Below are 119,788 nucleotides of genomic sequence, written 5' to 3'. Positions count from 1 at the left end.
TCCACACCCTCCTCTTCCAGTTTTCTTTGAACAAGTGCCACCAGTCCATTTTTCCTCCCCGTCATTGATGGCGCTCCATCGGTTGTTATTCAGACAAACCTCGTCCGCGGCAAACCGGCATTCACAATGGCATCACGCAGCTGGCGAAATATCTCCTGAGCGGTGGTCTGGCCATGCATCTCCATCACATCAAAATTGCCATCAACACCACGGACATGTATTGCGAGCTGGGCAGTATCAGTCATGTCTGTGCTCTCATCAAGAGCGACTGAGTATGCACTGAAACATTTTGCTTTCTCACGCAGTTGATCACAAATGTTACTTGACAGGTCAGGAATGCGCTCTGCCACGGTGTTGGCAGAAAGGCTGACGTTGCTAAGCTGGCCTTTCTTTTTCCGGACAGACTATACTCGCAAGCCTCTAAGATGCACTTTTTGATCAACTCGCCTTCTGCGAATGGCTTTCCCGCCTTAGCAATCATCTCACTAACCACGTAGCTAGCTTCGGCTGCTGCATTATTCTCTTTGCTTGCTTTCTTGAAGACATTTTGTTGCCTCAGTAGACATGTTTTAAGATTGGCAACCTGGTTGGCTCTCTCATCTCCCTGGTATTTTGCGCACTCCTCGGCGTGTCTAGTTGAATAATGACGTTTGAGCACCGCAACTTTTTCTGCGCAAATAAGACACGTCAGGGTGCTCCTGCGCTCGACAAAGAAACACTGCATCTCCCACTTTACCTGAAATTGTCTGTGCTCGTCACCGACCTTTCTCTTCGCTGCAGGCTTTGAAAAAGACACGATTGGGGCTATGTGACAAGATATACATTCATTCCATTTGGTGTCGCTCTCGCAAAAAAGTTTCAGTCATGTTTTTAAATAACCAGCGTCACATGGAGAACGTCATTCCCCCTTCTTCCGGCAACAACAGCACGGCGGATAATGAACAGCCCGGTAGCAGTCGCCTTTCTTTTTGCGCTCGATATTCATGTCTTTCATGATGATATGAACATCATGACATATGGTAGAAAGTACCGGGTTAGTGAGCGCAAAAAAAGGCGAATTCTACCGGGCTGTTCATTATCCGCCGTGCTGTTGTTGTTGTAAACGTCGTCATAGAAACAAGTGAAAGCATGAAGCCGGGACAGTGGGACACCATTACGCACACTCTGCTGTGGATATTTGGGGCGACTTTACCCAAAATTCATCACGTGTTTCTGCAAACCGTCACCACTGTAAAGCGTCAGTCATCATTATTAAAACATCAGAAGAACGATAAATGATGTATTGACAGAGCTCGCGTTGAAACGGACTTTACAAAGTGCTTCGCAATAATTAAACTAAGTGATCATTAACGGGGAGATGATGCTCAAATTAAAAGAATGATGCTTTATTAAGGTTTAATAATGCATCTTTCAATTTGACAGAAAGCTGTGTAGCAAAAATGCTGAAAACCGTGAGGCGCGCACATTCTCAGCGCACGTTGGACGAACAAAAATCGCGGGCCGCACTAACATTAAATTTTTATATCAAGGTGGGGGCCACAAAATATTGGCCCGCGGGCCGCGAGATTGAGACCCATGGTTTAAAGAGTCTGCTGGCTGCCGCTGGCAAAGTTGTTACCCAACTCCTCTGCCGTTAGTCTTCCTTCTGGCGCCCACGCACCTGCAGGAAAGACGCATTTGACGATTTTCACAGAAATCTCATCAGTAGTTGTCGAGACATTTCACCAAAAATCGCCCGGCATTTATTAAAAAGCTCCACTTTCAGACAACGAATACAGCAGCAGGTCATGTCCCTGCACTTCAAATATGATGCAGCAGCAATTTTACCACTTGTAACTTGTTGTAATTATATTATATTATATTTCATTCCATCAAGGAATATATATAGCACCGGGCTGGTGGCTGAAACTCCCACAAAAAGGTAGAGGCATCTTATGAGCTTTCCGTCAGAGTCGCACTGTGAGTCCATTATGTGTGCCTGTCCACAGTTCCCTTCAAGCTGCTGAAGTCTGCTCCCTCTTGGTCATTCCTGTGCTGCTCGTGCTCTCGCTGGAGTCTCCGCAGTCACCGATGGAGGGAAACCCCACCCTCTGCTCCATCCATTGGGCGACACGGAGCAGCTTCTCGTCTTGGAGGGCGGGGCCGATCAGCTGCAAACCAATGGGAAGGCCCCTTCTCGATAAAGCTGTTGGCACAGAAACAGCGGGGAGACCTGTGGTGGAGGAAAGACAGCGATTAGGCTCTCAAGGTTAGTTACAAGATAAAGGATGGGAGAACGTTTAACAGTATGTAAACACACTCCTTTACGGCCTCAGGGTAAACTTTAAACAGGTTTTACGACGTGTTGACCAGAGATCAACAAAGTAAAAAAGAGAAGAACTGCCTTTGCTCATAAATACTAATTTCCCCTTTTAAATTTCACATTTATAATCCAAAGACCCTTTGTCATAGGTTGGAAAATAAGAAGCAGTTTTTAGTCATGGGTGTGTGGGTGTGCATAGTATGTGTGTGTGTATCCATGCACGCAGAATATACTGTACAAGTTCCTGAATCCTCCCACACTACCTAAAGCCCTCTGTTTCTCTCTCTCTCTCTCTCTCTCTCTCTGTACCTGCCATGTTGACGGGCTGGGTGAAAATGTCTTCCTGTGCGCTGCGCGTCTGGTTGTCTTCCTGTGTGAAGTCGGAGTAACGGGCCGCGTCGTTCAGAGTGGTGGGCGTCAGCAGCACATCCACGCCGGAGCCAAACACGCGCTTGAAGTCGTCTGCGATCAGCCGGCGGACCTTCTGAGCCTTTACAAAGTAGTGCTGGTAGTTCCTTCACAAAAAAAAAAAAATAAATAAATAAAAAGAGGGCGAGGACAGTTTAATTCTCTCTTGGTCAAAGCTATAAAGTGACACACTGTCCGCCTACACACGGGTTTGAAATGAGTGAATTGAATCAGAAGGTTCAATCTGTTGTCTTACTGTTTGAGCAGGAAGTAGTTCCCCGACAGTATCCTCCCCCTCACTACGTCGTTGAAGCCCTCATGTCGGGTCGAGGCGTACATGGCCTCTGTCGAGCTGTCCACCTCGCTACGAAGGCCTGACAGAAGAGAGACAGAAATCTTCTCTGATTTTGCACTGTTAAATAATCCAACTCCCCGTGTAATCTTATGCGTGAAGTGGCACCTAGTGTAAAACGCTCCACACCCTGCACCCTTGATACGTTGCGTTCTGGTTCATACCGTATTCCAGGCCGTCAAAGCGGGCCATGTTAGACGCCACCTCCGCGTGGCACAGGACGTGGTAGCACACAATGGAGTACTTGGTGTGGGGAAGGGATACTCGCTCCACCCGCGCCCCCGCCCTCTCAAACATGTCGGCGACGCGACTCCACTGCGCTAGAGTCTCCTCGGACAGCCCCGGGGCGTGGTACTCCTGACACACACCAAGAGACACTTGTGTTCAGGGGGGATATTTTGACATTTTGTGATCCGAACCATCTTTATGTGCGTATAACTCACCCTACAAGGATTATTTATGATACTGCTGCTAAGACACACACTTCAAAGTACAGGATGTGAACCCGTGGTTTCCATTCACAACATGTAATGTAGACATCATAATATCAACAGTTCCAGTCAAATGAATGTTGCTGCTGTTTTGTACAGCTGAAACAACGGTTTGTTCCTCCATGTTTTTCACTTCCTCAAATGACAAGCGTCAACTGGCAGCTACACGTGAAATGCTTAGGTCTTTAACTAGTCCAGTTCATTTTTAAAAGGTCTTAATTTATGGCGTCGGTGATGCAGAGGTGATACAGAGGAGGAGGTTGTGATTTTAATACAGAGCTGAACTCACCCTCGGGATGCCCACACAGATGTTCTTGACATCCAAGTCTTCAGGTAGCTCGGCCAGCGATGATGGGGGCGCAGGAATGGTTGTTGAGTCCCTAATATCAAGGCCTTGGAGGATACCTGAGTGCCAAACAATCAAAAAAACTTGTTATTTGAGGACAGTGTGACAAAGGCGCAACAATGCGGAACTGCAATATGGATCCATTTACAGTTTCACATTGCCATCACGGGGATCGATTTAAAAAGGTTCCCTGCAGAGTTTTCTTGGAAACAAACAGAAGTTATGTCGACTTTCAGTGTTTACAGTGTTTAAATGGAAAGTTGAAAGAGACGGGGAACATAGCAACAACTCTCCAGTACCAGATTAGAGCAAAAGAGTTTTTATGTATGACGTTTTGACTATGAACTATGAATGTAGTAGTTTCCTACCTAAGACGATGGCTGCATCGCTGACACTGCGGGTCATAATGCCGGGGACGTCCATGGAGTTGACCAGGGGGATGAGACCGTGTCTGGACAGCAAACCGTAAGTGGGCTTCAGGGCCACAACACCGCAAAGTGCACCGGGGTTACGAGTAGAGCCGCCTGTGTCCGAACCCAAAGCCCTGCCAAGTAATTACCGAAACAGCACATTTTGATTTGTAAACACCGTTTTGAATCAGATGGTTCTTTCTGAAATGTCTCTGTGTCCCCCTCACAGGTAGCCGGTGAGCGAGGCCACGGCTGCAGCACTTCCTCCTGAGCTTCCTCCCGTGACGACCCAGTCAGAGTCTGGCGCTGCCCCCGTCCGCTCTCTGTAGGGAGCAGCATAGCTCCAGGGGTTTCTCACTGGGCCAAAAGCCCCGTCAGTGCTGCCTGCACTGCGAGACGAACAAACGAATAAGACAATGACTACTAGTAATCTAAAAAAATGGACTCTGAGTCTGCCGTACACTGGGGTTTGTGAGAGCTGGTCTAACATCAATAATAACGGCCTTACCCCATAGCAAACTCATCCATGTTGGTCTTCCCCACCAGAACAGCCCCTTGGTCAAAGAGCTTCTGGACCACTGTAGCATTGTAGGGTGGAGTGTAGTCTGCAGCAAAAGTGATGGTAGTTCATCATTACTGGACTGACACAGAGGGGTTAAAATATAAGACACAGAGACTCTCACTGAGGGTCAACACAGACCTTTGAGCATCCTGGACGCACATGTGGTCTTGACCTTTTCTGTGCAGAAGTTGTCCTTGACGGCAAAGGGGATTCCATCCAGTGGACCTTTGGGGGCACCTGAAGGGACAACAAGATCCAACAGTGACACCTGTGACTCCACACAGAACACATGGAAAACACACACACACGCACACACACTCACGTGTCCACACCTCGAAGGAGTCTGGTTTCCGCTTCTTGGGCCTGCGCCAGTGCCAGCTCCTCCGTCACGGTGATGTAGGCATTGAGATGTCGCGTTTTCTTGACGCGGCTCAAACACTTCCTGCAGAGCTCTGTTGGGGAGATCCTCCCCTCTCTGAGCGCCAGAGACACCTGGAGAACAATGGCGGAATGCAAGCACACGCTTTCACTTGTCATAGTGAGAAAAGCAAAGGTGCTACTAGTGACAGCAACGATGGCTACATTCCATTCCAAGTGTCCCTGTACGCCATGACAGTATGACAGCATGCAGGGCACCAGGACCATGAAACTGAAGCAGCTAAATGGAATTCAGCTCATTAACTACACTTGTGCTTTTCTTACTTTTTTATCTTCCGTGAATAAACTACCTTTCACTTAGTTAAAACATCTCTGGCTTATACTTCTTCCACAGCTGTGAAACGCATTTACACTGCGTCACTGTTCTGTTTCTGGGACAGACGGGACTTGCTAGCTAACTGCCCACCAACATCTCGTTTGCAGCTATATAAAGCAAGCTAGTGAAGCCCTCTTCGTTACATATATCTTCTATGAAATGCAATTATCAGCTAATACAATTTCTCCCCCTACGCAGAAAGCAGAACAACCAGAGAGAACATTTAGACTGACCCTATGTTTTAGCTATTGCCAGTTAGGGAGCAAAAGTATCAGATGTCCGGTGTTATTTCTTAAAGTGACGTTAGTTATGAATTGACAGCACAAAACGTCCATTGTGCCGCTGAACGCACCAGACAACACACGGGGAACGGTCGCACTAACCTCCCTTATTGTCAGGCCGAGCATGTTGACAGTGTTCCCCGTGACAACCTTTTCAAATTCACGGCAACCTTCGCGCAGGGTGTGTGCGGCACTAGAGGGCTGCCATGTTTGTTTGGACGGCCACCGTCTAACAGCGCGTTCTGCGATTGGGCAGCCGCTGAGAAAGCCGCGCTCTGATTGGCGGAGAGGCTGGGGCGCCGTCAAAGACGCCGGTGGAGGAAGTGGCATGTCACTGCGAGAGAGGACGCTGATTTGAAGTGGCCATAAACTTTGGAATTATTGCATTTATCGAAGTGACTAGCCAGGGCTGTTTGTATGAGAAGAAAATGTAGTAGTCGTTGCTGACAAAGAACAGTAATAAGTGATTTACTCTTAATTCAGCACACTGGCTGTGCAGTTTGGATCACTCCTGTCTGCAACAGGGATTTACAGCCCTGAAGCTTTCTCGCGGTGAAAGATGAGTTGTGTCCGACACTTGGTGCACAGTAGGTGGTTGTCTCACCTGAGTAAATCACCCAGCGTGAGCACACCGGTCAGCCAGACAAGACTGTTCAGCACTACCAGAGTCTGCACGACCGTCATGCCCGCCTGGGTTATTGATAAATACGGAAGCAACGACGTGTTGCGGTTCACTAAGAACGCCGGTTTCCCCGTCATCAACTACCCCAATGAGGTTGTTGTCAAAGTGTTCGCAGCAGGACTGAACCCACTTGACGTCAGCATGAGAGGTGAGTGACGTCAGATTGTTTTGACCAACAGGCTGGAGATGCAGGTGGTGGTGGTGGTGGTGGTGGTGGGGGGGGGGGGGGGGGGGGGTTCACCAAGTACATCCACACCTGACTCAGTGACTGCACATCCAGGCCTGGAAGTGAGACATACTTTGATTGGAGGTGTTTTTTTTTAAAAATGTATTTTCCATATGAGCCAAATTCATCAAACAGTGAGGATGCTGAGCAGTCTGAGACGGTTATGCAGATGTTTCCTGTGGTTGAATGTTTCTTTAAAATGAATCACGCTGCCCACCGTCCTTCCCCCGCACACCAAGCGCTCAGTGGAAATTTAAGTTTCACCAGCTGGATGATCCAACGTGATAAAGTCACATCGCGGACGGTGTTATTTCGGACGACCGACATGAAGCTCATCCTATCCCCTCCGGGCGCGCTTCATGGTTTTACAAAACACTTCAACTGCCTTGTTAAAAACCAAAAAAAAACCCCAAAAAATCCTTAAAATTACACATGCTCCTTCTCTCACATTGAAAACACAAGATGTCTCCTACTTCACTGAAAAGTCGTGCACGTTGGACAGCGATTGGCTTCCGAAGTTGTGATGTCACAAAACCCTGCTCGTACGCACGCATGTGAGGCTGAGATTTAAGGCGGGCGCACAGAACCCCCCCCCACTTCAGCGGATGAATGTGAAAACTGTGCACATACATGATTCTGCACAGTGAAGCTCAAACATCAGAGGGAAGTAACAATAAGCAAAGTGCGTTTTTGAGTGGAGGGGGACTTTAAGAACCTCACTAGTGCCCTGAAAAACACCTTTGACACCTCCTTGATTCAGTAGCACCTCTTATCATGTGATTAATCCAAATAAGGCGCCCTAAACAAGCACCTTATTTTCATTCATCAAATTACCCTAAAAACAATTCACTGAATAAAGAGGCCGAGCTTCCCTGCTACGGCTCCGTTGGTTGACACCACATCTGTGTCGCTTTTGCTTGATCTTCATGTAGATTCTGACGCCAGTGACCACTGTAAACCAGCTGGAGAGCCACTTCTCCTGTCAACTCTTTACTATTATACAAGTTCGGCTGTAACCAGAGAGTCTCTCCCTGTCAGGTGGCTATGGCGCCGCAACGCTGTCTGCGAAGAGAGACCCTCTGAATATCAACCAGGCAGGCAGCGAGTTCCCTCTCATCCTGGGACGGGATGTGTCCGGGGTCATCATGGAGTGCGGCCTGGATGTGAAGTACTTCAGAGAGAGGGATGAGGTAAACGAGTGCGGTAACCACATCATTATACATACAGGTAGCCACCACTACCACTACCCCACCCCACCCCACCCCCTGTTTCTAGAAACAACTTGCCCCTGCACACACAGTGAGTCACGTATGAATAAAGTATGAGTGCAAAGTGTGTGGTCAGGGTGCTGTAAACAAAAACACCCAGCTGCTGTAACAGTGCATGAAAACACCCTGATGAAAGACAGTGAAGACACACAACCTGTGAGCTGATGTCAAATGCCCAAATCCAAGTTTCCAATGAAACGAAATGAATTTGAATTCAATTCTTGGTAATTAATTATTATTATTATTGGTGAAGCAATAAATAACATCCGTACAATGAGACAAGCGTGACGTTAAACAGAGGATGGGGCATAAGTGCATGACGGGGGGTTGATATAGTGCAGACATTTGGATGTCATACGTGTGTGTGCGTGTGTGTGTGTGTGTGAATTGGGCTGAAGGACAGCATATGTATGTGCAGTAGGAATAACTGCTGGTGCACTGTTGCCCGGACGACAGAACAACATCTGGAAACATCAGCTTGTGCAGTGGAAATTGTGATTGCGACTCACTTATACTGAAACTCACCGGGAGACTCACCTCTGAACCTATGTACTTTCTCACACCTCCTTTTTTTTTCTTTAATGAGTTTCACTTCTTGTTAGCTCTCGTTTTCAGTTCACCCTCAACTCCCCCCCCCCCCCCCCCCCTCACTTCACTGTTACTTTCTAATTATTGCGGGGCTTTGAATAGGCCCGTCTTCAGCACTTCATGAGGTCATGTTCTGCTCTTTCCTCACCACACATTTGTTGAGTACATCAGGCAGCTGGAAATAGAGAGGGACTCGTGTGTGTGTGTGTGTGTGTGTGTGTGTGTGTGTGTGTGTGTGTGTGTGTGTGTGTGTGTGTGTGTGTGTGTGTGTGTGTGTGTGTGTGTGTGTGTGTGTGTGTGTGTGTGTGTGTGTTTTTGAGATATGGATTTGATACATTCCCCCATCACACTCAGCCATTGTCAACTCACTGCGCAGAAACGCAGACTCACAGTTGTTTGTGTCTGTGGTTAAGGAGTGCCGTGTTGCTGTGCCTCTCTCCCCCAGGTGTGGGCCGCCGTCCCACCATGGAAGCAGGGCAGCCTGGCTGAGTTTGTGGTGCTGAGCGCCAATGAGGTATTGTTCATGTTGTCAGTTGCTTTGAGCCAGTGTTTTCAGTTCTGCAGCACAAATTCTCGATTTAGTGTTGAGGTTTGGCTCTATCTCCGTTTCATCTGCATCAGTTACTTTTTTGTTGATTGTGGTTTGTTGCAACATCAGCATTTGAATTTATTTATTTATTTATTTATTTTAATTCATTTCCTTCTGACGGCCTCTTGCTGCTTATAGCTGAATCATGCACCGTGAGAAGTGAGAGTAGCCGCGGCCATTCTGAACGCGTTGTTGTTGTTGTTGTTGTTGTTGTGTTCAGGTGTCCCACAAGCCGAAGTCACTGAGCCACGTGGAGGCCGCAGCCATCCCCTATGTGGCCACCACTGCCTGGTCGGCACTGGTCAACACCGGTGGGCTCAGCAAGGACAACTGTGCCAAGAAGCGGTGAGGGAACGTGGACAAACACTTGCCACACAGCTACACACACACACACACACACACACACACACACACAAAACTTCCACTTGTTGTTGATCCCTGTCCGCCCCAAAGAAGCTCCCCGCCTTTGATCTGGCCAATTATTCCGCTCTGTGCTCGCTCTGAGCTTAGCCCCCGTTAGATCCCGCTCCCTAATGAGCCTCTGGGTGATGTGCTCCGGTCCTCCGGTTCTCTGGCAGCGGCTCTCAGATGCGGCTCCCTCGCGCTGCGGTGAACCCGACACGCCGAAGCCCAGAATCCTAATGAGGGCTGGAGTCTGTGCAACAGCAGTGTGGAAGACATTACTGACACATCCGTTGTACCGGTCTGCTTCTCCTCTTCCCCACACAGGGTCTTGGTCCTCGGAGGATCCGGGGGAGTGGGGACGTTTGCGATACAGGTACGGATGATGAGGAGGAGGAGGAGGAGGATGATAGCCGAGCTGCATATTGTACACACCATGTCATTATGGAACCTTTTTGAAGCTCGCCCATCCTCTATGACAGCGGCGTGTCATGAAGTGATCCTGAAATAATAAACAGAGGAGTTATAAAAAGTCTGTTTGGCCCGTCAGGTGTCGGGCGCACCTTGCTCGGTGACCTGAATACTGTAGCTCACATTACACAGACCCCACGCTCGATCTCATTAATCATACACACACACACACACACACACGATTGTAACTGACGCCGCCGTTTTGTGTCCAGATGCTGAAGGCTTGGGGAGCCCATGTGACTGTTACCTGCTCCCAGAATGCCGAGCGGTTAGTGAGGGGCCTGGGGGCAGACCACGTGGTGGACTACACTGCCGGACCTGTTGAGGAGCCCCTCGGTGCGCTGGAGAAGTGAGAGAATCCCACGCACACACGTTCCATTCGTGTTGGTGTTTAATTGCAGTTGCTGTGCGTGCATGTGTCAGGGACTTGCCCTTGTTGCCATGACAACGCAGCCCTTCTAGCTGCAGTCCCCTCGTTAGTGTGGGAGAACTGAGCCCTCTCATTTCCTCCAAGATTCGACCTGATCCTCGATAATGTTGGGGGGGACACGGAGCGCTGGGCGCTGGAGCTGCTCAAGCCTTGGAGCGGTGCCAAATATGTCACCCTCGTGACACCGTTCCTCCAGAACACCGACATGCTGGGCATCGCCGACGGCATGATGCAGACTGCTGCCACGATGGCCACCAAGACCCTCAAGGTAATCATGGCAGTGTGATTCATTACATATTTATGGAAGAATGGATCTGAATGGATCACATCGCGCAGTACACTGGTTGCTGCGAGTAGGTGTAGTGAGGAATGGGAGTATTATCAAAAAATCCGACAGAGATTCATTGGTTTCAACCTATGATTGCTCCTTATTCAACCATGCCAGGAATCAAATAGTTGGTTAAACTTACAAACCTGGGAGTTCGGGTAAACATTTTGAGGCTTTGCAGTCTTTGTTTTCAAGAAGAAACATCACGGCGTCATCAGACGATTCAGTTCTAAAAGACAACTTCCTCATGAACAGGACCACCGCACAGGCAAACCCCCCCCCCCCCAAAAAAAACCTTTAACCTGACTCAACTTTCGCCACAACACAGCGCAATGTCAATATACGTGCGAGCGCGCCTTCCTGCTAGATTGCTCTGTGATATAAACGCTGTATTTCCACCGTTGCTGGTGTGATTGCTGCCATGGTAACTTTCCAGTGTTCTTTTATGAACACCAAGTATGTGGACATCCAAAGTATGTGGACACAGATTACACCCATGTGCGATTGCTTAAAAACCGTCAAAATTACCCCGCTGCAATAACAGCCTCCATTCTTCTTGGGAGGCTCTCCGCAAGATTTCGAAACCTTGGCCCCATGGATCTGCTCCCAGGTCGAGCACCACCGACGTCGGGGCGGATGGGCTCTGTTCAGGCCAGTCCAGTTGGGAAGCTGTTCCTCGGCGGACTTTGTTTGTTGATGGCGTAATTGTTGTGTGCGAAACAGGCAAAAAGGGTCTCCTCCAAACACAAAGTTGGAAGCGCGCTATTTCCTAAAATATCTTGCTGCAGCATTAAGGTTACCCCTCACTGGCAAGGGGCCCGGACCAAACCATTAAAAAAGCCAAACGCACGCTAAGAAACAGTACATGGTCAGTGGCGTGTCCATAATGCCTTTGGGCCCTTTGACATATTTATTTTGTAACATTAACAGAAAAGGAAGCAGCGTCCGCCACTTCGCTTGCAAAGTGCCTCCAAATGTGATAGTAAAGGCCGCTTGTGTGAAGTCAGCTCTCGCACACGTCCTCCAGGGTCCGTGCGTGGAGCCATCGGATCAGTGAAGTGTGTTAATGAACAAGCAGGTGGACAAACGTCCAACACAAGCCGAGACGCGGCCGGAGAACTCGCGATCATGATCAGATAGTCACAGACACCCGTTTATTTCCTAATACTTGCTTTTCAGTTCAGAGAGGAAACTGCTCGTTGCCAATACCACATCTCACCGTCATCTCTCCAGTTACTATGGCGACAGTGTTTCGTTCAGTCTCAGTCACCAGTGTAATCTTGTTCATTTTGGCGTTATAGTCGGGGCAAATTTAGAATATAACCCCCCCACCCCCCACAACACACGCACGCACGCACGCACGCACACACCACACACACACACACACACACCACACACACACTCCTGGAGCTAAGAACATTCGGTGTAAGTGGCATCCTGTCTGTGTGCCGACTGTGGTAAACATTGTGCAGAGCAAAGCTTGCATGCAGTGCATTTGTGGTGTGTGTGTGTGTGTGTGTGTGTCACATCTGTGCATTACTGTCACCACCTCTTTCCACTGAAGTCCTAACCACACAATCCACAGTATGAACTGACTCGAGCTTGCGTCGCTGCTTTGTTTGGCAGTGGTGAGTGTTTTTGCGAGTACAAATGTCTCAATGCAGGTGTGGCAACAAGCACGCCAACACCTCCACTTCCTTCTTGGTTCAAATATCGGTTACTATCTAAAGCCAAATTTGAGTCCCTTTTTCTTATGTGTTGGGGTCATTTAGGATGATGTGTTGCAGGGATTACCCGGAGAAGAAGTATAGGTATCATAGGTGTGTAATATCCTCAAGTTCTAAAGGAAGGTTCTGTCTAGTTCTGCGGATGGAGCACATATATTGGTGATTAAAGCATAGTGCAAATGATTTCCATTACGTGACATTAGGGAGGACAAGGAAACTGTGTTCCTATGAGTTAGAAAGAAAATATGTCAGTGTTGTGTTTTCAGGACTGTTTTTTTTTAATGAAGTAGGTGCACATTGTTGTGTGTAAAATTTGCTAGCAAGGTGAAAGACTATTTGTTTTGTTGCATTATAACTTGAAAGCATAAGGCTGATATTATTCTGTATTTTTGCTTTCTGCCTTCCCTTGCCAGTCCGTGGCACCCGGCCCCTCAAGCCCGTTCGCTGCGGCTGAAGATGTAAATCTTTCAAAATGGGTCACAAATATATATTTCCAAACAGCCGGGCACTTTAGTATTCCACAACAGGAGTAAATGGTGCATTTGTTGGGGACTATTTTCAGCTGTGGATGAATGCAAATTTGAAGCATTTGTCTATGTACGACCTCACAGAGCTGCTAGCATGGCTGTAGCCTCGTAGCCTCGTTGATGGTTTTTGGTCAGCCACTGGCTATGGCACAGATGAACCTATCAGGGCTCGGCTACACCGACAGTACTTGTTAGCAGGATCAGTCAGTTTTTGGTTTTGTACTTTTCGTGGGATTTGTTGACAGTAAGAAGACTCTTGTTAGAATGGAGTCTTGTTTCTGACTTCCTCTAACTTCCCCGTCCTGTGTGCTCATATTCGCTTGAACTTGCTCAATAGAATTGTTTTTTTGTTTGTCATGGTCACACCTTGTGCTTCAGACAAAATAACAGAAGTAAGACTAGGAGAGGTGTGCCCCCAAGGGGGGGATCTAATTTACAACAGCATTGTCTGTCATTAGCACCCACACTATCCCTCCGATCAAATCTGAGACAGATTGTTGGGACGGACGCAACAGAGGTGTCTTTTTCCAGTTGCTGATGCGTTGTTTCAGCGGTGATTACTGGAATGGTGTTGGTGCTGGGGGGGCTGATGCGGAAAGACACGTTTACAGCAGAATGATGTCACCTCTAAGAATCCAAGGATGTGCCTTGTGGGTTTATAGACAGGAAGCAAAAAAAAAAAACACTGTCTACCTCCGGGTCTCACGCCTCCTGGTTCACTCTCAGAGAGTGCGAGTGTGCTTTGTGTACTTTGTTAGGAAAAGGAAAACTAGAGCGCCGACAGCTGGCTTAGTTGTCACACTGTCCTCATTTCTAAATAGGCCTGAAGGAAACATGTTAAGTAACTCCTTTTTATATTGAAAATCCCTACAACACACACACACACACACACACACACAGGGTCAAACATAACAAAAGACTGAGTCAAGTAATTTCTCCTTTTGTCATGAGTTGCAGGGAATCCTTCCCTGGCTTTTAAAGGCTTAATGGAAAATGGGCTGCATCTCCACCCAGTCTCCTGACACACATGAGACTATAATATATAAGATAACATACAACCCCGGCCCCCCATTACCGACATGAAAAAGATACAGACAGATATGTGTGAACAGATATGTAGGTGCTCCTCTGACACTAGTCTTCTGAAAGTTTGAAAGCCTAAAACACATCTGAGAAACCCGTAACCATGGGGGAATTTCAAAGTTTGGCTTTTGAAGCCATGCAACTTGCAACAGCTATGGGATGATGCTAAATGCTTAACACTTAGTGCAACAGCAGCGCGAGCAGAAAAGAGTCCTGAGGTCGGGGAAACTCACTCAATAATGTCAGTTACGCAGCGGTTAGCAGTGACGCAGCCCCTGATTGTACTGAATTAAGCGAAGGTGCGTTTAATTTCTGATGAACTCAACTTTTTGATTTGCAACAGGAACAATGTGCAATTTTGTCTTCTCTCTTTAAAGTAAGATTAATTCACATTCATGAAGACAAATCATTCTCCCACACACACTGGAAAGTACACTAGCTGTGGCTACAGGGGCCTATAGTCGCTACTATTAATGTATCTTTTGTGATGAGAGACCCATAAAGTCAGGTGGAATGCTGTGAAGTAGGAAGCCAGTAAAGTACGTGGTGAGAAGAGGAAGTTATAATGATAAGAACAGGGACACACGTCAGCACGTGTTGATGGTGTGGTGATCACAAAGACAACCCCCGACCATAAACCCAGGATGAATGTTTCCTCTATGCACACAGTTACACAGGTTAGGATTATTGTCTCATCTTGGTGCCTTTTTCTCTCATTCTGTCTTCCTGCAGCACCTAGTCAAAGGAGTTCACTACCGCTGGGGATTCTTTGCACCTAGTGGTCCCGCATTGGATGAAATAAGGGAAATGGTGGATGCAGGACAGGTACGGCGCCAGATTCATTCTCTCAGACTTCTGTTTCCTGCAGTTTTTTTTTTTTTTTTATCATAGTGTGTATGTATGTATATATGTGTGTATACATGTATGTATATATGTATGTGTGTATATATGTATATGTGTGTATATATGTATGTATGTACATATGTATGTATATATGTGTACATATGTATATATACTGTATGTATATATGTATGTGTATATATGTATATATATTTATGTATGTATGTATGTATATGTACATATGTATATATACGTATGTATGTATATATGGATATATGTATGTGTATATACATGTGTATGTATGTATGTGTATGTATATATGTATACATACTGTATATATGTGTATATATGTATATATGTATGTGTATATACATGTGTATGTATGTATATATGTGTATATATGTATGTGTGTATATATGTGTATGTATATGTACATACATATATGTATGTGTATATGTGTGTATGTATATATGTATGTATATACGTATATATGAACGTATGTATGTGTACATATACAGTATGTATGTATATATGTATACATATATGTATGTATATATGTATGTGTATATACATGTGTATGTATGTATATATATGTATGTGTATATGTGTATGTATATATGTATACATACAGTATATATGTATATACATATATGTATGTATATATGTATGTGTATATACATGTGTATGTATGTGTATATATGTATATGTACGTATGTATATATGTATGTGTGTATATATGTATATGTGTGTATATATGTATGTATGTACATATGTATGTATATATGTGTACATATGTATATATACTGTATGTATATATGTATGTGTATATATGTATATATATTTATGTATGTATGTATATGTACATATGTGTGTATATATGTATATACATACACACATGTATATACACTTTTTATATAGTACATATAAAAAATATATGTTAAAAATGTTTGGCAATGGCATAAGATTACTGGATGTTAATGACTTTGAGAAATGCATTGGTCACAACAGGCCTGAAATAAAAGCTGGCAGGATGAAGCTACATTTGATCCAACTCTTGGCTTACTACTACTAGATTTTGGCGCGATGGAAACTTTCCACTAAGAGAAACAACCTCTGCCCCCATCTGCTCTCCATCAGATCCGGGCCGTGGTGGAGGAGACCTTCAGCTTTTCCCAGGTTCCCCGTGCCCTCGAGAAGGTGGAGAAGGGCCACGCTCGAGGAAAGACTGTGGTCCAGATCAGCAAAGGGGGAGACGACTTGTAGCGCTTCACTCTGGGAGATTTATGTGCATTTATTTTCTGCACGGTCACGAAACGGAATGGAAATCATTTGAATGCAAGGTCTTTGGCTCATTGTATCCACAGAAGAACAGTGTTTTTTTTTGTTGTAACTTTACTGTGTGTGTGGTGTCTGGAATGTGTATATAAGCATTACAGCTGCTACATTTTTATATTGGCTCAAATAAAGAAATGAATAAGCTGATTCAAGTACAGGGGTCATTTAAGCTCTGCCAATTTATTTAGCAGTTAGTGATTTTAGTATTTACACATGCACATGACAGTATGATTTATGAGATCATATGAGTACAGAATAGCCCATTTCAGAATAATACATATGTTACATATCATGTATGTACATTACATTACGTAGTATCTCAAAACTAGAATGAAGTACTGAGTAACAGTTACTTAAAACAACTGGAATGCAGCCATGGTAGCTCTGGCTGAATTTACTTTTAATGTGATGCACGCACACGCACGCACACACACACACACACACACACACAGCTGATGCTAGTTTAGATGTAGCGCTCGTGGTAGAAACACGGCTTGTGTATTTTGGTTTTTACACATTTTTACTTCACTTTACAATATGGTAGGCAGTTATTTTGTCCCAAAAATCTAAATTTGACTCTTTCTACGCACCAGGGGATCATTTGTGCCACAAGCAGCTTGCTTTGGTGAAATCAATTCCACCCCAAATCCATGGATGATTAAACTAAAGATTAAATTAAACTCACTAAACTAAATGCAGTGTTTTATTCCCCCCCCCCCCCCCCCCCCCCAAAAAAAAGACGCAAGAAAGACAACCACATTCTTATTTTCATGTGTAACAGTTTTCTCTTGTACATTCACATATTTACAATCGGGCAGAATCGTCATCGCAGACCCGCTTTGAACTCAACTCTATACACTCGACGCGTATGTACAACCTAATGCGGTCAAACACAGTTTGCGTCAAAATGCAAAACCTACAAAAATCCTAAAAAGATATCAAAACTTTACAATAGATCATTTGCGATCTACGGTAATTACAAAAAGGGAAACACCTTAATCTACGTCGACCTTTGGAGTGCAGACACGTCGGACCTTGTATTGCAGCCGGCGTACGTTCAGGTTTGCCGGCGAAATGATCAGAAAGCAGACGCTGGAACGATGCAGCGGAAAGGTACCGTGGTAAAGAGAGGTGCGCAGCATTGAAACAGGGCTGACTTCTCACTGCGTGCAGCGAGTCTTCAGAATCAATCGTTTTTACAATACTCATTTCATCTAACGAGATGTGAGTGCATGTTCTTCAAGGTTTGGTCAGCCGTTATAATGCTGATCCAGTCAATGCTTACCCTCCTCAACAAGAGTAAGCAAGAGTCAGAACACTATAAAAGAGTGCAAGTCCCCTACTGGGCCCCCGTCTCTGTTGTGTGGGTTCCACGGCCGTCACATGGGGCGGGGGGGGCTCAGGGCCCCCGGCAGAGCTGCAGCGGAGCTTCTCTGGAGAGTCGAGGCTCATCCGATCACAGGATCTCCAGGTTCCACCTTTGGTCCAATTTTCTCTCATCAAATGTGTTGAGGACGACCTGGTTCTTGTCATAATGATGACCACCTAAAGATAATAAAGTACAAAAGGCGACAGCGTGAGTGCAGCTGTGCACCCGGACAGATCTTTCCAATCATTGCAGCTCCTCAACACGCCAGGAGATGGAGCTGTCGGATTAGGACTGAATCTCACGTCACACACTGGAGCCGAACCCTGTTTCTTTTATCCCAGAAAAGGTGAAATCAAGAGAGAGGTGTCTGACCTTTGACCTCCAGGACCAGGTCGGGTTTGAGGTGGCAGTGCACCAGGCCATCGGGGGTGATGCTCCACAGCTGGTTGCCTTTGCCGCGCTCCGGGGAAACACAGAGCCTGCTGCCCGCCATCACCACGCTGCCTGTGGTCTCCAGGCAACTGTCCTCCACCAGCTGGAGACGGTGAGGACGCGGTGCACGAGGACGAAGATGCAGATTAACCAGTCAATGCATTTTCATTTTGTCATCACTTTCTGCCACAATCCCATAAATGTGTTATTTCACAATGGAAAATATTATAATAAGCGTGATAGACAGATAGTGCTGTGGGATGACCGTGCATGACTTTATATTTCAAATAAGTAGCAGTAGCAAAACTCTGGCGGAGGTAACCAGCGGGATGAATACAGCCTGTTGGGAATACATGTTTTTTTTCCTGCTTTGCATGTTGTCCTTATCACACCCTTGTTTTTTCCAGGTACACAGTTAAGCACAACAACAGTGCTGCAGGAACTGTTTCAGCAGTTTGAAAGACGGCGGTAGTGAACTAATACCCAGGGCATAAAAATAAGGTGAATATTAGACTTTTAGAGTATTGGTAAATGACACACTTCTGATTCTGCTGCATTTTTTTGAGCCATAAAAAGATGGCCTTGTTCACGTAAATGATTTTGAGGTAAACGTGGCTCTGTCCCTGTGAGCTGCAGCAGAGACAGTGTAGATGAGAGTCGATGATTTGGCTTCGGCAGTTTTGTGCGCCGTCTGCACGGTGTCGTCGTACCTTGCAGGTGAGCTGCCCGTCCCGATAGAGCCAGATCTGCTCCAGCCCTCCCGTCTCCTCCACAGCCTGAACCCTCATCAGCTTGATGTCATCCAGAGTTCCCGTCAGGGACATCAGGCATCCTGTCTGCCGGTTCCGCAGACGGAAGTACGTCTGCTTCTGGCGGAGGGAAACATGCAGAGAGAGCCACAGGGTTAGGCTTGTTTTATTAACGTGGCGGTATTTTATTTGGAATTTCATCTATCATATAGTCCTCAAATTGAACAAAACAGAAACTTGACAACACTAACTCGACAGTCCTACGACATCACTCCTTCCGTACCTGGAGTACTGGACGCAGGGATCCTATCCGCTGCCAGCCACTGAGCTCGCAGAAATCGGCCACCGCGCTCGGCTGGAGGAGCAGCTGTCGACCGCAGTAGTTTCTGCCTTCATACAACACCCACCTGGGGAGAAGGCGGGCGGCCGCGTGCGTTAGTTCCGCTTCGCACATTCGCATACAGAAACGTGGGATAATGCGGGAAAAACAGTCTTCAAGCTGAGCGCCACGATTTCCAGTTGTGACGCACCGAATCGTCTGCCTCACGTCTTTGACACGCTTGCTGCTCTTAATGAGAACGTGTCCAGCTCTAACAGCTCAGCTGACACCATTTAAGGGAATTTCACGTGCCCCCGTCAAGCCTTTGCTGTTTTTCCCCCCACTAACCTTCACTCAACTCCTAGCTGCGGACGCGTTGAGGGTTCAAAGTGCTTTAAAGTGCGTATTTGAATCTCCATCCATAACATTTAAGGTCTACTCTGAGATGAAGTTATGGAAAAATCTACATTTTGTGTGTTGCTCAGTTAACATTCAGAATGCTAGAATGTATACAGACACTCGTGTTTTAAACAACTTTAACATATCTATAAAACATTAACAACTTCAACTGTGTTGTGTTGGTGTGTGTATTTCATGACCTGTCAATCAAGTTGACAATGATGTGGCTACTATTAGAAGACACCAAAACGACACTCATGGACATTTTAAAGTACGTACATTCCTCCCTCCACCACCAGGGAGCATATGCGTGCGTCCAGGCCGGCCTGCGGCAGGTTCACCGCGCCGCTTCTCAGCACCACCCGGCGACCTCTGCAGCCCACCTTGCTGAACAAGACGATGGAGGGCAGAGAAAACTCCTGAACAAGAGGGCCAGAGAGCGGAGGCCATTGTTAGTGTGACGCAAAAAATGTAGCTTTACACACACACACACACACACACACACACACACACACACACGCAGACAACACTCACATGTCCAGCGGTATGTATGGAGCGGATGGTGGAGTCTGATGACAGGAAGCCCATAGTCTCTACGTTGGGGTATTCCCCCTCCTCCAGCACGTACATGTTCTCTGTGAACTGGGCTCCTTCGAACGCCACCCAGCTGACACAGAAACCCACATTGGTGTTGTCAGTAACTCTCATCAAAAGGCCGTATTAGCACCAAAGGCTAGCATGTGAAGTCAAAACACGTAAATCAACTTAAAAGAAGACGTTTTCATCTGGTGCAGAATAAACACAGGATTCCCTTTTCAGCCATGTCTAACCTCTTATGCCCAGAATGTCACTGCTGCAGGCGGCGTTTGGTGTGCCTACCTGCCAGCCAGCACCTTACAGGACCTGGGTGTGAAGTCCTCGTCCAGAGCTGCTGCGCTGTCCTCCAGAGCCACCAGCCTTCCCCGGAAGTCCGGCTCGGAATACAGCTGCACCTAGAACACGCGTACAAACCGAACTTAGTGACCCAGCTGGAGCAGACCGCCAGGACGGTAGAGGAAATGTGGGTTAATCCATTTCACACGAGGCCTTGAATGGAGGGGTGATACCTTGAATTTTGGTGTTCCCATCAGTGTGTCCTATAGAAGAGACAGGGGGGGAGGTATTAACATAAGATTTATTTGAAAGGCTTTGGCAGTGGCAGTTTTTAACTGATCCTACGAATCACTTCTTACATGGAAGACCGGCTGTAAGGACGAGATCTTGAAGTTCTGGGCGCCCCAGTCCTCTGGGCTTGCATACAGGCCTTTCTCCAGGACGTAGACCTCTCCGCTGAATCCAGGCTCCTCGAACGCCACCCACCTGCCGGGGGACACAGAGGCAACACAGAGGGAGGCGAAGCTCTGGTTAAATCACTGCGCTGACCTGCACGCAGTCATAAAGCGATAAGTCCGCGCTTCTGAGAGCTCGTAAAGCGGCTCAGCGGGCGAAGCAGATGTAAAGCAAACAGCAGAACGTTGCGTAACGGTGTTGACAAAAGGTTCACTCAGCCAAATGTGCAGTTGGCTGATTGACAAAAATCTGTTCACTAAACAATGTACGCCATGTTTCAGAAGGTGTCATTTAAGACTTAAAAATGTATTTGACCCCTAGTTTCACTGTACTTGGATCAAGGCTTCCTTTTCTTTGCTATGTGATGATATGTATATCTTCAACAGTAACCAGAGACTCCTCTCATTCATATCGTCAGCGTAAATCCTAACCCTCAAGTGATGGAAGCTTTTGTCAAACCTGAGCCATTAATTACCCAAATCGATCAGCCAAACGAGATTATTCATACTGTAATTGTATCCTCTAGGCTGTATGTATGCACGTGTGTGTGTGTGTGTGTGTGTGTGTACAGTGACAGAACACTTTGTCATGTCTGGAAGGTGACGGGCACACGCCCAAACACTGTATGGGCGTGGAGTCAAAATGTTTCCCTCCTTCCTCATGAGTTCCGCAAGCCATGGCTTGTTTTTTGCTTGCAAACCGGAACAGTTTGGACTTACACTCCACCCATGACGTTGACGGACTGAGTTTTGACGCCGTAGCCGACGTCCTCCATGTTGGGGACGGGAACCATCAGGTCCACGTTGAGCCCCAGCTCGTCGAAGTGCTGCTCGCTGAACAGTTTGACGTGGGGGGACAGGAAATCCTGGGGGAAGATAATAGCACAGTTGATGGAAATCCTGCATATCAGCGGTTAATAATATTCAATACTACTCTGGGTGACACTTACTGTGCATACAGGCCGCAGTGACAGGAACCCGTCCTCAGATCCTCCCCAGTCGCTGCAGTGAGGATACTCCCCCTCCTCCAGGAGGTACTGCTGGCCTTCGAAGTCCGCCTCTTGATAGCCCACCCAGCTACAAGGACAAAACAGAGAAATATCACAATACATAGTGTTTTTTTTTTTTTACTTTGACTTTAATCTTATTTTGATTTTGAGAAGACAAAATATCCTAATGGTTGGCTGCCTGCCAAACACATACTTACAGACCACCAAGTATCTTTATAGACCCCACTGTGGACAATGTCTTCTTGTTCCCACCCGGTTTGCCTGTTTGTTCCTCTTCCGGTTCTCCCTGCAAGTTGTACACATCACCGTCGACCTCTATGCACTCTCCGTCGAAGCTGGGCTTCTCAAACACCACGGCCTGGATGAGGGGGGGAGAGGAAGGAGTTAAACACACCTTTGACGTGTGCCTCTGAGGGTGCCATCACATCTCGACTGCTGTGACACCTGAGATCTTTACAAAATAGTTTCTCATGTCTAATATTTGTTCAGAGTTTCTCTGAATCTATAAATGATCTTAGAGGTACCTCATGGCACCCGCTTACTTTCTCAACCATCCTTTGCCCTTAAAACCAGATCCTCTCAGGGCTAGTGAACAAATGTAACACATGAGACTTTGTGTTGACACTTGTGTGTGGTTTCAACAAATGTAATGTAATGCGGAACGCACCTTTAACTCATTAGGATGATCCACCCTTATTGCTCCCTGTAATGAAGAGACATTTGTCAGACCAAGACAATTGACAACATGACAGTATGGCGCAAACATTTGCCCATATTTCATGTACTGTACCATTCGGAGGGGTCTGAGAGACCCGATGAAGGGCTCAGGGAAGCCCCAGGACTCTGGGCAGGGATACTCCCCCACCTCCAGCACTCCTACAAATCCTCCAAACCCTGGATCAGTGTACACCAGCCAGCTAAAGACAACAGAGACGGGGAGAGGGAGTGAGAAAAAGGAGGGGAGGAAGGGCAGGTGAGGTAAAACTACACATCACGGTTATGACTCATGACATGAGTAATGACCAATTAGAAGAGGCGAAGCTGCATTATCCTATTACATAATGAGGGGACTAAATACTGTGCTTTCACTCTCTCCACCATGGGCCAGTTGAAAAATGTAAGTGCTAACCATCAATAATCAGCGGCAGTTAAAACTATGACAACCACAAGCACTAGCCTGCAGCACGCATTCCTGCTCAGACGGAAAACAGATGCTGCACGCAGACTCTGTGAGCTTTGAAAGTACTAGTTAGTAGCACGGCTACTTCACCAGCGATGAAACTGAAAGCTGTTTCCACAATGCAATATCCCCATTTACATGCATCCCACAAAAGGGACTTTTGGCGGAAGCCTCAGCCGAACTCACACTCCAGAATGGACCTTAATGGAGCCAGTGGTCTGTGGGATCCCATAGGAGCCGGTCTCTACAGTGTCGTCACAGTAAGACGACGTCCTCCCCAGCCCATTCACCTCTGCAAACAGGTCAATTCGGGGCACGCTATAGTCCTGTAAAACACAAAATACGAATGAAAATTGGGTGAGAATTCTCCATTTCATTTAACGAAAGAAACAAACGTATCGAAGGCAAAATTCTTTCGACGCAGTGAAGTATAGTAGGAAAACAAAATTACACGACATATAATAATAATAATAACAACATCATAATAATAATAACATCAAGTAACCTACCCTAACTGCCAATCGGATAGAACCTATGACCACAGGTGCCGTTGGTACGGGCTGACCCATCTGGTCCAGCGTCGTTGGAGTTCCCTCTTCTGCCCACATATTCACCATGTGCTCTGTGGGACCTTCCTCAAGGGCGATGATGCGACCCTGGAAGCCAGGTTTTTCATAGAGGAGCCAGCTGCAAAAAAAAAAAGAAAGAAAGAAAGAAAATTACATCATCATAAATCTGAACCTTTTCTCATTGTTGTTAGTGTATGGATAGCACAGGGAGATCATTAAACAGCCCCACGGAAAACAAGCCCATGATGATAAAGAGATACATAGAAGTGAAATTACACTTGTGATCATCAGCATTCACATTAAACCTGCAGGGACTCAGGACTAGCACAAAGACCCTCACCATCCTCGGATGACTCGGACTGAGATGACAGGGGACAGCTTCATAGCGGTGGCGTCCTCTACATCAGAGTAGATCTCAAGCGCTTCCCCTCCGAACTGAGCGTGTTCATGCACGACGATCTGGATGAGGAAACAGACATTTCATTCAAATGTGTCGCGGCAAACAGTGTATTACTGACACAAAGCATTATGCAAGGAAGTAACATTTAATCATACCTTTCCAGGCCTTTTGTGGAACCCTCTCACTGTGGGTATCTGAGAGGAAATGTAACAGTTTGATTATGAACTTGAACCTGTGCTTTTAAAGACTTCCGTCCTCCAAACAGCCGAGCTAACCTATTTGTTAGCCTCTTCAGAGTGAAATGACCTCTAGAAATGAGGAAACATTCCTTGTCACCACCTATGTGGTCATTTGAATTGATTTTCCAACTAGCACCTATACTGGCATCTGCTATCTATTTGAACCATTTATCCATTACTTTGTTATTTCACTATTTATCCTTTACTTACATTACATTATCCAACTCCAGAAGTGCTCCCTGGGGTACAAGTACCCCTGTTTGGGGATCACTGATTAGAATATACATTTTGGTAGGAAGAAACCAAAATGATTGTCTTGTAATGCCAAGGGTCTAAAGGGAGAGAAATGAACACATGCTGTGCAGCAGGTATGATATGCACCTTGTGTTCACCTAAACACAAACATGTTTTTTTTGCATAGTTCTGCTTTATTTGCATGGCGATGCAAATGTCTTATTGTGACGTGACAGTGGAGCTTTAGCTGAAAATTCCAGACTGAGGACACGCTGCTTGGTCCTGTCCTCACTTGCAAATGATTCATGGCTTTGTTGCAACAGCACCACAAGACAAAAGAGCAGGATATCAAACTGAGGCACATCACCATGGAAATAAACTAGGAAATATCAATGTTTCCTTAGCGGGTCAAAACTCATTCAGGCTGTGGGCTGTTCATTCTCTAGATTGGTAGCAATGACTGGTAAAAAAAAAACTGAAACCACAATTATTGAAGCGCTTCATTTAAAATATTGAAATTCCTACCTTAGTCTTAGACGTGGAAAGTCCATTTCGAGAAGTCTGCTGGCTGTAGTTGCCGGTTGGAGGCAGTCCTGCAGGTTGCTTGAGGTCCACATCCACATTAGGTACTCCTGCTATCGAGGCCTGGTCCATCACAGTACTCCCCTCGGGATTTAGTTTAGTTTTAGTCTTAGTTTTAGTCGTCTGTGTAGAGCCCTGGGAAGCCTCAGATTCTCTTTGGTTCTTCTTGAGGTATTTCTCTAAATGATCAGGCAGCTTTATCTCCGTGAACAAGGGCAGAGGAGGAAGAGAGGAGGGGCCGAGTGCTGACTCACTAACTGTACCTATACCACCACCCACACCTTGATCTACACCTTTCACACCCTCCTTATCTGCTTCAATGCCAGGCAGAGGTGAATCAACGACTCCCTGCTTTCCAAGCGAGGGCAGGTCCTGTTGCTGGTTAGATGACAGTGTGCTATTTGAGGCGAAGGTGGCTTCCTCTTTGGTCTTCCTGGAGGACCGAGGGGAACTCAGTAAGCTGGAGAGGATGGACATCCTTTCAAGTCGTGATGTCAGCTTCCCAGGCTCTTCTCCATTGTTTTGTCCCTCTACTTTTCCTGCTTCGATATTTGTCCCCTCTTTGACTCCATCTTTTCCTTCCACCTCATCAAGGGATTTCATTTCGTCTCTAGATGTGTGCATGGCATTATCGTGTGCACGTTTTTTCCGTCCCTCCCTATTAGCTGCTTTTTGTTTAATCACCATAGCTGGGGATGGATCCCTAAAACTTCTGCCATTTTTTCTTAAGCCGAACTGGAATTCCTCTGGATCAAACGTTCTCTCAAAATGGTCCTCCTTGATGGCCGGCATGGCAAAAGGTGGAGATGGGGACTTTTTACGAATATGCCTCTTCGGAGGTAGTGAGAAAGGAATGCTGCCCTCCTTAATGCTCCTGATAAAATCATCAAAGTCATCAGGCTCAAGAGATTCATCCTCACTGGCTGAGGAATCTAGTCTTCTTTTATGTTCTTTCTTCAGTTTTTTATGATGTTCCACATCTAACCAGCTAGATGGAGATTCCGTCTTTGGCTCAATACTTTGAGATGGAGTGGATGCTTTCGCTGTAGAAGAGAGAGACGAACTGCTATTGAGTGCTGGCTTTGCAGGCTTTTGTGGATCACTGAGGTTTAGGGTTTTCTCTTGTCTTAAAGTCTGCAGCTCCTGTTTCAAACCACTATCTCTTTTTGTTTTTTCTTTGGTGTCTTGATCATTCTTCTGAGCATCAGTACTTTTAAGTACTTTATCTGGAACAACAGTGGGCTTGTCTTTTTGTTCCCCACCACCTTTTTTGCTAGATGCCTCTTTTACAAAAATGGCTTCTGACTCCTGCTTGGTTTTTGATGCTTTCATCTGCTGATCCTCGTGCTTTGTCACTTTATTTTCAACTTCAGCACCCTCTTTAATGAGTTTTTTCGGTTCCTGTTTCTTATCAGTCTTACTAACTGCTTTTGCTTTTGGGTTGTCATTTGGGGATTTGAAATCTGTGGACTGATCAGTGTTTCTGATCTCTGGTTTCTTAATCTCCACAAGTTCATCTTTGACAACTGAGGGCTTTTGGTCCCTTTGGGTGCTAACTTCAGAACTAGCATTCTCAATTACAATCTCATTCAACAAACTCTTTCTTGTTGAATCCTTTGTTTCAGTCTTCTCTTGACCTCCCTCGCCACTCTGAGTTTTGGTGCTCACAACATTTGGTTTTTGAATTTGGCTTTCTGATATCTTCCCTGGAGCTTGTGTCCTTACCGTTTCTGGTTCCTGTTTTAGGTCCGTATTTGGACGTTTAGATTCCGTTGACTTGCTTTTGTCTGGTTTTGTTATGTCCTCATGTTGATCTCTAACAATTGTGGACTTCTGGTCCTTTTGGGTGCTAACTTCAGAGTTAGCATTCTCAATTACAATCTCATTCAACAAACTCTTTCTTGTTGAATCCTCTGTTTCAGTCTTCTCTTGACCACCCTCTGCAATCTGAGTATTGGTGCTCACAACATTTGGTTTTTGAATTTGGCTTTCTGATATCTTCCCTGGAGCTTGTGTCCTCACCGTTTCTGGTTCCTGTTTTAGGTCCGTATTTGGACGTTTAGATTCCGTTGACTTGCTTTTGTCTGGTTTTGTTATGTCCTCATGTTGATCTCCAACAATTGTGGACTTCTGGTCCCTTTGGGTGCTAACTCCAGAGTTAGCATTCTCAATTACAATCTCCTTCAACAAACTCTTTCTTGTTGAATCCTTTGTTTCAGTCTTCTCTTGACCTCCCTCGCCACTCTGAGTTTTGGTGCTCACAACATTTGGTTTTTGAATTTGGCTTTCTGATATCTTCCCTGGAGCTTGTGTCCTCACTGTTTCTGGTTCCTGTTTTAGGTCCGTATTTGGACGTTTAGATTCCGTTGACTTGCTTTTGTCTGGTTTTGTTATGTCCTCATGTTGATCTCTAACAATTGTGGACTTCTGGTCCTGTTGGTTGAGAGTTGAGAGTTGAGAGTTAGCAGTCGCAACTCCAATCTCATTTGGTAAACTCTTCATCGATAAATCCTTTGTTTCACTCTCTTCTTTAATACATCCAGCACTCTGAGTTTTGGTGCTTACAGATTTTAGTTCTGGAGTTTGATTCTTCTTTACAACGTGTTTGTCTTCATGATTTGCTTCGTTATCTCCGACTTTCTCATCTTTGGTTAGAAGTACTTTGGGTTCCTGTTCATCTTTCACTGTTGATACCTTCATCTGCTGATCCGTTTCCTTATTGCCACCCTCTGCATTTTCTTTTAAGAGGATCCCACATTCCTGCTTTGTATCGACCACGCTGGCTGTATTTTCATGGACTGCACTTCTTGCTCGCTCTGTCTTCTCTTCCAGGGCATCTGTAACTTCCGTCTGTGGTTCCTCCTTTGAGTCAGGCTGTGATGATGAATGTGTTGGTTTCTCTGGTTTTGTAATGTCTTTCTCTGCTTCGTCCTCGATAGTTATGCCCTTGAGCTTCTTTTTGCAACTGTTCTGTGAGTCAGTGCCTTCCACCACTGCGTCATTCAGCTTTTCATTTGGTTTTGAGTTTTTCTCCTGTCTTTCAATTTCTCCTGCCAGTAAAAGAGGCTCTTTGTCCAGCTGATTTTCAACATTCTTGGGCGATTCACAAACAGCCACTCTTTGAATGTCCAAAGCCTCTGTTGGTTTTCTGCCAACCTCCTCTTTACTTTTCTCCTCTAACTCAAAATCTTTTACTGAATCTCTGCTTAATGTAGGCAATCTATCATTTTCAAGAATTATATTCGTGGTTTGATCCTTCAATAACTCCTTTTGTTGCCCTGTACTAGCCAGGTTAGAAGGAACAGAAACAGCAATGGAAGTGGCTGAAAGTACATCTTTTGAGGCCAATTCGGCAGGAAGACTATTTCTGGCATTATATTTGTTAGAAATTACTGTATCATTTTTTTTAAGGGAAACACTATCAGGCATAACACCTTCCTGATCAGAATGGGTCATTATGTCACCCACAACAGGTTTGGCTGACATATCAGTTACATCCTCATGAGCTGGTATTGTGTCCTGAGTCAAAACAGCTGAATTTGTCTCTGAAAGGCCTTTCTCATGGATTAAATCTGGCTTTACGTCACTTATTAGCTGGGTTGTCTCTAAAATGTCTGTCTTTTCTACTTCTTCTGGACAAATCTTTGGTGAAAACACTGTTGCCTGTTCCTGTGTGGTGTTGGTGTCACTTTGAATGTGAGATACACTTTCAGGTGGAGACTCGACTTTTGTTTGTTGTTTGGTCTCACACTGTCCTCCCTGGCTATCAGTTTCTGCATTATTTATACCAGTAACTGGCAACTGAGATGGACTTGCATTGACAACCACACTGCTAGGCAATACCTCAGCTCTTGGGTCTGTCACTGAGGTAACAGTGTTTTCTGTAATAATTGCATCATTGTTTTGTATTGGCTGGATCTTTGAAGTCTCTTCATTTGTAGGACTGGTTATGCTAACCTCTAATTGCTTTGTCTCTTTTCCTTTCAGTTTGATTTCACTGGTACTGGACTGATTGTTTGTGAGTTTTATCATCTGCTCTTCTTCCTCTGTGGACAGAGACTTGAATTTAAATCTGTCACCACTGGTATTGTCCTTTACTTGATCCGTTATGACACTCTTTGATGCTTTGACAGCTGTCTCTGTGTTAGTGTTTGATTCATTCTGTTCAGATGTACACGAGCTTGCAGAATTCTGAGTAGGTGAGTGTTTTCTGGATTGTTCTTTGTTGGAGCTTCTCTGACCTCTAGGAAGCTTGCTTACAGAAGATGAGGGATCCACTGTATCCTTTACTGGACCTTTGTTGTGTTTGATGTTGTCACTCTGTTTGGAGAGCCTCGCTGAGACGGTTTTCTCTTGCTTGGTGGGAGGTGGAGAGACACACAAAGTGGGTGTATCACTCTCTTCATGGCTAATGCTTCCTTTAGAGAGGTGTTTGGATGGTCTTGTTGACAGCATGCTTCCTGTTGGAAACACAAACACACACACAGTTTTAATACAACAACAAAAAAATCTTGAACGACAAAAAATGACCTTACCTTAAAAGGAATAGTTTGACATATTAGGAAATAGACCCAAAAGGTGCTTAGCATAAAGACTGAAAAACGGGGGGGGGGGGCCCAGCTCTGTCCAAATGTAACAAAATCTGCCTACCAGCATCTCTAAAACTCACTGATTAACACTATATATAAATATATATTGTATATCTCGTTCTTTTAATCCGTACGCAAACCAAAGTGTAAAAACAACATGTTGTGGCTATTATGTGTATGGATTAAACAAACAAAAGGTATAAAGTGTTGATTAGTGAGCTTACGAACTGCTGGTAGGTTTTGTTATGTTTGGACAAAGCCAGGCTAGCTGTGCTAGTCTTTGTGCTAAGCTAAGCTAACCACCTGCTGGCAGTAGCTACATATTTACTGCACAGATATGAGAGTGACATCAATCTTCTCATATAACTCTCAGCAAGACAGCAAAAAAGCAAATTCCCAAAATTCCCTGAACACAAGAACAATTTTTAAACCTCAAAGTGAACCGTGTCTACTTTCAGTCACTGTCAACAGAGAGGCCCAGGGATTTTTGTTATAATGACAGTGAAAACAGTACTGGAAGTGCCTGATTTCCTGTCCAGCATACAAACTATTGTGATCGTACTGTCTTACCTTTCTTGGGACTTTCAGAGAGCGGGGGCGGTGTCTCACTACCAGCTCTCTCGCCAGGAGTGACTTCTTGCTGCTCTCGACTCTGCTTCTGGGCTGTATTGGGTCTGTTGGTGCCACTTGTTTGAGTTATCTCGTCCTTCCTCTTTCTTGTCGGAGATGAAACGGGCAGCCTGCTCTTTGGTGCCGGGGAGGCAGTATTCTCCGGATGGCTTTGCCCTTGTTTTTTGACATCCAGGCTCTCCCTGTCAGTTGGGTGTCCTGTTCTAACACTGCTCTCCTCGTGGTCTCTCTCCACGCCATTCACCAGGTTTAAAGAGTCATTGTCCACACCTGACCTTTCTTTTATAGCCTTTGTTCCTGTCTTGTGTGTTGTTTTTGTGGGAGAAACGTCTCCTGATAGAGCTCTCCCTCCCTTGGCTTCTTCCAAACTTGGAGTCCTGCCAGCTGTGGTTGTAGCGACTGGAGATTTCAAAGCTTCTTTGGTTTTGGGTTGTTTCGGCAGTTTCGAAGTGACCACTAACCCAGAGGATGCTTTATCTGGAGTCACTGGTGATTTCACATCAGCATCCGATGTTGACCTTTTGGGGATTTTAGACTTTGAACCTGTTGCACTTGAGGGGCCGCTGGTGCTTTGGTCTTTTAATGTCGGTAACACAGAAACTGTTTTATCATTGCCATGCTCCCTCTGTGGTGGCATATCACTGGAAGTTCCCGCTTTTGTGCTCTCTGTGGAGCCCTTAGCCTTTGTTGTCACATTTTTGGCCTTGCTGCCGGCTGCTGAGGATGGAGTCTTTGCTCCACTTGCTGTGGTATGCCTACTTTCTGCTGCTGCTTTAACCCCTCGTTGAGGGGGTGTAGCCTGGTTAGTCCCTTGGCCTCTCACCCCAGACCCCATCGCTTGTGACTTTGCTCTGTACATGTCTGAGGTTGCGGAGATATCATCAAAGTCAGAGGCCTCAGAGTCTGTTCTTTCTCGAACTAGGGGCTCAGGACTTTTTGTGTCAGAGTGTGTTGTTGGAAATGGCTCGAGACTGGCTTCCTTGAGTTCCACATTGTTGTTGATTTGGAGGCTTAGAAGTCTGAAGGGAGAGAGAGAGAGACAGAGAGAGAGAGAGTAAACTTAATAACCACATACTAAATGAGTCTTTAAATAAGGAACAATGAATAGCACATTTCATTTTATTCTCCTGTTGGAATGATAAAGTATCTACTTGCGAGTAAAATAACTTAAAGGAATAGTTAGACATTTTGGGAAATGCGCTTATTTGCTTTCTAAACCTAAGTTAGATGAATAGACTGATAGCACTCTCACATCGGTATGCTAAATATGTAGCTGGAGCGCGCAGCTGGTTAGCTTAGCATGGCATAAAGACTGGAAACAGGGGGAAACAGCTCACACGGGTATGTCCAAAGTTAACAAAACATACACAGACGAGAGAGCGGTCTCAATCTTCTCATCTTATCATAAACGTATTCCCCAAGATGTCAAACTATCAATTTCTTCTTCCTTGTTTTATTTTTGGTGTCTTAAAAGAGTTTAAACCTGAAACTTAGCATTCCATTTCAAATCCGAGGGCGAATGAGAAACTACTGTCAAAACCCAGAGCTATGTGAAAAGAATTCCCCTGCAGTAGAAACTATAAATCAAGCCAAGCGCTCATGACCATGACCCCCCCCTCCCATAGCCTGGAGTGCACCGTAACTCAAAAGTTCACGAGATAGTAGTCATTCTTTCTCATTTCTTCTATAGGCATGTAACCATGTCACCCTAAAGTCAAACAGAAGTGTGCAGGCAGTAGTCGCCAGCTGCCCGTCGAGTTTTGTAATGACTAACTTACTCAGGTAGTGAATATACACCATAGGTAAACACAGCAAGGTGACCTTCATTTCAATTGAAACTTGACCAAAAGAAAAATAATCCCGGCTTCATTATTACTACATTCATTGTTTAGTAAGCAACAAACACTTAGGACTCTCTTTACTTACTCAGGGCTTTAGGAATTTAGGAAGCGTACAGTACGACACTACAGTACTTAATAGAGAAATGTCACTGTTTTTGTATGATTAGATGTACTGTATATGAATATTTCAGTGCCTCGGTGCAGGTTTAGCCCTTATTGTTCTCCTCTGGCACAATGGAGCATGGGAACTCAGAGCTCAGGTTGCATGCGAGCGTGGCTCTCTTTAGCACCCCCCCCCCCCCCCCCCCGCTTTCTTCCGTCTCTCCCGGGATCAAAGGGACCATTAAACAGTAACCACAGAAAATGAAAATAGACAGATAACTCACGGTTTCACTGCCGTTGGGTCTGAAGTCTTTGAACTGGAATCCCTGCTGCGCTCCTCTCCCGTCGGTTCGTTCCCGTCCAAGCTTGGCTCCGGGCTAACGTCCACCTTGTGGGCAAAAGCCTTGTGTTTTGAAGGCAGATTCACGGTCTTGCGCGTCACGCGGCTTTCTCTCGACCTGCGTTTCTCCTGAAGTGAACTTTGCTTTGAGTGTGTGCCAGCGCCAGCCTCCTCTGGCTGCGGTAAGGTTGTTTGGAACTCCCCTGCAGTCGGTGCCAAGGAGATGGCTGACTCTGGCAAGCTGCCACTGGACGGCAAAGTCTCTGATGGGGTAGAGGGGCCGTCTGCAGCGTCCTGAGTGGCCGAGTCGTCCTCAGGAATTACTGTGACAGGTATAGCTAGCACGGGAGGCGAGTCTGCTCTGAAGCCCTCCTCCCCTCCTTTCATTACATCCCTCTCTTTCTTCCCCTCCCTCTCCCCTTCCCCCTCCTCCTCCTCTCCCAGGTGTGTTTCCACCCATATGGCTTTGTGGAGCTGGACAGGAGAATCGCCTCTGGGTCCTTGCTCTTTCTCAGGCGAAGGGCCCCATGCCGTGGCTACAGTTTCACAAGAGAATATCCGAGCCCTCCTCTTGGCCGCTGAGTTTTCCCTCGCTATGTCTGGAGAGTCTTCACCTTCCCGTGGGGTCGTGATGAGGTGTGAGGTGGATGACTGAGAGCCTAAAGTTATTCCTCTTAGGGCTGTGCTGTGCCCCTTCTCTCCAACTTTCACTGATGTTGTCTTTGTTCCTAAGCTTATAGAGGTTAAGTTAGGTGACTTTGGGGCCTCAGCGGCCTTGGAGAGGGGGACTTTCAGTGTGGACAGTGTGGTCTGGTTAACTGCATTATCCTTCAGGGTACTTTCTTCCAAACTGACCCGCAGCCTCTTGCTTACTTCCTCCACCACCGACTCTGCAAAGCCTAGTTCGGAGTTTGAATCGGCACCTGGATGAGCAAGGTCCGGGGAGGTGGGAGTCACACTCCCAGAATTCCTTTCGCCGCTGGCCGTGCTGACCCTGCACACGTGCACCTCCCTCACGCTGCTCTGGCCGCTGCTGTTGCTGTCCGCGAACGGCAGCTCTGCGTCATCGGTCGGCAGAGAAGCCGCGCTCAAGGCGCTGCGGCTGGAGCTTTGGCTGGAGGCGTCGCCGCGCTCTGCCCCCGTCGTCTCGCCGTCTTTTTGAGAGGGCGTCGGCGTCTTCAGCTCGTCCTCCTGCTGAGACTGGGGCGAACGTGGAGACAGGGGGGATGTTGGGTAACTTGCATCAGCAGACGAGTCGGAGTGCTTCCTGCTGCTGCTCTTCTTTCTCCTGGAGTTGAAGAAATTGCTGAGGCGATCGAACACTCCCCTCTTCTCCTCCGAATTCTGAAAGAAGACAGACAGATTCATATTGAATGAATGGCTCTGGCTTTGCTAAAAAAAAAAAACAGAAAATGAAAACTAAAAAGTGAGAAAAGTTTACCATGAATTTCTGTCGAGGAACTGCAATTAAAAATACCATGCTCACTTTGTTTTTTTGTTTTTTTTAAAGATATCTCCAGGTTAGAGGCTAATTACACAATCTTGCATTTAGTGGGAAGTCAATACATGACCTGCACCTACTTATTCAATATCTTAAATTAAAAGCATATATAACATTTTAGGACAGGGACAAGATGACGATGTACAAGTTAGGAAAATATCGTATGAAGATCTGAGAATACACTGAATCAGCAATGGAAAATACATACAATACAATACAATACAACTACTGGAAAATGCTAGAAACTGAATTTATTCATAAAAATGCTCGAACCCTCGTTTAGTCGTATTTGTTTGGTTTTGCTCAATGTGAAAGACATTCTGGGGAAAAATAATTACAGCATTGGAAATATTTATTGGAAAGCATCTTATTTTGGACGTAGAATTTGCGTGACTTGATAGAATACCAACAGAGGTGCTGTGTAAGAATGACGAAAAGCATAAATCAGGCGCCATCGTTGACGCATTTTAAGTAAAAGCGAACTTTATTGATTTTCTGAGCTTGTGTTTAAATGCTTAAAGGGACTTGCTCCTCAGCCTCTCGGTGACTACATACAGATAGCAGAGCTGCGGCAGATCCACCAGAGCAGCTTCCAGTGGCAATTGCAAAGTTCCATTTGGTAAAACATCTTTTGCTCAGACAGCTTTCTCTGTGAAGTCCTGGAACTCAAAATCTGCTGCAAACGTCACTACTTTTAAGCGACGGAATCCTGGTTAATTCAGCGACAAACCTGTACCCATGCCTAGTTTTTAAATGTGTGATTTACTGTATCCTGCTGTGCCCAGTGTACTTTCTGTTTATCTCACTGTTTTAATCTCTTATTGTCATAAAAGCACCTCTGGGGATGGGTGCTGCAAACTAGCAGCTGCTATAAAACACTATGATAGCTGTTTTCAGTTGGTCTACGTGTACCGCATCTGTCCCGATCATACACATAAATAAACAACAAATTTATAAATATATGCAGTATTTACTTCAAAATGTAAGCATTTCTGCTTTGAAACGTGGAACTTAATTGTGGCAGCAGAAACCACGTTAACCAAGTTAAGAGGGAATTCATGGTAGTACATGGAGGAAGATGGAAGAAGCATGAACAAAACACCATGAATAATCTTTAAGTTGTTCATTTAACGCCTATTCAAATCTGTGCAACAGCTCAAAACTAAACCAAGCTGAAGAGGTTAAACCAAGACACGCTGGTGCAAAATAACACCACACTGGTGAAACATCAGGCCGGAGCGGGATGACTGATGACTAACTAGACACACATAAAAACGTTGTCTTTGATGCTCAGCTCAAGGGTGACTAATGTTATCACCGCTACAAGCTGTACACAAGCAGTAAAGCAATAAACACAGCAATCAAACAGAGATAGGCTCGGGTCCAAAAGGAGCCTAAAAATCGTTTTAGCAGGATTTATATCCGAGCCCAGCAGACCCAACACAAAGGAGAAAACACCATGCCGATGGAAAAACACACCTTGAGAAACCTGGCTAGCTCTCGCCACAGTATAAAGAGCACATGTTAGGACAAGAAGCATGAGACAGTTAGAGACCACAGTGTTAAAAGCAACAGTTACATACCATTTTGACTGTGAATTCCTTTTGGAGTTCTGTGTCTAATTAAACCTCAGATTGCCAAAAGAGCACATGAAAGAAGTTCATCTTCATGTCTGTTAGAAGGCATAATGATCCTTAAACCAGGCCGTCACAAAAAAGAGCTCATAAAGTTGAATAGAAAAGCCAGTGTCCGAGTTCTTTAGCGGTCAGTCCTCTCCTATGAGCGGACAAGCTGTGCTGGCTGCGATGACTTGTGTGTCTACAGTCAAGTGTCCCAGCAAAGTGTCTGACTCGAGGGCATGGCCATTTGCATCACAGCTACAATGGTGGTTCACAGGACAAACAAGCAAAAAAAAAAAAAAAAAAAAAGAAATTCACAATCCAGTGAAACTGAAAGGGTGTGGACAGACCTGCTGGAGAAAACCCCACCCTTCCCCTTTCTAAAGCCGGGCGAATCAATAGGACGTCTGTTATCTACTGCGCCTTTATTTAAGAAGAATTCAGCGTGTATCAGTTAAGACTCATTAAACCAGTCATTTAGATACAGTGAAGTGGGCCAAAGGTGCCCCCAAGCCCAGTGCTGCATGAGAGGGTTAGGGTTGGCTCCCCCAGATAAAAACAGTGCTGTCAAACGTTCACATCATTTCACTGAGCAAACAGCAGGTGGGGACAGCCTGTGGGTTTTCCAGTTCATGTCTAAATAGAACGAAAGACAGAAACCTGAGCGAGGCCGAGCGCCGCTTTGGCTTCGACATGTAGTCGAAGCGGTGAAGCCGTACCTCCGGGTTGTTTCCACTCATTCACAAATCCACCGTGCTGAAGCGGAGTCAATAAGGAAAAAGGAGCGTGAGTGAAGTATGGAGGTTATAGTGCCATATCTGTGTCCATTCTGGCCCACTTCCTTATCTGTCAGCCACAGCTCTGCTTCATTCTCTGACCTCAGCGGCAGGTAATAATAATAAAAGGCACACACAGGAACAGTGATGTTAAAGTTCAATACTGCGCGGCGCTGGATCTTTCAGACTGCACGCCAAAGTCTATTTAAAAATTAAAAATCTTCCTTATTGTTATACACTCTTACACATACATACATACATACATGCTTGAATTCCCGAAATCGTTGAATAAACATGGGAGCACACTGGAGCATCACTTCCTAACCACTCCCACCGACACAAATATCACTGAGAGCAGGTTTGACAGGTTTCAGTCTGTGGAAAACAGCCCAGGGACAATCATCTCCCATAGGATCGTGTGCATCTTTTCTTAAAGGGGGAAGCACACTTTTACAGCCCCTGGAATCTGTTATTCCAGTCACCTGTGACGGGCTACTCCGTCACTGAGCATTTGCCGCGGTCCCCTACAGGCAGAAATGAGAGAAAACAACCTGAAACGGGTGATGTCATGGAGCCGTGCAGCTGTTTGGAGAATAAACTGGAAAGGAGAGCTGAGCACGGCCGTGCCCTCGAGCTAGCCCCGATGATAAACGTGGGACCCGCACGAGATAGTGATTGCAAAAGTCAAAAATCAGCCACAAGAAAGTACTTAAGATTACCACAGCCTATTCTCACTTGAGCTATGTGCAATTTACTGCATGTTGCCACGCCTTCTCCCCATTGTGACTTAATGACTCTTCTGTAAATATTAACTGTAATGAAGGTATAATCCAGTGTTTTTGCTCTCCTGCTAGTCTTGGTAAAAGTAGCAATATAAAAATACCCCTTAACAAGTGGAAGTCCTGCATTGAAAATTTAAATAAAGAAAAAGTACTTAACATAAGTATTATTGGCAAAATGTACTTAAAGTATCAAATGTAGAAAAAAAGCAAGACATAATAAATAAAAAACAATTTATAATTTACACATTTAAATCTTGTCAGTGAGCAGAACCCAAGCCTGTTGAACGATTGTAGCAGAACGAAAAGCACAATATTTCCCTCTGACATGTAGTGGAGTAGAAGCATAATGTAGCACGAAATGGTACTACTATTTCAGTAAAGTGCAAGTACTGCAAAACGGCACTGAATAAGTCCTTGAGTAAATACTTAGTCTCATTCCACAGCCATGCAACAGTAAGTCAGATATACTCCGTATGTACCGACAATACTCACTTCATTTCTTTTCTTACTATTTCAAATGTAGGTCGCATTTTATATTCTTTATTTCTTTTCTTTACAAAAGTGTGATGGTGGCCATGGACCTCATTAAGGGCTGTCAGTATGAACTCAATACAACAAAAACAATGTTACCACTGAGGCTAACAATCAAAACAGAATTACTGAAACATGAAGGTAATTGTCCCTAAAGCCAAAGCTTTCTTTACACTACTGCAGAAACTTTACATGTTTTGAAAAGTGCACACACGCACGCACACACACACACACACACACACACACTTATCTGTGTTTTTTTTAGTCCCAACGTGTCGATAAAACCAACCTTGAAGAACTTGGAGGGTGAAGTGGGGCTGTGCGGCTGAGTCATGTCAAAGCTGATCATGGAGGTGGACTCGGAGCGGGGGTCCCAGTCCGACTCAGTCCGGAAACTGCACTCTGTGGAGACGCTCATCTGGTCAAAACTCCTGGTGGAGAGAGGCAGGAAATGGAGGGGGGGGGGGGGGGAGTGGAGGATGTTATGTCATCGGCCTTTGTTTCTCCTCTCAATGTACAATGTTATGTTTTAACAGCATTATGGATTCATCAAACTCCCCGTCATGAAACTTAACTACAATTCATTTTGAAAGATATCTCTTTTCAATGTGAACTCATTTTTCAATAAATTCAGAATGAATGAATGCACTTTTGTAATTGATATGCACACGAGTGCATGAGCACGCTACTTTCAACATACGTTCGAAAAGTTACATGAGGGATCAGGGGCCGTCCCCAGTCAGTGTACACATGGTGTTGTCATGAGCAATATCCAAACTAGGGGCCATCTTGAGATGGGATCCAACCAGCCGCGACGCCCGTCAACATGTTGACGTTCTGACCCGTCAGTACCCGGCAGTCACTATTGCGATTCTTTTGACAGATATCGCGATAAGAGTCCCGATTTGAGTGATAACGGTAATGTCTGCATCTCATGTTCACTGAAAAGAATATAAAAAGGATGATGGGATGTTTTGCTGCATCTCTGTAGCACCGCGATGCTTCCTTCATAAATGGCATTTGGATGTTGCACTTGGTCATTTCGCGACCTTCGTTCTCGGCCTTCACTTTGAACTACACACCTGTAAGGTTGGTGTAGTGGTAGTCCCCGCCACAGTGGGTGTCTCCAGGACCACACTTTGCCGTGATGACACATACACACACAGACAGACTACGCAAAAGATAATGAATGTCTGGCGTGGGACATGTTAGTGTCCTCAGGTGTACTGGCACCTGTAATTGTTCTCAGCTGCAGTGACGTTTTCCGCTCTGCCTTTGCGGTGAGTTAGAAAAACACACGATGTGACACCTGACGGACGACATTCACTCCCCAGTGGCAAACCGCACTCGCCGAGCAATTAGAGAGCCACTGAGGATTCTAGAAGAGGCGTGAGGCATGAGGAGGTGCGCCTATTTCAAGAGGAGTGGCTTTCCTGCAGCTGACGGACGAATCACGCCCAGCCCGGGACACAAGAGTCCCCTGACCGACAGACAGCATTCCACCTCGTTTAAAACAACAACATGCGCTACAGTGGCTGCACTGCGTCTACAAGACAGCGCTGTCATATGGCACGATCGCGGGTTCAGCCTCCGGGTGCGCTGTCAGTCATTCAACAACATGTCCAAATGTCAGCATTCACTTGAGAACATCAATCCAGGACTTCAACAGACATAAAAGTAATGTGACAGCACATTGTTTACAGTAGTTCCCCTCAGCAGCACATGAGTCTTTGCAATGTAGAGTTTCCCCACAAGGGGGCAGAGCTAGATTGGTTTTTCCAGGGGAACATTTCAGCTGACATGAATTACTGTTTTGTAGCATTTGTCCGTGTTAAAAGGTGCCAAAACTCTGAAGTCAAGCTGTGCAGTTAATGAAAATACTCTGACTCTGGACGTGCAGATGCAGAACTTTCTGCAGCAGTTGGTGTTTGTGGAGTCATCATAAATAGTATGTGGACATTGGAGTATTCTATGCTTCCAAACTGACTGAGTTAGAGTAGATCCAGAGAGCTTGTGCGCAGATATTCTACCATGTTTACATTCTTTGTGCAGGCTGAGCTGTGGGACGAATCGACCACGCCTCACCTGTCATGATCCCGAGCAGTTTTAAAGTTTCCGCTGGATAACACCGGCTGATCACCCGATGAAATGAACCTCAACATCCCTCCGAGGGACACGCACAAACTTGTTTCCAGAATCGAATGTGGTCATACGGGGATTCAAATGACACCAGAGCGCGATCATGCCGATACATGTAGGTGCAGCGAGGAGCCGCATCCTGCTGGTCTGCTGCTGTGTTACAGCCCCCGCCGTAGGCGCCTCCAGCATGCGAACTGATTTATGGTCCGGCGTGGGATTTCGCACGTTGAACTGTCGTCAAGTATTCACTTCTTTTTTTGCCGGATCACAGATGTGCTTAGTGTTACTGAGAAGTGGGACGATCACTGAGCGTTTCTTCTTCACGATCAATGATCTCAAGCGGAAAAAGGAAACGCAAGCAGCCCTGGCTGAACTATCACAGCACTTGCGTGTCAGTTCCGGCTATGCAATAACCCCTTAACAACTATAAATCCAGCTTAAACACATGACAATACATCTTGTGTTTGCACTGCAGTGAATAGTGATACTGTTGAAGCAATGAAACAATGGTATTTGTAATTTGAAGTATAGTGTAGCATGAAATGGAAATACTCCAGTAAAGTAAAAGTATCTCAGAATTGTGCTTGAAAAAAAGAAAAGTAGTAGTACAAAAGTAACAAATAATCGGCCAATGGCAGACTTATCTCAACAATTTGAAACAGAATTATTGAAACACGAAGGTAACTGTCCCTGAAATCAATGATTTTTTATCAAGAAATGAGTGAGGGGGGAAAGAGTCACTCTTTACAGTTGCTATAAAAACTATAATTATACTGCAGATAGTGCACATGCATGAAAGAACTGCTGTCAACTTTGGTTTCACGTCCTCTCACGTAGGTTCAGCCGGCTCTTGGTGCAATATGAAAGACAAGCCGCCGGTGCTTTGTTTTGCCCACGATGCAGCTGCACTGTCAACACAGGGCTGGGGGTTTGAGAGCTGGGCAGGATGGAGGCCAGTGACCAGTAAAAGCTTACCTTGAAGGGAGAAAGTGGCCGATGCACTCTGTAACCTTTGACCCTAACACAACCTTCAGGCCAGGTGTCCTCTTCACAACACTCGCTGGCTGCGGAAAAGAGCTTTTGAGAATAACCCCTGACCTTGTCGAAGAAAAGCTCCAGAATCCGTTGGGGGAAAATCTGTCTCCCCACCGCCTTGTCAACGCGCAGGCACATGCCAGCTCCAACTTGTCCGACCCTCCTCTTTTTTTGCGCCACAGACAATAGCTCTACTGTTGTAAGTGCACAATTTATGAGATTTTACTGAGGAATGTTTGCTGATACGTCTTTGACACACCATGGCAACTGATGCCACTTCTGGGGTTAAAAGGTTATCTTTGAAGGTTTGATCCAATATTGGGTGTGCAGACGGAAAAGTAGGAGGCGTGACCAAAAACAACTACCTTGACAGCTAGTTTCAACATGGGAGGCCAGATAAGCTAACGGACTAACCTTGTAAATAGACAGTAAACAAGAGTGGGAACACCCTTTGCCTTTTTCATTGGGCTTCAGTCTTACAATATTTAGCCTTGTTCCTTGATGCTGTCTCAGTAAAAGCTAAAATCCCAGTCTATGTGGTACACACTGTACGGAGTCATGGTCATTTATTTATCATTTTACAACACAGGGCTGCACAATGAAATGTAATGTCAATTGCCGTTTTTTGGGGCCTGGAAAAATTGAACATGTCGCCCAACCCTAGTGCATAACTAACCATTGCTTCCTACAAGCCAGGAGCGACGCAAGGCAGGGGTGGGCCACTCGCTAACTGTAACCTGAGCTACGCCGCGTGGATCTGGTGTTGGTTGCTTCGTATCATTAGCTGGTGTAGCGATTTGCAAACGGTAAGCTAGCCAATTTACCAGCCAGGTAAGCTCTGGGAGTCTGGGTTAATTAGCTGACGTTATCCACTCAAGACTGCATTTTGCTACCAATCCATCCGTGTTAGCGAACAAGCCACGCGCACTTTGTGTTGGGCTCTGTGTTTTGATGGGTGACTCCATCTCTAAGCTAACGTTAGCTAGTGTTTGCACACTGTTTGCGCTGTAGGGGAGCTGAACATGGAGCTGAACAGAGGCTAAGCACTCGGAAGCACGCACGACGTCACATCCTTTGGATTTTCCTGGGAAATTCGATCCACAGCCTTTACATAGAAATCAGTCCACAGGCTGTCATAGTCGGGGAGGGTCCCATTTTTTTAAGTGACATTACAATCTGCTACACATTGGCAATAAAAAGCGATTAATATGTAAATTGTCACATATAAAACCTTGAACTAATAGGACATTACCTAGGTTAATGCATGCAAAACCTTCCATCAAACCTCCATGAAGCTAATCCACTGACGGTTCTCTGCCAGCCCAGAGATGAACACCACACTGATACAACATGCTGAGGCCAAGAACAGGTTATCAACACAAACTCATCTTTCATTGCTCAGGAACAAACAGGCACATAAAACAAACACTGAGATTGGCAAAGCTGCAGACCCGTGCAAAGCTACTGAATGAGCTCAAACAAGAGATGGAAAGGATTCAACTGCTGACTCACCCTCTGTCGGGCATACGAGGGGGATAATGAGTCACTAGCGGCTGTGGATGGAAGATGTCTTGTTCTAAAATGAGAAAACAAAAAACCCGGACCACACTGAAGAAGGGCACTGGACGTGACTGCTGTGCCAAAAGGAACAGACTGCGACACACAGTTTGGGCATGGCTGGACTGCTGCCTGATGTTAAGGCTTGTTCCACGGTCCAGTTGCCCAATAGGAAACTTGGAGATGCCCACTAAGCAAAAAGTAGAGGCTCACGCTCTGCAATGGGTCTAATTTTCTCTGTTTCATTTAGGGCTGGGAAAAAAAAGCTCTAAATGTTATGCCGAGCAACGAATGATACATCTATAAAGCAAATCAATACAACAGCCTGAAGCGCTACCGACATGAGATACGCATACAAGGTATAAATAGGCTACAACATGGCTTCACACTGTGAATCGAAAACAGCCATTGTTGTTTGTAAGAGCGACTGTGGATTTGGGAGTGCCTGGAACAACTGCTGCAGAGCCGAGTGTTTGCCAGATGCTGGGCGGGTCTGCAGCAACCAGTAGGCTGCAGCCACCACACGTCCACTTGGGCCAGCAACCGATGTGATGGCGTGCAGTGGAAACTGAGCCAGCAAGTTCGTAAAATACTTCCAAGCATTTTCCTCAACTGCGTCTCTTGAAAAGCTGCATGCAAGCTGTATTGCATTTGCAGTATAGAGCCAACCGCATGTGCGCTCCATCCTGCAGAGAGCACAGTGGAAGTAATACAATGCATACTGTATGTAAGTGCTACAACAGAGAGACAGTTGGGCACGACAAGCGGATGACAATGTTACAATGGCAGCTCATAATTCTGACATGTTGACTTTGGAAGGGGAGGCTGAAACCCCCCCTAGGCATCTTCCATTTTCTCTCACTCTCTTTTCCCCGTGTTCTATGTCATTCTTATTGGTATGGAAGCCAATATCTGTTGCATACTATATTTTACACTTTTGACTTATTCATTTGAATCATTTTGACTTTTTTGGATTTTAAATGCTTTTGCATGTTCTCTATATGTTCAGACTGCATACGTTGTTTCTACAGAGTGTGCGACGATACTTTCTCGCAAATGAACAAAAGTGCCAGATTTATTCTTTTTCCGATTCATGCAAGGGTAAAAATGAAAAGTGACGAGAGGTGCAGAACTCTGTTCCAAACAGTGGGGCAGATAAGACCGCATGTCTTCCCAAAGCTGCCTCCTGTGCTGCAGTGTGTGTTGCAATAATTATGAACTCCAGTATTCTTTAACAATAAGAACTTTTTTTTTTTTTTTTTTACCATGGAAAAACTTACTAAAAACCACTCCTTTTACAGTCCCGGAGGAGTGTTTGTGTGAGAAGTGTGTGACTCTGCATGAAAGTGTGTAAAGTCTGTTGTACGTTAGCACCGGTGTTTAAAACCCACCAATGGATCAATGCAAACAGGTTCAATAGCAAGTTTCAGGACCAAACCAGGTCATGTTTACTTGTTACATGTCATGCCTGCCTGTCTGCTGCTCCCTCACCTTGATTTGAATGGCTGTGTTTGAGGGCCTGCTGCAGCACAAAAGGGGGGCAACAATGAGGTGTTGACGCTGGAGTTCACACCCAGCCATCCCGACTGTCATTCAGTGTGCAGCGCATGGCCATCGCATGTCAAAATGTATTCAGCGCGCAAATACTGACTGACTGAAGTGAACCTAAACATCTATGCAATACACAAATATGCATACGTGCGTACGAGATAACATTATTCAACTTCTGCATTCAGCCTTCCTTATGACTGCAGTTATAATGAAAGTTTCTAATGGAAATACTCCCTTCTACAGAATAATGGCAAGCTATTCATAACACGATGACTTAGTCAAATAGTGAATTAAACAAACTTAGGGGTTTGCATAGCCAACAGAGTGTATGCAAGGCAAGGCCTTATTTATGTAGCACATCTCAAAGTGCTTTACATAGGCAAACGAAGAAAAGCATTAGAGTACATACAAAACAATAAGCAATAATAAAATCCACTAAGATAGAATAAAATGAAATGAAATACAGTTACAGTGCAGTAAAAGTTGTAGAGTTGCCCCAGGCGCAACAAAGGAACTAAGTGCAGTGGAGACACCAATCAATCAAAGGCACAGGAGAACAACAGAGCTTCTCTTAATCTTGTCTGGTCATGAGACCTCCAATTCTTGCTATTTGTTTGAGTTGATAAAATGTTGATTTAATCATCGCCTTGATGTGGCTGCTGAAGCTCAGATGTCTCGGAGTCTCCATTTCTAACTTGGGTTTTTGTCTTTGTAGCTCAATCAAGTTGAGCAATAACTTTAATTCGTTCCTCTTTGTTGCCAAATACAACAATTTCTGTCTCGTCTTTATTCAGTTAAAGGAAATGTAATGGACTCCAGCCATGTATTTGCTCTAAGCATCGATAGAGTGAGTCTAAGGGACCATAGTCACTTGGTGACAGAGCTAAGTAGATCTGAGTGTCGTCTGCGTAGCTGTGATAAGCAACGTTAATGACGTGTATGATTTGCCCTATTTATTCAACACCTTTATCAGAGCGGTCTCAGTGCTGTGATGTGGTATGAAGACAGGAATCTGTCCAAAAGGCTGTCAACGTTTACTGAGTTGAATCAGCCACTTTCTCAATAACGTTCCCAATAAATGGAGGATTAGAGATGGGTCTGTAATTCTTCAGAATCAGAATCAGAATCAGAAATACTTTATTGATCCCCGGGGGGAAATATTGAAGGATCCAGGTTGCCTTTCTTTAGAAGGGGCTTAACAACTGCAGTTTTCAGTGATTTTGGAGAAATGCATGATTTTAGTATCGATAGCGTTGAATGTTGACAATCTGGCCAAATTGTTCCTGTGCGGTTGCAGCAGCGGTCTGCTTCCATTGCTTGTCATGGAGAATGTATGGCCACTCTGATACTTTCACACAAAAAAAAAAAAAGATGCAAACTCATTCCAGTTACTGTATGTAGGTAATGTATTTAAACTACGAATCAACTTCTCCAGATAACACAACACGCAGGTACTAACCGTCACCCCTGAGGATGAGCCAACATTCACTTGGCTTTTGTTGAAAATGAAATTGAGCATAATTACCACTGCATCCCCAATTACAAACATTATCCAGTCACTTTTACATTTTAGACTGTAAATCACTTCATCCAGTCGGTATAACACTATCCGCCCACATGCTACATCTCAAAGCAAGATACATAGCTGGAAAAATAGCTCTACTTTGTCCACTCAGTAGTAACACATATCTAATAAGCTTGTGCTAATCTGAGAAGTGCTGTTAGCTGTTGCTGCTGGAGATGTATTTCTGGTTGTACAAGTAGCAAAAGAATTACGCATTATTATGTAAATCAAGCTTTGTCATTGGTTTTAAATGAAGACTGACCCAACTTGTCAGGTGACATTAATTTGTTCCACCTGGACATGGTTTATCAGCAGGATGTACATAATTGCATTCAAAGTGCATGTACAAGGAGAGCAGGGTTCAGGTAGGCAATCAGATGCTTGATTTGCATGCGTGTAATTATTTCCAAACCCCAGCTAAATCTAGCCCCGCATAGCCAGTACAGCTTGCCTGAACAGTTTTTGCCATGACGTTGATAAGTGGCCTAAAGTACAAAAACGTCAACGACTTCCTGTTGTTTTTAGAACACCGGCATGGCACCTGTCCCTTTCACCCCACCTGATGGTGGCGCTAGATAAAAAAAAAAAAAGTCAGGGGATCAACAAAGTCATTAATGTTCATAATATCTGTATCACACTTTTATATCAATCCATCCAACACTTCGCTGCAAACCACAAATGTCAAGCTCACGTGGCGCCAGAAGTAGATATTTCACTCTGAACCAAAATGGTCGACTGGTCGACCGACTAATATTGTCATCCCTAGACCCTGGCGTGGCTAAAAACTACTTTAGGCCAGGCTTAAAGAGACAGTATGAACCCCCGGTCTTGCTACGCTTGCAATTTAGTCAACAGGTGTTGTTTAAAAGCCTTCAAGTCTTCTTCTCGTTTAGCTGTAGGCAGATCTGTCAACTTGGTAGAAGGAAGAAGACATATAAGGGCAGAGGACTTTGCTTAACAATCGCTACAGAGGGTGGCACAAGGACAAGAGACATTCCTCAGAAGCATTTTCTTTATTAAGCCAGAACAAAGGTTACAACCTCTGCAAATCGGGCTAGTCCACAAGTGGTTGTGCAAGTGCTTACATATCACAACAGATCCACCAATAAGGCTGAAGAGCAAAACATGGACACAGATGCAGATGCGTGACACACACACGAGACAAAGAAAACCCCAGAAAAAGGGTTTGCTTCTTATTAACAGTTTATGCAAAGAGAACTACTTTCCAACCTACAAACCTGTTTCAAACTTAACAGGAAAAAAAAAAAAAAAACCCTCTCAACAGTAAAAACATTAAACACCACATTTCACAACCCTCTCCCCTGGAGCAACATCCTTCACATGAGTGGATTCATTTGTTTTCTCTCCCAACCCTCCCTACAGCGCATGCCTTCTTTACCCCGCCTGCACGCCCTCCTTCGCACAGTCATTCTGCAAAATCTGTCCAGGTCAGAACTTATCTCGGCGGCGCAGAACTGGGAAATATTCAGCACTAGATAACCCTGACAAATGTCTGTAACTGTGGCTGGTTGGTTGAACATGTGGCAGAAATTCCCCAGGTTGAAAATCCACGTGTCCTTTTTTTAAAAAAAAAAAAAAAAAAAAAAAGGAAGGCAATACCTGTTTAAGACCCCTAAAGGTTTGGCGGTGTTGTTCAAGTATTGGCAGTGAATCATTCCTTATCATCTGAAGTGCTCCAAAGTGCCACCAGTCAAAGGCTTTGCTGGCTATGTGTATTCCTGCAGAGAGAAGCCCTTGACAAAAAAATGAATGAACTGGATCACAACCAAAGGAAAGGTAAGAGCTGTTGAGACGCGAGGAACGGCAAATGATGAAACACACTCTATTTGTGTGAGATCCAGTGTGTGTCTGCACTGGCTTTGTCTACCGCACTAATGTAACGCCTCGCCAACGTCTCACAGAAAACTAGAAGAGCCCTGCTCATCCTCTCTTTCCCATTCTTTGTGTCACACACACACACACACACACCATGATTCTCACTGATATGCAAAGACAGATACTCCTGCACAGTGCATTAGCAACTCCCTTGATGTGCTGCTATCTGTTATCACCCCGCAGCTGCTCGTGAAAGATGTGTTGCTAGCGTGATGCTTGTTTGGTCAACACGCAACAGACCTGCCGGTGGAAAAAGCATTAAGATTGTTCAGTTCAACCGTTTTTTTTTTTTGTTATTGTTGTTGCAGCAACTACGGAGCGAATGCTTCCTTTCAAACTCATTTGCTTTAATTCCATTTTAGAGATTGAGGTCCGGATTGTTGGCTGCTGACGTGTTTGTGGATGTATATAATCAAATAATAATGTATAATGATCCAAATCATTTTCAATACGACACAATAAAATGTGGCCACATCAGACCGAACCATTAAAACATCAAACCACGTCATCAGTAACTCATTTTGTTACTTTTTAAATTGCAATTTGATTTGAGTCATTCATTTGGACAATGGAATTTTTCGTAAAACAATACAATCACATTGTCATGATACTGTAGTAAATGGGAGATAATATTGTGGGCCATGCTCTCGGCGACAGCGACCTAGGACGCTTGCCGTAGCTCAGAAAGTGAAGACAGGAGGTTAAAAGAGTAGAAGAAGAAGTCTTTAGTGTTGCTGCTGCTGGGCAGACACATTGTGTCCGAGTTGAGTGAACCAATGAACATTGTTTTTTATTACCTGAAGTAGTACCGCAAACTAGTTTGCTGTTACAATACGATACCACTGAAAGTATATACAACAATATACAACAAGGTATCATTCCTGCCCTGCCGAAGCACGTTTTCACTACTTTTAACGGAAATAAATATGCGGCAAAATCCACTAATTTGCCTATAACCTTGTGTACGCAACAGTGCGACATTCATTTTCAAGACTGGGTTTGGTTTTTTTCCCAGCTTGCTGGTACGGTAAACACATCTCTCCATGAATTCATCAGCCAAGATAAAATGAATTCCAAAGAATTTCCATGAAATTAAGGGTATGAGGATACGGATACCAGTATGTAATCATACCTCACAGGAAGTAAGTCACAAACTTCTGGAGTACAGGCAGAAATGACAGTGTATTTGTGGTTGATGTGCAGCTTTGTTTCATGAATAACAGTGTTAAGATAACTTTTCCTGGATACTTATATGTCAGGGCCTTCAGAAAGCACAATATGTACCAGAGGAAAACTCTCTCAAAACAGACGTGAAATTAAGCTCGGGCCGAAGAAGAAATAACAAGATAATCTCCAAGCAAGCGTAGCCATCTTTGTAGAACTGGCCGATCAAAAAGCGAGGTATGAGTGATTGCATTGCGGCTGATTAACTTGTTTACTCCTGCGCTGCTATGGCTGTTGCTCACAAAAAATGTTGACTTGTTCATTTCGGCTTTCGAAATCCACACCCTCACCTAAGGGATCGTCTCGAAAATTGCGAGGGCAGGAATCCACAGCCTCCGCTGAAGGGTGTGACAGGTCTATGTAGTCTGACAGATTAGATTATTTTGGAACACCGCATGAGCTTTCACCCACTGTAGCTTCGAATGCTCTGGTTAAACCTTTATAGCGTGTATCCTCACACCTTAGCACTCAAACAAGGTGTCCACAAACAGAAACTCTGGGCTTCTTCTTATCCCTCAGTATTGTCGGTGAGTTTGAACAGGCTGTACTTTCCCTGTGTCCTCAGTACGCAAACGTTTTCAAGTGCTGTGCCGGTCAGATTCCAGCAAGTCACAGGCCTGTAAAATTCTCAAGTGCTGCGACATAGTTCACTTTGTCAAGACAGAACAAACATGCCTCTAACTAGTTCCTGATAAGATATACAGCGTTGTATCTGTATGTGTACCATACAGAATACAGGGCCTATACAGGCCCGAAGGGTCCAGGTGTGCAGGTTTGCTCAATCCTGCACAAGCTGACTCAGCAGGCCATGCAGACCAGATACAGGGGCTTGCTGTCTTGGAAGACCTCCAAGATGAAGATGTGGAAAGAAGGTTTAGTTTCTTGAGGTGCAGGTTTTTGAGTTGTTCCAGAACAAACTACATTGTTCATCGCAGTATCCGTTTTATGTGTTTTGAATACTTCTTGGCTGGTAAAGGAGTTGCATGGCACACTGTGGATGGTATAAATAAATACATTTTATACTGTGATATTGATATGTATCTGGGAACATTTTGACATCAAGACGTTGTCAGGGTCAGAGACGCCACGGTGAGGCAATGTGTTGTTTCTCCTGCCACTCGCCGCCGCAGCCCCCAGAGCAAACGGTCAGACAATGGAAATGAGCTTGCCTGCACGTGTTCGAAAAAGCAAAGGCAGGTTGGAAACGAATGCCCGTGACTGATGAGACCATTCATTTTCGATGCGGCGAGGCTCTCGCAATGCAAAGCGACAGGCAGAGAGGGGAGGCCGCAGCGCCATCCGTCTCTCTCACCTGTGCGAGCAGCGTCACACGTGTGCACGCCTCGTGCACGCCTCGTGCGCCGCTCTCTCTTCTTGATCGGCCCTGTTTACTCGGATGCAGAGACACAACATCAACTTGACTGAGCCGCATATAATTGGGACTGAACGGGAAAATGTGTCATACCTGCATCTCAGGTTTTTCCCTCCAGCATTAAATGTTAGGCAATGCTCGCCTTCCTCATATCACGACAGCATCCGCCAATGTACGTTAGTGTGACAACAATAATAACACCTGAGTCATGGGTGCGGGTGTCAACACCTCGGGAGCATGGCTGCAACAATGAGCTGGTCTGGACGCAGAGCAACGCGGAGCTGAATCCATATCTGATGAAAAAGAAGAAGAGAGCTGGAAATATCTGGGGCAAACAAAGTACTGGGAGTTTCTCTGTCGTTACTGTGACCACTTGAGGTTAACCAGTTTCTTTCTGAATCTTTAATTCGTCCAGGGAAGAGTGACTCAGCATGGATATTTACTGCCTCGCAGTCACACGCTTCCCCACGTTCCCATCAAAGAGCTGCCACGGTCTTGCCATGTTGGACAATGTGAGCAGGGCTTGAAGGGGGGGGCAGGTGCCTTGCCCTATGGGCACCTTAACCGAACAGAGTCAGCCCCTTCATATTCACTTTCCACAGAGTTAAGACCTGGACAACAGCACCCCCCCCCCCCCCCCCTCACTGTTTACCTCTCGCTGCAATTTCTTTTTCCCCCCAAACTTGACAACAGCAAAAGCGATGCATGACTGAACTAGCTAGATGCCACAGTGGTTCGTTTTCAAAAAGTGCCAGGGGGGGCAAACGGTCGCTCTCCTGAGATGTTTCTACTCACACACTACACTTCTTCCCTCGGTTCTGTCAGCTGGGGAAATACGGTGCACCGCTTTCCAGAGTGGGGTCTCCAAGGAGCGCCAGGGGGGCCCCTGAGGGGTCCCATTAGCTTCACTATTAACTCACTTACATTTACAAATAAGAAAATGTATGATGGGGTTTTGATTTGCTGTTTTGCACTGGTGTCACTCTGCCACCAGAGTCAACAGTGATTTCATACAATTATATAGACAATATCAAACAACAAAGATATTTTCTGATAGGGGCACTTAAAACCACTATTAGCACTACATGGGGGGTTGTGGCCTGTATCTGTGGAGGTTAGTTTATTTAAAACTATGACATTGTTGGCAAAGTACATGAGGGTTATACGGCCTAGCCTAAGTTTGAAACATCTTCAACTCAAACCACCCAACGCCTCTAAAAGTGTAGAAAAGCTTACAGGTGGCTGTTGAAGCTGTCCAGTTCATCCGTGTCAGGGAAGAAGACCTCTCCTCCTCCTCCTCCTTCTTTGCGCTTGGATTTCTTCCGCTTCAGCTTGAACGGCAGCAGCCGCCGTCCCTTCTTTTCCTTCGGGGAAATGGGCACAACGTCCCCGGCCAGCGTGACGCTGTCTTCCGTGCTGAAGGTGCCCGACTTGTCCCTGGGGCTGGTCGCCGCTCCATCTTTGAAGGAGGCCGACCGTTTCAGCTCCTTGCTGTCTTTGTCGGGTGACTTCAATTTAAACAAGCTCTTCACTTTCAGCGTGCTGGACTTGCTCATGGTGTCTGAAGAACAACAAAAAAAAAACCAAAAAAAAAACAACAACAACAACAACAACAAAACTACAAGTCCTCTTTGGGGAAAGTGCGAGCAGGAAGGGTGACACCCACGGGGAGAGCGCTCCTACTTATAGGCGCTGGCAGAGCGGCTCACCGGGCTAACCTGCGGAGCGAGTTGCCGCGAGGACTTGCCCACACTGATCGCGCGCGCGCGCCGCCAGGTAAGCGAAAGAGCGGTTTAAAGCGCCCGGAAGAAGAAACGACACTTCCGGCACCTTCAAAATAAAGCCGCTATTGCCGCTGCTGTTTATTTAACTAACATGCTGCATACAGGGCCCCAACCGCATTACAGCCACCGAGACACCAAGAAGAGAGTCGCTTAACTGTTTGAATTACGTGGTATTATATCATTTTATTTATTCAGTGAACTGTGCAATTATTTATTCTGTCATTTTTGTTTTGGAAAAATAAAGATTTATCTCATGTATACATTTCAAATAATTGTATGTGTATTGAGAGAGAGGAGAGAAATGAGAGAAGGGGATCTTTCAGTAAAAGTAAATGAATAACACATGAATATATTGAGACTAAATAACACTAAAACACACTAAAAAAAAAATACTGGAATCAGCCTATGACGTGTCCACTATGTGCAACTTTTTGATTGTGTAATGTAGGACTGCATCTGCACCTACTGTCCTGTGAATATGCAGTGAAACTAGTTTCAGTGCAAATACCCACAAGCACACTGTCACATTCAAACAGGCTTTTGTATAAAAAAAAAAAAGAAAAACAATTCAGGCACTAATATCTACTTGGAATTATCAGTTTTACCATTTCTGGGTCCGCTGATGGACCGGGGCCTTGCAGCATCTGCTCCACCTGTCCTGAAACCAGCTCTAACAATGATGTAACCCGAGAGGTGGAGTTTGGTGTTTGCATACAGCCCCATAGGTTAAGCAAGGGGCATACGTATCGAGTGTGTATTCTGACGGACCTGCTTTGGGAATCATTTCATGACGGTGCTCAGCCGCACATTGATAGGAGGTGTGTTATTCTCTCGCACACAAGGCAAAGGCTCCTTCCTTTCGAGGAGTTACACTGGAGAGCTTTTACTTTGACAGGGCAGACTCTGCTCCCAGCTTCTTGCTTGATGCAGCCTCTCGAAATCTCTCAATGCAACCTTTCCAATTTCGTCTCACCTTGATGCAAACAGCCATCTGCCCTTTAATGATCTCTTCACACTCTGTGTAATTATGACGCTTCTATGTTTGGGTGTGGGTGTGTGTGTGTTTTTCCCTAAATTTAAGGGAACTTAACTGATAAAAGTTCCCCTACATGGCATTCAGAGAAGTCAGCTGTGTTGCCACTATGATAATTGGGGTTTTGCTCACCTTACCTGCATCATAATCTGTTAAAATGAAATATACCATTTCAATTGAACTGAAGTTTATCGCTTTAAGGAAAGCATAACCGTTTTTTTTTTTCTCCTAAAAAGACCTTAAATCAGCAGTATAGTCACAGTTTCTATCCATTTCTATCACACGAAGCTTATATCATTGAGCTGTCAGGGAGGCCCAGAAGAGGGCTGCTTCCATTAATAAAAGCTCAGCTGAGACGGTAACCTATCGGAGTCTCGCATTCTGTCCACATAAACTAGAAGTAATCATTAGTCACGATGCACTTTTTGCAACATGTCTGCCTTTAATTCTTCACCGTCCCGTGAACTGACAGCTCTATCTGCTGGTCGTGTTGAGGAAAGGCAACTGCAGTCTGTGTCATTATCAAAAAAAGAGATATATGATATTTGCAATGAGTTTTTAAACATCAGACCAGAAATCAAAGGTGGGGGAGGGGGGGTAGTAAAATCCAAACTGTCAAGGATGAGGAAGATCAATTCTCATTGAGGCTTGAGGGCATGAGAGAAAAAAGAAAGAGAAGAACACTTGTGTGTTCAAAGGCAGAAAGTGAGAGTGGGGGGGGGGGCTCTGTAAAAGTCAAATTTCATTGATGACATGAGAGAGATTTCCTGCGCCTCTGAGGGCGACTTGTTTTCTTCAAACAGGCAAAAACATAAAATCTGTTTGTACCTGACCCCCCCCCCCCCCATCAAGCTATCTTGCATTTTGCCTGTTTTGCACTTTTTCCACGCCGCGGGGGATGTCCCCGCAGCGCAGCATGACACAAAGTGTTACGTTGTTGGTAGACGCATCAGATAAAGAGGATCTGTGTACAAAAGGTGGGTAGCAGATACAGATGAGTTTGAGATCTAAAAGCAGGAAGATCAGTGAAGCGCAGCGCTCACACAGAGGCCCGGGACTGTGAGAGTGTGGTTTTGGTTTTGGCTTTATCCTCCTCTTCTTCTTCTTCTTCTTCTTCTGAGATTTCTTTGAACACAACAGCCCCCCCCCCCCCCCACCAACGCTGAACTCTCCCTTCATAAGCAGCTGTGAAGCTCCGATTCGACAAACATCAGAGGACAAAGACATCAACTGCGAGAGAATCACCATCCTGCAAGGTATGTGTGTGTTCTGACCAGAAAGCATGAGCGCTGATGAGCACCAGAGTTTGGTAGCTGCATAGTGTATTTTTATGTGTCTACATGCATTGTTTGTTAAAAGCATCTAGGCGTCAATGTGGAGGTTTTCAACGGCTCGGGTTGCACAGAAAACACCTTCAAGCGACACCGACGGAACACTTTTAGAGAACAGCCAGTCCGGTAAAATGCGAGGAGGACCTTCACCGAGCAGGCTCATCACCTTTCCCAGCAGACACGTGCAAAAACCTGATCCCTTCCTCATCGACAAAGGGCCACCGCACCACACTATATTTGATTCCACCGTGGTGATTTAGTGAGAAGTGAAAGCGCCGAAACAAGAGATATCATCAGGTCGTCGGGTTTGTTCCTTACATCAGGCCTTTTGAAGAAGTGAGCCCGGGCATGCGAACACTGGCTCTCACATGCCACTATTTGCAGAAATGACAGATCGTGTGTTTATTACAGTGATGAATTATCCGCAGGAAAAAAGTCCAAAACGTCCAGTGTCAGGCAGAGAAACCACTTTTAACGCTTCACTTTTTATTGTCATATCACCAGGCAGGTTTTTGCTGGCGTTTCCTGACTTTGTTACGCGTTAGTAATCCACACACACACACACACACACACAGAGACAACTCAGCGATCACACATCTAAGATCCTTGCTGATAAGGTTCTTCTCGCCTTCCGAGATCAGACACGAGTGCAGCCACCTGCAGCCTACCTCTGCGTGCCTTCACTTAATGCCCAACGGTGCCGAAATTGGGTCATTCGCAACCAGAGGAAGAGCTGAAGTAGAACACCGGCTTTTATGCTGTGAGCAGACACACACAAACACAAGAGAAAAAAGCCATGATGCTTTCGATCTGAGGGGTGAATGCATTCGTTATTAACCAAGCCATGAGTTCTAGCTATACTTCAGTATTAGTAGTGGAGGAAGTAATCAGATCTTTCACTCATGTAAAAGCAGAAATATGCTTTTTGGAGACCAATATTGTACTTTCCCCCTCCTACCTTACTTTTTTTGAATACTTCTCCTGCTACTGTACCTAAGTAACAGCTCAGAAGTACTATTTGTTTGTAGTATCCAAAATAAAAGTACTCTTTCTGCAGAAACACTCCTTTCAGAGGGTTATATTATCAGAAATTTACAGTAGTACTGGATATTATTACTTACTATTGCGATTTGCCAATGTGTAGCCGATTTTAAATTCTTCATACGCTACTAGGTAGTTCAATAGTAAAGCACTGCATCACAGTCTAGAAGTTTGTGTGCAATATCTGTAAATGAACTGGCAGCTGTAGCAGTCAAATACATGCAGTGGGGTCAAAAAAAAGTGCAATGTTTGCCGCTGAAGGAGGTGGAGTAGAAGTATAAAGTAGGATACAACGAAAATACTCAAGTAAAGTACAAATAGTTGAAAACTGTACCCTGCCTTTCATAAAGTAATCCTAATTCCGATGTCTTAATTTGTTACCGCTCCTTTTGGAAGTGTGTGACATGTTGTTGTGTTCCCTTAATTCTTCCGTTTTTTATTTGCTCTTTGGTGTAAATGGCCGCCTTTTCTTCTCCAGGTCAAAGACATGGTGTCGGTGACTTCAGACTATGATTACAGCACAGTAGGGGATTACTCGGAGGAGGAGCTCTGCAACCTCGACCCGAACCCTGCGGAGGTCATCGCCCAAACTTGCATCCACTCCATCATCTTCTCCTTTGGCCTGATCGGCAACGCCCTGGTGGTCGTCACCTACGTGTTCTACAAGAGGACCAAGACGATGACGGACGTCTATCTCTTCAACGTGGCTGTGGCGGACCTGGTCTTCGTGGTGGCTCTGCCATTTATCATATACAACGAGCAGCACGGCTGGTCCATGGGTCCCGTGGCTTGCAAGGTGCTGAGGTCGGCCTACAGCGTCAACCTCTACAGCGGCATGCTCCTGCTGGCGTGCATTAGTGGCGACCGCTACGTCGCTATAGTTCAAGCCAGGAGGTCCTTCGGAGCTCGCGCGCGCACTCTGATCTACAGCCGCCTCGTCTGCTTGGTTGTTTGGTTGTTTGCAGTGGCTTTGACTCTGCCCACGCTCGTCTACACGGAGCGCTTTGAAGAGCTGAACCTGGGGGCGGAGGATGCCGCTGTGATGTGTCAGCTGTCTTTCAGCCAGAATGAAACCGCGAAGCTGATGAAGGTGCTGGTTCCCGGCCTTCAGATGGCCGTGGGCTTCCTGCTGCCTCTGTCGGTGATGGCGTTCTGCTACTCCAGCATCGCGCGCACCCTGCTGAGGGCCCAGAGCAGCCAGAGGCACAAGGCCGTCCGTGTGGTTTTGGCAGTTGTGGTGGTTTTCGTGGTGTGCCACCTCCCCTACAACGCGGCTCTGCTGGACCACACGCTGTCCCTTTTTAAGGAGAGGAGCTGTGAGGCAGAAAAGATCAAGCTCCGCGTCCTGGCCATTTCCAGGAGCGTGGCCTACCTCCACTGCTGTCTCAATCCCATCCTCTACGCCTTCATCGGGGTGAAGTTCCGGAGCCACTTCTGGCAAATCATGGCGGACCTCTGGTGTTTGAGCAAAAGGTACCTCTACAGCGCTCGCTCGTCACGCGGGACGTCCGACATTTGCATTTCAGGCCGCGTGTCTTCAGAGGGCTCCAACAACGTGTCGTCTTTCAGCGTGTGACGGCGCAGAGGTCCAGCGCCTTTCCCAAGCTGTTACTCTGCTGTAGCTGCACAAGCAGAGGGGCAAAGCATTTCTGCAAAATGGGCTTTTAGATTATTATCGTATTTGGAATCTACTGTATTCTGAGCAAACATGAGCAAGTTACCTTCAATGTAACACGACATTATAGGACACTTTTCCCCCACAGAGACAGTACAGCACAGGCCACAGCATGTCAGGGACAAAGGTTTAAAAAGAGTCCATAATATGGGTCAAACTCCTGGATTCTGCTTTTTCCCCAGAAATCTAGAAGAAACACGCAGTCACAAAAGACAAACCCCCGCCTCCATTAGTGTAACTCTTAATCACATGCTCCTGCACAGACGTGTGGGGCAGGAGAAGCCAATAATATTAATATTAATATCAGTAAAGCAGCAGGCACAATACCGCGGTCCTGAGTCCTGGAGACGGAACGCCTACGTGGGGAAAGAGCCTCATTGATTGGTCGATTGGTTGTGTCCGTATCCTCATTTAAAACCATGCCGGCTTTGCGATTAAGAACTGTTTCGTTTTTTTTCCCCTTCTTCTTGCACTCGCCTCACCGCACTAACAACCTCGCTGTCTTGTATTTCTTGTACGTATACGACCAAAAAAAAAAAGAGAAGCCAAAGAGTTCCACACATTTCTAATCTTGCCAGACTGTCACGATCTCTTTAGAACCACGTAAATACCCTATTTCTTATACATTCTCCTGTTTTTTTTTTTTTTAAGATTTTGTACATCTGATTGTATTCTTCTGTCACACTGAATAAACATTGTGTCTAAAAAAAAAAAGAAGAAAAAAGGTGCTTTTTCTTTAATGCAGTCAATCCAGAAATTGAATTGAATTGGAAATTCCCTGGTGCTCAGATGCAAAGGAAATGTGAGTCCTCTGTCTCAAAAGGCACTATTTAATCATTAGATGAATAATGCTGTAAAATACATTCTGTACCATTAATAGCTCATAAAACAGTCATTTTAATGCATGCCAATATGTATGATAATGTGACATTTGAACCAGACTGTGGAGTCTTTTTTTTTTTTTACCAGTAAACACTAGATAATTATTATTTAATGCCAAGTCATTACTGTTTTCTGCTGACAATTAGTTGACATTTAAATACTTTTTCGGACCATCTCAATGAGAGGACACTGTGATGCAGTCTGCGGCTGCGGGCCACGCCTTCCCCCTCACAATGCGCTCGGACGGCGGGAGACTTCAAAAGCGCGCTGCCCACATGGCGATGCCAGACACAGATAAGAAAAGAAAAAAAAAATAAATCTACTTATCTAGTCTCTCGCTGAAAGAGAGACAGAGCAAAGACCGCAAGCCCCAGGTGGGCCGAAAACCCCAGGCCTGGTCCGCTCCGGACCCGCCTCTACGGCCAGTTAGTTCGACCGCACGGCAACAACGATTGACTTCAACTTATTACACTTAATACATGTATTTGTGTAATTAAAAATGTCATTCAGTTTCTCCATATTGTAAATCTACTAAAGCAACTCCGTATATGGCCCCCATCGTACGTCTGGAGAAGGACGTGGGCTTGAGGGCAGATTTCAGATTTTGAGCTATAAATAAAGTAGAAAAAAAGAAAAGACGTTAGAGGCATTGCAAACACTGAGGGTCCTCTGTGACGCCCACGCTTGCGTACCTGGAGGCCGTCCGTCATCTGCGCAAACCAACTGCATCGAGGTGACGCGTTTGCCAGGAGAGAAATATAATATTACGCAACAGGAGGCAGTTGAGCAGCGCCATTGCTCCCTTTCCCATCCACTGGATGTCCTCAGTAAGCCGTCGTTTCGTTTTTTGGGCTTCACTTGGCGGATGAAATGCTGTCCTCTCCCCTCTCCCTGCTCCGTCTGATTTACTGTGTGTAGAGCAGACCCCGAGCCGCTTGCTGTAGTCGATAACTGCAGAACGTTTGGCTCACGTCTGCCAGCTTGACACCCCACCCGCTCCCGCTTTGCTTGCCTCCTCGTTCTGCTTGCCTTTGTCTCAAACCTGTAAAATCTGGGTTTACTGCCAAACCACACGCTCGCTCACCCCCGCATCACGCACTCAAAACTACTGACATATATACCTTTCACATGCCCCGCGATTATCCCTTGGGTTTTGATCGCCCCTCAGCTCCTTTTGTGCATTTTCACTCTGGTTGCAGTGCTGAACCCCCGAGCCAGCTGGTCGCACAGCTTTAACTGTATGGAATTCCAGAACTGACATTACGCAACTCAGATCATTCAATCAAATATGATATTTCACTCGAGACACGTTCCAATGCCAGATGTGAACCGCAGTTAAACCAAAGCTGGATCCAGGCACAGTCTGGATCACATCTGGACGCGAGGCAACAGGGTCCGAACCCGGGCCCGAGTGCTGTGATAGGGTGGGATGGGATGACTGATTTTAGGGTCTTCCTCTCCACAATGATTTGGCAAGTTTTAGGGGTATTTTTGTCAGACACGGGACCAAACACCAGCACCGTCTGCCTCCCTTCTCCCCCTAAGATCTCCTCTCTGTGCATCCTGCGCTGCAACACCTGCCCACTAGGTGTCCTCGGTGAGCTGGCTGCCCCCGCACACCACCTGACCTCTCTCCGGAGCCACGGCTCGCCTGTGCAGCTGTTCCTTATTTGCTTGCTGGCAGCTGACGGACAAAATGTACGAAATCAAAACCGACCAGCACGCGCTGCCTTGGTGCACATGTGTCTCCCCCACAGGAGATGCCGCAGAACTCGAAAAACACAGACGTCATATGAGCTCAAGTGCCAGAATGTGTGGTGAAATAGTGTGGGGACCTCCTGATGATGGCTCTGTTCCATTTAGATGTCATACCAGTCGGAAGCCAGTATACATATATATATATATATATATATATATATATAATACCAGAGCCTGGGTACACATAAATGGAATGCATGCTATCAGTAATGTTGTACTGGTCCAGTGACATTATATCCAGATAATCCAGATGACATTTTTGGACAGTGTAGTCAAAACGAAATAAAACATGCAATAGGCCTTTTTTTTTTCCCATGACAGACACTTGAAAATGACGGGCCGTTTCCTGCTCGGTCCTTGGCACTATGACAGCTGGTTCACTGGAGTGTCTTACTGGGCCACTTGTTAATGAAACCGAGCCATCATGAATGTCATTAATTAAACCTGTGCTTTTCCCTGTTACGTCAAGTTAAGATGTCTGCCGTGGAAAAATGGAACAGCGGTAGAATATTTAAAGCGAGTCCCTGGCTGGCGATTAGGTTAAGAGCGTGTCCGTATTTCTATCGAATGTATTGTCAAAAATTCATTTTGCAAGGCCAATGACAGCAACTTAAAGCTGCACTGCCGCCTGCTGTAAACACGATTGGCATATGCTATGAGATGTTGTAATTGTGAGCATTAGCATCGCGAGCTGAAAGACACTAAAAACGCTTCACGGAGCTGAGGGGAACTGCAGAGTTCATTAACGATTATTATTTGAACTGGTTCGTCACTACGAGCGACACCTTTCACACATGGTCGGTTCATCCTCCGCTGATCTAAAAACATGAATTCGTGCAGCTTTAAAGTTCTCCGCGACAATAATGACGTCATTCACTTTTCTCACACGGCCACTAGCAGGTGATGGCGCCGTCCACATATCTTCAGAGAAACGGCACCTTGTAAAAGACCATTTTACTGTGATGATGATTTAAAGACCCTTCAGCCTCTGGCTCATTCCAGATAACGGCCTTTCAGTTTCACATGTTGTGGACGTGCTATGACACGGCAGCGCTGTGTGCCATCTTTGGCGCCGCAGTGACTAAGAGGGGCTCTCCTTTGAGGTTAAATTTACTCAAAAGTGGATCCTTGGCGCCTTCCAGGAGGGGTGTTTTGGTTTTTAACCACGCTTCCGAGTATATTCATCTAGACATCTGGTGTTTGGTAATTAAGTCAGTCCTTTGACCTATACCGCAATTATCTTGTGATTCACTCTCCCGAGAGTCATCGCCGCTGAGGGGTTTTATGGGAGCAGCATTGTCTTGGTAGACCCTTCATACTTCCAGTCTGGGCGAGGGATTACTGCCCTGAATGTGTGTGTGTGTGTGTGTGTGTTTGAGTACCTTTGTTTGCAGATAACAAGGCCTTCACCAGATGTTGGCGAACAATGGCATATAGTCTAATTGTCCAGACCCCCCCCCCCCCCCCCCCACCACCTCCCCCCACCACCACCTTTGTTCTGATGAGGAAAACATCACAGAAGACTGGTTTTCATGTTAGACTTTAGTCCATTACTCATTTGCGGCTTGGCCAGCAGACACACTGCTAATCCTCTTCCACAAGCCTGGTTGGAAATGCTACATGTCGGCTTGACACATATTCAGATATGACAGAGGTGGAAGAAACCTGAGCGTTAGAGCACATTACATAGAAGAATGTAGTGTGAGTGAGTACTTGAGATTACCTCTCCCAGTGGGCCGCTAATGGGAAAGTCAGTGGAACGGCACCTGAGGGGGTTGTGCTACGTAGAACACTTAATAAACCACCTAATAGTTGAATTGGAAACGAGGCTAAAAGAGCAACAACCTGTGAAACCTGGGATGGAGTAAATGGTAAATGGACTTCACTTGCATAACACTTCCCACAGCGCTTTGCAGCTTGGTCAGGCCCGACAGAAAACAAAGCAGCGTTGCCTTTTCACTTCCTGTTTGGCCGTCTTGGACCCGTGCCTAGCAGGTAACGTGGACTGGAGTTCACGAACAAACATTCGGGTTAATTAAAGTTGAGCATGACGAATACGTTACTTTGAACGGAATGTATTGATAAATGAACCGAGTGGTTATTTAATGACATGGCTTTTGCTAGCAGCCGGTTAGCATGCTATACCCGCGCGTGCGTGCTTGCTATGCTAACGTAACTCAGAACCAGGCCTTTGCGACACAGCTGGGACAACAGACCTATTGCGCCGGCAGGAGGGAACAAATCACAGATCGACCAGGTCTTTACGCCGTTATGTTTATGCGAAGCTTCTAGTCCTTATGCGCGCCTAACCGCTCACCGGAGAAGGGGGGTCATGCGCTGCCGAAGCATGCCGCCACACAAAGTTGTTTTTAGTGCTCACCTCCGCTGGATTGGATTCTCTGTCTGCTAGGCGCCAGGGTGCCCTGCAAATACCTAGCCGTCTGTTTTAATGTGAGCACGGAGGCTAACGTTAGCTACCCTCAATCCTCTCACGGCCGGAGTTTAGGTTCGTCCCTCCTGAGAGACACGTTCTCCCGATAGAAAGCTTTGTGTACATGTTTTGGTGGTTTTGGTCATTTAATGCACTCCTCGCAGACCTCAAACTCAAAATGCCCCAACCTCTGGGAAGAAAAGCAGCCGAGTTGATTCATTTCGGGAGACGTGGGTGTTTTGCAGACAGACAGTTCTTTTTTTGGCGCCGCAGTATCTGTTTGTGTGAACATACATTCCTTCGGTGCGTCAGGTTGGCTTCCCCCATTAGCTAGCCCATTTCAGGTCCGGAGGAGAGCTGATTAGGGGTCCTGGCAGCGAGGGGATTATCACGCTGGGTCAGACTGTACCCTGCTGGTGTCCACCGAGGAATGCAGGCAAATCAACCCGCGAGCCCATCAGTCAGCCAGTCAGTCGGTCACGCACTGACTCATCCCATCTGCCAGTCAGTCATCTGCTGGCGAGGCGCTCGGCCAGCCCTCGCAGGAGATTAGCTCGGCTCTCTATCAGCAACAATTACTTCGCAGGATCCGTGTGTTCTCCTCGACCCGCCGCCCGGCTCTCACACGTACTTGATCATACCGAAGCTGGATGACACTGACGATAACTCGCCTCCTCTTATCTGTTGACCCTGCTTCGTCTGTATTTCGGGGACAGGATCCACTCTGTTCTGGCAATTATATTTAATAGACCCGGGAAAGGAGTTTGGTATTTTCATAAGGGGGAGGGGGGGGGGGGGGGGGGGGGGGGGGTCAGATGTAGCACTCTATGTGGTGCTGAGTTACAGCTGTAAATTGAATTAGTGTAACTTAAACGTTGGGAGTTGGGAACAACAAAAGCTGAGAATGACATCAGGGACTGAAGAGGAACACAGGTGTGGCAGTCTACAGACTAATACATGAACACACACACACACACACACACTGTCGGCTACCATACATGAACTTCTAGACTGTAAATGGCTAAACCGTACGGTAGCTGCTGAGCGTACATGTACACCTCCAAGCCCAAAACCTTGTTAGAGGCCCCTCAAGGTTATGTCCCAACGACACCAAAGCACTGGTATAAACAAACAACGCAGGCCCAATCTCTGTGGTCCACCCTGAACCACTGAACCCTCGCAGGCTTTGATTCACGTCAACGAACAGAATGCAAACGTTTGTGTAGCCTGAGTGTCGTGCCTCGCGCATGGGTTTTTGGAATATGAGGGTTCAGAGGACCGCCGTCCTTTTTATTCAAGCAGACTCCAAACACAGTTTCCTCCGGTCAATGGAAATATTTTGTTCCGTCATGTCAAGGGGGAAGGCTGGGGAGTTTTGCTGCTTACATGCAACCATGGTCAAGATTTTAGCCCCTACCCTAAAGAGGCTTTGCCTTTTGCCAGGCCGCCATCGTAAATAAGAAGGGATTGAGTTGCAGAATTTGGACTTTTGACCTGGCCCTGTTCCAATTCTCTCTTTTTTAAATTTTTTTTATTATTGTTACGACTGTATACATCTTTGCTCTCCACAAACACAATGTCTGGGATCACTCCCAAAGTTCACACACGGCTCACTGACATCCTGTTCTTGTCAAAAAGCAATGCAACCCAGAGAATTATTGAATTGTTTAAGCCTAATATCAAGAGGAGCTTCCTGTTCCTGTGCTCTCTACTCTACTCTCCGCTGAGGCAGTTAGACCACAACTTGGGAGTGTCAAATATATACGTACCACACACTTAGCCCGTTCAACTAAATCACACATGTTGGTACTGTGATTCCACGTGCATCAAAACTGCCATTAACATCTACAAAAAAAAAAAAAAGAGAAAGCAGAGGGGAAACGTTCAGGACAACAACAGTGAGGCTGCACGGAGGAGTCTGAAGCTCACTGACTGCAGTACCACCAGAGAGGGGCCTCCTGAAGGGGGTAATTGCCGCAAATGAGGCCAACAAAGTTCTTTGCCAGGTTTGGTGAGCGCGGCTTTTCCTCTGAGCGCACGTACATTTTCTTGTCCCCGAGAGTGAAACGACGCATGTCCTCCAGGGGCAGGGCACCAGTGTCGATCAAGTCCGCCATCAGTTTACGGCAGCAAGGACAGGTCTTGCAGCCGATTATCACGTTGCGTTATTAAAAAGGTAGAGCCGAGCCTCATGTCACATTGTTGGATGGCGCACGGGAGACCTACAAGGACGAAGTTGAAGGGGCAGTCAGCTGGTTGGGGGTTGTTTCCTTTCACAAACATCTGGGTGTTCATGTTGATATGAAATCAAACTTACTGGATGACATGACCGCTCCCCAAAAGTTTGTGGACTACCGTTTTGAGGCCTCGAGTATAGAACCCTTTTTACCATCAGGACAAACTTTACACTTAAGCTACTCTAGCGTGCCAGTCATCACCCCTTGTGACTCCAAGCGGGTAAGACAGTCACACACACATCCCCCCCGCCCCCCGGCCCCGAGCCGTCTTTACTCACACAGCAAATGCTTATGCTAACACCTGCACTATACAAACTCAGTGGGCTTGTGTGTCAGAGCCAAAAACAACTTGCGGGAAGCCATCTCGTGACATTTCCCACCTCCTGTGGGGTGACAAGCCATCGTCCTTTCGAGTCCTGGGATGCAAACCCCCCCCCCCCCCCCCCCCCCAGCAGGACGCCACTTCTCTCCCTTTCATCCGCCTCACTCTGGAAATGAGAATGACGTTCCATTAGCGAGGGGGAAAGAATTCCCCCGCTTTGGTGAGCGAGAGGTGCAACGCGGAGAGCCAATTGCCTAAATGAAATTCCAGTACGCGATGAGTGGGAAGTGAGAGGCTTGCTGGGTAGCCAGGCTTGTGCAGCTGCAGGCTTGTGTCCTCTCCAAACCCTGAGAGCCGCAAAACCCTCCGCGTCTCTTTTGTAGTCTGCTTCAAGATCTGAAAGGTCACTGGACGGAGATCCAGATCTAGGATGCTTTGGTCTCAGCTGAATACAGCAGAGTTTGTGCTCCGATACGTGTTTGTTTTTTGACAGCCGTCCCATGTGTGTGTGTCGTATTGTCTGCCTACAGCTCCAGACACCTACAGCACTTCCTTACTTACATAATCAGATTGTCCGTCTCTGTCCAAAGTAAGCAGAGGAGGTTTCATTCAAAAAGCCTGGACCTTTGGCTGTTGTCCGTAAAGGGAAGGGAAGCAGCAGACATGGGAACAACCCAGAGGAAGTGCACGCGTGTGTGCATGTGTGTGTGTGTGTGTACTCACGTTTGTTTCTCCCAGGAATAGACCTATTACCCTAAGTAAGGTTGGTCCCTTGTTGTCAGGGTGATAATGTCTTTTCCTGCCCGGCTTAAAGATGAAGGCGCTTTTATCTGTGCAGCCACTGGAAACCTCATTTCCTGGTCCAGTTTTCTTTCCAGAGCCTCGGTCCACTCGCTGACCCCGGCTGCCACTGCTGGGTCTACAGGGAGAACCATAGGAGGACAGGGGGGAGGGACGTAGATGGAGGAAAGAAAGCAAGGGGACGGAGATGGGCAGAAGCAGAGACATAGGGGGAAAGCTCGTGTTCCGTTAAGTTCTCGAGTCAGTACTTATCAACACCAGTATGCTTGATTTAGTACTCACCTGAAGGACAGAAATTCCACAGCAGACATCATTTTCCCACAAAGCCACGGAGTAAACAGCCTGTGGGTTTGTGTGCCAGACAATACATGAGACCAACAGTATGAGGCAGACGTTACTTCACATGCTTAAAGGTTCTCAGGCCTCTACAGCATGATATTACTCGCCTTGCAAACATCTCTCCCCAAAGACTTCACAGCTGCTTTCTGTTTGGATACACTCGCTTTAGATATAGTGTTGTCTCTCACGTCGAAACCTGGCCGACAGCGGAGAACAAAACGAAAGGATCCACAGCCGTGCTAGCGGCTCTGCGAGGCCGTCCTGATGTCAGCATGCTAGCATGCTAATGTTTAGCAGGTATACTGTTGACCATCGTTCAACCTCAGTAGTTTAGTGAGTTAGCATGCTAGTATTTGCTAATTTGCCCTAAATAACAAGTACAGCGGTCATTAGTTTTGCAGTTTTTTGGGGGGGTAATAAACCAAGCAGATGGCGCTAAAGAAAAGGTTAGGGGATCACCCAAGTTATTACTATTCACCCTGAGGGTGAACATGAATGTCAACCTCACGGTGGCGCTAAAGGAAAAGTCAAGGGGATCACCAAAGTCGTTTGGATTCATCCTCTGGGAACCATGAATATGTGCACAAAATATCATGGCTATCTATTTCAGTCTGGTCCAAAGTGGTAGACTGACCAACCAACCCGGCAGGCCGACAGTGCCCTCCCTGGAGCCATGCCTCTAGCATGGCTAAAAAGAAAAAAAAAAAGAAAGAGAACCAGGAGTTAGGAAGTATGATATCAAAAGGCACTGTAGGCTGCTTAGGGAGTACAGGAACTACCAAGAACAGGACAAAGGACCCGATTAGCTCTATAGACCAGCACACTGGAGCACAGACAGCCAAGCTAACAAGAACACTGCACGGTTTCTAGATGGATTTGATGTTCACTGCAAAAGTTTCTTTTGTCATACGCAAAATCAAAATGCCCAAATGTCTGAGCATTGACAAAGCATCAATGAACTGATGACAGGCCACACCTGTTAGACTCATCTCACGTGTTGTTCAGTAGTACTGCCAAGCGCAGGAGCTGAAAAAGAACAGGCACCAACATGTACGACTGTAATTCAAATGTGGCTTATTTATTTATTATTACTGTCGAGAGGCATACATTACAGTGCAAACCATTCTTTGGCAAACGTACAATACAAATGTCATGATAGGTACTATTAGATCCACATTGACCACTGGGTTAAGGGACAGTGTCGGTAAAGCATGTTCAGTCTTGCAGAGTAGTGCATTCAATTGACATTTCTTTTGGGTGGAAATAAAAAGAGAGGGCGCTATGATGAAAACAGAAAATAAAAATGAACTAATACAACAGATATATATGTGTGTGTGTGAGAAGATTGGTAACGAAGAGAGCTCACAGTGCTTTGACAGCCAAACTTTGGGACGCCAAAATGCATTTAGCCTGTTAATGAGACAGAGACACACAAAACACGCTCATTCATACACGAAGTTTATGAAAACATCAAAATACTAGATTCGGTAATACATACACACATTGGAGCACATGAATAGGATGTGTACATACAGGTAGGGTTGGAGGAGCCACAGTCAGAAAGTAATGGGAGAAAAATACACAACTGTAAACACACAGTTTGACATACAAACCTGTCCAGTATATTTAAACATATGATATGATACCAATTTACCAGTGCGACTGCCAGCCCCGTAATCCATCTGGAATCCTCAACGGAACATTCCGGAGAGAGTATTATTTCTGTTTAGTGACAGATGCTTGCTCAGGACGTTACCACATAAAGAAAACAATGGAAAGGGACACTGCAGCTGCAGCCGCTTCACCATAATTAGGAGGAAAGCGAAACAGGAAAACAAAAAGGTGACTTATGTTACACTACGCAAGTGGCATTTGTCTATGTACAGTACATGTGTAAGGCCAGCTGACAGGAGTCAGGGGAATAAACCTGTCTCACGACAGCAAGATGGTGGAGACTTGTTTTGATTGACACTGTAGCCCAATCATCAGCCACCCATCCCCCAGCATTACCCTCGCTTCCCCTCTCATATGGCTTCCATTACAGTGGAATGAGGGTCAGAGGGCTGGAGGAGCCTGCGCTCCACACATGCTCTGCTGAAAGACGTCACCCCGCTCTCAAACTCTTAAACATGGCAAAGAAACATGTGCGGGGCGAGCATTCCTATATCAACACTGGGGGGGGGGTTGTAATATTCAAACACTGAACACACGAGCAAAAACTTAAAGAGGCAAAAGGTGGAGTCAAAGTGGATGCTTGACAAAGGAATGCATGCAAGCGTGTCCTTGTCTAAACTGGAGCTCGGGAGCTGCAGGTCCACAACAGCAGAGGAGAAACAGCTATGGTAACAGTCCTTCAATCGTTTGTAGTCTGTACATGAATTAAAAAAACCCCAAAAACAAATGTGGAGGAGAATACTGCTGTGGTAGAGCTAGCAGTAGCAAAGGCTAAGTCCTGACCTCATTGCAACATTCATACATAGTTTCATAGATAGACGCGCGCCATCCATGTCATTTTAGAAGTTACTGAATCGCACATTTGGCTTTAGAAGAGTGAGGAAAATACTGGGACAACGGTCACAACATTACAGTGGTAAAAATGGATATTCTTTCACTGCTTTCTGAAAGCAAAATGAAACTTGGAAAGGAGCACCACAGTGCATGAGCTGGCTTGAGTGTCCTGCAATGGGGAGCGCCACACGGCTCCACCTCACTCAAGTTCAGGACAGGCCAGCAGAGACAATAAGTAAAAGTGAACTAACAAGTTGTCCATGGACAGAAGGAGCAGTAATCAGTAGACATCTCTTTTTGCATTACAAACATTTTCGTAGGGCTTCACATTATCTTCATATGTAAGCATTTTTATACAAAAAAAAAAAAGGGTGGAGAAAAAAAAAATACATATTCATAACATGATATAAAGCACCTTGGATTAAAAGATGAAGTAAATCTATTCATAAAAAGTCTTTTCGTTTGAAGAAAACCATCCTCTCAACTGTGATTTATCATAAAAAGGCATATACTGAGTGTATATAGGTTGCTTTGCATACAAAAGACAATACTTTGAAGGTTCGTATTTAGTGATTAATTCATGAATAAAAAAAAAGGGGGGAAATAGCACCAGTTTTCGGCATCTCTAACCTGAGAAACTTTTGTGAGAAAACAAAATGGCTGCTGCCTTTCAATCTACTTCCCTTTCCTGCTTGTCGGCGGCAAGTGGCCCTGCGTTTTGTTTTTTTTTTGTCACCAAGTGTTAGTCGCAGGAGAGCAAACACAGTAGCTGTTTGTTACATTTTAGAAGCCTCAGTGGACTCCGAGCAAGGAGAAGAGGTTCGTCCCTCTTGTTTACAATCCACCCATTCATCCATCCATCCACCCGTCGCTTCAGAAATAAATCCATTTAGTGATCGCTGGCTGGTTGCCAGAGGGTTTCAAACCGAGCCTCAGGCTGCTGGCCCTGGAGGGGGCAACAATCCAAAAATAAAATAAAAATCACCCCCCTCCCCTGATCAACGCAAAAGGAATACAAAATGAAACAAAACAACAACTGAGGCTATTGGGTCTATTGAGGCTATTGGTGGCTGTGGATTAGCACACCTTCATGAGTCTCATCCTCTCTCTGGATGTCTGTGTGTGAGTGTATGACTTTCAGCCACTAGAGTGTGTTTGTTGGGGGGGGTCCTGAGGGTTATTTGTGGCGGGGGTCTGCTTTCTGCCACTTCTCAACATCTGCCTGGTCGAGGCACACCGGGCAGCAGGCGCCTTTTAGCTTGACAGGCCGTTTGCACTCAGCTGGTGGACAAGACTCAACGAAGCACGTCACCTGGGCATCCTGGTGGGGAGGGTGGGGGGTGGGGCAAAGAGAGGGCAACAGGTCAGTTACCTCATTAGATTAGACTGGATGAAGCGTTCATGATCACTGTGGGGGAGACTGGCCATCTGCAGTAGAGATGTCGAAATACAGGAAGCACGAAACCCCCCCCCACAAAAACAAGACTAGAGCAACTGGAAAAATGAAATTATACACGACTGTATAACACATGAAACAAAACACAGATGACATGCATGCACATGTTCAGAAAAGATGTAAATGATGTGAATCTAAAAGCGTGTGCTTTTGTTTGGCTCAGAACAGAAGCTGAAACATTTGTTAAGGTGTAACGGAACAATGAGGAGCTTTGTTTCAGAGCAACATGATGTCATGAACCGAGCCGTTCTTTCCAGACTGTCCTCGTTGTGCTTCTGTCTGCCAAATTCAATTACTACCAAAAAATCCTCTAATTACAGGGGAGGTGGAAAGAGATTTTGGGGGGAGGCCAAGGGGAAACACAAAAGAGAAACTGACAGGTGTGTTATCAGATGTGGGGAGCAAAATAAACTTCAAGATGGCATCAAAAGGTAAGTGGGAGGGGAAGGGAGGACTGGAGACAATCAGAGGAAGCCAGGTTTCTTTTTTTTTTTTTTTTGGCCAGAGCATCGCCTGGGCCAGCGGTTGGCACGGGAAAAAACGTGTCAAAAGATAAAGAATGAAAGGCAGAGAAGCGGCCGTGGAGAGAAACTAAACGGACAGCCTGAGACACTAACGCATGATCAGCCTCTCAGAGACATTAGTGGATGAAGTGCTGTGTGCATCTTGTTTTACAATGTTGAACGTACTCTGCATTCACATATGGTGCAGGAGTCCTTTTTCCACCGCTCTCCGTCTGTTCGCTCACGCCCCTCACTATCAGTGCAGTCAGTCTTGCTCAGGCGGGTCTCGAGTCTTTTAATCTGCAAAAGGCACAAGAAAGCAAACATGTAAAAAGAAGCCGGTTACATCAACGCTGCCACGCGTCACATATACATGAGGATGTGCATACTGCATGAGTACAAAATCAACTACAACTAAGAGATACTGCCATACTGAACCAGATCACATTCTTTAAACTGTACATAATCCCCATCTAAAACACGTCCTCTGTTAGAAACACAACAACCCAGCAGACTTTTACTCTAACTTTCTATTAATCAATGGCTCTGCATTTAAAAGGCTGCGGCTGACTAGAGGACGTGGTCAGGACGCTGGGCCCCATCCTGAGGAATTAACTGTGACGCTGACATGTTAATGGAAAACATATCTGTATGTATGGGGCTGTGTGAGCCTACAGCATAGGTTTTCTACACAGACATTACAGACAACCTGGGAGAGCAAACCGTGTTGAGACTCCTGGACAGACAAAGAATGGCCCGTCCTCCTCAACATTAAAAACATTTTCAATTGACCCCATTTTAGGAGTAAAAAGTCAGATTTCAGCTCTGCTTTCTAAATAGGGATCGCAACCACAATAACATATTGACTATATTGACATTGACTGCCTAAACCTACTGAAAACAATTGAATGATCAATAAATTATAGTTTACCAGGGATTGAAAAAGTTGACTACAAGACATAAATGTCCTTAAATAGCTGAACATGGTTTCTGTAGCTCAAAGTATTCAGAAGCTGTAGTCGACTGAAAACGTATGGAAGAATAAGAAGTCAGAATAATAAACATTTAGAAGAAATGAAATCAGATTACAATAGTGAATAGTGTGAGAATAATGTGAGCTTGCGGCAATCATACTATTCGTCCGTGTCTTATCTTCATTACAATGAATAGCACAAGCAGCTAGCGTCAACCAGTCATTTATCAACCCGAACAGACAGGCTGCAAGAGTAGTGCAGGTGTGGCAGCACACCAAGAGACCATTGAGATTACCAACCAACCAGTGGCAGAAAAACGTCAACCAGAGGAGTGAGGCTGGCAACAACAGGTGTGCAGAGATGACGCACCTCTGTGTGCATCCGCACCCACGCACACTCACCTGCTTTCGTAAACTTGTGATTGTCTTCTGCATGTCGGAGACAAAGTCCTGGAAGTCGTTGATTGAGGGTTCAGTGCTTTTTTTGGAGGTCACAGTGACATTTACAAGACTTTCTACGGCTTCCTCCACCGGGCTGCAAAGACAAATGCACAAACTTACAATTAGGTTCAAGTTCTAATACTACCACCTCTTTATAGTCTCCCTAAGACTATGAAGGGAGCACTTCAGTAACATAGTAGTCACGTATTGACACCACTATGGCTTTCTAAACATTTTCCGTCCTTAATTCAAACACCATCACACTGTTACCTGTCCTCCTGGACGCTGTTGGCAGGTCTGTCCCCTTTGTAGCTGTGCTCGGCTGATCTGCGTCCTCTGAAGTGGTATGACAGGGCGTTGAACTGACCCTTGGTTCTGCAGTCTGTTGGGGTCAAGACACATCACGAGACACTGTCGTTCACCAACCGTGGCAGCAATACCTTTTCCCATTACACGCAAACAGAAATTCAGCCCCCCCGCCCATGCACACGCATACAAACAAGCAAGCAGGACCGCTGATGCCACTTTCTTTCTGCTTCAAAGACTCTGAGGCTTATTGTATTACCAGGCCTCACTATCACTGCTGAGAATGAAAGGCACTCAAACACAGAGCCCTGCTCACGCCCCACTACACACCTGGGTCATGCTGAGCATCAGCAAAGGCCAGCGAGAGACAGCCCACGATAAACCCCGCAGTTAGGAGGGCTTCACCTTTATCTGGAGGAGTTTAACGCCGGCTGCTCAGCCTCAGAGAGCCTTTGATTTACCAAACGACACTCCATAAAAGACAAAGACGATCTAAAACACAACAAGACTTCTTATCTCATGCTGATAGACGCGCATGAGCACAAAGATACCCTGCCATGACAAGATCACACACACACACACACACACACACACACACACACACACACACACACACACACACACACACACACACACACACACACACACACACACACACACACACACACACACACACACACACACACACACACACACACACACACACGGTCAAGTTATCCGCGTGTCCTCTCTCTTAATTGAGCCAAAAACAACTGTGAATCTGGCTACAGCTTTATTGACACACCGACAGACAGAAACAAGCGCCTCAACTCTCCACCCCCCCCCCCCCCCCCTCCTCTTTCTGGCAGGATACTCCGTTTATTAGCTTAGCTCTTCCCTTGTACATTTTGTCAAGGAAGGGTGAACGCCGGGGTTAGAGTCTGGGATGAAAGGAGAGTAATTAAGCAGCACCATGTGTTGCGCATTAAAACGTTGCCTGTACACCGAGGCTCGTTCTCAATGAAGATAATGAACTGATGGAACGCCTCATTTCAGTTTACTTCAGGTCTTTTGGAAGTTGAAATGAGAGTTACATGTGTAGTACGGTTCTATGAATACTGGATGACCAGCAGAGGCAGTGCTTAATACTGGAGATAGAATATTTCATATCAACAAAGTCACACGGGACCTGAGATGACATGGAGTCAATGTGAGCCCACGTCACCATGGTAGTCAGACAGAATTTATAGGACTGTAGTTAAGTAACGGACTATTTTCAATATTGTCGACGCGCGACTTACTATTACTTGCAAAAAGATAAAGGCACATCTTTCATGAAGACGTGGGCTTATGTAGGCGGGGCCGCCCTACGTCACCCCAGGTCACATGTGACTGTTGATATTACACACTCGACCTACGCATGTGTGACAACGTTACACCACAGCATCATGATTGATTCTATATCACTGAGTGTGCTGAAACTGTTTTCCTCAAGCTTCTACATCAAACAAGAATTCATTCATCCCAAATGCAGCACAATACTCTTGTGAATATTATTACACTATTCAGATGTACACAGATCGGCTGAAATCATTCACTCACATGTGACTGAGGATCAAATCCACCAATCTGCAGCTTTTTTTTTTTTTTTTAAACTGATTTGAAAAGAATTCACGGTCACATGCATTTGTGAAATACACCAAATCACCAAAACTGAAGGAATATATTTTTTCAAGGGACAGCTGAAACATGTCAGCTGCGCTACATTTACATGTCATGTGTTCATTTTGTGCAATTGTATTGACTCTGGTAACGTTGGTTGACGCCCATACACTGTATGAAATGATAGAATCTGGAGTGCATACACAGCCATGTAGTCTGTATGCTCTTTTTCACTCAGCACTTCCTGCATTACTTCATTAGTGATGCACTGTGGTTGTGTGTTTTACGGTGGGCAGTAATTGGCCATATTATGTCACTCAAAAAAACCATTGTATTGTCCATTAACCGCCCAGAAGACACTGGAGCAGTTCTTAAAACATGAACAACTTACTTGTTTAAGAAATCGAGATAGAAATGAGTCATTTCTTAATACTTCTCCTCCAACAGAGTTCATCGTTATGATTGCTGTTGCATTAAAAAGAACCACTTTCAGTCCCTACAGTTTAATACATTTCATTACTTACATTATCTATTGCAATCCAAGCAATTTGCACATTTCACAACTGATCATATATCCACATAAATGATACAAATCGCTTTGAACCCCAATGCTGGTTTATTTTAAAACAGCAGGGGGGTGCCTCCTCATTCATCTCCTTTTCGCTTTGTCAGCTGCACCCACGGGTGGAGTGTTTAAACACCCAGGAGTTAACTCCAAATACCATCTCTTCCCCCTGCAATTAGCGGGAGCAGCATGTGAACAGCACAACATTGGTTATGTCATGGGTGTGCGGAAGTTTCACCAAAGTGGTGATGCAGCGGAGCAGCGATGGCATTTGACTTCAAACTCTATTTTACGCCGATTTCACGGCAAGACCAAAGTTTTCCTTGAAGCCACAGACATTGTTTCTCGGCAGCCAAACCTCCTGAAACAGTGTTTATTCTCCCATTGTTGCCCATTTCATCTCTTTCATCTCGAGTTTCACACACAGTCAAGCGACATTCACACTGAGTGACATCTATTTGACATGAGTCGTCGTACAGACAGGAGTACATGGCAGTCAAAGGACAACTTTGTTCCTTTCAACAACAAAAAAAAAAGGGGGGGGGGGGTTCTAAATTGCAGCATGCTACAGGTGATTGTTGTGAGACCCGGCTGCCTGTTATCAAAGGGAAACAAACGGGGAGGATTATTGCGTGGCTTTAATTTTATAAAACAGCTCGGATACTGGAGCAGTGTAAGCCGGTGACTGAGACGTCTAGACAGTTTCCTGTGCTGTTAAACTGTATGTTCTTTCATCATGGAAAAAAGGCACATGCTTTTAAAAGATGACTAAGATGTGACAGTGAGAGATAATGGTTTTGCATGCAACTGTGTTTTCAGAATACATCACACTAATTTGTGTAAGCTGATACCGCCATGATTTTTTTGAAGAGAATTAGCACTGGCTTTATTAAATACACCTCTACAATCTAATGCAATCCAATACAACAACCTTGCAATAAATCCTATCTATGTCAAGCTTGTCATTTTGTCTTGTTCTGCCATTTTTGAGGTTGTAGTTAGTGGTGTTGTATTAGACTGCTTCATGCTGAGACTGAGAGGTGTTTCTAATAATCTGTTCTCATGTGTGTAAATGGGGTTGAAGAAAGATGAGGACCGATTATATAAAATATGGCATCCGTGGCCTGTCCACCCTTCCACTTGCCCTCACCTTCACAGCAGTCCTGCCACATGCGCAGGTCGATCTGAGGGACGTCGTCGCAGCTGCCGTAACCATGGGGCAGCTCGGCCACCCTGAACACGTCCTGCTGGACGCGTGTGATGTTGTCCCCGTTGTCACACAGAACCCGTGTCAGAGAGGCCTGCTTCAACTGGGTCAGCTGAGAAGGAGTGAACACGCCCGGGTTTTCGTACCAGAACCTAAACGAGACAGCAGAACGGGAAGTGACATTACAATTTTTCACCTGTTGCATGGCTGTAGTTTTACATGATACCTAAAAGAAATGCAGAGGTTTAATACCCTCGATTCTATTGTTGCACAGGACCAGCTAAATGTAAAGCTCAATAAAATGTAACAGATATTTATTGATCATCATTTTGCCTATATAATGACCTCAGTACATAGCATTCTGAAAAAAGGGGAAAAGCACCCAAGCAGTACCCATAGGTGTGGCTGACTGTGTGAACTGGAAGAACTCTTTGAGGCAATGTGTTCGATGTGACCTTACTGTACCTGTCTCCATCTCGCAGGCGTTTGAACTGAGTTGCCAGCAGACACATGAGGGTGGGCCCCAGTCTACTGCCAGGGACCAGGTCTTCAGCCATCAGTGCAGGGAACAGGTCGATGTTCAGAGGAATGCCATACAGCCTGCCACGCAGGAGAAATAGTCAGGGACACTGAACTATGTAAATACACCGTGATCCAGAATAACTATGTAGCACGAGCTATGTTTTCTACACACTGTTCATGGCATGACTGTAGCCCACAGACAACCTGGTTCCTTTTGTGGCATACTGGTCTCAAGCTAAAAATATGAATAATCATTTTGAGTTCATAATTACCTCTGCAGTTTCTCTCTGACATTAGGGTTCTTAATTTCATTCCTCAAATCATCAAATGTCTGAGCCGAGGTCAGGTTGCAGAAGGTCCTGTAATCGTTATACGGTGGTATGCCGTGATCCCTTCCCCTCTGTATATTCATGGCAGCAAGGTCCAGAGCCACAGCGTGAGCCATGGAGAACAGCCTCTCGGTCAGCTCCGTATTCAGCAGCTGTGTGGAAACCCGCATTTTGCCAGCGACGCCAAAGAGCCCACGGAGGAGGGGGTCAATGCCGCCCTCATTCACGATGCGGTACGGGGAGAAGAAGGCCCGGTGCAGAGAGATGTGTCCCTGGGGGATGGGCTGAAAGTCCTCGTCTAGCCTGTAGAGTATTGGGTTGATGAGGGTGTGCCCGAAGCGGAAAGCGGCGGTGGCGAAAGCACTGAGGATGCCGCCGTTGATATTGGGGTTGTAACCAGTGTATGATCCCATCATCTTCATGCCTGCCTCACCCAGGATCTAGATGAGAAAAGGAATATATCATTGTTATTACAATATCACAATTAATGAACGCCTTTCTTTTTGTTTTAACCATGGACATAATCAGAGAGACAGAGGTTAAAAAAAGACAATTAGCATCATGACAAAAGAACATTAGACTGAAGATAACAGGCGTTACCTTTGGCAACCAGTGACTGTATGTGATGTGCTGCATCTGGGCCCCCACTATCTTCCTGGCCTCGTGGTAGATGGTGTCCCCGTCCCAGTGGGGGTTCAGTCTCAGTAGCTCTGTGGCTATGCGGTTGTGTTCCCTGAACCACACCGTGTGCATGGCGGTCAGACCAAGTTGCTCGTTGGCACGGTGATCTCCAGCTAAGAAGCATGGAATTGGACTCTCATTTTCGTCCCTCATGCACTCAGTGGGTGGTCCGGTAGCAAATGGCAAAAGCGGCTTCCCCGTTCGCTGGATGATACCTTGGCGGAGCAGACCCCTTTGGCTGGCCAAATCGCGGATTTCCTCAGATTCATGTCGGGAGCTGCCGTAGACATTTGAGGCGTCGATGTAAGCGGTCAGCTGATTGATTTGCTCTCTTGGATAAACGCTGTTCATGAGAAGAGAAGTCATCCCACTGCCGCACACGGGGCTGGATCTGACGAAGAACATGCAGCGGGCGCCACTTCGCAGCTGCCGCGGGTCATTGGGTGGGAACTGGATTGGGAAGCATGGCGGGTCATTGGTGCAGACCTGCGTGCACAGCTGGCCGTCAGAGAACCGCGACTGGCTGAGGGCCGCCACGGTTGAGTCCAAGTCGTGGTCTAGGAACTGACCCCACTGCATCAGCATGTGAGTGTAGCGGTCGTCAGGAGTGATGGTCTCTGTTCCAATCATGGCGGTGGAGACCAACCTCGGCAGAGGCAGCCTGTATCCATTATGCAGCCGCTCAGTAGCACCTCTCGGCAGGTTAAAGCCGTTATCATAGACTGACTTCAGGAGTCGTTCGAAGGCAGTGAGCGAGGCGCCCCACATGGGGTGCTGCAGGTTGTTGCAGGTCCCGTCGTGGCTGCGGTACTTCTGGTGGAAGCAAATGTCAGAGCAGTTGTTGAAGCGGCGGTGGGCGGTGCAACCAGACAGGTTGGCGATCACGTCCAGAAAGTGAGGGGACACCAGGTCGTTGTAGCGGAATGCTGCGGGAGAGCAACATAAATTCAACACAGGAAGAGTCTGAATAAGTGTTAGACTGAAATCTGCATTCGATTTGTAAATATTTTAAGTAAAGGACATCACCCAAGCCATCAGTTAGGATATGCAGTAACCTAGTGTCACATACATTTTGAAGTCCTTCACTGCTGCTGGCGACGAGTGGAAAGAACCTCCTGGCCTGAGGGCAATATTTCACTAACCTGCCACATGCTTTCACAGGGGAGATCTCTGCATATGTGAGATCTCCTCTGTGAATATGCTGCTCAATGTGCATGGGTGTGTGTGGGTCTGTGATGTGTTAGCAATGTGGTGTTAGGGTTATGCATGAGAACAAGTGTCAAGTGAGTGCGGTAAACCTCAATGAGGCTTAGGTGAGACTTCTTATCTAAATGCTGCCAGCTTCACACCCCCCCCCCCCCCCACTTTATACACATTATTGGCGTGTCGTGTGTAGGTTTGTATTCACATGTGTGTGTGTGTGTATGTGTGAAATCAGAGGAGAATGAGGAAACTGTGGTGTAGCCCTCCCAGATGAAATAGAGATACAATAAAAACAGCGCGTTTGTTTCTGCTGACGGGCAGAAATCTCTTAGCTTGGTTTGGGGCCAGTGCAACAATGAACACTTGGTTGTTGGCACAAGTAATGAAAACACCGTCTCTCTCTCTGTCTTTGTTCATATTCCACAGAGCTCCGTTTCTCTTCCCCCACCTCTCATTTTCCTCCAGCACTAACTTTCACCTGGATGTGTCCCTTTTGACAAACTGTGGCTCTTCTTTTACATACTAGTGTTCCCCTCTTTCGTCCTTTAGAAATCTGTTCTTTGATTGAGTCAAAAGCACCACATATGAGACACCGCTCCCCAAAACGCAGACTCTGTTCACAACCAGCCAAATTGACTTTGTGCTGTTAAATTTAACCCTTCATCGCAAGGAGTACTTTCATGCGCCATAAAGTCACACATGGTTGCTCCAGTTTTCTTCCTTGGTCCACTGGACAGTCTTCCATGCAACGTACACAAAGACAGATGCTTTTACATAGAAATATCCACATCAACATCATGCATAATCTGTACACTGTACACCAACACGAACCATCTTAAAATTTGTCCTGTGCTCGGCAGTGATTGTACGTTAAGTGTTGTGTGGTGTAACATGGGGCTAGTAAAACTGTTTATGGGATCCTCGTCAACTGCTCCATGATTACGTCTCTACGCCTCGGGTCACGCTTAAGAGAAAATGGCATACAGATGGAGGGCTGAGCCACAGCCAAATGTTGCTCACAATAACGTGGTAATTCATAGAGTGGTTGAGAACTGAATTACTGGCTGCATGAGACTCTGCTTAGGAAACTGGATGGGGGCGTCTTACCAAATCCACAGAATGTTATGTATATTCCACAAGAAAATTACATTTCCATCCATCCATCAGGTATACCCACTTATCGTTGAGGGTCGTGGGGGGAAAAACGACATTTGTTCAAGCTAATATTACTGAGACAACCAATAAATATGCACAGTATGAATATGCATCTATATCTGTATTAGGATGATGTGCAAGCGTGTGTGTGTCCATTGATTTCTACGCTCTAAGTTCAGTGCAACCCAGAGACGTAATTTGATTACATGCATTGCGTTGGCCATTGACTGCAGTTTTCCTAGCCTACAGCCTCTTTAAATCTTGTCCAACAAGTGCAGTACAGATGTAAACACTGGCCAGATGATGTAAATAAGTACAAGTTACGGTACAAGCTTGTGATCCAAACTTCTTTACCCCCGTGTATATATAAAAAGGTATCTGTAGTTTCCTCCGACAAAGTAAATATCTGATGACCCTGTCATAAATAAGCTATTGACCTTATGTGCAGTGCTTGTATAGACTGGTTTTGTATTGAACTGAACGTGACAATTAGCTAACTAAGTAGTACATGTTTACAAGTCTTTGAAATGAACGACGTGATTCGAATCAGCTGAGTGATTTGTTATTTCCACCTTGAGCAACTTGCGCAATTCCCTTTCAAAGGCACGAACACCTATTAAACACTTCCTCCAAGCATTACGTTGTTCCTCTGGTTATTCCCCATGCTATAAATACAGCATGATCAACAGCAATGGTGTGCCAAAGACTCCGCCCTGCTACACCAGTAAACCAGAGAGCAGACTCCCATAGGCCTTCCGAGGTTGTTCACACCCCGACAGCAAGCAGCAGGACTTGGCTTTCTGCGGGTACAGAGCCTTCAGACACAGGACTGTATAATAGTCACAGCCATGCGCTTGCAGACACTTGCACAGTGAGAGATGTGATCCGGTATAAAGTAACAAAGGCAGCAGAGTGTGTTTGGTTATCAGCCTCACCGGTGCCGTTGGTGTCAACCATGAGACCCTGGTTGACGTGGTTCTGGATGAGCAGAAGAGTCTGCTCGAAGATCTCCCCGGCCCGAGCCTGCTCCACCGTGTAGGGGTCACGTGGGTACCGGAAAAGAGCTAGCAATTCTCCTGGGGTGCGAGGCTGACTGGAGGGACGAGGGATAGAGATATGGGGTGAAAGGGAGGTGGGAGAGAATGAAAAGAGTGATGAAGGAGCAGGGACGATGGATGTGATGTGTGTAGAGAAAAAGCAAAAGGGGGCGAGAAACAGTAGAAAAATGTGCGGGAGTAAAGAGGGGGTGAAAGGAAGACAAATTAAAAGAAAGCAAAAGAACAGATCAATTTCAAATTCCGTGTTCAAATGACATCCTTGAGTGTATTTTTTCTCTCTTTTTTGCTCGAGGGCAGGAAAAGCAGGCAGAGCTTTCTCTGACACTTTCCAGAAAACGTCTACGCTGCAACTGGAGCAGGTCAGAGGGTTCAAACACGCCTAAAAAACATGCACAAACATCGTGAGTCATTTCACTGACGAGTTGACTCTTCTGCATCATAAGCCTACCACTGAGTTTGTGTGCATGGCTGTTGTGTTGCTCCTGCTTGAAGACCACTCATCACCATACCATCACCTCAGGCTGCTTTTCTAAGCATGCATTTAGCTCCAGCCTTTTAAGCTCAGCCAGAGTTGGACTTACGGGTGTGGCAAACCATTAAGCCACGCGCCAGATCCACAGGTGTTCTACCCAGCCCGAGAGGAAAAACAAAAAGCTAAAATTGCCTCATTTTGCAAGCACATTTAGTTTATGACATAATGCACATGTAAGCCAAGTTACTATTGAAACATGAATACTCTATTTGACTTTTTATTGGCTGTCTAGTACAGCAGCAATACACTCTATAATAAACACAGAAAATACATGTAGAATATATATTCTATAATGGAATCTATAGTGTAATAACCCTAACCCTTCTGTGCCTCATTAGCTTCACAGTACGTTGCAAACCAGGTTTCTTTTACATACACTCTTTCTGTGGTTAATGACATTCTTCAGCCTCCTCCTCCAGCTGACAGCATTAACACGGTTGCGGCAGAACTGTTGCCAAGACTGATCAAAAGGTGCGTTCAAGCTATTGTTTTTGTGTGGGGAAAAAAATTGCTGCCTTAATCACATTTTGAGAATTTGAAAAAGCTGGTGCACTTTGTTTCTATAATGAACAACTGCTGCCATCAACAAACAACACTCAAGGTCTAACTGTCTGACACTTAGCAGCAACACAGCCAATGCGCTTTACGATCAGAGTAACAAGTGCTACTAATTTGTCTCCTGATGCGCTCTCATTCTCCAATATCATTCTGTTTTTTCATTATTTCCAAACCGTGTTCAAAGGCACTGGTGCCATCGGCCAAGGCTGCCTCTCAATCTGTGATCGTCATTAAAGAGAGCTGGAAATCCCCTCATCTCAATTGAGCACACTGTGTGTTCATGTGTGCATTTCTCTTCTTCATGTGTGTTTGTGCACTGTATTTGTGCATGCATGAGTGGGCAGAGTGTATGTGTGTGCATGCCAAGAAAAACACAACTGCTGACCACATCATTCAACAGGATGGAAACACTTATGAGCTGTATTGAAACCACCTACATCTCTCAGTGACATAGAGGGCAATGAAAACTTCACCGGATAAACAAAAATGTCAAGACACAATCATTTCCTTTATCATCGTGATGACATCGATGCCACCGATGAAAAAGAGTGTGACTGGTAAAGATATAATGAAACGCTGTTAACAAGCAGTCACAAACATTAACTGCAGCTGTCAAAATAACTGCTCGTACTGCGCCCTGAGGCACTGTTTCGAACTGGAGCATTCTGATCTGAAACCTTAAAACTGCAAACCTTGCGCACTGAAACACTGAGGGCGCAGCAGTATTAGCAGCCCTCCTGAATGGCCACACTCTTTCCCTGAAGGCTCTGACTCAGACTTGGAGCATGCGAGTCATGTGAGATAATGTGAGGCAAGCTATTTGTACTGTTGCTTAGGCCCCATGAGCATGTAACTCTGGACTGAGTCTGAACATGGCAAATGTAAGAGGACTAATGGCATAACGTTGCTGCATACTGGCGCTCTCAACTGCTTGGTTGCAATCTCTACCAAAGGCACATTTCATTTTCAGATATTTACAGTGCAATATAGCATAAAGAAATATAAAGATGTGCTACTGTATACGCGAGCGTGATGTAATAGCACAGCCTTTTCTCTGCAGACATTGTGTAATAGGCGAGATCATACATTCCAAATCAGAAGCTCCAATGTCTTGGGGAACAACTTTTTTGGCTAAGCTATGCCCTTCAAAGATGACATGACGGTGTGAATGCCAGCCTCCACATATTCATGATTAAACCCCCAAACCGTGTGCTCAACTAATTACAAGATATTTTGCGAAAGACCTCCTAGACTAGACTAATATGGGGGAATGTGACTGCATGATGTGAAATGAAAATATTTAGCACAATCTTAAATTTTATTAGAAAATGTACATATAACATTTTATACTAGTCCTCATGGCTAACACAAAATGAACCGCATGGCTTTCTGGTTCAATCACCTGTGGGACTTGAGTGTAAACACCTAACTGTCACTGTGTGTGTGTGTGTGTTTATTGCGCGAGCTTCTCATATCTTACCCATCAAAGAGACGTCTCCTTGTTGACTCAATGGCACTGTCCACATTACGGATGGCCTGCTCTATGGACGTGCTCACAAAGGTGTCCCCCTCTCTGCTGACCGCAGGAACTGTTGTCACACGGAGACAAACAAAATGTTACACGTTTTTTACTTACACAACCCGGTGCCACTACATTCTATGTTTTGACGTACGTGAGGTTGACTGTGCTCACAACACATTTAAGGGATAAAAATAAAGGTTAGGAAATAGAGCTGAGGTTCAATGGTGTTCTTTATTTCCAGCTGAATAATGTAAGAGGCCGAACCTTTTAAAAAAAGGTGCTGTACTTCAGCTTCCCTCCTGAAGTTGGAGTGAACACATTTCTGGAACACTCCCTCGGCTTAGTGTGCCATTTCAAACAGTGAGACTGTGACGTGAGGACGAAGACAGTCCAACAACAACTGAGCACATTGATAAAGTTTATGGTTCACCAGCAGAGTGCTGTGGTCTGACCTGAGAAATCTCAGCAGGAAACACACACACACACAGTGAAGAGCTGACAGGAGTCTGATAGCATTGCAGCAGAGTGTGACTCAATTACTGATTGATTTTGATAAAGAAGAGCCTTTTGCATTGTGCACGGCACCTATCTCACAGCTTACAAATCATTTTAACTTTCCTGTGTCACCTTTGTTACTGGTAAATATATAATTCTATTCTGCAGCAAGTATGAGTAAGAGCATGTGTAACAAAGGAATATTTATAATTAAATATACATTTTATAACCAGCAGATTTACAAAATGACAAAACACCATAGTTCACCTACTGTTTTATCACCCATGTGACCACATTTGCCACAGCATTGGTGTTTACAGGTTTACCTCTTACTAGCTGAGCGTGGCCATCAACCAGAAAGTGAAAAAAAAGAACAGCAACAGTGTCAGGTTATGAGCTTACCGGTGACAGTAAGCACCATGCTAGCAACCTGGTAGCCGATGGGATTGCGGGCGACACACTCGTAGCGTCCAGCATCAGCAGTGCCCACGTCCTTCACCTCTAGATAACCCTCGGGGCTGATGTGGAACTTGCCACTCTCTGTCACCTGTACACCATCCTAGGAGAGAGAGGGTGGGGGGAGGGTGTGAAAAAGGGTGGAAAAGGTCATTACCCTTGGAGCTAGCATGTGGAGGTGGTGATTAAGAGCCTCACTGACCCGTTATGTCAGACCACTGAGCTGTTTAGTTTGGCGTTTTTGGACAGAAACTTTAATCACGGAGTTACTTCACTGTGATGCATTCATTCTTAAGACGACAAATAAAGTGGCCGCACACCATTTCCTGGCCCCAGTCCCCTTCTTCTTCACTGTTCTCTTGTCTAACCCCATGACCTCGGTGGCGGTGAGGCGACGGCCACCTTACACAGCCAACGGGAGCTATATCATCTAACCTTGTTCCAGGTGAGGACAGGTTGCGGCTGGCCCTGAGCGCTGCAGGGAATCTGTGCGTCCTGGCCAGACTCCACCGTCAGGTCCCTTGGAGCATTTGTGAAAACAGGCGTTACTGAATGAGTTAAAACATACACACACACATGCGCATGTGTTAATGATTATTATACACAAGTATACACAATAGTCAATCACAGCAGACATGAAATTCTGAGACTTATCTTAGCGTTTCACTGTCCAGCATATGCTCACAGAACATACACACACTCACAGTTGCTATTTTTCTTTCCTCTATTACAAAGCTGCAAAACACTAAACAGCTTAAAGTCAGCGTGGAGTTCAGAGGGAGATGAAGGCATACTGTACTTTGAAAGGAAATAATGCACCACTCATCTCTGACAAATTTGTGCTGCAATTCATTTTTCCCCTTTCAACATGTTTAAACTATGAACTTTAATACAGATACACAAACACACTGTCTTTGTGTCTTTGAGCCGTTTTTCCATTTGTGTACAGAGACGGAGTAGGTCAACAATCACTAACTGCACCTTGACGACATCACAAGCCCAAACAAACGCATGCCGCACACACACACATACAGTGTTGAGCACTGTTAGAGAGTGAGTCACTGAGTCATATTGTCTAAGATTCATGATACAAGCCTTCCGCAGCTGAGGTGTTAGGTGGGAGAGGGTGGATGTCTGCCCCCCACACACTATGTTCAAATTCCTTCATGGTGAGCCACCTGGCCATGGGAAAATCCCACAAGTTTTAGAACACAAAGTGTGTGAGTGGGAGGCAGTTTCATAGTAGTCTGACACTAATTAACTGGCTTTAAATCAGAGTTGAACTTTCTAAAAACACAGGGTTCACTGCAGTGTACAGTACACAGCATCAAAGCTGCAGGCAATGTGTTGCCACTCTGCGTCACTAAGAATCAGGGATGTGAACATACAACATAAAAACTGTTGATAATATTACAGGGATGCTGAAATATCTGTTGAATGGAGACATGCTGGTGACATCCTGTGAATGCCTGCTTTCACTTTCTTCTAATGCTTTGTCTATTCCTCTGCACGGCACTCTTAGCACAAGGCGGCCATCATAAACTGCCAGCATGGTTGTGGGCTTGTACAACAGTGTGGGGCCATTATGCAACGTGTACTTTGAGCTATGTTAACAGCCATTACTACATGGAAAAACATGGTGTCATCACGGGATTACAGACTGCCATGCTTTCCTGAGCTACGCCAAGCCTGTAATTTCAGCCACACACACACACACACACGCATAAAATACAACCATCTGCACAAAGAAGCAGTGACACCCAGAAACTTATATATTCCTAACAAAAACACATGCAAACACATATGCACATGCAGAAAGAATGACAATACAGTACAGTATATTTACATTGCAAGACGAAGAACTTGCCCACACAAATGAACCACACACACACACACACAGCTATATGTCCTTCAGTGTTTACATGCATTGTAACAGTTTAATACCAGACTTGCATTTGTAAACAACAAATTAGCTATGAATGGAGAGTCCTGCAATTTTCACTCTCTCAACATTTTACCACCTAGCACTCCCCTCCTCCTCCTCCACAATCAAGCTATGTTTGAAGGGGGGCTTTCAGCGGCACACTGACAGCATTTGTATGATAGCCATGTTTCAGCCGTCTGACCAGAAGCATCTTTTTGCCTTACACATTATTATGTCCCCTCATCTACATTTGTTTTGAAGCTTCACCCTACACCCTCACCTCTCTGCTGGATGCTGAGCTGCACAGCGGTGTGCACAGTCCCCACAGGGCTGACCGCCTGGCACTCGTACTGGCCCTCGTCATGGGCCGCCACACGAGTGATGCGGAGAGCGCCGGAAGACAGGACCATGTGACGGCGGTCTAGGGGTAATGGACTGCCCCCCCGTGTCCAGGCAATCACCGGCTGGGGGTAACCACTTGCCTCGCAGGGGAAGTCCACCGTGTGACCCTCCAGGACTGACTGGTCCTGTGGCGTGACAGTGAACAGGGGGATCGCTGGGGGCAGAAGGGGGAAAAAAGCTGTTTCATTTTGTATGACTGTGACTGTTAATGTGAGCAATGTAAAGATGAATTTTGTGCCCTTATGCGTTGCAATAATTAGTTCACTTTGTGTTGGATTCATGTGAGATTAGATGTCCTGACATCAGGATCACAGCAGTAAAAAATCACTACATTTGTCGGCTAATTGCCTTGTCTGAGTAGATTTCTGATTCCTACCTTGTACGATGATATACGCTGTAGCGTGTATGGTATCAACATTATTGGAGGCAAAACAGGTATACTGTCCCCCATCAGCCTGGACCACATTCTGGATATAAAGCCCCCCGGAGGGGGTGATGTTGATGCGAGCGTCGTTGGGCAGGGGTGTCCGGTCACCCTTTGTCCACGAGACCCGGGGCTGCGGTTGGCCTGTGGCACTGCACTCCAGGGTCACACTCTCTCCCACCAGGACCTCAGTGTTCTGGGGCTGGATCACAAAACTCGGCCGCGCTGGAGGAGCAGGGGGAGAGGGGAGGGGAGAACGTGGGAATGGGGTTAGATTAATTAGGTGAGAAGAGATAACATTTTTCATCTGGGTCTCTGGTTTGAGTAACATAGAGATCATCTTTGTATATTTCTGTCAATAACGCCACTTTCACTACTGCTAAAACAACATCCGATCTGTGTCACAGCATGTGGCTGCGTCCTGTCCATATTTGGCCAGTGATTACAGTGGAGTCTGAGGAAATATATACACAGCGAGGGGGCCTGGCGTTTACAGTCACACGGAGACAGGAAACGCACAACATCTGCTCTCAGAAACTGTTCCTTAACTAGGGGTCTTCACAAAGGCCATCCGTCACCCCAGCGATGACCCCTGGGTCATCTAGAGACAGCCGTGCTAATCTTCCACAGCGACAGCTATTGGCGCTATGACTGATTGTTGTGTGAGTACTGTTTAAGTGTGTATGTATATCAGGCGGAAGACAGAGAGAAAAGGGAACAGAGACAGAGAACAGAATGTACTTGTGAGCGTCTGTGTTTGGAGGGAAAAATTCACATGAAAGCCAGCCGGCTTTGCTCACGGCTCAGCGGGACATCCCAGTTATTTGACCTGCTGAACTCTGAAGGTAACCTCGGTGCTACTCACAGAGCAGACACCTTGCTCTATTCTGATAACGGACAGAGATGTGTTTCTAGACATATACACGTCACCAGTCTTTTCCAATCCCAACAAATGCATGAATTTGTCCACGTCAGTCTGTGATGTAGGTTAATTATCCAGGACATGGATACTGACTGAGATTTCTGAGATGAAATATTGCATGGTGCAGCTTTAACAGTTAATAGGTTGCCTGTGATGAGCAGAGGTTGAGATTAAAAACAGCCACTTACAGGGGGCTCCAAAATATCGCAGTGTGACCTGTGAAGTCTTGACCTCCCCGGCCACGTTTTTGGCCATGCATTGGTAGACTCCCTGGTCCGTCTCCCTGGTGTCCTGGATCATCAGTGTCCCGTCTTCCAGCAGGTTCAGACGACTGTCATCACGCATGTTTAGAGCATTGCTGTCAGGAGGGTACGGAGATACACATCACAAACGATTAAACATAAATAATTGTATCCAGGTGTAAATTCAACATAATCATTATAACACCATTATGGATCATTGCGTAATTATTGATAAAATCCCAACATTTCTAAAATGCGAGCGGAAATGTCCAAACTCTTTGGTCACTGAACATGGTCCCAACATTAAGTGCCTTACTTGTTCCTGAGCCAGATGATCTGTGGTTTAGGGTTGCCTTCGGCCCTACAGGTGAAGTAGACAGTGTTCCCTGATGTAACATCTACATCCTGGGGCTCTGAGGTGATCCTGGGTACCTCTGGAGGAAAAGGACCGATAGGAGGGTCAAGTCTTTTTATCTGTATAGTCCAATGTCACAAATCACACATTTTCCTCTTAGGGCTTTACAATCTGCACGGCATACGATGAAGATTGGAAGATGCAGGTGAAAATGTCCATTCATTTGTGTGTGTGTGTGTGTGTGTGTATCCTGCGGCAGTCAGTCTGTTGAACCAAGCCCTTTAGTGAATCCGCCTAGTTTTTCCAAGGGTGCTGGCTGGGTGATGAGGTTGAGTTAACTTCTGCCCCAATAGAAAGTCAAGCTCCCGCACTCAGCTGTCAACATGCAGTACACACTCTCTCTGACACATTTCAGATGATTCTCTCCACTCTGCTAACATTGAGAACAATCCATGGGACGGGGATAAATCCGTGTACACCAGCACGTAAACCAAACCCAAACTCATAAAAGGCCTCTGAAATTCAGACTAAGAATATCAACCCATCTTTCCTCTGACCACCAGATAATTCCACATGAACACTGGAGATTGTAATTGCAGTGGGTTGGAAATCCTGTGTGTGGTAACTTGGCCTCAATCGGGGCCTAGTGAGGAGGCAGGCCTGGCTCATAAGATATAAGATACCACTTGTGCAGGGAGGTGGCACTTCATCTCAAGGAGGACGGCTGTTTTGACAGCTGTTCAACCCGCTGTGCATTGTTCTGCCCCCTTTACAGTGGGGAAAGAGGGAGAACGAGGAGGGTGTGGAATGGCTTCCACCATGTTTTTAAGGAGACATTCTTCCACTGCTGCCTTGCTATGCAGACAGATGAAGTGGAGGGGGTTACATTGCGCAAGAATGGGCAAGTCGGGGCCATCAAATTAGCTGCTGGGATTTAAATGTGGTTGGGTTACAGTCAGCTGCCAACTAGCCTGCCTGGCCTGGACTACAGCATTCAGTGGGAGCTAGAGGAAACACAGGGCTAAGACAGTTGGATTTACTGCTACAGGAGCTAACCGCTTGTCATAGAAACCGACTGATAATCAGCCATACAGACTTACAGTGAAATGTGGACTTTCTTTTCTATTTGCAGTGTATCAATACACTTAAACCTATGCTTAAGCAGCCCTTCCCTTATCTTTTGAATATATAAAAACAGTCACTCTCTCAATGCTACAAAAATGGCAATAAAAAGTGAATGGCTTTTCCTACCACAGCTATGCAGACGACACTCGGCCTGAAACCCAGGTGGCAGCATGAATCTACGCGTGTCTGGCTGACATCTCTCAGTGGATGTCTGCACACATGATGCTCAACCTCGACAAGACTGAGCTGCTCTTCCTTCTAGGGCAGGCACCTCCCTTCCATGACCTCTCCGTTACCATTGAGAACTCTGGAGTCCCTGGCAGTGACACAGGATGGCCAACTGTCCTTAGCTGCCGACATCGCTGCGACAACCTGCGCCCCGCAGATTCATCCTCCACAACATAAGCACCCCAGGAGGGGGATTCTTGCAATTTTTGGGTTGTATCCACTTTGTTGAATGCACTTATTGCGAGTCGTTTTGGATAAAAGCGTCACCTAATAAATGCAATGTAATGTTATATACATCGAAGCTGCGGTCAACATTCATGTCGTCACAATGGTTTTCACGGCAGAAGAAAAGTATCCACCAAAATATTTATAGAACTATTTAAAACCACTTCTACTGGCCACAGCCGTTCTTCCTATAAAGAAAGAATGAACTAACTTTTTACAGCCACCTGTTTTCTACACTTTCCAGATACAGTTTTGGTCCATAGTGTTGTTGCCTATTTCTTATGAAATATCTTCATGTGTTTATCATTGCATACAACAGCAGCGCAGAACAATTAACTACAATTAATCTAAATAGTGAACTTAATCCCTGCAGGAACTTTGTGTAAAACCTGCAATGTGTATAAAATTCTGAACAGGCTAGTTCTTGCGGATATTGCACCGTATCAGATTTTTCCTTATATCTTTAGGAACACAATTGTACGTCCATAATATCATTTTCTTATTATTTCACTATCATTCACACGTTTTAATTGTCCAAGCAGCCTGGCTTTATCATAAATGAAGGTAATAACTTTTAAAATAACCCTTAAATTTAGTCTTCTTCTCAGAAACTGCATGTATATTATATTTATATATAGAAATATTCTTACATGCTTAAAATCAAGAGGGCTTCAAGGCCCCCCATGGAGCTTTGGCAAACCCCAGGTTGGGAACCACTGGATCAGAGCACTGTATCATGAACTTTTTCCATCACCTAAGAGCAATGGTCTAATCTCAATGCCCTCTCAACTTTAACACTCTAGCACACAAGGCTGTCCCTTATCTCCATTGCTGTTTATCTTAGCCTGAGAGCCATTAGCATGCGCCTAACCAAGAGACAAGGATATTATTAGGGGTTTTAATAGGTGGTCATGATTTCAAACTAAGTGTGTACGCAGATGACATTTTGTTGACCTTGCCCAATCCATCTCACTTTTTCCAAGCAGTTGTTCGGGCTGTAATAAACAGATTTCATCATCCTCACTATGGTATGATCCTGTCCAACCCACAAAGCTAGATAATGGCATTATTGAGTTCTCACGTCATATTACATAAAAAACTTGGCCCAATACAACCTTCAGAGTAGCAGCAAATCCTCTGTCAGGCTGTGTGTGGCAGTAGCACAATTTTACCACGAGCAAATCCTAGAGACCGGCGAAATGTTCTCATTTTACAGAGCGCATGTTACTCTATGTTACTTTGATTCATATGCTACAGCTCTGCAGTTAAGTCCTTCTGGACAGAGGTGCTTAATTCAATATCAGTAATTATGAATATAAACCTCTCTTCATGTCCTGATGTTTGCCTGCTTGGATCTAGTGCTGCACGGCGATGGTCCAAAAGAAGACCTAGCCAAGCCCTTTTGGCCGCTAGGAGAATGATTTTGTTGTACTGGAAGAAATCGTAAGTCAAAGTCTTTTTCAATAGATAGCTTCTAACTTGAAGTTTTAAATCTTCTTGGTGACCTTGATCAGCGATACCAACTACACTGCCTTTCGACATTGCGTATTTGCAATTATATCATATACCACTGTGGCGCACTCGCCCCAGTATTTGTATTTCAGATTATTTTGAAACTCCACTTACAGGTCAGGTAGACCATGATTACCAATACAGATAATTAACTAAATTATGTTTAATTATGTGCTACTGTAGTTATGTTATGTATACACACACACGCACGCACACAAACAGCACTCTTATCTCATAGATAGACTGAGCAGCTGCTGGTGGCCTGATACTGGAGAGACAAGAGGCCAAATCAATTTTTTTTTTTAACCCAGACCAGAGACACAGCTGGTGGTGTGTTTAGACTGGAACAGCTGGGTGCCTGCAGACCTAAAACACAAAGAGAGGATACACCTGTGTGTGTGTGTGTGTGTGTGTGTGTGTGTGTGTGTGTGTGTGTGTGTGTGTGTGTGTGTGTGTGTGTGTGTGTGTGTGTGTGTGCGCGTGCGTCTGTGTGGGTGTACGTGTGAGACAGGGTGACTAAGCATACCTGCTATTTGCTGGCAGGAAGGCTGGGGGTTGTGTATGTAGACTGACTTGTGGTTTAAGTTAGAAGAGTGTATAGTAATTAGATTAGGAACATGGAAAACACATGCATGCAGCCATGTGTGTAACAAAATGGCTTCATCTACGTTTGCCCCAGATGTGTTGTCCCAGTGTAAAACTAAATTAGGTGGCTTTCAATAACCAAGTCAGAGTGCTTTCCTGACATGTTCTGTTGATGTCGTAGCACATTAAAGTTCCACAGAGATAATCAGTGTGATTCCCACTACAGCTGGGCTTGATGTGGATACGTGGCAATACAATGGAACACCAGTTTTTAAAAACACTTTTTACACCTAAAACTGAATGTCCCGGTTTTGAAAGTGCCAAAAAGCATCCTACGATATTCCAGAACTGTCATGCTCAGTGGGAAGGTCTGGTTTTTCTCTCCGTACCACAGTTGAGCTCCTCAGCGGTGAGTGTTGCCACCGATCTGCCTTGCAGGCGGCTGGGATAGTCGCAGGTGGCAGCAGCCTGGGCATTGCCCGACTCGGCATACTGCTTCAGCAGGTCGGCCAGCCACAGCAGCTCACAGTCACAGTTTAATGCATTGGAATCCAGTCGCCTGAACACAGACACATAGCAAGTGAAAAATGGGAATGAAGGATACAGTATCTTGACATATAACTGTGGAGTTGTGCATGCAGCAGCGTTGTGTAAATCCTCTCTGGCAGTTAATGAACTAAAACTGGTCTGGCATAGCCAGACCCAGCCCAGCTCAGTCCAAACAGAGGGGCTCAACAGGGCCGTATTGGAAGACACTCTCTTCCTGCCGTGGGAAACTATCTCTCTGCTTGGCCTCGTCCTCTGGTAGCTGATCCAGCTTTCAGTTCTACCATAATGTGTCCATTATCCATGACATGGCATTCAGAAAATTTCACTGGCAATGTTTGACATTGGTGAAGCTATCTCTTCTTAATAAACTACTTTAGAAGAAAAGTGTGTTATGAACAAATCACTCAATGTTTCAAGGCCTAAGTGATCATTTATATATCCTCTTCACCACCAACACTGAATGCCATAATCAGAGTGAAGTCAATGGGAGTCTACTGCAGTTTCTCTTAGTATCTCTTTTTAAGCTCACTGGCCTGGGATCTAACAAATACTAAAAGATAGTTTATGGCGGAAACAAGAGGGGAGAAAACAGTGGGATGAGGCCAAACTGCTGATTGTTCTCCACTGTCTTTTGGTTGGAGGAGGATGGAGTTTGAAGCTGTATCAGATATACTTGGCCTCATGTTGTAAGACCCCAAATTCTCATGTTTAAAAAGGGAAAATGAAGTCTCTTTGGTGCAAGATGGATAGTAGAATCTGGATTTTCTTTGCTTTTCTCATCATACCCCACCCTACACAGTCCCTTCCAATCTGCTCTGCAGCTGACACAGAGAGAGAACAGCAAAACTCTGGGAAGGACTGGGCTGTGAGCCTTGTGATAGAAACCATTTTGCAGCCAAAAAAGTGTGAGAACAGTGTAGTGTGGTTGCATGGCATTTAACTGACCAGCAGGCCCCACATGATACCGGGTGTCATGGGAGTAAACTACAGGAATTGATACAGACATGCATTCTCGCACAGATGTTTCAGTGGTTGTTAGGGACTTTTCCCCACTTACAGTCGCTTCATGGCCTGAAGATGAGAGAAGGTTCCCGGGACTAGCTGGGTGATTCTGTTGTTGTGCAAAAACCTGAGTGAGAGGGAGGAAAAAGCGATAAGATGATTTATCACAGTTCACAACTGTATAGCTAGCTATAGCTATACAGCTGGTCCCCAAAGACTCCATTCATTTAAAAGTTCAATGGCTGCTCAAACCTGAGTAATTTGAATGAATAAACAGAAATGACATATTTAAATTAATTTAACAAATGAATGATAGGGGATGTCTTTAAACAAATACCAAGGATACATATTCCATTTTCCAAATGGGACAAGAAATATGATCATCTTCCCAGACACGCAATGACAGCTCAAAATGACATTAAAACATTTTCCTGTAAGGCTCGACACAAAAACGTTCCCCCCAAACTATTCATTCTTAAGTAACTATAGATGACGATAATCTTTGATGCAGTTCTTCATCTTCTATGCCTTCCTGTAGGAAACCGATCTACAGATATGCTCTCTGACCACTTGGCCAAAGTGACTGCTTTGACCGTGACCATGGAGATATTCCCCAACAAGCCACTCACGAGTGTGCACCTGGGAATTCCTTCCCTCCCCGCTCCCCCATTTTTTTTTCGCAGGTGTCCCTCTCTCCCTCTCCAGAGTCTGGGAAGTATGGATATACAGGGCAGCCACTGGCCCATAAATAGGGACAATGAAACAGGAATTTAACAGGACTTTCTTCAACCCTTAGACATCTGGTGGAGAGTTTTAAACGCAGAGGCGACATCACATCTGCACATTGTCAGGAAAGTTCATATCCAGAGCATTCACAGGCAGTGCTAGGGATTAACAGGCGACATATAAAACATTATGGTGTGCAGGAGAAGCGCAGCTTTAAATCATTTACAAACATAGCTGATTGATTGTTTATTGACAAAGGATAAAGACATGTTAACGGGGACATTACTGAAACGATTTTACACATCTGGTTATGTTACATCGTCGCGGTCAGGGACAACACTACTAATATCACTACTACATTTAATATGAAGTCATCACATTAAGATAACCTTATACAGATTTCACGGGACAACTCTACAAGGACGAGGACGAACTATAGTAACCCATCACAATATTACTGCAGTATATAAATCAGTGATCTTCAATGAACACCAGCTCTGTGTTCCAATCCAGGAGTATTTCTGGAAGCAGTGTAATTCAAGTTGTCTAGTCAACAAATCAACTACAGAGCGAAAGGAACACTTACGGCATCTTGCTGCTCTAAAAGGCCAGACAAAATTAGCCTCTTGGGGACTAAATATAAGTCAGGGATCAACTCCCAGAATCTGCGATCATTACTGGATTGTTGTTTGAAGCAACAACAAACCAATCTCTTTGCTAAACAGGGAGCCTCAGGGGCTTGATAGCAGGCATTCTGCAGGTCATTCCAATGTCATGCTAAGCAAAGTCTGGACCTGCCGGAGTTGACACTTAATTCCAGACCAAGTACATCAAGCTAATTATTGCTTTCTGGTTTCTATCAAGTGTCCCGCAGAATCCAGTTGCGCTCGTGGATCTATTAGTCCATTGATTTGTGTGAGAAAATGCGAGTTGGAAAATGCTTTTTCCCCTCGAGAGAACGTTTTTTTTTTTTTTTTAGGATTGTGTGTGAACTGCATAGGACTTTAGAAATGGTGGGCCAAAGGTCAGACAGCATGAACTTACAGTCGCTCCAGCTTTGGTAGGTGCGTGAATGATTCTGGTTCCAAAGACTCAATGTTGTTGAAGTGCAGGTACCTGGAGAAGAACAGAGCGTAGACAAAGCACAGTAAAAGTGGATTAGGGCTCCCTGTCTGGCTACATATAATTTCATTGTACTAATAGGCCCTAAGAGGTGGGTTAATGAGACCGCTTAAGTGTTCCCCAGTCATCCCTGTTCAGCTGTCCATCCCTGGCACTTAATATTACTGAAATAACATTTTCAGAAAAGGCGTTAGAGCTCTAGATGAATGCAGACAGTCTGGAGAAATTTGCACATCAGGCATTCATCTCGGTTGATATATAGGGTCTGAAAATCTATGGCTGAAGTCTGAGTTTGAAATAAGATTGCCCGCAGGTGAGAAGCAAGTGCGACGATTATCTTGTGGAATGCAAACATAATTTATGCTCCCCGAAGCCTTTGAGCTGAGAAAACATAAATCAGACCATAGGCTAACAAATAAAAGGTTAGGGAGATGAAATCCAACTGATGGCTGGTAACTGTAAGGGTTCAGCTGGGTATCTGCTTGTTTGGACAGGGGAAGCAACAGTCAAAGCAGCTGCTGCAGCAAAACAGACAGACAGAGAAAGATTGAATGTAAAATAAAAATAAAAAGCAATATTCCTCTAGATGTCTTCCACACAAGAAAATCCATTTTGGTTTTGTCTGCAAGTATATCTCAACTGTTGATTCTTGGCTGTATTTTTACAAGCTGTGCTGGACATCCAACATTATGTCTTTGGGTGTTGCCTAAAATATGTGTTGTATAGAGGCCAGAATGGAAAAACACGCGGTCCAGACAAGCGAAAGACAGAAAGGTTTAATGAAGCCAAGTAAATTAATTTTAGAGCCACTTAATCCGCTCTCTTGGACAAATCAGCATCCCACACCAGTTATTTTGTTACACTTTCAAAACTATTTGGGATCCAGTATAGCCGTTACACGTTTAGATGGCAACGAGATGAAATGTAATCAATCAGCTACGGTCTTCACTGTGTGAAGAGGACTAGAAGACGTCCTACTCTGCATTCATGTTTCTGACAATAATTCTGCGGTTAAGCTGTGATCGTGTGTGATCCTCCTATGCTCCCTGACAAACCCACTGGCAAGCTGATAAAACATCAACCGATGAATGGTGGTGGGTCATACAAGAATGTAAGTACATATGTCTTTAGCGCTTTTTATTCCCCCCAAAGAAGGATGTGAGTTCAGGCTTTGGTATCTGTTGCCCAGAGGGGATGTAGAAGGACTATTAAAGTGTACGCAATCTGGCTCAGAACTTGTCACCCACATATAAAACCCTTCATTATTGCAGCAAAATTCAAAACAGCTGCCCGGCATGGAGCCTCTTGTTGGAATTGGTTTTACTTCGTGAATTAGCCATTTGTTCTCCGTTAATGCGGTTACAGAGAGGTACAGTAAGTCACCGACTCCTCCAAGACTACAGAAAGCCTCGTTTGCTAAGGAAAAGGTGCATATCATATTGTATGTCATATTGGTTGTGATAACGACACACTGGCTTAACAACACACTACGGGGATCGTTTCTGCTAACTGTGGTCACAGAAATTCCATTCCTATTCTGAAAACACAAGTCATAACATCAATCAACAAATGCTAACGTGTTTTTTTCTTGTCAAACATGCACGTGTATGAAGATACAGAGGCAGGGTGTTTTCCACAAGCAGAACTAACAAGTAGTTGAATCACACAGACTAAACAAACATAATGCACTGAAGGTTTCTCGCAAATGAGCACTTGAAGCAGATTACAGTAAATCGGAGCAGAGGAGTGGTTTCTGCAGTAGCGGGATAGACGCAGTGCAAGTCAAGCTTTGTTCTAAAGCAGAAGCTCTGACTCCAGCACAACACTGCCAGCACTACTAGCAGCACAGGGCTAGATATCATGCTTTAAGCTTCGCACGGGGGGGGGGACGGCGCATATCTGTCGTCCTGACCACAAGACATGCGACTCATGCAAAAGGGTCAGAGGGGGTCAGCGCGGCATACAAGGGTGGGTGCACACACGGCATGCATGGTGGCGGTGGAAAAGTGGATAGAGGGGCGCACGTAGGGGGGTGGAAAGGGAGGGTGTCACTGTAATGAAAACTAACTGAACAGAGCTATCATGACACCTGTGTAAGGCCGACACAGTCATGTCACACAGCACTCAGAACAGTTCAAAACATGCCGCCAACGTCTGCGACATGTCTGGCACTTTACATCACATGACTTAGCTTATAAATCACTTATGACCATGTAGACCTTACCAGGCTTCATGAATTGTTTATAGCAATCTTTCAGTGAGAGGGGAAGGGGGGGGGGGCAGTAGGTGGGAGGGGGAGGAGCAGTAGGGCGAGCAGAAGGAAAAGGTGGACGAGGAAGTTGGTCACTTACAGTTGCTCAAGAGAGACAAGCCCCTTAAATGCTTGTCTGTCAATTGATTGGATTTCATTCTTGTACAAATAGCTGAAAGGAGAGATAATCAGTAACATTAGTAACATACACACATCCACACAGGATCATCTGAATTCTGCCTGGTTATTGTGAGAGAAAGTAGAAAGGATCTGATCAAACAAACGATTGTTTAGTTGCCCTTTTACAATGGCAAGCATGTTACGCACATACTACGCTACTGTACGGTATATTTACTGTAGATACCCTGTGACATCACTAGTTGTAGCTATGGGAGGAGGAGGCCCTTTTCTAGCAAGCTAGCGAATATTTGGAACAGTTTTACAGAAAAATCACACACACTGCACAATTTAAACTTGAGAATGCCTGTCGGAGCTAAATGTAGAACACTGACTGACACATCTACAATATTTTCACATAGTGTGTTCTCTCTTCAGCTACACATGTGCTTGATTAAGTAGAAATTAGACATACAATGCATTCAGTAAGTATTCAAACCCCTTCACATTTCACATTTTGTTATGTTGCAGCCTAATGCTACAATCATTTAAATGAACCCCCCCCCCCTCATCGATCTACACTCAACACCCCATAATGGCAAACAGGATTATCACATTGACATGAGTATTCAGATACTTTGCTGTGGCACTTTAAGCTCAAATGTGGCTCAGGTCCCTCCCATTTCTCTTGATCATCTTTGAGATGTTTCTACACCTTGATTGGAGTCCACCTGTGCTAAATTCAACTTATGGGACATGATTTGAAAAAGGCACACAGCTGACAATGCATATCAGAGAAAAAACCAAGCAATGAGGTGGAAGGAACTGCCTGCAGAGCTCAGAGACAGGTTTGTGTCCAGGCACAGATCTGGGAAAGGCTACAAAAACCTTCTGCTGCATTGAAGGTTCCCAGGAGCACAGTGACCTCCATAGTTCTTAAAAGGAAGTTCGGTACAACCAGGACTCTTCTAAGAGCTGAGCAATTGAGGGAGAAGGGCCTTGGTAAGAGAGGTGACCAAGGACTCGATGGCCACTCTTGGCAGAGCTCCAGAGATCCAGTGTGGAAATGGGAGATTTTCCAGAAGGACAGGAAGACTACCGTCACTGCAACACTGAAATGCAGGTGTGCAAAGCTTGTTGCGTCATACCCCAGAAGACTCGAGGCTGAAATCGCTGAAAAGGGTGCTTCAACTAAGTAAAGTTGAGGGTCTGAATAAAAATGTCTAAAATCCTGTTTTTGCTTTGCCATTAGGGTATATTCAGTGTAGATTTATGAGGGGAAAAAACTAATTGAAACCATTTTAGCATGAGACCACAACATAACAAAATGTGAAAAAAAGTGAAGGGATCGGAATATCTTCTGGCTGCATTGAACACCATGTTCCCGAAGACAGCAGTGGACAGTGCAGTGTGTGAGGGAGTGCTTTACAGATCATGGTATTTGGTGAGTGTTCCCAGTTGCAGTAAAGCTATGCTAAACATCACACTGTAATCAAGTCAATATGGGCAACAATAAATCAAATTAACACAGCGCATTAAGACTTTAAATATTACATTCAGAACTTGAAACAGACTGAAGGAATATGCAGCCTGTATAGGATCAACATGGTATTTTAGCACACTGATGGACAAATACCCTCGATGTGTGCATGCCCCCCCGTCAGACATGGTAAAGAAATGTGATACTAGAAAAGCAATGGCTTACAGCTGTCCGTTCTTTCATCTCCCATCTCTCTGTTTTACTTTCTACCATTGCACTCATGATGAGACATGATGATACAGATCTCCCCACAGCACAAGTGACGCAATGTATGGAAAAATAAACATCCTCATTTTATTATTGCATTGCATGCCCTTCTCAGTGCTATAACCTATCTGTGTCAATGCTATCTGATTTCTTACCATAGAAGATGAAAGGCTTCTACAAAACCACTTTATCATGTGTAACATGATAGACAAATTGAGCTAACACTAAGAAAGTGACACTCACAGAGAAACGACACAGCCTGCACACATGTTCCAGATGACCTCCTACTAGGAAAACGATTCTAATGATTATATTTCCATGCAGAGCGATTCTGTAAAAAATGATGATGGTAATGAAAAGTCGGATCACTGAGCGTAATCTGTTTACTGCAGTGACAATGGAGTAACCAGACTTATTTGTTGCAATACCTTGTTAACGGCTAACTGACTTAAGGTTTTGGCTTCACTCTGGAGAACTCCCCTGCAGGAGCCTTTGTGAATGAATGTGAAACACAGCCGACTGTAGCCTTGTGTGCGTGTGCGTGTGCGTGTGTGTGTGTGCACAGGTTTTTGTGTGTGGGGTTTATATGGTAAACTGGATCCTCAACTGTCAAGGGGCTTTGCTTCAATGACCAGATATCCTTTAGTGGTAATACTCTCAAAGGAGACAGTACTTAAACAGACTCCCTTTCACCAGAAAATATGTCTTGTTTCAACCGCACATTCAAAAATCACTGACTTTCTTCTTAATGTAAAATTCTTGGTTTAAGACCCAGGAGGATTTTCCTGGACTGCTGCTGATCACTTCGTTAAATGATCTATAATCAACATTCACATAAATAAAAGATATACATACACATACTAAGTATGTACTAAAGGAAACGTACATTCATGTGCTTGGATACAAGTACAGAACCAAATAAAGAATCTGTGTGCCTAACTGAATACTTAGAAAACTACAAAACAAACAGTGAGGGGTTCCCACAAAGGGGCGCGTTGACCCCTGTTTGACTTGTTTATGGAGGTGGTTGTGGGAGAGGGGAGGGGCGTTGTATAGACAGCCACCCGGCCATTAGGTTTGGAGGGCATGAAAGATGACAGGGAGTGGACTTTACTGGGGTCCAAAGGAAGTGAAGAGGTGAGATGGGAGATACACTCTAGCCTCCAGCTATAGAACACTGAATCAGCAGGAAGGGTGGTGGGGGGGGGGCACCTTACTCTAATCACAAAGGTTGGGCAATGGTACAGGCTTTAGATCAACTGTGCTTTAAAGTGAGAGGGGCTTTGTAATTAAAATAGTTACTACATAGCTACAGGATTTAATTACAACATAAAGAGTGAGGATGTGTGCCGGGAATGTGTATGTTTGTTTCAGTAAGTTGAGTAGAGAAAAAAGGAAAAAACCTATGCATCCCTTCTGATCATCCCCTCTTCCTTCTCTCGTGTTGAGTGGAGCATTGCTTGTCCAAGATATTAGCTGGGCAGTGATCTAACAGTATGTCACGCTACTTCTACTTCTGCTAATATATTTTCCCCTTTATCAGCCATCAGATGCAGACGACCAGCTTTGCCTAATCAGATACAACATTAAACGTGATGTCATCTCAAAATGTAGAAAGCATCTAACCAAAACACAAAACCATATAAAGCTAATTAAATGCCCTTATTATGCACAAGTTTCGTCCCAACGTTAGAGGACTGTGCGGGGGTCCTCTGAGCTCCAAGCAAGGAAGTCAGACCATGTCTAACTGTGAGAACAGACAGGGCTCTCGCCACAACTGAGGCCATTAGGATGACAATGTACATGACTAACTAAAGTGTGCAAACTAGCAATCCCACAGAAACCTTGCGGCTACATGTGCCTCTGAAATCTGTTCTCAACTCTGTCTCCAGGTCAAGACTTCCAGACACATAAGTACAGAGGATCAGACACAGGGAGACTTTTCATTGATGCGTTTTCCGTACACAGCACATTTTCACTGGCACTCTAGCAGCATCAGCTGTCTTCCACCTTTACAGTCGCTAGGCATGTTTGTTTCGCAACAAAAGTGTAAGACATGTTTTACCATGCTTCCTCTACTGCTGACTGAGAAAAGAAAGAACTCCTTTAACAGTGACCTTTTGCCTATGAAGTGTGACAGAACAAAGAAAATCTATTGCTTGACCTCGAAAGCAAAACAACATTGACATGAAGGCAACTTACAGATATTTGAGGTTTTCCAAGTCTTCAAATGCCCCCCTGGGGATCCTTCGTATATGATTGTTGTTAAGGAGGCTAGGTGAAGAAAAGAAAGCAGGTTATTTTGTGGTTTAAGATGGACAGTGAGTTTGTTCTTGGCTAATTCTAAGTGGAATATGCCATGTATAGATACAGTATAAAGGTAATCACAGTTGTTTGCATCAGTTGGCCCCTGACCTCTGGTTCCTAAGGTCGTCTAGTCAGCTTGCTCACACAATTTCACTTTGTTCTGCAGTTTGAAATCACAAGGGCTGCAGAGCAAAACATTGTTACATCAATTCTTTCTACCAAACAAAAGTAAAAAAAACAAACTACAAGCTTCTGATTTAAAATCTACAGCGAGTGACACTTTGGCATAGGCTAACTTGAGGAAAACACAAAAGGCTCTCCCCGTCAACGGACATTTCAGACATATTTCTGCCTGTACATCAATAATATTGGACATGTCGCTGTAGTTCAAGGACTGACAGACTTTAGGATGTGTTATTGTTCAGTCTGTGGAACTGCAGCCAGAAACCATGAAGAGCTGTGCAGGATATAAAGCCCTCAAAAGTCTGCATGGCTGGCTAAGCTTGGCTTAAGGCTCCTGCCTTAAGGGACTTTTCTTCACTTTGAAACTAAATCTAAGCCACTGTGTCTGTGCCCTGCACATATTCTCATGTTTATTAAGTATCATGGACACATAACTGGATCTACACATCTTCACTTTTAGCGTTATGCTTAAAGTCTGTTTTTTGCATATTACTCCACGGCAGGCATGGACGAGAAAGCATCTCAACAATGTTTGCAAATATTTGAATTAGGTGAGGTGTGTTTGATTTATTCTTGCAGCCAGCAGAAGAGTGAAATGAGACCATATCAAGATACTGATATGGCTACATACTGTAAGCTGACGTATGCTCACAGTTCTTCAAAATTTCAAGAAGGTTGCTTAACTAATATGTTGCCAATGAAAAATACAAAAACTTGGAACATTTCTGCTTTATTAGCTTAGCAATGCACCATCTAGCAGGCTGGACATATGATAAATAGCCCTGTGGGTGGAAGTGGAAAAATAAATTCCTCACAGATTACGAGCTGACCTACATGTGTGAAACCACAGCAGAACAGAGCAAGAATTCGCCTGTGTGTGTGTGTGTGTGTGTATGTAATACAAACGGGACTTTCTAGGGAAGTGACAATCATTCTGCAGAGCGCTGTTTTAAGGAAATTGCCTTGATTTATTTTCAATAGCAGTTTTCTTGAGGCACTGTATTTTCTTTCCAACAAGTCATTACTATTAAATATTATTTAGGAGACAATCTCACACCAAAAAATAAGAGGTTACAGTGCATATCTACGAGTCCACAACCGTGCATGCAGAGCGGGGATAAAGACTTACAGTGTGTTGAGGTTCGTTAATCGTCTGAAGGAACCCGGTTGTAAATCCTTGATTTTGTTGAACCTCAGGTCTCTGTGGAACAGAAGGAAAGATATTTACATAAAAGTATATCATTAAGTAAATTGTAGAGAAAGGCTGTACATAAATCCAACAGTTATACTTGGAAGATTTATTAATGTGTAGAAAGTAGGCAATACACATCTGCACAAACTGTAGTCCACAGCAACCTTTACGTAATTGGACACATTACTCATCTCACAAGAATGCCTTTGTCAGCCTCCAATCATGAGGGCAGATTTATATAACATTTGCCCCAAAGATAACAATCACAAGGCTAGCCGCAGCAGTCGGCATGTTTCAGTATCTTTCTCATTTTACTTCCTCATTTAAAGAGGACCTGTAATGATAACAATATGGCTTGACATGACACTAATCACTCTTGGTCTTCCAACAAATGACTAAGAGGGCCATGAAAGTGACAAGCTAAAGACCCTAATGCTGCAATTAGTCCTGTGAAGGTCGTGAAATCATTCTTAACCCCATGTGGCATTACCAGCCACAGAATGACAAGTTATGTGAAATTGGAACATCTCATCTGAACAGTGAGGTTATGTTTGTGGAACGCAGGCTGTAAGTCATCTGACTACCAACTAAGCCATTTGCTAAATGTATTTTTACAAGATAAATTCTCTAAAGTGGAACCAGCCGTTCATGTGAGGAGCATTCACAGAACGCTAAAGAATTAGGGCATTTAGAAATACTGTTTACATCAGTCCCCCACTATTCCTCAACTCATTCACACTCACTACCAATTTATGGTGTTTAAAAAGGTGCTTTAACCCACAACAACCATTGTAGACAGTTGTGCAGTATTTGACCCAGCATGACATCCTGAGAGAAAAGAGAGAGATTAAGAGAGCATTGGGGTGGAACCATAAAGCAGATTTATCACCGAGTAAAGGACTACATCAACCTCTTTCCTCTCGAGAGCTAAACTCCCCCAGTGACAGCTTGGACTGTCTACCAGCATTGTTGTTAGCCAATGACCTTACAAAGTAAATACTCGGAGACTGGGTCACACAGACATAACGTACTCCACTGATTATGCAAAACTGTCAAGACGTCAAGGTGATGAGAAACTTGAGATCAGCCCTACAGCTTTACCTTTGCTCCTTTTCTGTTAAATGATGTCTGACACAAGCTCCCATGCTATGAAATCCGTCCCAAGCATACAGATATGATTTAGATGAGATATTTATCCATTAGCTTAGCATTCATCTTGTATATTTCCCTTTATGCACATTCCTGAGTTTTTGCTTTCTTATATATCTCTGAAAATGTGGGCCAAATAACAAAATCAACTGATTTCATAGCCAGTGAAATGTGTATGGGTCATTCGCTCTGTAAACGCCCTCACATATGGATCCAATCAGAGCGAGTCCGACTTTTTCATATGCCGACTTCCTTTCATATAGGCTGCGAGCTAGTGCAAGAATTCCCTCAAAGTTAAGCAGTTCTGTGACTGACGTGCTTTGTGTGGAACGTCCTTCAGCTCCGGTGATGATGTTCAGCATGTGAGGGACTTCATGAAGTTCTTAATGTCGAGATAAAACTTCAAAATAAAAGTTGAACAAGAGCGCTTTAGCATCAACAGGTTTGACGCATTTGGAGCACGAAGAAAATGAACTGTCAAAAGAGTTTTAAAATGGAGGGAGGGGTGAGGGTCTTTCATAGAACAAAGAGGGATCACTGCTAGGTGAAGAGATACAGCACCCTTAGGAAAACACCTCTCTCCAGGCAACGGGCCCAGGGTGCAGAGTGCACTGCCCCGACATGCTGAGGCAGAGGCTGTCCTGCCCAACTGCCTCCAGCTCTGAGAGATGAAGACAAGGAGGAGGGGGAGGGGATGAGGAGGGGGAGGGGAGCAGGGCTACGTGCTGGTTCAGGCAGCACCCATTTCAGGTGCATACATGAAAGCAATTGTTCTGATTTCTGCTGAGGTAAGTCTTAAGTAAAAAGAAGGGTCATTCAGTAAAAAGAAGGGTCATTCAGTCAAAGCAGTATCCCCTCCTTATAATGGCAGCAAGCTTTAAGACATGAACTGACTCATATTGTACATACATACATCTGAACCATTTGTCCTGGATGGTGGCTGTGTTGTTTTGGCTGTGTGTGTGTGTGTGTCTCACTTCCAAGGCGGGGATGGCTGTGTTTCTTTGTAGACAAGGCTAAATAAGGTCAAGCAGAGTGTTGTCTGTGGAAGCAGGGTGTGTTTAAAGCATCAGCTGTCGATGGAAGGGTAAGGGGAGGCTCAGCTGACGAGAGTGTCCTGGAAATATTGGAGCTGATGACATCACCACCGATGTATCCCGCAAGGGCTCTCATGCTTGCAGTGAGTGAAAAGTGGCTTTTGATCGCGAAACGGCAGCACCGGCACTCTGAACTGTACTGTGTGTTTGTCTGAGTGATTGTTTTGTCTGCGGATCCGTTAATAAAAACCTTGAGTGTGCGCCAAAACCCAACCCTGGCCATCCATCACAATCCAGAGACTGATTTGTTTCACAAACACATCGACACTAATCACACTTCTTCCCCTACTCAGAGCAATAAGGCTGTTTTATGATACAAATTCACAAGTTCTATAATACCAATGCTCCCCAGCTGCAAGCATGAAAGCAAAAATCCACAATTGTTTCGCGACAATTAAACAGGAAGTAATGACTATCCTTTGTCAGAGGAACGAGACGGTCTATAAAGCTGCTTTGTGATGGTTTATCATCAAGGAACAAGAGTCAGTCAACAAAGGGAAAAAATACAGGAAGAAGTATGGAGGACATTTAGTACACAAGACATTCTTCAGCAAATAGTTCATTGAGCAACCAGAGACTGCTGGGATGTTGTCACACAAAATGAGCGCTGACCATTTTATGATATTTGTACCGGGACTTATTAAATGAGTCTGTTAACTCCCATTAATGTGTTTTGATGGCACTGAGCCAGAGGGAACTATAAAACAGCAAGGCTAACAACCCTGCAGAGGGGCTGACAGACTATTCTGGGTTGTGCCTAAACAAAAAGCCTGAAAGTGAACAGCTTCCCGGGCTCAGTAATGAAGGAGCCATGGGAATTTGACACAATAGCATGAGTACAGTGAGGGCAGAACAAAAGATCATTTGATTTCTTTTTGAAAACAAAGACATTTGTCATTTACCCTCAGAATGGTAGGCCCATGATTTAACATGCCGTGCTGATAAGAACAGAGTCAACAGACAAAAGGAGAAATGATTTTTAAATAAGAATACAAAATTAATGAAGATTTACTCCTAGAGAGAGCTTTGTACTGTACTTTGAGAGACTGAATGCATGATTTTACCATTAAGTTCCTTTGTTCGCACTGCAGCTTTTTGGCATAAACTAAACTCAAGCCTTGCATTTCTCAAAAGATAATTAGAATGACCTATTTAGACTAGACAATGCTGCCTGCAGTGTTTTGGGCACACTGTGTCTGAGATAGAACTGTAGGTCCAGTGAGTGCACTGAGGTGATTTAGGGACAGAATAACTCTGGCCTCACACAGGAGAATTACAGTACTTGGCCATCGTGTTACTATAAACATTTAACATGCAAGCAAATCTACTCAAAGGACTTCTACATATTAAAACGCTCATAAAGTGACTGTTTTAGTGTTTCCAAACAACAAAACTGTGCATCACAGCCGACATCTGGTAAGGAGTGGGACAGGCAGTCTGGCTGACCAAATCATTATTTCATGGTTGGGACAAAAATCAGCATAATGAATGACAACAGCTGTGCTGTATGATAGGCTGCATCGACGTTTAAAATGTGTGATTACAGAAAAAAAGTTAGGGCAGAAAGTTGTCTACTTAACCCCCGTCTAGGACTAGGCTACAGACCTAGCTGGTTACTCTCCCAAGTGACAGCCCATTACACCCCTGTTCAGTCTCCTCCTGCTCTCAGTGCTCACCTGGACTGTGTTTTAATGCAGCCAAATTCACTCTTCTGTTTCTGCTGTCAGACAACTGAATAAGTAGGAAATAGTTATTTAAACAAGTTAACAAGCAGTTCCCAAGCTGCATACATTCAACAACAACATCAACTCGGGTGCACATGTTTTTAATCCCATGTCTTAACTAGCCGATCCATTGGTTTTAAATAAACTTATGCATAAAACAAACCTATGCCAAAAATAACTCTCAAATAACAAAACATGTGAATCGCTTGATTCAATTCATGTGAATCCACTGAATCAACTTTGATTTCCACTACACTTTATGGGACCTTTAAAACATGATCTGGCGCATCTGACATTTGTTTGCATAACTGGTCAATGGCAAAGAATACAGGACATCATCTAGGACGTTTTAAACTGTACATTTACAGTGTGAGGCTGAGGCAGAGCCTACATTTTCTTCATATGGGCTCGCAACACTGCTTGTTTTAGTGTGCGTTTGTAATGCGTCTTAGAGATGGCTCTGCTGTAAAAAGCACAATGTAAATAAAGAGAATTAATTGGTTGTGGTGTTCCAAAGTAGCCCGTCTAATGAGGATGTCCCGTCTGTGCAATCAATGCAATTCTTAATGTGTTCTGTCATCAATTATTTTGCTAATGTGTGTCAAACACTAAAGACAACCCTCTCTGCTCTTGACCCGGCAGGATGCAACCTCTCAGCTGAGCGAGCGCGCGCGCACACACACACACACACACACACACACACACACACGGCAGTATGAGCCACAGGGCGTACGGGACACAGGGAGTCGCAAAGTGAGCGGTTCGGGACGAACACACCTACTGTTACACCGTTACCACCTGCTTATTGGTGAGCCGAGCAAAGGTGCTGTCAGATTAATAAGTGATTCATTGAAGTAACTCATCATGTCTGTCTTTGCTTGGACAACATTGACATGCAACAGTGTTCCCTCTTAGCCAGGCACCTCGGAGGTTTGACGCTGACTCTGAGAGCTCATGGGTCTTTGAGAGAAGATTTATACACAATGACATTACCACTATAACGTCAGTCACAACAGTGTTGTTTAAGATGCTGGACTGCTCTGTGTTCTACCTGGCTGGCTACCCACCCAGTTTCAATGATTCCACATAGGAAATTATTCCACTGAGCAAATGGTCTGAGTGATAAGAACTCCATTCCTCGTATATATCCGCTGGCTTCAACTACATACTTTCCTGGCAATAATTTAACCCATCAGACAGAAGAGTTTAGATGTTGGACAACAGAGTTGAATCAATTCACAATTTTAGAGGCCAAAATCAATACGCTTATTTCTGTATTAAAGTTAGTAGCCAAGTGCTTTATACAGTGTGTTTAACATCTTAATACTTGTCCATTTAATGAAAATAATTGTCATCAATTGAATTGAATTCAAATGATTCACTGTTTTACCAGGGCCGTATTCTTGGCAGGATAGTAAAGCTTCTAAAATGATTAAATGGTGCTCTAGATAAAAAGGGAAGAGAAATAGTTCAGTGTGACACTGCCAGGATATTGCTTATGTCTGGTCTAATTTAATTATTCACTGCTTAAGATGATTTCACATTTGCATGAGCTACCCCACACAGGTTAATGATGCTGCCCAAGTATGAGGACACAGCACACACCCTGTTCCCTGAAAGTCTAGCAACAAAACAGTAAAGGTAATGAGGAGAAAGCTGATGGAAAATGTGCAGAAAGAGGTGGAAGACCTACTTTCAACAATATATGTCCACCAAGTCCTGCACATAATGGTGTGAATGAGACTTAAAAACAGCAGGCGGTGCCAATAAACATGTTTTTGGATTCATAGATAAAGAAGAAGAAAGAAAAGTTCAGTGTAACACATACATACATATACATTGTTATTGTATATATATTTTTTACCTCATTGTTCACTTAAATACTGTAAATGTGTATATTTTTTATTTTTTTTATTTTCTATCTCTTATTTTTATATTTGTACATACTTTTAGTTCTAAATTATGCTACTTTACTCTTGAATGGGAGCACCGGTACCGTACAATTTCCCCCCGGGGATCAATAAAGTATTTCTGATTCTGATTCTGATTCTGAAGAAAGAAGGCACAATTAATCCCTCTAGGGGAAATAAATTTTTTTCACTCACAAACCATACACATGCATTAATGTATGAAGAGATGCCTGCCTCATTGGAACAAAATCCTGAATAGAAATCTGGCACTGCCACTGATGTGCATATATGCAACCATAACACTCACCATATAGTTTGAATGCTTCTGTGCATTCACAAAGAAAACAAAAATCATATGATGCCGAACTGTGCAAATGGGGACTATAGCTGCAAGGAAAATTTCAGAAGAGGTTTCTGTAAATTCTTGTCTGAGCCAGGACGACGAGTGAACCTGGCTGCTTCCCAATTCAACCAGCATCTGAATGCCATGTGTGGACCTCTCCTCTCATTCTCTCCTTCTCTAGTCGGGGGGAGTCGTTTAGCTTTGTGACACATGCCCAAGTGGGCTTGCCAAGGACTCTTGGGTGTGCGTGAGTCATTCTTAGTTAAACAAGAACATGGCTGGCTCCTCACTTGGTTGGAGGAACAGTGACCCTGGTTTCCAAACATGGCTTCGATGGTTCTTTGCAAAACACATCCAGTGTAAAAAAATGACAAGGATTTGTTTCTTGTCAAGAAGAGAGAGCTGGTGCACAGCTAGAGCCTATCAAAATCCTACAGACCCAGAAGGATTTGGACTGCTTAATACAGCCACGGGTCATTACAAATAAAATGAGCTGAACATGAAAATGAACAAAGGGAGAACTGATTCTCAGGCACAAACTATTTTAGATGGAGAGTAGAGAAAAGTCTGCTCTAACAGAAAGCTGACATAAGAGAGCCTAAAGGGGTCGTGGACATATAGTACTTGGGGAACAATCGCTAGAACTATTGACCTTTGGCTGGTATGGCCCTTCAAAATACACCCTTAACCACTGTCCATTCTAGGTTTCCTCAGAAACATCCTATCTTCTGGAAATGGTGAGCAATCTGCCACACAAATGAATGGTGATGCATGACGCACTTTCTACCAGTCAGGCCTCTCCAATCTCTACTATAGTTCTGCCTGTCAGAGACAATCAAGCTCCAGTCCTTTTCCTGGTTCTGACCATCATGATAGTTGACTGAGTTCATAATTTTGTCACTTTCTTACATGTCGCTTGTACTCACGTCACTTAGCCAGTGTGCTACACATTACACAGGCTTCAGCTGGTAGCACTGCTCTCCACAGGACCAACACGAACCCAAAATATTACGTCATTCTAACACAGCAACACTGACAGTACTTATTGGTTTTTAATTAACTCTGTCCACATGTGCCATATAGATACAACAGTCCAACCTTTAGCTTACTTTACTGGTCTAGTGTCTCATTTAGGTCATACCGCAGACAATACAGGTCATTTGAATGTAAATGCATTGGACTGCACATTATACTATTTGAGAGATAGTGAAGCTGTTGAAAACAAATCTATATGAAATGTGTAATTATCACTACACCACTTTTTTAGCTGACAGTTTGTGTGAGAGGGAATGGGGAATTATTACTTTATCTAGCACTTTTCTGAAACACTTCTTTATGGACAATTAAACCAACTAATAAAATCAGATAACAGAGCATCAGTACACTAAAACAGAAACAATCCAAAATCATTCTCATTTAGGAGAAATGTGAACTAGTGTTCCCCCAAATTCACCAGCTGTCCCGCATTGGATGGGCACAGGAAGGGGCCAGTAGAGTTCCTTTCAACAACTATCTTGGGCCCAATCGCCCTGTGCAAATGAGCAAAGCTTTGGGGATTTCTGGCTTTGCATTCCATAATGCTGCAGAGACTGAGCGCCTCACAAAGCCTGACTGCAGCAAATTCCACACAATAGAACTCCACTTTCCCTCCCTGACTCACCAACACTGTCACTCAGTCAGACCAGGCCACGGTTTTGGGGCAGTGAGCAGGGTGAGGGCTAGAAGACATTAAGACATTTAGACAGAACAATGGCTGGCCGCTGACAACCAGGTAGTTATCCATGCAGAGCTCAAAGGAGGGTGCCATAGAAATGTGTCTGTTCATCGCAGCCATTTGCAGGCAGAACCATGCTGTGCAATCACGTCTACAACCTGGTGACACTGTGACACCAACCCCCACCCCCACTGAACTGACTCACCAGCCTTCCTGCACCCACAAACACTAGATTCCACTCATGATCTGGACACTCATTCAATTCAACACTGCCATTCACACAACACACACAGCCACTGAGCTGTCCCACACCGAACAACTGCATCTTTTAAACTTTCTGCAAACCTCCGTGAAGTACGCGGTTTCTAAATGGCTGTTTACAGTAACTGTGTTTGAGAACCTCATTCATCACAGTATACTAGAAACCAACTGAATAACAGCATACACTGGAATACAAGTGTTGTGCTTGAATCACAGAACTGCGAAAGACAATTACAAGCCACTTTATGAACTAGTGCATTTACAATTTAACATGTTCCCATCTGTGCCGATACATACGTACAGTGTGTGTATAGTATGGCTCCAGTGTCAACAATTTCTTCTTATGTGTTACATAAGAGACATGGATATATTTGAAATAAATAGTGTGCAAACATCCAACATGTCCAAATAGGGAACACAGGGCGACTGACTTGTGAAATACAAATCCTCTTTTACTGACAAGCTTTGATCCTGCATGTCATACAAAGATGTACGACTTGGCATGCTGAGCCTTTTTCTTGAGCTGTTAAGGCAATTCCAGTTAAACAAACAGTTTTTATTTGATGTTGGCAAAATGGTGCTAATGTAAAAGTAATCATTTCTCTAACTCAGATCCATGAGAATATATGCAGCATTATTATTATTAGAGGGGAAACGTAATTTACTGTCATGCCTCGAACAGAAAGTCCTCAGAGAAAACAGATGAAAAACAAATGTAGGCCAGAAAGAACCAAAAACATCTAAGAAAAAAACCTCCATGTTTCTTGGTCCAAGTGTCATGTAGAAAAGCTCTTTGCACAAAGCCCATGTGCAGTAGCACTTCTTTTCTTAATATTCTCTCCTGCAGTGGCCCAGAGGAAAGAGATGCTCCGAGTTTCAAGTTGAAGACTCTAACATTCATTGTTTGAAGCCTGTCAATTTAGCACCTTTGTTATCGGGACAGTGTTTCCTAATCATAAAAATGTATGTAGATGCATATTTACATTGATTGAATTTTAATGGGTACAAACATATACCACTCAGGAGCTACCCAGCTCGATGAAATCTATGGTGAATCTCCTAAATGTTTTTGATCCCCTAAGCTAAGGAGGGAAAATGCTTGGTTTATTATAAATGGATCTCAGGAGGATGTACACAAACGAATAAAGGATTGAGCTGATAATAAAGGGACATTCAATCAAAAATTAGCTGTAAAAATATACCAATAAAGAGAAATGGTAAGTTAAGGATAAGGAGTATATTTTTGGGTTTAACAAATACAGATGTTTAACAATGTTTTGGTCCCCAGAATAACAGAAGTGAACCACTGCTTTACTTTTCCATCAGGTTACACTACCTGTGTGCTAAAGGCTTACGTGGTGGATCATCTCGCACCCATATGATGATATTATTTTAAATTCCTAGAATGGCATGCTGCCAAGTGGAAGGAGGAATGCAGTGTGTATACTATACAGCACATAGCTACAGGTCAAGTGTCTATACAACAAAAATGTACCCACTATTACTTAATCCTGCAAAGCTCTCATGATCTACAGGAAGAGCTTGGACCCTAAGGATCTTAGTTGCTACATTATTACTTAAAAGCTTACCAAAACAGAGAAATGCACATGAAATTAGAAGCTGTGCAATGTACACTCCTACATACAACTTCTCTGTTAAGACCACTACCATGTTATGAGGCTTAAATTGATCAGCCACAACAAGCAAGCAGAGCAACACAAACTGCAAGGACACAACACTCTTCCTCTCATTTGGACATTCCTCTCGAGTTCTGTGTAAAGGAGTTCTCCCACTGCAGGCGAGCACTGCTGTGTTGAACATTTTATACAGCAGAATGAGGGAAGGCCGGATAGGAACTGCATTCATGTCCTGACATGACAGCCAAGCAAGGGGGGAAAGCGACAAGTGGCTGCAGCTTCAAAGCTCAACAGCATGAAAGCTTCTGGGAAACCGCAGCATGCTCTCCTGCTCTGATCAGCCCTATAACAGATTTAGACACATCCTACAGAAGACCTAAACAATCCTTTCATTGCTGTGGTGAAGGGGGGACTTTCAGCTTCCCTTTGGGGATATCTGGGCAGGGGTGTGCCATGGGCTCCCTTCAAGGCTATGGGCTAACCCCAGATGGTAGAGGACAAGGCTAATTCTCAGTGTGCTGCTGGTTGGCTGCTGGCTGGCTGACTGAGTTGCCCCTTTGTCCCCCTGCTTACAGGCTAAATGAAGCTATTTATAGGCCCATGCATTATGGACTGAAATGCACAACAAGATTGCTGTGGCCAATCAAAGACAAAGGGTGCCACATATTTGGGAAATCAGACAGATCTGGAGCTCTGTGTTCTCTCATTGTGGCTCTGAGAAACTGCGGCCAGCTACGTCAGAAAGGAAATTGTTTAGTTGGGTGACTGTAGCAGAGTGCTCCTGACAACCAGGACACATTCACAAGTGCTTGTCAAGTAAGAAGTATTTCCTTCCTTTCATCTCAGAGGGAAAGTCAAACATGGAGTTTAACCTGTGCAACAAAACCCGTCCAAGCACAATGATAACGTTTCTGACTACAGAAAAGGAGGCAGCATTAGGAACTGCTCCATTGTGTCTGCATCACAATGTAGTGTAAAGGTCCATTGTAAAAAAAAAAGAAAAAAAGAAAAAAAGAAAAGCAAGCCTATTGGTCAAGCCTGACCTTGGACAAGGATCTGGAAATTAAGTACAGTTCGGCAAAACATGACAACACACCCAATGAAGTCTGCGGGACAAACTTTTGATAAAATATAATAGGACTATGTTTCTCACTTACAGTCTAACTGTATGCGTTTCATTGGAAGCCATTAAAGCACGTCTCCATGAAGGGGATGTTAACACTTGCTGTGGTTCCTCATACCAAATCTCTCATGCAGGGACCTCTATTGAAGAGCCTAACCCTCTGCATTACTTGCGGCTGACTTCACCAGCTGTGTGACCCTAAAACCCCTTTTCATTAACCTCTGCAGCCAACAGCTGAACTCATTGGCAGGTGTCCTAACTTTGTGAAAACTTCCTGAGACGTTGCAATAACCTCTGCACTACCACAGAACCTATGGTTTCCACAAGCCTTTGTTTAAATTCCAACTTAAATCAATGCTTTAAGGTCCTAAAAGTTTTTTTTTTTAAACTGTGATTAATCAACGCAAATTACATCAGCCTTTATAACTCTACCTCAAATGTGGAGGGGGGAAAAAACAGGCTTTAAGCATTCATTGCATTCCCGTTTAGTCTGCCTAGAGGGTGGATTCCCGTTAGATTTAAGGGGAAAAGCTACTTACAGGATGGTAGTCTGAGGAGAAACTGCTGGTACGGTTTCCAAGTTTAGATGCATACATCTCACGGTGGTTCGGAAACACAAGCAGCGACTCGGGCAACAAATTGCAAACTGGGGTCCGCTAGCAAGCAACAGGAAAGCCGCCGCGAGTAGACACGGAGAGCAGAGGTGGCCAGCCCGCAGCGCCATTGCTAGCAGTGAGCCGAGCCGAGCAGAGACCGCCAGCTGCCCCTCTCACAGACTCACACAGCAAGTTAGCCCAGCCGGGAGAGAGACAGAGGAGGAGGAGGAGGAGGCACACACACGGGGGGAGAAAGAGAGAGAGAGAGAGAAGTGGGGCAGTGTGTTACAATCCCAGACAAGGGAAGTCCAACAGAAAGCTGAGTGGAAGAACTGCATGAACTTTGCCACTCAATAAGACACCGATTAGCAACGTATTAGTCCCCAGTTACAGCCTTTACGGCACTCGGTTGGTACCCGAAAGTCTGTTGCAGCAGCGCATCTCTAAAACGTGCTTTAGCGCCCCTCAAATCCCATCATTCTGTAATTTGCCACAATCCTAAATGAAATTCCAAAGTGCAAATTTGGGGGATGTGACATTTTGATTTAGGCTCATAGGTGTAGCTGTAGTCATGGCTCCGTTCCATTAAGCTGTCCCCTTGAGCCAAGTAGAGGTGGTAAAAAATGTTCCATTACTTGGGAAGGCCCGCACTCAAATTGCTTACTTAAGTAAAAGTTAAAAAGCAGCAAAGTGTGCTTGTATCAAAAGTAAAAACTACTTGTTGGCTCAATGTTGTAGCTGGTAAAGGTGGAGCTAATTTTAACCACTTTATATGCTTGAACTACTTCATGAAACCATAGCTGCTAAGGAGGACTGTAGTGGTCAAATACATTTAGTGGTATATACAGTATTTGCCTCTGAAATGTGAGGAAGTAGAGGTATAAACGAGCATAAAAATGAAAATATTTGGGTAAAGTACAAGTACATACTATAACAGTAGCCTACTTAAGTAGAGTACTTCATTAAATGTCGTTTTTTTTGTACTATTCCACCACCCAAGTCATTAGTGATCCAGCACGCATAATACCAGGGCCCTGGAGCTGGCATATCTAAATGGAATTCAGCCATTATTAATAAAGTCAATTACGGACACCTACAAGGCTACAGCTACCAGGTTTCGCGGGGGTATCTTTAAACAGTGAAATATAACAAAAATGAGTTAGTCAGGGCCCGCTTACAGCCTAATGTGTCTGTTTTTGTCGAGCACTTAATGGTGGCGTGTTCAGAAAAGTAGCATAGTGCTAGCCTACAGCTACCTAGCTAAGAGTAAGAGGTCAAGTTTTAGCTAGCCTATTGTAAAGTACCGCGTCCACATTATTTTAGCCAGAAAACGTTCGCTGCGCTGCAGCCACGTCTAATAAATATTTTTTTTATAATATGACTGAAAAGTGAAATGTACCCACCATTCTCTCGACCGACAATGTCAGCTAATCCTTGAGCTGTCACGACGGCTAATTCGCATTTCGACTAATAATCACAGGCGTGTGTCATAAGGTGCCGGCGCACCAATCAGGAGCGAGAACGGGAGCCATTGCACTTGAGCTATGTACATATTCAACATTTACATACGTCTTAAATCAAAATCAGTTGACACCCCAACATTAAAAAAACCCAAAACAAAACAGCAAGATTTATTCTACATAAAGCCTGTCAACCTGCAGCAGTATTTTTACACACCAGAGCCTTCCTTTGTTAATAGTTTGGGTTTGGGGACATCTGCTGGTAGGTGTAGAAATAACACTACACCTCAATACATAGAATGGAAGGCAAACCTAACAGTCCTGAGACAATTAAGATTTACATCAATACTTTCCATTTGTTGTGTCATCACACAGAATGATGATATAGCATAATGCATAGTATTTTTTTTTATCATATAAATGTGTTTGCACTTTAACAGAACACAACAGCATTCGTTGAACTGAAAAACTGGTCAAAGCTGCTCCACTGAGCAAGGCTCTTCTATAACCCAGACCCCCTTTTTTTTTCCACATTAAGGAGCCTCCTCTCCAGAACCTGCTATTTACAGTGAGCAGATTGGCCGTTTATTTCTAATTTTAGCCTCTGCTCAGCTGCAGCTCACCGTGCACATATGCAGCCTCCTGATTGGTCTATTATCTCAATTTGGAACTCTGCTCAGTATCACTGCACATCTGTGTCCCTGATTGCTGTATTGTGTGGGTGAAAGGTAGCTGTGCACTGCTGCTGCGTCATTGTTCGCATTTCCACGGCTAACAATGCTGGCCCGCTGCTATTGTTAGCATTTCCACAGCCTGACAGACTGGAGGCACCGATGAACGGCGGAGGCATTGTTTCAGTATATTCCATGGGCCGTGGTGCTTTATTCACAGGGAGTGCGCGTTCCATGCACTCTAGTTAAAGACACATAGAAAGTACTTAACCTTGAGAAAACAATTTCATTTCAACGTATACCTTGAAAGTAAAGAGAGACAGTCACAGTGTGCAAACTTGTTTGTGCAAAATTAAAAGAATTTGCAATCTATCTACACATAAACTCAGACACTTGGCACCTTGAGTTTACATGTTTATATTTGGCCGTGTGATGACATGAAACATGATTTACCCAAGGGTAAAAATGATCTACACGGTCGACCCTCACGCTTTCACTCCACGCCCAGGCGTGCGGGAAGCCGAGTCAAACCAACACACGGCCTACAGGCCGCGCTGTTAGAGGAGCACGGGCATCTCACGCGCATAAGCAAGGGGCAGTGTGGAGGTCATGGGGAGTACTACTGGCAGGAGCTTTGTCAGGTCTGAGAAGCCTGAGTCAAAGATTAAGGGGTGTGCAGTTTGAAAGCGTAGGCCATGCAGGGAGTGTCTGAGAAAACACACCACGCGAGTTCCAGGCGACCCCTGACTTTGTAGAAAGAGCAATACTAAAACAGAGTCCAAGATGAGGCATGCACCGGAAGAAGAAAGGCAAGATCAATGCGGAGCAGGGCCTCGCAGCCTTCTTTGAATTGCTCCGCTGTGAAGTGGATTGCCTTGGCTAAATGACTGATTGACCTGAATCTCAATGAATGAGCTGGTCACACAAAGGCGTCTCCCCAAAGAGTGTGTGGAACTGGTAGTTTGCTTTAACACCAACGGAGCGGGTCACCTGAGGGTGGCTCGCAAATCGGCGGTTATGTGTTTTGCTCCATTTAATGTGGGAAGACGAAGACGATCTCCATCGGCGATCCTCCGTCATGACTCGTCCCGGACAGCTGCAGAGCAGAGGGGTGCGCCTGCGGGGCACCGTGCAGTGTGGGCTTGCTGACCCCTGCTGGCGGAGAGTTCACACTTCTGCGGCGAATGAGCAACGCAAAAGAAGGCATTTTTACAGGCCTCTGGCAACACATTTTTTTTCTTTATTCAGAGTAAGATGTGTCAACATCCAGCATGACAAAAAATTGTACAAAGTTCACAATTTATAAATGAAATATCACAGCAACTTGTGATCTCACACATTTATAGCAAAATTAAAATGTCAACAAATCCATGCTGTGTAGTACAAAAATAAATCAAACTTCAGTTCCACAGAGAGCACAATAGTTTATACAAAATCCTGTCTTTGTTAATGGTCACTGAAAACAATCTCAAAATGAATCGGCTCAAAGAAAATAATGATAATCTGATGAATTCACAATAATTTATATGAAAAGTCAGCTTTCTAAATATGTGACAACCTTTTTGTGTTCCCTATAGATAGTCACAGATAACTATATTCAGGTTTGTTATTTATGTACCAACATCAGACGAGCAGCCGGTTTTGTGCTTTAACATCCCTTTTTCCCCCTTTTTACTGATAATGAGAATTAATTCAAAAACTGGTACTAGCTATTACTCTACTGAAGCATTACTATATTGGCAAAAAGCTGCAGACACGGTGCTGTGGAAAAAGGCGTATGCAGTCATGGATGATGGGTAGTAGAGTCCTGAAAGAGGACAAGTAAAGTACAATAGATGAGATTCAATCAGGTGAGCGACGAGCACCTTTTGCATTAGCTCTCGAAAAAAAGGCAAATTCTGAGCATGATCGCTAACAACTAGAACAACAGGACGGAGGGGCGCATACAGCCGGGCGTGGCGCCGGATTGTATCACCCCCTCGAAGGTCTCGCTCACCGCTTCTTCTGCTTTTTTTTCTCTTTTTTTTTTAAAACCTTGAATTGATTGACTATTTAATCCTTTGTACAGTGATTAGATATAAAGTGCTGCTGGGGGATAACTTTATCTTCCTAAAACATAGCAAAAATGAAAGAACATTGTTAATGTTTTTACACTTGATAATAGCCTACAGTATAACTGCTATGGTTATAATCATCCTCCTCTCTGATTTCAAGTCCCTGTTCCGTCCTCCCTCAGTGGTACTAAATCCACACCTACAGTGGCTCCAAGCAGTTGGTTGCTCCAATCGGGTGCCAAAGAGGTCACCTGGAAAATTGCACACCGCCGTACGTAAGGATAATATCTTCAAGGACAAGTGCAAATAGTCTACTGGCACATAAGTGGGGACAGTGACCCTGTAAGTCCCGCTGTCATACTCTATAAATACTCTTTACAAAACCCTCTGAAACCCTCCTTTTAGGCTTTCGGGTACTGCTTTTAGTTTCTGTAAGAACATCAAAACATGGAAACGAAGGTGTCCCTGTGCAAAATCGTACAGAAAAAAAGTGGAACTCATATACTTTCGCTTCTAAAACTCAATGTCCAGGTTCCCTTCTCTCTCTCTCTCTCTCTCTCTCTCTCTCTTTTTTTTTTTAAAAAGACTTTTTGTATTAAAAGATTTGTATAAAAATCAATATTTTACATAGGCTATATTAAAAAGATTCATGTTACCCCGCTATGCTTATAAACAAGAAATTGCATATACCCAACCTTTTTTTTTTTTTTTATTCCTTTGCAGATTGCATCCCGTACCTACCATAAACAAATGATTTAGTTATTATATTGCTGAGACATTTCTTGATCCTAGCGACGCAAGTCTCGAAATTGAGCAGATTTGATACTAGAAAGGCTAGAATGTGGTCTCTACAGGTCATCGCCTCTACACGTCACTTCGATTTGAGATTGGTTGAGGATGAGC

The 119,788-nt window shown here is 44.8% G+C and overlaps 5 protein-coding genes across 6 annotated transcripts; 2 read left to right on the top strand and 3 right to left on the bottom strand.

Annotated features, from left to right (window-relative positions):
- Positions 1 to 1,696: 1,696 nt before the first annotated feature.
- Positions 1,697 to 6,090, bottom strand: qrsl1 (glutaminyl-tRNA amidotransferase subunit QRSL1). The gene is made up of 11 exons (XM_070920375.1): positions 6,009 to 6,090; positions 5,204 to 5,363; positions 5,010 to 5,108; positions 4,818 to 4,914; positions 4,537 to 4,698; positions 4,268 to 4,443; positions 3,843 to 3,958; positions 3,227 to 3,419; positions 2,967 to 3,084; positions 2,612 to 2,817; positions 1,697 to 2,212 (listed from the first exon to the last, which is right to left on the bottom strand). The coding sequence occupies exons 1-11, from the start codon at positions 6,030 to 6,032 to the stop codon at positions 1,995 to 1,997; spliced, it is 1,569 nt and encodes a 522-aa protein (XP_070776476.1). The 5' UTR covers positions 6,033 to 6,090; the 3' UTR covers positions 1,697 to 1,994.
- A 170-nt stretch (positions 6,091 to 6,260) lies between these two features.
- rtn4ip1 (reticulon 4 interacting protein 1) lies at positions 6,261 to 16,518 on the top strand. Its single transcript, XM_070919788.1, has 9 exons — positions 6,261 to 6,736; positions 7,853 to 8,004; positions 9,116 to 9,184; positions 9,480 to 9,604; positions 9,989 to 10,037; positions 10,345 to 10,481; positions 10,647 to 10,830; positions 14,960 to 15,052; positions 16,205 to 16,518. The coding sequence occupies exons 1-9, from the start codon at positions 6,466 to 6,468 to the stop codon at positions 16,328 to 16,330; spliced, it is 1,206 nt and encodes a 401-aa protein (XP_070775889.1). The 5' UTR covers positions 6,261 to 6,465; the 3' UTR covers positions 16,331 to 16,518.
- A 630-nt stretch (positions 16,519 to 17,148) lies between these two features.
- On the bottom strand, positions 17,149 to 51,938 carry crybg1a (crystallin beta-gamma domain containing 1a). Its single transcript, XM_070920677.1, has 23 exons — positions 51,498 to 51,938; positions 38,213 to 38,354; positions 32,659 to 34,058; positions 30,372 to 31,450; positions 25,156 to 29,672; positions 24,313 to 24,351; positions 24,098 to 24,216; positions 23,698 to 23,875; positions 23,375 to 23,514; positions 22,799 to 22,925; positions 22,676 to 22,711; positions 22,206 to 22,366; positions 21,949 to 22,075; positions 21,719 to 21,864; positions 20,903 to 21,029; positions 20,777 to 20,806; positions 20,550 to 20,662; positions 20,205 to 20,337; positions 19,950 to 20,089; positions 19,236 to 19,359; positions 18,914 to 19,072; positions 18,144 to 18,306; positions 17,149 to 17,947 (listed from the first exon to the last, which is right to left on the bottom strand). Exons 1-23 carry the CDS (start codon positions 51,815 to 51,817, stop codon positions 17,859 to 17,861), a joined length of 9,609 nt encoding a protein of 3,202 aa, XP_070776778.1. The 5' UTR covers positions 51,818 to 51,938; the 3' UTR covers positions 17,149 to 17,858.
- A 3,987-nt stretch (positions 51,939 to 55,925) lies between these two features.
- ccr6b (chemokine (C-C motif) receptor 6b) lies at positions 55,926 to 57,026 on the top strand. Its single transcript, XM_070920554.1, has one exon. The coding sequence runs from the start codon at positions 55,938 to 55,940 to the stop codon at positions 57,024 to 57,026; it is 1,089 nt and encodes a 362-aa protein (XP_070776655.1). The 5' UTR covers positions 55,926 to 55,937.
- Positions 57,027 to 69,530: 12,504 nt separating this feature from the next.
- Positions 69,531 to 114,828, bottom strand: LOC139297218 (peroxidasin). Of its 2 annotated transcripts, none has more exons than XM_070919786.1 (23): positions 114,644 to 114,828; positions 103,084 to 103,155; positions 101,667 to 101,738; positions 97,701 to 97,772; positions 95,272 to 95,343; positions 93,557 to 93,628; positions 92,340 to 92,509; positions 88,237 to 88,354; positions 87,867 to 88,036; positions 86,709 to 86,981; positions 86,211 to 86,486; positions 84,442 to 84,554; positions 83,953 to 84,109; positions 83,014 to 83,122; positions 80,321 to 80,478; positions 76,947 to 77,953; positions 76,290 to 76,786; positions 75,961 to 76,095; positions 75,439 to 75,647; positions 72,047 to 72,158; positions 71,738 to 71,870; positions 70,549 to 70,662; positions 69,531 to 69,724 (listed from the first exon to the last, which is right to left on the bottom strand). In XM_070919786.1, the coding sequence occupies exons 1-23, from the start codon at positions 114,826 to 114,828 to the stop codon at positions 69,581 to 69,583; spliced, it is 4,440 nt and encodes a 1,479-aa protein (XP_070775887.1). In that variant the 3' UTR covers positions 69,531 to 69,580. The 2 variants fall into 2 exon arrangements, with proteins under 2 accessions (XP_070775887.1, XP_070775888.1); XM_070919787.1 differs by having other exon boundaries at positions 71,738 to 71,860; positions 72,061 to 72,158.
- Positions 114,829 to 119,788: the final 4,960 nt, after the last annotated feature.

Source organism: Enoplosus armatus, chromosome 15, assembly GCF_043641665.1.
Source record: "Enoplosus armatus isolate fEnoArm2 chromosome 15, fEnoArm2.hap1, whole genome shotgun sequence".
In the NCBI taxonomy this organism is placed as follows: domain Eukaryota; kingdom Metazoa; phylum Chordata; class Actinopteri; order Centrarchiformes; family Enoplosidae; genus Enoplosus; species Enoplosus armatus.
Note: the sequence above shows the minus strand (reverse complement) of the source record. Positions and strands in the feature narration are given on the sequence as shown.

Coding starts and splice junctions, on each gene's coding strand:
- qrsl1 (XM_070920375.1), bottom strand. CDS start 6,032: ATGCTCGGCCTGACAATAAGGGAG. Junction 3,085..3,226: donor CTTTGACGGCCTGGAATACG/GTATGAACCAGA, acceptor CTCTTCTGTCAG/GCCTTCGTAGCGAGGTGGAC. Junction 2,818..2,966: donor AACTACTTCCTGCTCAAACA/GTAAGACAACAG, acceptor TTTTTTGTGAAG/GAACTACCAGCACTACTTTG.
- rtn4ip1 (XM_070919788.1), top strand. CDS start 6,466: ATGAGTTGTGTCCGACACTTGGTGCACAGTAGGTGGTTGTCTCACCTG. Junction 9,185..9,479: donor TGGTGCTGAGCGCCAATGAG/GTATTGTTCATG, acceptor TGTTGTGTTCAG/GTGTCCCACAAGCCGAAGTC. Junction 10,831..14,959: donor TGGCCACCAAGACCCTCAAG/GTAATCATGGCA, acceptor GTCTTCCTGCAG/CACCTAGTCAAAGGAGTTCA.
- crybg1a (XM_070920677.1), bottom strand. CDS start 51,817: ATGAGCAAGTCCAGCACGCTGAAAGTGAAGAGCTTGTTTAAATTGAAG. Junction 20,090..20,204: donor CCATACATACCGCTGGACAT/GTGAGTGTTGTC, acceptor CCTCTTGTTCAG/GAGTTTTCTCTGCCCTCCAT. Junction 18,307..18,913: donor ACGGGCAGCTCACCTGCAAG/GTACGACGACAC, acceptor CACCGTCTCCAG/CTGGTGGAGGACAGTTGCCT.
- ccr6b (XM_070920554.1), top strand. CDS start 55,938: ATGGTGTCGGTGACTTCAGACTATGATTACAGCACAGTAGGGGATTAC.
- LOC139297218 (XM_070919786.1), bottom strand. CDS start 114,828: ATGGCGCTGCGGGCTGGCCACCTCTGCTCTCCGTGTCTACTCGCGGCG. Junction 97,773..101,666: donor TTGGAAAACCTCAAATATCT/GTAAGTTGCCTT, acceptor CTCTCCTTTCAG/CTATTTGTACAAGAATGAAA. Junction 88,355..92,339: donor CGCTGAGGAGCTCAACTGTG/GTACGGAGAGAA, acceptor CTTTTCCTCCAG/AGGTACCCAGGATCACCTCA.